General features: G+C 39.8%; 2 protein-coding genes, 1 long non-coding RNA gene and 1 pseudogene across 4 annotated transcripts; all 4 read right to left on the minus strand.

Moving 5' to 3' along the window:
* Window positions 1-7,403: 7,403 nt before the first annotated feature.
* On the minus strand, window positions 7,404-90,083 carry LOC132148736 (C-type mannose receptor 2-like; annotated as a pseudogene).
* On the minus strand, window positions 83,435-86,246 carry LOC132148568 (uncharacterized). The gene is made up of 3 exons (XR_009434936.1): window positions 85,865-86,246; window positions 84,274-84,475; window positions 83,435-84,019 (listed from the first exon to the last, which is right to left on the minus strand). It is a non-coding gene; the product is annotated as an uncharacterized LOC132148568 (long non-coding RNA).
* A 28,537-nt stretch (window positions 90,084-118,620) lies between the features above and the next one.
* LOC132148986 (serine/threonine-protein kinase tousled-like 2) lies at window positions 118,621-133,881 on the minus strand. Its single transcript, XM_059557834.1, has 20 exons — window positions 133,724-133,881; window positions 132,042-132,113; window positions 129,427-129,493; window positions 129,244-129,287; window positions 129,048-129,146; window positions 128,610-128,717; window positions 128,432-128,524; window positions 127,970-128,080; window positions 127,674-127,810; window positions 126,563-126,715; window positions 125,335-125,401; window positions 125,146-125,243; window positions 124,920-125,001; window positions 124,568-124,659; window positions 123,046-123,135; window positions 122,678-122,847; window positions 122,424-122,559; window positions 122,139-122,250; window positions 121,916-122,023; window positions 118,621-120,108 (listed from the first exon to the last, which is right to left on the minus strand). Exons 1-20 carry the CDS (start codon window positions 133,832-133,834, stop codon window positions 119,935-119,937), a joined length of 2,124 nt encoding a protein of 707 aa, XP_059413817.1. The 5' UTR covers window positions 133,835-133,881; the 3' UTR covers window positions 118,621-119,934.
* A 1,986-nt stretch (window positions 133,882-135,867) lies between these two features.
* LOC132148987 (tRNA N(3)-methylcytidine methyltransferase METTL2-like) lies at window positions 135,868-139,744 on the minus strand. 2 transcript variants are annotated; one of them, XM_059557835.1, is made up of 9 exons: window positions 139,488-139,744; window positions 138,796-138,884; window positions 138,188-138,414; window positions 137,827-137,876; window positions 137,670-137,730; window positions 137,425-137,564; window positions 136,834-136,940; window positions 136,455-136,520; window positions 135,868-136,285 (listed from the first exon to the last, which is right to left on the minus strand). In XM_059557835.1, exons 1-9 carry the CDS (start codon window positions 139,709-139,711, stop codon window positions 136,137-136,139), a joined length of 1,113 nt encoding a protein of 370 aa, XP_059413818.1. In that variant the 5' UTR covers window positions 139,712-139,744; the 3' UTR covers window positions 135,868-136,136. The 2 variants fall into 2 exon arrangements, with proteins under 2 accessions (XP_059413818.1, XP_059413819.1); XM_059557836.1 differs by having other exon boundaries at window positions 139,508-139,718.
* Window positions 139,745-144,179: the final 4,435 nt, after the last annotated feature.

Consider the following 144,179-nt stretch of genomic DNA (forward strand, 5'->3'; position numbering starts at 1 on the left):
AACACTTTCTGAATAAAAGTTTTCATTTCGTTAAAAAAATCTTACTGACCACAAACGTTTGACCAAAAGTGTGTATATACATTTCCAACCGTGAATATTTAAAAGCCAATCCTGCCCCCTAGCGACACATACTTTTTAGTGCCATCGCTCAAACAGATTGGGAGCTCCATATTCCACAATGTAAAGTTTCAAAGTATCCTTATATTTTCTGAATCACTTAAAGGCATAACTCTGGATACTGTCAAGAAACATTTTTTTTATAGCAGTCACATAGTAAACATATTCTTTATTTTATTTTTAAAGCAATTTCATAAAACAAAATGTTCAAAACAAACATAAAAATGACATATTTTCATTGTTTTCAGATGGTCTGAAGTTGATTCATTTCTTTCCATAGTTCAGTCCATTGTTCTGTATTTTGTCTAATTCAATCTGAGGCGTTCATACAAAGTCTTTCACAAATTCTAAGAATGATTGTTTCATAATCACATGACCATGTGCAATGCCGTGTCCGATATCACAGCCTATGTATTTGGTGAAGTCACATAATCTAATGCTCTGCATGATCTTTATGGTCATAGTCAAACATGTCATTTCAAAGTTGAGAAACAACTGTTGTTGCACTGCATTTTCAGGCCATATGTTGCATTACTCTTTACTTCTGTTCAAATTAACCGCATGGTCATATAATTTTTTATAATGATATTAAAGGCCATCTCATACAAATCTATTTTCATAGATACTGAAATACTAAGCAAAATGGTGTTTTAACAGTGAGCAAGAGAGTTTAAAGAGAAGAATAGTTTATAAGTGCTGAACTGGTGTCACCTAGTTGTGTAAAAACAATGGCATGTGAGTAAAGTTAGTATGGATATATGGAAGCACTGGTTATGGGTTATTAGTGGTGTTTGCTGAAACAAGAATTGCTATTACTATTCCTCATACTTAGGGATCTAAACCTAAATATTACACTTAAAAACTATTAAGACTATTGAACTTGGAGGTGAGATCTTTTGAGTAAGCAATTGCATAGAAATGCACTAAAAAACACACAGTTACATCCTAGCAACCACCGTCAAACCATCATTGTGATGAGTTTTGCACTGACAAGCACTATTTACTTTCTTACATAATAGTTACATAATAGTTCACCCAAAAATGAAAAATGCTGAAAGTTTACTCATCCGCAAGCCATCCAAGATGACAATGAATTTGTTTCTACATTGAAACAAATTTGGAGAAATTTAGCAGGCCATCACTTGCTCACCAATGGATTCTCTTCAGTGAATCTCCAGTCCATAAAAAGTTAATCTCCTGTGAAGTGAAAATCTGTATGTTTGTAAGAAACAAATTCTCCATTAAAATGCTTTTAATTGATTTAATTGATTTCTTCATGTTGTTCTTCACATGTTGTTAAATGATGGACTGGAGTCGTTACTTGTGGGTTATTGTCATGTTTTTATCAGCTGTTTTGACTCTCATTCTGATGGCACCCATTCACTGCAGAGTAACTATTGGAAATGCGATGTTACATTTCTGTTCCGATGTTCATCTATATCTTGCATGGTCTGAGGATGAGATCCATTTAAACACATTTTCATTGAGTGAAATATTCCCTTAAGGCAATATATAAAATATATACTGTTCCTTAAAACCCTAAGAAATAAATGTGTAAAGAATGTAATGGCAGCAAACTATACAACTAGACCCATTTCTGATAACATTTTGAGTTGAATTATTTGGCCAACCCATCCACAACACTAAGAATAAGCACAGATAAAAGAACCAAGTTTATGTTTCATTCCTTGTACTGTTTGGATTCAGATTTTACATGAGCTCATCATAGCGGCTGAGATCAAGCAAACGGTTACAGTGAGGTCAGACTTCCTGTTGGGCAGCTCTGTGTTCACCATGTGATTAGAGAGAGAGATACTGCGCTGCTCATGACAGGCTCATTCTCATGCACTTTCATCTGTCTATTTCTGTCCGCAGTCTTTTTTTTTGGGTTCTGCATCACTGAACTTCAAACATAGAATCGTTTCATTTGATGTGTAATTATTATGATTATCATTTTCAGATTTATCCATGAGGGACCTGAATTCTGACCCAGAGAACATCAAAAAAAAAAAAAAACAGTCACAGCAAATAACTTCAAAAGTGACAGTCTGAAAAAAATAAATACTGTTTTGTTTGTGTGATTGTGCGTTCTCATAGTCTGGAAGTTTTAAGTCAGTATGATTTTTTGGGGGGACTTTGTTCCCTTTTGGCACTAAAGAATAACTATGACAGAAAGGGCATTAAAAATATGCAAATAAACTGGTTCCCTTTCATAGGTCACTTCGATGCTGCGGTGACGTCACCACGTATGGGAACACCTTCGGTGTGACGAATGTCTGAAGCCCTATACCATCCCGCCAATCTTATTGGCCAAATAGCGCGTGGCACCGCCCAGCATGCGTAAGCATATATATACCTGGTGCCGCGCGCCATTTACCTCAGATTTCATTCCTTCAGTACGAAGCGAATCTTCTGTGCCCTATTATCTCGCGTTCTCAGCGATCATCTACGAGCAGTATACTCCTCTCCGCGGACACGATGAGTCAACGAAAGGTAGGAGCCGTATGATGGGTTATCACGAGGAGGCACTTATGAGAGGTTCGTTGCAGCCTCTCTACAGATTCTCTCCTTGATAGCCTATGGCTACAGTAAAATATGCATACACTTCCCCTGTGCACTAACGCCATTAGGAAGTATCCGCGCTCTGGAGTGTATTTCTTAAGTCGCCTCACGTCTAACCCCCACCGTTTCGCTTCTGCGGTCGCCGAGGCCCCGCACGAGGTGTTGGTTAGGGGCGATATGTGCGGCTTGAATATGAATACAGTGATGCACTGGAGTTCCATGTGCTCGCTCTCCCCCACTCGAGCGCGTTAATTAACAGTTTTGCTCTTCAAATGGTGGATTACGGCTCACACAGCCGCCGCGTTTTCGCTAGCGGCTTGGCCCGATGTTATCTTGTTGGATTGAATCCTGCCGTGGATACGCTTCAGGATTATATACAACGAAACGCAGCGAGTTGACGCACACGCTTTTCTTCATGTTAATATGCCAGGGACTATGCCCTTCACTGAGAGCGCTGTTAGACTGCTAATGCACATCTACCCTCTCACTGCAGTCCCCATACTCTAACTTTGACTGTCTCGCAGCAAGGGCACCTCGAGCGTCATTGAACTGAGCTATCATTCGCGCGCCCCCTCAGACACTCTGCACAATCCAGTCTTCAGAGTTTGAGGGACGGCGCGGAGGCTGGCAAAGATGGCCAGCGTATGACGGTTCACACAGCCGCCGCGTTCTCGCTAGCGCGTGGCCCGATGTTTATCTTGTTGGATTAAATCCTGCCGTGGATACGCTTCAGGATTATACACAACGAAACGCAGCGAATGTGACGCATGCGTTTTTCCTTCATGTTTGCTTAGGACTGTGCCCGCCTCCAGAGAGCGCTGTTGGACTGCTAATGCACATCTAAGCCTCTCACTGCAGTTTCCACACTCTAACATTTGACTGTCTCACAGCAAAGGCTCCTCGAGCGTCATTTAACTGAGCTATCATTCGCGCGCCCCCTCAGACACTCTGCACAATCCAGTCTTCAGAGTTTGAGGGACGGCGCGGAGGCTGGCAAAGATGGCCAGTGTATGACGGTTCACACAGCCGCCGCGTTCTCGCTAGCGGCGTGGCCCGATGTTCATCTTGTTGGATTAAATCCTGCCGTGGATACGCTTCAGGATTATACACAACGAAACGCAGCGAGTTTGATGCATGCGTTTCCTTCATGTTCTCTAACATTGACTGTCTCGCAGCAAAGGCACCTCGAGCGTCATTGAACGGAGCTATCATTCGCGCGCCCCCTCAGACACTCTGCACAATCCAGCCTTCAGAGTTTGAGGGACGGCGCGGAGGCTGGCAAAGATGGCCAGTGTATGACGGCTCGCACAGCTGCCGCGTTCTCGCTAGCAGCGTGGCCCAATGTTTATCTTGTTGGATTAAATCCTGCCGTGGATACGCTTCAGGATTATACACAACGAAACGCAGCGAGTTTGATGCATGCGTTTTCCTTCATGTTCTCTAACATTGACTGTCTCGCAGCAAAGGCACCTCGAGCATCATTGAACTGAGCTCTCATTCGCGCGCCCCCTCAGACACTCTGCACAATCCAGCCTTCAGAGTTTGAGGGACGGCGCGGAGGCTGGCAAAGATGGCCAGTGTATGACGGCTCACACAGCTGCCGCGTTCTCGCTAGCAGCGTGGCCCAATGTTTATCTTGTTGGATTAAATCCTGCCGTGGATACGCTTCAGGATTATACACAACGAAACGCAGCGAGTTTGACGCATGCGTTTTCCTTAATGCTTGCCAGGGACTGTGCCCTCCAACAGAGAGTGCTGTTGGATTGCTATGCACATTTAACCCTCTCACTGCAGTCTCCACATTCTACATTGTTTGCCTCGCAGCAAACGGTGCTTCGAGCAGCATTGGATTGAGCTGTAATGCCAAACGTTCCCTCAGAAACTCTGCGCAATCCAGCTTTCAGAATTCGAGGGCCGATTCAAGGGTCCTGCACAGACGACCCATTTATGACGGCTCGCACAGCCGCCGTTTTTCGCTAGCGGCAAAGCCCGATGTTCAATCTGTTGGCCTAATTCCTGCCGTGGACACGTTTCAGGATTATACACAACGAGACGCAACGGCTCTTATACATACACTTCCCCTGTGCACGAACGCCACGAGCTTTTCGTGCCCGGATATTTTAACATGTATGACAGCGTTGCAGGAAGCGGAAATTTTGAGACCGCTAGTATGGTCTCGGCCGTGTGTGAACGCTTGCCCGACATTTCTCTATGGGTGTTATGCACGATTTGTCATGGATACACCATTCAGTTTCAATAAGGCCCGCCTCCTTTCCGCAGAATTCTTTCCACGGTGGCGAAGCCGATGGAAATAGCGGTGCTGCGACAGGAGATGTCAACTCTGCTGAGCAAAGGGGCTATAGAGGAAGTACACCCCTCTCAGATGGAGGCGGGGTTTTTTTACAGCCGTCATTTTGTGGTAAAAAAATAAAAAAAAACACTGACGGATTACGACCCATTCTGGGTTTACACCATCTGAATCTTGCACTCAGGAAGTTCCTCAGATTCGCTTTAGAGAGCAAAGCGTATTAGTATTTCTCAAAATGCATGGATGGATCTCTGGCCCCGTTGCGGCACCAGGGCGTTCGTGTTTGAACTATTTTAGGCGATTAGCTGGTGTTTAGCGCAATCGCAGACTCAAGCACACTCTCATGGGGATCTTGTGCTGAATCATTTAACAGCCTGGGCTTACGTATGGAATGTTTCACCCCGTTGTCTCCGCATCGGACGATTCCGGTGACACGGCGATGTGTGATGTCGCTTAAAAATATGTATGTCAACCGAATTCTCCTGACTGAATTCTCCTGACCGGAGTCCGGCTGGGGATTTGAGCTTCCCGAGAGACTGTCACGACGGATGCGTCTTTGACCGACTGGGGAGCTGTTTGTCAAGGGAGTTGGCACATAAACAGGTTGAAATTACTGGCTGTTTTTCTGGCTCTCCAGTATTTCTCGAATCTGCTGATCGGCCGTCATGTGCTGCTCAGATCAGACAACACAGCGGTTGTGTCATACCTGAATCATCAGAGAGGATTATTCTCTCGCCCCCTGTGCAGGCTGGCGAAACATGTTCTTTGTTTTCAGAACTAAATTCTATCGATCCGAGCTGTTCATGTCCCCGGACGTTGGACTTTGGAGCGAATTTGCTATCCAGGCAGACTCTGGAGCAAGCGGAGTGGGGATTGCACCCCCAATCGGTGAGTCTCCTATGGCAGATTTTCGGGGAAGCGAAGTGGAATTGTTTGCGTCAAACACGACTGCGCATTACCCGCTTTGGTTCTCCCTATGCCCTCCAGCACCCCTGGGCTTAGATGCATTAGCCCACAACTGGCCCAGGACCAGTTTGTATGCGTTTTCCCCCAATCTGTCTGATTTCGGCGATATTACGCAGAATACGGGTGGACAGGGTGGAACAGCTGCTGCTGGTGGCTCCGCGGTGGCACACACACAGCCGTGGTTTGTGGATCTGATCAATCTGTTAGCGGGCTCTCCATGGGAGATTCCCCTCAGACAGGATTTATTATCACAAGCACAGGGACTGATTTGGCACCCGAGGCCAGATCTATGGAATCTGCGGGCGTGGCCTCTGAGCAGAGTGAGTTCATATGTCCCGGTCTTTCTGCTGAAACTACAGAGACTATACTGAATTCTAGAGCAGCTTCTACGAGACGCTTATATGCTTTCAAGTGGAGACTGTTTACGGCCTGGTGTGAAACTCATAATATGGATCCAGTTTACTGCCCAGTGGCGTCAGTACTGGAGTTCCTTCAGGAACGTTTTTTGGATGGAGTGACACCAGCTACCCTAAGGTTTACGTGGCAGCCATTCAGCTTACCACGAATATATAAATGGTGCCTCAGTGGGCCGTCATCCACTGTTTCTCCTTCATACAGGGTGCGCGACGGCTGAGGCCTTTCCGCCCCGTGCGGGTCCCTTCATGGGTTTTTCCATTGTGTTGCATGGTTTATCAGGGCATCTGTTTGAGCCCTTGGAATTGTTCCGGATAAATCCTGACTTTTACAGCACAGACTCTGTGGAAGTGTTGTTGCGACCAAGGCCTAATTATGTCCCTAGGTCGCATCTATCCCTTTCGCTTTCAGCAGGTGGTCCTGGAGGCTTTTTCTCCTGCTGCGGCGGAGTCTGGGGATCTAAGTCTTTGCCCTGTAGAGCGTTAAAGACTTATGTGGATCGTACTGCCCCATGGCGTGAGTCTGACCAGCTGTTTGTCTGTTTTGGACATAAGAATAAGGCCATGCAGTTACGAAACAGTGCATGTCCCATTGGCTGGTGCAGGCTATTTCCTTGGCCTATGAGGCGCGCGGGCTCGCTTCACCCTTAGGAGTAAAAGGTCATTCCACGAGAGCAGTGGCTTCTTCTCAATGCTGGGCGGTGCCACGCGCTATTTGGCCAATAAGATTGGCGGGATGGTATAGGGCTTCAGACATTCGTCACACCGAAGGTGTTCCCATACGTGGTGACGTCACCGCAGCATCTCGTTCCCTATTCAGGGAACCAAGGTTACATACGTAACCGAGGTGTATTTCCATAATGTTCCACACTAGCCAATCCAAAGAACTCCTCTGAGATGGTGGAATTTGATTGGTTGACAGGCTTTAATGGATGTAAACGAGTTCTGTTGATATTATCTGCTGCACTCTACACAGCTCTCTCAATGTCTCTGGAAAAATAAACACAAAAACAAAACTGCAGATCTTTTGTTTTTCTTTATGCATAAATTCTCTCAGTCAGTTGTTGCCATAGCAGATTTGTTTTCCTAGGTGCTTTGAATCAGTTTGAACATATCCAGCATTATTGGCCCTGTTCGTTTAACTCCAGGTCTGAAACGAGAATGTTTTTTCAGCTTCTTCGGAGGGGGAGGAGTTAGTGCGGCTGTACCGAGCGCTCTCATAGGCGCCCGTGGAGCCGAAGCTCCACCTACGATACAGATAAATCCCTCCCACCACCAGAGCAATCAGAACGAGTGCTGCAACCAGGACCTGAATTAATACATGATGATCGACCGCAGCTGGAAGAAAGAGATAATTATATTCAAACAAAACCTTCAAACCAACTTTTTGTTTTTCATGTTTTTCAACTTTGTCTACATATAAATAAATATGAGGTTAAAAATTATTAGAACTTACACTGAACTTCAGGCTCTGCTGTGATTCCTATTTAAAAAAAAAAAGAGGAAAATATTTGATATTATAATTATATTAGGATTTCATCCTCATCTTTTTGTTCCATGAGGTCAACTTAGACAGGATTTTTTGGACATTTCTCCATGAAATGAACTCATAATTTTACTCATAAGAATTTCTAGGGGTGCCAATAATTGTGGCAAACATGCAATTGAAAAAAATATATATATATATTCCCCCACATTCAATTGTTTTATTTAATTGAAAGGTTTTTGAATGAAAGATTAAAAAGATAAAATATGCAAAATTATTTTCACAGCCACCTTTGCAAATTTTAGTGGAGGGCTCTTCATGTGACTTTCCATACCTCGTGGACGTTTACAGATGACTCCATGTGTGCAGTTTTTGCAGGACCCGGGCCTCCAGAGGCCAGTGTTGCTCTGAACCCAGAAGCAGCTGTTGGTCGACAGCATGCTCAGATTAGCGTCCTGCTGCTCCCAGTTACTGTAGTCCACTACTTGACTGTCTGACCACTCCAGACTGCCTTCTGTGGAATCAAACACATACACACAGGTCTAGATAAAGGAGATCTAAATTGCAGGTCAATAAAGGGAACAAGTGTTATTCATTTAACTTGCCTTTGTAGTTAAAGATCATTCCAAGCCAAGCACCGTGGGTCTGTTGTTGAAAACTTTGCATGTGCTCCCATACAAAACTGTTCTCATTTTCATCTAATATTGACAACAGCTTAGCACCCACTGAGAAAAGAAAAAACAAGATTACTTAAGTATAATGGGTGTAATATGTTCCTCTGCCTGTATGTGGATGTTACCTTTGTTACACATGCGTATGGCCTCGTGTTTAAATTTTAGCTCGTGGAGGATGAACGAGTAGCAGTGATTTCTGAAAGGAACCCAGGACCAATTACCTACAGGCTCTGGGCAAAAACCTGGATACATCCACCTGTGGTCAATCCTTCTCTCTGACACAGGAACAGAACAAGCAAAACATTCTATTAGAACACCCCTGCAAAATATTTTAGCAAAAATAACACCTCAGACACAGGTTACATCTAAAATAGAATACGGAGCATACTGCACTGTATACACCATTGCAGTTATTGTTAACTTTAAAATTAAATTAAAACTTATTTTTTTAAGTAATTTAAGTAAAAATAAAATAAATATGAACATTATATGAAAGACTTGAACTTAAAAAAAAAAAATAGATGTTCTTATAATGTATGAGAATGTTATAATAGTATAAAATAAATCTGGTATACACTGAATATTGCCTGTTATTATTTAAAATGGCATAGAAAACCTGTGTCCAAATTAAATAATGAGTCAACCTTGGATGACTACTGCACATTTCAACCAGTGTTGTAGGCTACTTCGTTTGGAAATTCAATGCAAACACAAAATGTACATACTGCATGCCACACAAACAGAAGCATACTCTAACATTTTCCTACCCGTGTTAATTTCACAGATGGCGTTTAATTTCGTATTACAACCCGAATTCCGGAAAAGTTGGGACGTTTTTTAAATTTTAATAAAATGAAAACTAAAGGAATTTCAAATCACATGAGCCAATATTTTATTCACAATAGAACATAGATAACGTAGCAAATGTTTAAACTGAGAAATTTTACACTTTTATCCACTTAATTAGCTCATTTAAAATGTAATGCCTGCTACAGGTCTCAAAAAAGTTGGCACGGGGGCAACAAATGGCTAAAAAAGCAAGCAGTTTTGAAAAGATTCAGCTGGTAGAACATCTAGTGATTAATTAAGTTAATTGATATCAGGTCTGTAACATGATTAGCTATAAAAGCTTTGTCTTAGAGAAGCAGAGTCTCTCAGAAGTAAAGATGGGCAGAGGCTCTCCAATCTGTGAAAGACTGCGTAAAAAAATTGTGGAAAACTTTAAAAACAATGTTCCTCAACGTCAAATTGCAAAGGCTTTGCAAATCTCATCATCTACAGTGTATAACATCATCAAAAGATTCAGAGAAACTGGAGAAATCTCTGTGCGTAAGGGACAAGGCCGGAGACCTTTATTGGATGCCCGTGGTCTTCGGGCTCTCAGACGACACTGCATCACTCATCAGCATGATTGTGTCAATGACATTACTAAATGGGCCCAGGAATACTTTCAGAAACCACTGTCGGTAAACACAATCCGCCGTGCCATCAGCAGATGCCAACTAAAGCTCTATCATGCAAAAAGGAAGCCATATGTGAACATGGTCCAGAAGCGCCGTCGTGTCCTGTGGGCCAAGGCTCATTTAAAATGGACTATTTCAAAGTGGAATAGTGTTTTATGGTCAGACGAGTCCAAATTTGACATTCTTGTTGGAAATCACGGACGCCGTGTCCTCCGGGCTAAAGAGGAGGGAGACCTTCCAGCATGTTATCAGCATTCAGTTCAAAAGCCAGCATCTCTGATGGTATGGGGGTGCATAAGTGCATACGGTATGGGCAGCTTGCATGTTTTGGAAGGCTCTGTGAATGCTGAAAGGTATATAAAGGTTGTAGAGCAACATATGCTTCCCTCCAAACAACGTCTATTTCAGGGAAGGCCTTGTTTATTTCAGCAGGACAATGCAAAACCACATACTGCAGCTATAACAACAGCATGGCTTCGTCGTAGAAGAGTCCGGGTGCTAACCTGGCCTGCCTGCAGTCCAGATCTTTCACCTATAGAGAACATTTGGCGCATCATTAAACGAAAAATACGTCAAAGACGACCACGAACTCTTCAGCAGCTGGAAATCTATATAAGGGAAGAATGGGACCAAATTCCAACAGCAAAACTCCAGCAACTCATAGCCTCAATACCCAGACGTCTTCAAACTGTTTTGAAAAGAAAAGGAGATGCTACACCATGGTAAACATGCCCCATCCCAACTATTTTGAGACCTGTAGCAGAAATCAAAATTGAAATGAGCTCATTTTGTGCATAAAATTGTAAACTTTCTCAGTTTAAACATTTGCTATGTTATCTATTTTCTATTGTGAATAAAATATTGGCTCATGTGATTTGAAAATCTTTTAGTTTTCATTTTATTAAAATTTAAAAAACGTCCCAACTTTTCCGGAATTCGGGTTGTACAAGCAGCCATGGCCCACTGGCCCTCAACGGTCATGTGACCACATCCATACATTTGATTAGGCTCTCCATCCCGCCAGTCACTGAATGTGAGCTCCTCTTCACCCAGCCATGTGTAGCTCTGAGCCTGGAAATACAAGAAGCTTTTGCTGAAGCTCTGACATGTCAGACGAAGAGACATCCAACACACACACAATGTCTCACCCCGTCGTTGTGTAGTCCGATCCAGGAGGGTTTGCGGAGCGTGCTGAGGAGGAGTGTGAGGTAGGCGTGCTGCCGAGGATCCCGCACCACTGCCAGTGTTCCATTAATGGAGTCACACAAATACAGTGCTCCACGCCAGTCCAGAGGCTTATGCAAAATCCGGTACTGCACGCCATCAAATACTAATGCACCATCTAATGATGGGGTAAGAGGGTCCACACCAGGGGGCAAGGTAGGGTCTGGAAACACATGCACATGGGGTATTTTAGTGGTTCAGGGAATATTATACAATGCATATTTTTGTGAGCCAGTGAATTTGAGATATTCCTGTACCTTTATCTTTCATGCAGATGAAGCCGTGTTTCTCTGCATCACACCTGCAAGACGCCCACATGCCCATCATTTGGGGAGGACTACCATGGAGAAGCACTATGCAGTTACCCTAATGGCACACACACACACACACACACACACACACTCAGACTGACTGATGGATGGCTGGATTTATAAATGATAGATATGTAGACAGACAGATCCAATACCGGGCTTTTCATTTGTCTGTTGTCCACTGGTTCTCCGGGGGCCCAGTTAGTGTAGCTAAGCAAACCAGGTTCAAGCCACATGAACTGAGCCTGTGATCCTGAAGTGAGCCCCACCCACACATGGAAACTGCTGCTGGGCAGCAGAGTCACAAGGAACGCTGAAGAGAGAGAAAGAAATAGATCAAATGCATAGCTTAGTCAGTTTCTATTTACACAAGATAATGCAACACAAAACAAAATGAGGGCAGTAAGTGCCACACACATTGGAGCATGTCAGTCCCAATATTCATGAAAGTTGTCTATGATTCTTATACTTTCACATTTTTGGTTATTTTACCTTTTTGAAGTGTGAACTATCAATTTAATGTAACTTAGCTTCCCTTCTGTGGTGTGTGTGTCATGAGTTTGATTTACCCTGAACTCTGTGGTTTGGCACTGTCACTAGCGTGGCTCTATGTGTCAGGCACGTGTTGGATGCAGATTCCCAAGTGCTACGACTCGACAGCTCCTCTCCAAACACCTTATAACACTGTTAGAACGAGGGAAAAGACAGAATTCAGAGATTACTGACATAAGAAATTGTGCAACATGAACATTTCTGAAAGAAAATCATTTTTAAAATATTTATTTTTTGCTAGAACTGTATTTTCTAACATTTCAAATGAAAAAAAGTAATCAAAATTTAATATATTGCTTCATTACAAAAATAAGTTTCCTTTTAGTCTGCCATTACCAATCAATCAGATTTTTACACTCCCTCCTCTCCAAAAAATCTGTCAGATATAGATAACTTTTCTTGATCTAATCAATTTCTGACAAAATCAAGTCCCGCCTAGCATATTTATCAATGAATATCCCATTTCTCATAGAAATATGTTACATTACAAAAGTAAAATGAAATGTGTGACTTTGAAAGACATATGACTGGAATTAATTTAAGTCAATGTAATCTTAAATGTCTTAAAAATATATATATACAGTTTATAAAGTTTATACACAGTATGCAAAAAACTGATTATCTAAAAAGGTTCAAATTATCAGCAAAACTACATTTTTTGCAAAAAAAAAAAAACAGTGGAAAAGGAAAACTTTGTTCCAGCCTTGCAAGTGTAATAATGTATACAAGTGGATTGCGGTGGGAGTGAATTTTCACCTTTTGTAGAAAAGTACTCCAGCCCTGGGAACAGCCAGCAGGCATGAGAGGAGGAGCAGGTGTGGGAGCGATGGTACACATCACATTCACCCTTTTACACACATATGGCAGATCGATGTGACAGCTCTGGTCTGACCAGTCACCTGAGAGAACATTAAAGTAATTCACTAAACTCACTGCAGTTCAATCACATATCATTCCCCAAAATAACTTCAAAATGCCTGAACATTAAATCTGTGCACTCTCTTTAAGTTTATTTAAAATGTGCAGTCAAAACTGGTGCATGTCAAATTCAAAGTGCAGATGACATATTTTCTGATTCTATATGTGTGTGTAAAAGTAACCAAACCTTTTGAAGCGGAGATTTGGGCACATTTGGGCTCTTTGCTGATTGGTCGAGGCTCTCCTAGTCCCCAGGACACATAATTGAGCACAGAACGATCAGACCATCTTAATCTCCCGTCGTAAACCAATCCACCACAGGTCATTTTCTTTGCTGGACATCTGGACACAGTAAACATGCAATTCTTGGTTAGTATTGCAAATACTTTTCATACAGCATTAAGATTAAGTGCATATAGCCTTAAAGGGGTCATATGATGATGCCAAAAAAAAGGAGTTTCACTTTCACACTGAAACTCAGAGCTTCTCCACGAAATGGTGCCGGCGGCAACAGATAGAATAAAAGGTACTCGTTCATTCTTTGTGTGAATGTGGGCAGCGTTATGCAAATCTTCCCACAGTGATGTAGACATGTGGGGGTGTGTGTTTAACCAAGGTGTTTTAGGGGGGTGTAGACAAGTCTTAACTTTGATAAAGAATATCTCTTTGGATTTGAGACTGTAGTCTTTGCAACTATAAAGATATTCGTTATGCATGTAATGTATGAGCAGTTCATTCATTCATTGGTTCTGAATTAATGAATCATGGCTCGTTGAATCTAAAACAATGCACTTTCCTTGGCTAAAACCCAAAGCTTTTAGCCTGTGAACTCATGCATATAAACCAAACTCTCTACAAGCTAAATGACCGGCCTGGCGCCAGCAGGGCTGGATTTAAATTGTTTATGGCCCCCTTGAGTGTTGACAGACATTCAACAGTCACGTTTGAGGAGCTTTCTGCACCTTTACATACACACACACACAAACAAACGTTTCTTTACACTCATCATGTAAATCATTACTAAGATGTGTTTGATAGGTTTGTGCTTTGCATAACTGGCTACCCCTGTTATGCGATGATTATAATTTTCTGACTTGTAACTTGGAAATGTTTCTCCTAATTAATGTTGTAAAATAGATTTTGTAACACTACCGCTGACCAGGTCATAAAACTTTATGACCCAACTGGGAGAAACAGGAAAGCCCAGCTCGCTGGAATAACTGCTGGATTCTGACAACACCATAATTTACGCGAGTGGGTGTTTCCCCAGAGACAAAGGAACTTTTTCCCGCTTCGGATCGTGGACGTTCATTGGTTGTTCGCGTGAACAGAGGCGTGAACCAGTCGCTCCATAAGAGACTGACCCAGGAAGCTCTCAACGGTTTTTTCGTCTGAGCACTTGGTCCGAGCATTTCATCTGAGAGAACGTCTGTTTCGAGGGTTCCTTAGGAAGCTCTCATCTCCATTTTTCTTTTCTTTCTTTACTAAGTTTATTCGGTAACACTTTAGAATACTGTTTCTTACTTACTACATAACTAATAAGAAATTATTGAAGAACTTACAGGTGATTATTCATTAACACTTAACTCACTACTGTTAACTACTAAGGAAGATGTGTTAACTAATCAGTATGTAATATAATTTTATGATTATGTTAAGTAACAGTTAGCTAATCAGTAACTAATATATTCTGTGATACCTCCTGAAAAACTACTATTAATTATCTACTAGTTAGGGTTCAAGAAAAATAACTAGAAATAACTACTAATGAACAGTTATACGCAAATAATCACTATAATAATCAGGCTGTGGCCCACAAATCAAGTACTTGAGTAAAAGTACAGATACCCCAATAAAATATTACTCCAGTAAAATTATAAGTAGGCTTATTCATTTTCAAAATTACTTGAGTAAAAGGACAAGTACAAAGTACTACTACCGTAGCAACTTTGTTAAAGTCCACTTATTAGCCTATAATGGAAATGAAATATGGATTTTGTTTGCTTCTAAATGTTTAACTTTTGATTATGAAATGTTTGTTTAATTAGTTAAAATGTGGGCAGTATACATGTTCAAATGGAATAAAATATGCTGTATTAAGAAATGTTCTCATCTGAAATAAACATTGTAAACAAGTTGTGTCGTGTATTTTACAAAGTTTATGATTATTTTATAGGGGTTTTTTAGTCAAAATGATGTAGTTTATTATTATTTACTAATAGGTTCACTTTAGAATACTGTTTCAGGTTCTAAGTAATTCCTGCAGAATTATCTGATAATTCTTTATTAATTACTAATGGGTTCTCAACATTTTCACTTTAGAATAGGCCTAATGTTTCAGGTTTGAAATAAGTCCTGCAGAATTATTTGATAATTCTTTATTAATCACTAATTGGTTACCTGTTTTTTCACTTTTCCTCAGGCTTTGCCTTACATACAGAAATTGAATTAATGATAATGTGGTATATGCTGCGGAGGCACACATACAGTTCTATATATAAAATATAAAAACTAAGGTAAGTTATCGCAAGGCACTGGAGTCATAGTGGGGTTCCTATTGGAAATGTATTGCATTTATTAATATTGCATTTTCATACTACTACTACTATTGCTAATAACATTTATATGAAAGGGTCACAATTCAATGAAATTGCGTATAACTGTTCATTAGTAGTTACTTCATAGTCATTTCTCTTGAACCCTAACTAGTAGATAATTAATAGTAGTTCTTCAGGAGGTATGACATAATACATTAGTTACTGATTAGCTAACTGTTACTTAACGTAATCATGAAATTGTATTACATTCCTGGTTCCACGTGGAGCGATGTTTAATCATTTTATACTGGGCGTCCTCAAAATCAACCCATTCTAAACCAGTGTCTACACACACAAATGTACAATAATGTCACATTACTCAGTTTCAAAATAATTTTCAGCTCCAAACTAACTTGTGAAGCTTTTTCTTTTGATAATATTACAGTCTTATATTCTCAAAGGCAAAAAAGAGTGCACTGCCACAGACCTTCATGGCTCTCAGGTTCCTCTTCCACCTTCCCTTTCGGTATTTTGCAGATCCAGTCTAGCTCAGACTCACAGTGTGATACCAGCCAGTTGGTGTCAGCCATGTTAGCTGCTCCACACGCAGCAGACCCATAATTCCCCCTGTCAAAGTTCTGATATGTCACCTGAAAGAAAAAAAAAGGACTTTTAAATGTTAGAATCTCTAACAAAAAGTTGCTATTGTAGGTACAATGCTAAAGAAAGGGAAGCACAAAACAAAACCATGCTACCATGGGCGTAGGTTTGCTTTTGAAAAGCATTTATTTTTTTATATATTTATTTTTAAAGCAAATATATATTTTTTTTATGAACAATTAAGTTTTGGACTCCTGAAATGTAATTATTTTAATTAGAATTATTATATTATATTGCTTTTTAATTTAAATACTGTTACTATAACTATAATAACTGTAGTCGGACTGGCCATTGATTAAAATTTGGGCTTTCAAATATTAATATGGGGGCGTTGGACAACACCTGCTCTATGAATATATAGTACAGTGTTTTCCAACTTATAATCATTTATTTGTTTGTCTTATACATTATATGTCCACAGCCCCATGGATAATGTTCAGAATGTGTTCCTCTTAAAGCTGCAGTCAGTAACTTTGTGTTAAAAATTTACAGAATTTATATAATAAGTGAGTAAAATATAGTCTATTTTCCGAACTGTGTTTTTGCTTGTCCTGAATCAGTATGGTACACCTGTAATAAGTGTTTATATTCAGATTATTTTAGGGTAGGTATCGCTGCGGAGTAGCCCAGTACCTGTGTGATTAACCATAGACATAAAGCTCTTTCACACATACAGACTTTTCCGGAAAATTACCGGTAAATTGCCGTAAAGAGATCATGTGTGAACAGGATCTTTTCAAAAATACCGGTAAATTCGTTCCGGCAATTTACCGGTATGAGAAGTTGTAACATAACCAGTAAATTGCCGGAATTCTGCAGTGTGTGAACGCAGAAGGAAAATTACCGGTATGAGCACGTACGAGTTCAGAACGCGGTGACGTAAGACGTCTACTCCGAGCCAATCATAACAATGTGACGCATTCACGCACTGTTTAAGAAAATAAAATAAATGTCATCCAACTGAAGCGACAGTGAAATTAAAGTGCTCCTCCTTATCCGGGCGGATGAAGAAATATGTCATCATCTGAGAGAAACTGTTAGTGATGCAGTAACGTATGTTAAAATAACTGTTAACTGTCTCCGAGAGCAATGCATTCACAGGACAAAGTCAGGTCATCAATAAACTGAAAAGATTGCATCTTAATATCTAAAAAAATAAATAAAAATAAAACTAAACAACCATCACAAACGAAGTAGTAGTGGAAGTATTTCTTGTTCCTATTATGACTTTTGTCAATCTATTTGGGTGTCCGGCTAATCCTGTAGCACTAGACAAGTGGATCTCAACCCGCGGTATGTCATGAAATCACATGCGGACCACCATGCCGAACACAATAAAAAAATTATAATAATAACTTTAAGTTTTACAACTTATTTTAGTTTTTACATAGGTAAAAACACATATGGTACAAACGAGAAGTCGGAGCAGTGGAGAAGAGAAGAGTGGACATTCGGCATCAACTTTCGGTTTGCCCCGCAACTCACTTGAGGATGTTCAGCCCGTCTTTTTTCCCAATTCTCCAAAAACAGCTTATACTACTGTTTCATCTATTAAAATAGCTCAGTTTTGTATGTTTGGAGCAGTTTTTGATCGTTAAACAGGCCTACAAGTTTTGTTTTTAAAGCGGCCAGCACAGAGAGAGAGTTTACATAGCCTATGTTTAATCAGTTTAGCCTTCTCAAATCATCACGAATTGTCTAAAATAAAATCTAAAGATATAAAACAGTTCAAGCATGTAGTTTTAACATTAAACCCAGATACATGTGCGCTATATCGAATATTTTGTGCGGAGAGTGCAAGATAAAGCACGCTTTTTTGGGACATATAAGTGCCAGGGCGATCATAATATAAAATAAAAAAATATAAAATATAGGCCTATATATAAAATATAGAAAACAAACATGCTTTCTGCTGTCTCGTCTTGAACAGGAGAGCTTACAAAAATAAGCCGAAACTCAGCGAATACCTCACAGACATGATAAATAAATATATAGAAAGCTTTAAATTACTACTTAACGAAATAATAAAAACAAACAAACAAACAAAAATCTCAATACAATTATAATCCGTATAGAAGGCGCGTCTAATGAGGAGATGATGAGTCAGGCAACTTCATCCTTGGCACACAGACTCAGAAAACACTAGTTTATTAGTAAATCATTCAAATATATTTTTACTATTTCCCTCTGTCACATTCATGGTAATTACTTTTTCCGGTGCTTTGCGACATCTTTTGAACTCAATTTGAATGCAGAACTGTTTATCTGCGCTGACGGACTATTTGATATGAATTTGCATCAGCATAGATTTGTGAAGGCACCTTTTCTGCAATGTCGCGCGTCTTACAGACTGCAATTTACAATCGCAACTTCATTGTGCTATTAATCCTTTCAAGCCGATTTTCAATAAATTGGTCAGCTCCCGACAGCATCGGGTGTTTTATTAATGGTGATTATTTAAACCAGTCGTCTATTACGATGTCTCTCCATGACAAAAGCAGTTGCATGAATACTAAAGTTTGAAACAAAAATGAAACCATCAACAGAAATACTGAACACGTATTACCCTCCATGTTTAAAAATACAAGCACAGCTGTTTAGAGGTTAATGACGTCACATAATTTACCGGTATTTTGGAATGGATGTGTGAATGGTGCTTTTCCGGAAAAAAGATGGAATGTTGTTGACTGTGTGAACAGCGCATTTTTGAATTTACCGGTAAAGTCGTTCTGGTAATTTTACGGCAATTTACTGGTATTACTGTGTGAAAGAGCTGATAGACAGAGACAAGTAGCTCTGGCTACAATGTTCTTCCGCAAGATGCACGCAATTCTGTTTTTTAACCGCTAGAGTGCCAAAAGTTACGGACTGCAGCTTTAAATCATACTGAATATCATAAATAATCATGAACTATTATTAAAATAGCCATCAATGTTATCTAAATATTAATTATGTACACATTCACACTGGTGCAGTACAATGAAATACAATAAAAATATTATTTTAAGAAACTCACAGCTGATCCATCACTCCATGTCCAACTGTCACTATTCCTGCGGGAAATTCCAATCCACAGCCAGTGCTGCAAATGATCCTCCGCCCCCCTGCCCACACAGCCAATCAGAAGGCAGAGCTGTTAGACACTGCTATACCTTTAACAGGCCCACAAGAAGCATCCGGTTCAAAGTCATAACTTATCTTAAACATAGCCTCAAAATATTCTGTCTAGGGGAATCTGAGAGTAAAAACTGATGAATAAAGGAAATTGTATTCATTCTCACACAAATCATGCCCTCTTTCATTACAAACACACACACAGTGTTGCTTTAGGGCTGGATTTAAGAAACTTACCCGAAAGCTTCATGGATGATCAGGAAGACATAAGTCTCTTCCTCTGGTGTGCCAAAGCTGGCGAGCTGATCTCCATGTTTCTGGCAGAACCTGTGAGCTTGAATCCAGGTCAATCTCTTCTCCAGCGCACCTGCATGATAGACCTACAAAAGCACAGCGATGAGCTGACCACACACCCCAGTCATTAATGATGACTTATTATTCCCTGATATTTAAAGCCAATTAAAGTAATTTTCTTAACTGTTAAAAAAAAGTAAAATAAAATTCAAGTATTACAGCCATCAAAGAAAAAAGAAAGATTTTTATGCATCATTTTCTTTCTTGAGCATCAGTGAATGTTTGCAGCTTTTGTAATAGTTGTGCATGAGTCCCTCAATTGTCCTCAGTGTGAAAAGATGGATCTCAAAATCATATAGCCACAGCTGGAAAACAAATATGCAGAAGATGCAGGAAAACCAAAGAATGTGCAGGACCAGGAGGATTTTTTTCTGAAGAACAGTTTCTAAAGTGGGAAGTTGAACTGCTCAGGACAAACAAAGGACTCATGAAGAACTATGACAAAACATGAAAACAGTCATGAATCATCCAGGTATCAGCACAACTTTTGAAGGGGGTAATAAAAAAAAAAAAAAAATCATACAAATTATTTTGTTTTGTGGACTATATGTAAACATCTGTTATGTGAAGTAGATTATTCATGACAGTACTAAATACAATAAAAAATGGAATTTTTTTTACCCTTTTTTTAATGATTAACATTTTAATATATTTTTTTTATCTACAAAAGAAATGCAAACTTTTGAGCAGAACTCTATGTTAAAATAGAGCAATCTGGGAACATAAATGTTTTCTTTTACCAGTTTTATAAAATGAATGTTATATTTCCACCATGTGTAATCTTAAATGTTTAAATTGTTGCTATAATATAAAAATACACTTATCAGTAAGTCATGAAGTACATTTTTATAATATCTTAATATCTTCATACTTTATAGTCACATTCAGCAGATTAGAGTGATACTATTGTTTATATTTTGCAACAATACAAGCAATAAAGCACTTTTTTTTGCTTTATAGTTGATTTGCTTTATAGTAAGTACAGTATACTGGGGATAAAGTAGATACAATTGGATATAATATAAATTATATATATATATACACACATTTATTTTGATGAGCTGGGTGTTACTGAATCTCTGCGTATAAATCTGGATATAATATACAGTATATACACATTTATAAAAAGAGCTGGGTAATAATATGATTCATATTTTGGAATGATATATTTTAATTACTGATCTGTAATTTCAATTCAAATTGGAATTTAGAAGTCTTTTCAATTTTGAATGGTGTACAATTCAACTCAACACAAACAGACACACCTTGTAGCAGTAGCGGAACTTATCAGTGCTTTTTCATCCTGATGGGCATGTTCCTGTCGGGGAGGGTGTAGGCTGGGGTACAGGAGGGCTGGGTATGAAAGAGTCCTGATTCTGTTTGCAGATGTATTTGGAGCGGACACTGGCACAGTCCTTCACCTCCCACAGACCCATGGCCTGCCCTGCCACCATCCCCACACAGCCTGCCTTTATCTGTGCTGCAACACCAAAGACAAAAAGCAGGTTCATCTTTAGCATTTTTATGGCTTAGCACCAAATGATAAAGGGAATGATTTATAGACACAAACTATTCAGGAGCACACATGGTCATGTCATACACCCGGCTCATCTCTGTTCCAGTTGCTGTATGTGAGCTCCTCTCCCGTTATCCAGCGGAAAGTGCCGAATTTGTTGTCATTATACAAGCCAAGCCAGAACTGATCGTCAGATCGTCCAAACACCAGGCTGTTAACAAAGGCCTGCTCAAACCTGCAAACAAGCACATATGCTCCTCATAAGTTACATCATAATCCATCAGTTTCGGGGAAAAAATAAATACAAATCCTGTCCATGTTGCAAGGCTTGTGTCTAGTACCTGTTATTAATAATGACGAGTGTAGCATTGTTACTAGTGCACACTCCTTTTGCATCATTAAAGGTTAGAGATTCTTCTCCAACCCTGAAACAGGAAGGACTGTGCCATCTCCAACCCTGAAGAGATTCACCAGAGAGAGAAAGAAAAAAAGAAGTGTTCTATGTTATAATGCATTATATTGTCCTTGCTTGAAAAAAATATTAATTGGTAAATGTTTCATATGTTCATATGTTTCAGTTCAGCATATGTTTAAGTCTAGTTATTTTAGATTAGATTATTGTTAAATTATTATTCTTTATTTTAGTTTAAACTTTCTAATGAAATGCCTGAACGAACACCAATCAAAAAGATTGGTGTTCGTTCACGCATTTCATTAGAAAGTGAGAATGAGGAAAATCACCCTCACAGAAATCATGCTAAATTATGATTTATTGAGCATATACATTTTCGTGCACGTCCGTTCCCTGGGATCGAACCCATGATAGCATGATTACATATCAAGGTATAACGCAATAATCTGCCAACTTAGCTACATGAAACGCAAACCAGAGTGCAAACAAAAGAGTACAAAACATTAATATGAAAACAACCTTTTGCCGATAGGGGCGCAATTGTAGTATACGCTCTGATGGGTCGTATTTCAGGGATTTGGACAAATGACCTATAAGAGCATATTGGTTGGAGGACAGGTTGGGATAAACCAGTCTGGACTAGCAATGAATTCATGCTGGTCTAAAAGCTGGTTCTGTAAGTAGGTGAAATTGACCAATATAAATTAGACCAATGGCAAAACAATAAAATTAATTAAAATAATTATCAAAAAAAGAACAAAACATGCACACACACACACACACACACACACACACACGTTTGTTTTTGTGAAAAAGTGGGGACATCCCATAGGCGTAATGGTTTTTAAACTGTACAAACTGTATATTCTATGGCCCTACACCAACCCTACACCTAACCCTAACAGGAAACTTTGTGCATTTTTACTTTCTCAAAAAAACTGTATGATTTATAAACGTTTTATACAGCAACCACCCAGAACACCCAAGCAACATGCTAAAATATTCAGAATCAAAAATCAGAACACTTTACAACCAAACAGCAAAGCCCTGGAATCCCACAGTACCTAAGTTTCGCATAGGTGAGACCAGTTTTATTCAGGTAAAAAAAGTAACTTAGTCAAACAGATGGTTTCCACAAGCTTTAGGGTATCCACAAAGTGACCTCTGAACTCCAACATAGGTGATGGAATCCAGGGTCACAGCTCTTATTTAACAGATGCCTTTTACCTGGGTCACAGCAAAGTAACAGTAATAACGCACAGCTTATTTAAAACAAAAAGGCTTTCATGTAGATCTGCTGTAGGCCTGGATAAATTGTATGGAGGGACGACATATGTTAGGCAATGAGAATGCCAATTGCTTTATGCAGAGAGAAAGAGAAACACAGAAAGTGTATAGGGGGAGAAATCCAGCTAAACAGAAAACTGCAGAAGCTGCAGAGAACAAAATAAGGAAGGGTAATTAGAGGATTAAAGCTAATGAAAAATGAAGAATGACAAAGAGGAATGAGAAACAAAATGAGAAAGCCAACAGAGTGAAAAGCCAGGGTGATTTACCTGTTTGCAGCCGTGGTCATCTAGATTCTAGATTCATATCAATTAACATCATTCTGACAGTTCTACAGGGATAAGATTTGCTACAAAACACATTCTGCTTTAACTGTACACTTAAACTCACAAACTTCACGCAAACTCTTTTTAAGAACATGTCTTGCTATTTCACCCTAAAATTATACGTTTGCCATGATATAAATTTTTATATACTAAATAATTTTTTATTAGTGCTTTCAATCGATTAAAAAAAACACCTAATTAATCGCAAATTTTCTTCAGAGATTTTACACGATTAATCCCGCCTAACATTAACATTTTTAAACATATTTTTATGTTGCAATAATTTTGCATTCAGTCTTTAAATTATTTTAAACAACATAAAGAGAGTATATATTAAATATTTGTTTAATGGTATCTTTTTTATGACCGAGGGTAAGTGTTAAGTCTAAATTTAAGTGTTACACCAATGATTGGTGATCTGATGGGATTGCAGGAGGAGAGGAAGCCGTGAGGTCTTAAGATGCACCATTGCACAAGCTGTGTGTGTGGAGGCTGCATCATGTGGACTCTGTTCTCAACCCAGAAAACTTTAGTTGGTTTGCTTGAGATTTTGGTTAATTCCTTTACAGTGTTCCTGTGTAACACCCTTGTGATAACTGGAGCCTATGAAAAGGAATCTGGTTTGTTCTGAAAGTTATTATTTGTTTGTCTGTATTTGTTATGGTTTGTTACCTATAAAGCTTGTATTGTTAATTTATTGGGAAAGTTAGTAGAGAGGTAGGTGCCATTTTGTTTATCAGTTAGTTTATTTATTCTTATTGTATTTTTGTGTCTTTTTTTAGTTTGGTTAGTTTCTCTCTAATGGAGGCCCCCGGATGGTGACACAATCCTCTTTAACATTTCGGAAATTGTATGGGATCAAATGGATGCCAGTAAGTGAATATGACTGGAGTGCGATCTGTCCATTCAAAGTTCATCTGCATAGCTGTTTCATGTAGACCAGTCCATAACTCCTCTATATCTAAGACACAGGAAAATAGAGTCTCAAACACCATGAACCTTGTGCCAAATTGTATAAAATATTACGACCTCTTGCCAGAGAATGTATATTGAATTAAGATTACTTTTACCCCTTTGGAAAATTGCTTTTATATTATTATTATTTTATGAATTATTTGAAAATAAATAAATGTAATTGAGGGTTATGCTCGAGAAAGAAAAATACAGTTTCTTTATTTTAATTTTTTTTACTGGAAAGACAAATACTGATAAAGCAAATGTGTTTCTGTATATTTATGAATGGACATTTGCATGTGTATACCTTTTTTCATATACTTAGTGATTAATTCAAGCTCTGGAAGGGTGTGGATGCTGACAAGGTTAGCCTCCATCTTCTGACACATTCTGTGGGCGGAGCTCCAGTCATGGTTGTCTGAGTTCAGCCTATAGCAGCACGCCTGGAAGTTTTGCCAGCCTAAATCACAGTGGTACCGCCCATTATCTGCCCAGGAGTCTGTTTCACACACAGGTGAGATCCTCAAGACCAAGGCAGACTTTGAGGTAGATCAGCTGAATCCAAACTAAAAACTTCAGAAAAAAACTATAGAAAAACATGCAGTTTTGGGGCAAGATTCTCAAATTGCATGGCTGGGCCAGACAAGGTTTACCCCTGAAATAAATCAAGTCGTATTTAATCATTTAAGGTATAAGTGCAAGTAGTAGTAACATTGCTCGGTACATTTATATGTGAACCACAGACCATAAATGCGTATACACACACTAAACACATACCTGTGGTGAAGGGGTCGAGTGTGACTTTAGGTCGTTTCTTGCAAATGTAAGGCAGAGCCACTGAACAGTCCCTGTTGTGCCAGCGACCCTGTGCATTGGTGCTGATCACTCCACAGTTTTCCTCCTCATCATAGCTTGGCATTTCTACAACACACACACATCCATGGGATAAAAATACCTCCTTACTAATCGAAATGCAAATGAGCTGTTCTGTGGCAAATAAAATAAAAACTACTAAGACCAATAAAGACATCAGAACAAAGAAGTAATACTGTTTTAAATGTAAGAAGAAATATATAGTCTGCTGGTCAGTATTGGTTTTTTTTTATTATTGGTTTTCACATAATCCTTCACAAATCACTCTAATATGCTGATTTGATGCTTAAGATTTCTTACTTTCATCAGTGTTGAAAATAGATATTCTGCTTATTATTTTTGTGGAAATTGTGACTTAAGAACATTTATTTGAAATAGAACATTTTTGTAAGATTATAAATGTTCCACGAATGGGATTATTTTTTTATTATTATTATTTAATCAATTTAATTTATGTTTGCTATTAAAAAAAGTAGTAATTTCTTCTAGTTATAAAGATTAAAATTAAACAATCATATCTCATTATAAGAAAATAGTGACTGCAGAATGCTGTAAGTGTAATTGTCCAGAATAAATTGATCACCTTTCAATAGCAGAAGCATAAAGTTAGCTAAAGTTTATAAAATTCGCAGTCTGTGATGATTTTGGTGCAATGTAATTTGCTGGTGTTGGTACATTGTGTTTTTTGTAAACCAAAGTCACTGCACACATTTACCAATACATTTTGGAGCACTTCATGCTTCCTTCTGCTGACCAGCTTTTTGAAAATGCTGATTTCATTTTCCAGCAGGATTTGGCACCCGCCCACACTGCCAAAAGCACCAAAAGTTGGTTAAATGACCATGGTGTTGGTGTGATTGAATGGCCAGCAAACTCACCAGACCTGAACCCCAGAGAGAATATATGGGCTATTGTCAAGAGGAAAATGAGAAACAAGAGACCAAACAATGTGGATGAGCTGAAGACCACTGTCAAAGAAACCTGGGCTTCCAGACCACCTCAGCAGTCACAAACTGATCAGCTCCATGCCACGCTGAACTGAGGCAGTCATTAAAGCAAAATGAGCCCCTAGCAAGTATTGAGTACATGTACAGTAAATTAACATACTTTCCAGAAGGCCAATTCACAAAAAAAATTGTTATTGGTCTCATGGTCTCAAATCATCCCAATTAAGAACCAAAGACTTAAAGAGGTAGTTCACCCAAAGGTCTAAATTATGTCATTAATAACTCACCCTCATGTTGTTCCAAACCAGTAAGACCTCCGTTCATCTTCGGAACACAGTTGAAGATATTTTAGATTTAGTCCGAGAGCTCTCAGTCCCTCCATTGAAGCTGTGTGTACGGTATACTGTCCATGTCCAGAAAGGTAAGTTAAACATCTTCAAAGTAGTCCATGTGACATCAGAGGGTCAGTTAGAATTATTTGAAGCATTAAAAAATACATTTTGGTCTGAAAAACTATGACTTTATTCAGCATTGTCTTCTCTTCCGTGTCTGTTGTGAGACCGTTCACTGCAGTGTATGATATCCGGTTCGCGAACGAATCATTCGATGTAACCGGATCTTCTTGAACCAGTTCACCAAATCGAACTGAATCGTTTTAAATGGTTCGCGTCTCCAATACGCATTAATCCACAAATGACTTAAGCTGTTAACTTTTTTTAATGTGGCTGACACTCCCTCTTGAGTTCAAACAAACCAATATCCCGGAGTAATTCATGTACTCAAACAGTACACTGACTGAACTGCTGTGAAGAGAGAACTGAAGATGAACACCGAGCCGAGCCAGATAATGACTCGTTCTCGAGTCAAGAACCGTTTCTGTCAGACGCGTCCGTTTCAAGAACCGAGGAGCTGATGATACTGCGCATGTGTGATTCAGCGTGAAGCAGACTGACACACAGAGCGCATGAACCGAACTGATTCTTTTGGTGATTGATTCTGAACTGATTCTGTGCTAATGTTATGAGCGCGGGTAAACCGAAGGCTTGAATCAAGGGCAATCATCGCAAATGACGTCATTACGTCGAGCGCAAAAGAACCGGTGAACCGTTTTCTTCAACTGGTTTATTGAATCAAACTGTTCGAAAGAACTACTGGTGATCCGAAAACCGACCCATCAGTTCTTGATTTGAGAACGAGTCAGTCTATTGTTCGTTATCTGGCTCAGTTCGGTGTTCATCTTCAGTTCTCTCTTCACAGCAGTTCAGTCAGTGTACTGTTTGAGTAAATGAATTACTCTGGGATATTGGTTTGTTTGAACTCAGAGGGAGTGTCAGCCACATTAAAAAAGTTAACAGCTTAAGTCATTTGTGGATTAATGCGTATTGGAGACATGAACCGTTTAAAACGATTCAGTTCGATTTGGTAAACTGGTTCAAGAAGACCCGGTTACATCGAATGATTTGTTCACGAACTGGATATCAATACACTGCAACGAACGGCCTCACAACAGACCCGGAAGAGAAGACAATGCTGAATAAAGTCGTAGTTTTGCTATTTTTGGACCAAAATTTATTTCCGATGCTTCAAAATATTCTAACTGATCCCTCTGATGTCACATGGACTACTTTGATGATGTTTTCTTAATTTCTGGACATGGACAGTATACCGTACACACAGCTTCAATGGAGGGACTGAGAGCTCTCGGACTAAATCTAAAATATCTTAAACTGTGTTCCAAAGATGACCGGAGGTCTCACGGGATTGGAACGACATGAGGGTGAGTTATTAATTACATAATTTAGATTTTTGGGTGAACTAACCCTTTAAAGGGTAACTAAACCCCTGGTCAGAGCCTGACTCCACCCACTTGCAATATTAGAAAAATCCTGAAAAGTGGGCAGAGCACAGCGGAGATAGAGGGGATGAACCGAGGGCAGGGCTGAGAACTATGCAGTCCAGCAGTGCTGTTGCAACCAGCAACACTACACATACGTACCATCCTGACCACTGTACTAAATACAGATAAATCTACACCAACTTGAAGCTATCCTAACTGATGCAATACTATGCTACTAACTAACTATGCTTATAACAATACTAACGTTACACTAACAACTATGCTAATTAACTACATAGGCTACACAAAATAATCTAAATAATTATATAATTGCTATGCTAAATAGATGCTATAATAGTCTATCCTGGTCGTTTTCAATACTCGCAAATCTATACAGTGACTTTGACGGAACAAGATGGTTTTATACTGCCAAGGGTGTGGTAGCTCGTGCCAATGGGCGTGGTGAGCTGGAAACTGCTTACGTCACCTGCCACCGCAAACATCCAATAGGAAATATCAACTGCAATAGCCACCATTTAACCTGAAGAGGGCAGCACTCAGACGTTTTTACACCATATATTATAGAATTAAAACACACTTCATACTCAAATGTCAAAAAAGTTACTTGAATCAATGAACAGCACTAATAAAGCCCCATTCTTACAGATCATTAACTAAAAAAAGTTGGTTTAGGGTTTAGTTACTCTTTAAACTACTTCAGTCTGTGTGCATTGAATTTAATTACTACATGAGTTTCACAATTTGAGATGAATTACTGAAATGAATTAACTTTTCCAAGACATTCTAATTTATTGAGATGCACCTGTACTGATTCAATGTCTGAGTGGGTGTGGTTATATGAGGGTGAGGCTGTAAGGGGTGTTGCCTCACCTGCTTCCCAGTTTAGGTAATTGAAAGGGGCGGAGTCAGCACACTGCCAGCCACCATTGAGATCTAAATCATTCAGGCCCATCCACAGGGTGGCGATGTACCCAGTTAGATAACCTGCAGTACACGCATACTTTATAAACACATGCCACTGAGTTTTAAACTAAATAAGAGTAGCAAATTTTGTCTTGTTTGTTCTACATTTAACAGAATCATTTTTTTAATCCCATTGCAAGTCAGATAATTTTCAATATGACGAATGTAAAGATGTTTATATCACTCCGTCTCTCACCGCTGATAAAGAATTGTTCCTCTACTTTAGTGATGCTGAGCAGGTCCGCTCCTTGCTGTTGGCAGCTGGTCCGTGCTTCACTCCAGGACATCCTGGCCTGAAAGTTAAACTGGTAACAGTTATCCATCAAAGTGTTTATGCTCCAAAACATCCCACATCCAGTACCTTTGGAAAGAGAGAGAGATGTATTTTAGTGAGCAGGAATATGTGTACTATTATGTAAAGTAGTCTCACATTCCAGCTTCCAGACTTAAACAGTAAAAGAACGTGAATGACGAGAGCAGGATCAGCTGAATTCACTCACTCTTTACTGGGCAGAAGCCCCAGCGCTGGTCTTTTCTGTAATCATGAGTAGTGGCACACCAGTGAAGGCCATCTGTCCTGCCCTGAGTGGTGCAGTTGTGGAACCACTGGCCATCATAGAGGAAGGGGAAGTTACATGGACTGCCTTGAGAGTTTCCTTGGATGGTGTAGATTTCTATGGAGAAGAAGAGACAGAAAAAGCTAAGCTGCCTAACTTCCAGAAGGAATTCATGATTACCACCAGAGAGGGCAGATAATGATAAATACATACAGTGCCCTCCATAAGTACTATTACAGTAATGACATTTTTTTTTGTCTGATGTGGAGTCAGGACATCTGCAAATATGATAAAAAGATGGATATGAGACAAAACTACAGAATGTCACATTATTATTATAATTAGCCGTTTCGATAGATTAATGTTTTACCAAATAAAAAGGACAGCACTTTTAGAGTTTCATTGCCTAATCTGATGTGAGCATAAATATTGGGACAATTGAACTTAAAGCAACTGTAAAAGTTTAAAAGCTATTATTTAGTCGCAAATCCCTTGCATGCAATCACAGCAGTGAGTCTGCCTCCCACAGACATCACCAGACCATTGTGCCATTTTCTTGAACATTGGTAGCCAAGATGTTTTTGTACACTTCTGCATTCATTCTGCTATCACCATCATTCGTTAAGTCATTAATAAAGTTGTGAGAGGCTGTTCCAGAAGCAGCCATGCATCCATGACTCCACCTCCGCCAAGCTTCACAGATGAGGTTGTATGCTTAGGATCATTTGCAGTTCCCTTTTCTCTGCACGCTTTCGCTTTCCAATCACTTACCAGTGTCCATAATACTGTTCCAAAATTCTACCGGCTCACCATCGTGCTTTTTTTGCAAACTCTAATCTTGCCTTTCTCCTGATCAGAGGTTTGCATCTTGCTGTGTAGCTAATGCTGTGGAAGTCTCCTGCAGACTGTAGATTGTCAGAGCATCACTCCAGCTTTCTGGAGGTTGCTGGTGATTTTACAGACACTTAATTTATGGTTCTTTTTCACAGCTTTTATGATTTGCAAGTTACTCTAATAATGTAATAAAATTAGTGATTACTCCTTTTAAAAGTAATCACGTTACTGTTCTGATTACTTTTAGATAAATTACTAATAGGCCTACGTTACTTTTTTCTCCATGAAATTTATGAAATCCCAGAATACAAGCTCCTGATAAATATTCGCGCTGCACTCTGTCGCATGGAAACTCGCGAGAGCAAGTCCCTAATCCACTGGCACTTGACTCGACTGTGCGTGTAATACATTATTTTAACAATCTCTAGATGATAAAACACTGCATTCTGTCAGCTATGTAACGCGGCAGTAAGTCAACTCAACTCACTTTATTTCTAAAGCACTTTCAAAAACCACAATGGTCACCAAAGTGCTGTACATGAAAGAGAAAAACCAAAACGAATACATACAATCCATATACATACAAATTAGAACACATTATTAAAAGCCATAAAAAAATAAATACGTTTTTAACATCCACTGAAAAGACCCTAGAGTAGGAGATGTTTTTAAGGACAGGGGAAGCTCATTCCATAGGGGTAGCCACGGGCAGCCACAGAAAATCCTCTACATTTCAAGCATGATCGAGGAATCATCAGGCACAGCTGATCAATAGAGCAAAGAGATCTCAAAGGTTGAAAACATATAACAACACTTTATATTTAATTCTGTATCGAATCAATAACAAATGTAGTGAAATTAAAACGGGAGTAATATCGTCTCTCTTTTTGGTACCACTTCAAAGCCTAGCAGCTGAGTTCTGAAGCTGCTATAGAGAGAGAGAAGCCTGACTCACACCCAGATACAAAGCTTTGCAATAATCCAGATGAGAAGACACAAAGGCATGAACAACCTTCTCCAAATCACTGAAAGAGAGGACAGACTTCAACTTGGCTATATATCTAAATAAGATAAGATAATTTTAATAAGATAAAATACACTATTTTTTATAACAGCATTAATTTGGTGATCAAATTTAAGCTCCGAGTCAAAAATAAATCCAAGACTTTTCACAGAGGAACGTTTCTTTCCAAGGGAGCAATAACAGATTGTCATTACAATCCATACCACATCCTTTCTGACCAAAAAAAAAAAAACTCTGATTTGTCCTCATCCAATTGGAGAAAGTTGCTTGCCAACCACCACTTCACATCAGCCATACAGTTATACAAAGACTAGAAGACAAATTATATTGCTCCCCATATTTTAAAGGGAAATAAATCTGAGAATCATCCGCATACAGATGGTAATTCATATCGTGCTTATCAAAAATAAGCAAACAGAAGAAGACTAGTTACCCAAACTGAATGAAATGGTTCTACCCTTAAGATATGATGAACATCTGTAAGGTCCACGCACCCTGTCCAAGGAAGATATCCTGTGCTGGCTGAAGGTTTCCTGCATTTTTGGTCTTTTTAGAGTTATTCAATTTAAATTCAATTCTAATTTGACTCCATTTTACTATTTAATCTGACTCCATTTTAGTATGACCTCAAATTTAGGTTGAAAGGCAAATTTGTTGTTTGCAGGTCTCTAATTATTATTGATATTTTTCTGACATTTGATCATTTTAACTTAACTCTACTTTATTTTTACTCATTCATTAGGAATCTGTAAGTCAGGGTGCCCCATGACGGCCGTTCTACATGTGCCCCACGATCACAAACTCAACACAAACAAACTTGTCTAAACATTAGCCAAAGGTTATGACTAATACTGTTTAATAGGTTGCCCATGATTATCATTCTTTTAAATAGTTTTTCTGTTTAGTCCCCCTCAGTTACCCATGTACAATTTAGTTAAAGCTCAAAACTATAATCAGCGGTTATGCTAGCACTGTCTGTGTAGCCCCGCCGACAAACATATAACTATGTTTAACTTAATTTAAGCTGAGACAATAATCAGCGGTTATGCTAATACTATTTGTCTAGCCCCAACAGTTAAAAATAACTACGTAGAACTTAATTGAAGCTGAGATAATAACCAGCGGTTAAGACCAGTACTACAACTAGCCCCCCCATTGTTAATGCAACTGAATATAACTTAACAAAAGTCAATCTAAAACCTCACCTGATGTGCCCTATGCTTCATCTAGACTGAGTTTTAGTATGCACTTAACCCTGGACACAGATTTGCGGAAACATAGCCTTTACTTAATCTACTTGAAAAAAATATTTCAGAGAAAGTCAGAGTAAATCAAATGTAATAATTTATTATCAGTCAGGTAAGGATTATTCCAATTACATAGCCAATTCATAGATATCAAATCAATACAAGACATCACATTCTCAAAGATGAATCTAAGAGTAAAAGATGCATACCTGACTCTTAGAAAAATACACAGTATGAAGTGTGTGGACACACTTCATGCTATGGCCTCATTCTAGCTACAGAAGGCCCTGATCCTTTTGCTGCAATCCTTTAAATACAAAACCAAGAAAAAAACATCCCCCAAATGGAGGCATGAAAAAACTATTAAAATTTGCATTAACCCAGACTGGGGCAGTTTACACCTCAGAGGGAACAGAAGGTAATTTACATGGAAGACCCTGGAAAAGGGCACTCCCATTACAGTAGGCAAAATACCTCTTAACTCTTAGGAACTGTATTATCTACTTTTGTAAAATTGAGACCATTGTACCAGTTGCACTGAGACATTTCAAGTGATACCAGACATGACTGTTAGTTCCCTTGCATTGACATTTTCATGTAATGAAGTTCATTTTGAGCAGATTGAGTTGAAGGAAGCATGGGTGAAGGGATTTAAAATGGAACAAATGACCAGAAGGGGAGGAGGTCTCCTGCTCCTCCACTCTGTGGGGTGTCTCGAAGATGCCTGTGTATGTTTGTATTGTCTGTTTCTCAGGAGATATAAGTATCTCAGGTTCTTTCATCCTTACAAGTCCAAGGCTATCTTGGATACCCACTTGGTTTTTGAGACGATCAATGAGGATATCATAATCAACTGTGTCGAAGGCTGCACTGAGATCCAACAGTAGAAGAACAAAAGGACTACCTGAATCTACATCTAATAAAATATCATATGAAAAGGTTTTTTTTTTTGTTTTAAGAAATTAATGCTTTTATTCAGAAAGGACTAATTTGAGACAGTAGTGGGGAGTCGTGGCCTAGTGGTTAGAGAGTTTAATCTTAACCCTAAGGAGGTGGTTTCAAGTCTCGAGCCGGCAATACCACGGCTGATGTGCCCTTGAGCAAGGCACCGAACCCCCAACTGCTCCCCGGGCTGCACACTGTTCCGGGTGTGTGTTCATGGTGTCAGTGTGTTCACTGCTGTGTGTGTGCACTTTGGTTAAATGCAGAGTGTCACGTCACTTTGTTGTAAAGATATTTATAATTTTACTAAATATTTATATTTCAAATAAATAGACATCCTATATAATCCCATTATATAATCCTAAAATGAATGCATCATGGTTTCCACAGAAACATTAAACAAGCTAAACGGTTTTCAACATTGATAATAATAAGAAATGTTTCTTGAGCATCAAATCAGCATATTAGAATGATTTTTGAAAGATGTGACACTGGGGGGAAGTCGTGGCCTAATGGTTAGAGAGTCGGACTCCCAATCGAAAGGTTGTGAGTTCGAGTCCCGGGCCGGCAGGAATTGTGGGTGAGGGGAGTGCATGTACAGTTCTCTCTCCACCTTCAATACCACACTTAGGTGCCCTTGAGCAAGGCATCGAACCCCCAACTGCTCCCCGGGCGCCGCAGCATAAATGGCTGCCCACTGCTCCGGGTGTGTGCTCACAGTGTGTGTGTGTGTGTGTTCACTGCTCTGTGTGTGTGCATTTCGGATGGGTTAAATGCAGAGCACAAATTCTGAGTATGGGTCACCATACTTGGCTGAATGTCACTTCACTTTCACTTTCACTGAAGACTGGAGTAATGATGCTGGAAATTTAGCTTTGTCATCACAGAAATAAATTACAATTCAAAATATATTTTAAAGATATTAAAATGAAAAAAAAAACATTTTTAATATTAATGTTTCATGATATTATGTTTTTTGCTATATTTTGATAAAATAAACACAGCTTTGGTGAGCATACAAGACTTACGAGCATACAAGACTTCTTACGACCCCTATATTTTGATTATAATTTTGATATTAAACATCAAATAAACACTGACTGGATGCAATTCCTTTTCGTTGGGACAAGCAAATTACTGGTTAAGATATGAGAAAGAGAGAAAGAAACAACAACATTTCATGTACTAACCTCGGTACAACCTGGCACAAAGGTCTTGATTGTCATCATAGACTCGCCACAGAGACTTCTGGGAGGGGGAACTAGCAGATGGGGAGGCAGTGGCCGAGACATTGCCAGTGTCGAGGAGTAATTTAGGGGAGGGCAAGGACGATTCAAGCATCTCCAAGAACTTGCTGCAGCTCCAGGTCCAGCTCACTGGAGGAGGCTCCTAGTCGCACCGAAACACACCCAGTGGTGACTTGTTGCCAGATGTGTGCACATTGCCTGTGGTGCTGCCCAGGCAGAGGGAGGAGCCTATGTTGAAAAGCCGCCTCCTGGTCACCCATTTCCACAGCTGGGCATCACTCTTGCAGGAAGGAGAGAGGTAGAGCATGTGATCTCGTACGCCCAGGCAGCCCTTCGCTCCCTCATGGAGAAAAGCAAACGTATCCGATTTATCTGTATGTGCTGTTGCTGAAAGATAAATAGAGATAAAGGTTATTAGCCTTTCAGCTGTAAACTTTTTTAACGTGGCTGACACTCCCTCTGAGTCAAAACAAAGTCTTTTTAGGCAAGTCATACCACTCGGCCGCCATCTTGGCAACGCCTTCGGGCAGCTATTTCAGACTAACAAGACCAGGCTCCTATCTAGACCAGGCAGAGAGTCAGAACTGCACTTTCACTGGTCACCGGGACATAAAAACTGCATGTATAGAAACAGCAGAAAAATATGATAAAAATCGCTGAGAAAGTTTGATTACTTTGCCCCAAAATAAGGTTTAAATATACTCGCATGCGCAATGGTTCACGACCCCAACTTTTACTTGTGTCTTTTACTTAGAATGTTAGGTAACATATTTGTGGTCGATATAAAATGCTTTAACTGCCTTCGCGTTGTTATCACCCTCTTCTATGTGGATTCCATCTGATCTTGCACACACCACAACTCGCTGTCGCCAAATCGTCTCCGCTGTCGCAAAACCTCAACTGTGCGTATGCGTCAGTGAAACCAGACGATGGGCTTAAATGTTTCCCGGCTTGACTGTTAAAAGCAGATGATTGGCTTTCCAGCGGGAGGGGCGGGACATGTGCATACAACCGCCATCTTTGCCGTTACGGGTTTTCCTTATATAGTTGTATGGAGGATTGAGGAAGTGGCATGTCTCTTATAAATTGTCTCTGGTCAAAATAAACCAATATCCCGGAATGATTCATTTACTCAAACAGTACACTGACTGAACTGTTCTGAAGAGAGAACTGAAGGTGAACACCGAGCAGAGCCAGATAACGAACGAACACGCCCACTGCTGAAGCGGTTCTCGAGTCAAGAACCGTTTGCATCGGTTTTCGGATCACCAGTACACTGAACCGAGAACCGTTTCTGTCTGACGTGTCCAACTTGAGAACCGATTGATTTTTCAAGTATTTTGTTAAACATCAGAAAGTGTAATAAAATAACTATATATACTAAGTTAACTTCCGGTCTGTGTTGTGTATATCAGTCTGGCTGCAGTGCCTTCTACAAACGCAGTTAAAGTCAAGGTGATGAGTAGACTGAAGTTGGGCTCAGGTGGTTGTGCTGAGGGATGTGTTTCCCATACATTTATTTATTTTTGGAGACTCGCCACAATTTTAAAACTGATCGATTTTCAAAAAGGCTTCGTTGAATAAACATGAGTAACATTACCTACTGCACGTTTAATAATAATAATTCCTTACATTTATATGTTTAAATATCAAAACGAGGCACAGGTGTTTTTATATCGCTGTATTTCTGAAGGAAGACTTGCATGTTATATGCCTGATAAAGCAGCGTGTGAGCAGCTCTGCTTTGTTTACAGCTGTTACTGGGGAAACCTCTATTTCTCGCGCTTTATGTCTATGCTTTAAAACATCTCCTGCTGGCAAAGAATGAATTTGCATTTTCATTAAGTCCGCCTGATCCACGCAGCAAACATATTTTGTTTGTTATCAAAAAATATCTACTCTAGAGGGACTTGGCTGTTGTTATTGATTCTATTTGGAAGTCCACCGGAAGTTAATTTAGGTCCACAAAAGCGCGCATTCCCAGTAACGTTTGTGTATGTTGTTGCTGTTGAAACCGTCTGTATATATATATATATATATATAGTTCCCTGTCAAGGGAACTTCGAACTGCGTCCTCTGAGGGGACACTATGGGGAACACCTCGTCGTGACCCGTGTCTGAAGCATACTTTGAAAAACGCCAACGTGTTGGCCGGCGACAGCCTCTGACGTCACTACCAGCGCGACTATAAATACGCGCTCGTAGGACCCGTCACTTATCTTCTTCGTCTTCATTGAGTGTTTTGTTTGAAGCGTGCATCTGAGAAACGACCAAAACGGTAAGAGCAATCTATTATTGTTGTCATGGCATCCACTAGCAGGCGTTTAAACAGTGTGTGCATCCGTGTCAGTGTTATACGACACACACACTCTTTGCGTCTCTTGTTTGGGCGGAGAGCACACGCGCGATGTCCTCGAGGGGGCAATCTGCGTGCACTGCGAGAGTTTTTCTGTGAAAAAGCTCCTCTCTCGTTTGTCTCTCTTTTCGAGGAAAGAGGGACAGCCATCTGGATCCCGCGGCTCAGGACCCACCGTTGCCGAGGCACGGAGGAGGATGTAGAGAGGAGTGAGTGTAGAGGAGTGTAGAGAGGGACTTTTTTCCTTTCACACTTTCCGGCGGCAAACGAGAGTGAACTTCGGGAGGAAGATGCGTTGTCATTAACCCTTTCTTGCACTGAAGTTAGTGCTCTGCTGGGTTTTACCCAGGAAGAGCAGGAGATGTCTGAGAGTGGCGAAGAAGCTGAGGCTGAGCCTTCTCAATCCTCCTGCCCTGCGTATGGGGAGCTGTTAGCTGCAAAATTAGTTTTGCCATGGAAGCGTGCCAGAAAAGTAACGTCGCGAGGTTATGCTGATATCGAAGGCATGCACAAAAACGGCTATGAGAGGATGCCCCCTGTAGAGAGATGCTGGCTAGCTATCTCTCTGTGGGGGAAACGTCCTCTCTTAAATCTCCCTTTTAAATCTCCCTCTTTGCCATCTAAGCCCCTCCAGGATGCATCCCGCTTAAATGGCAAATCATACGCTGCAGCAGGTCAGGCGGTGGCTTCGCTGCACACGATGGCAGTGCTTCAGGCTTACCAGGCTGGCCTGCTGAAGGACCTGGATACAGGCGAAGGTCCAGGTCCGAGCCCGAACAACAAAGGGGTCCTGGCCCATCTCGATCTGAGGATCGGAGACAGGCGCAGAAGGCTAGTGTCGCGGCTCGCGCTCCTCCCCCGCCTAAGGGCAGGAGCAAGGGGAATCGCGGGTCACGGAGAGGTAAGCAGGGTCTAAAGGATGTGATTCAGACGAGGCAGCGTCCTCGCCCGGATCAGAGCGATACCTAGTAGCTCCGGATGTTTTTAACCTCTGTTTTTCCTCCCCTGCCTAATTCCCCTGTAGCCACCAGCCCTCCACCTGATCGAGGTTAGGTGGAAAGTTTCTCACATAACAGTCTCCTGTCCTGGACCTATGATTCTTTGGTTGGTTCTATGTTCATAGTAACCGCCTTATTGACGGTCAGGACCAGAAGGGGGCGCATCCCTTTAAAGGAATCTTTTGTGATTCCAAGCCTTCAGCTCTACCCCGGGGCCAGGGCCCTACAGGTAAGTTGGGTACGTAGCTTAGGCCTTTGGCTGTAAGGGATAATGTCATAGACAGCCGTCGAACCGTCCCAGGGGCGACTTCCGGTGAAGCGGTAGAGTTGGTACTTAGTGTTTGCCATGATTCTGGTCTGCACTCCCCTCAGCATGGTGGCGTGGGTATACTGTTCCCCATAGTGTCCCCTCAGAGGACGCAGTTCAAAAAAAAAAAAAAACTTCTCAGGTTACAAATGTAACCATGGTTCCCTGAGAGGGAACGAGACACTGCGTCCTCTAGCTCCTGCCATGCTTCGGACGCAAGCTTCACGAAGAAGATAAGTGACGGGTCCTACGGGCGCGTATTTATGGTCTCGCTGGTAGTGACGTCAGAGGCTGTCGCCGGCCAACACGTTGGCATTTTTCAAAGTATGCTTCAGACACGGGTCACGACGAGGTGTTCCCCATAGTGTCCCCTCAGAGGACGCAGTGTCTCGTTCCCTCTCAGGGAACCATGGTTACATTTGTAACCTGAGACGTTTTTTTTTGTTTTTGTTTTTTAAGATGAATGTATCTAATCTGTATATTTTGTTAAATTGTAGATTATGTTAGATTATAGGCCAAATGGGTTTTCAGGGAAGTTGGACAATAATTAAGACTCTAAAGACTCTATGTTTAATAGGAATAAGGGATGATTTATGTAATACCTGTACTGTATTTATAGTTAACGATGACACATTCACAAATTGAGTTTGTAGTAAATAGAACATGAACACGAGTAGAGCAGCTGATGATACTGAACTGCAGCACTTGCCGGTTAGAGCTGTTCTCGTTCTCAAGTCAAGAATCGGTTACATCGGTTTTCGGATCACCAGTACACTGAACCGAGAACCATTTCTGTCGGACGCATCCAATTCAAGAACCGATGAGCTGTTGATACTGCGCATACGTGATTCAGCGTAAAGCCGACTGACTCACAGCGCATCTGAACTGAACTGGTTCTTCTGGTGATTGATTCTGAACTGATTCTGTGCTAATGTTATGAGCGCGGGTAAATCTAGGGCTTAAATGAAGGGCAATCTGGCAAAACATAAGTTTGTTTAATAACAAATACATTGCAATGGATTATGTATAGTAAGTGGATCATGGTTTCTGCGCTGAAGACACCTAATTTATTTACTTTATATCTTCAAGACTTAAATCCTCCTATGCACATTATTGTTACTGTATTTGGGTGCGTTGTTACAAAATTTAATTGTAAACTTTTCATGGTTATGAGATTTTAACTGACTAAAGTTATGATTACTGACTTTATTTGATTGTTTGATAGACTTGATGTCATTATGTCATCAACAATGACGTCATTACGTCGAGCGTAAAAGAACTGGTGAACCGGTCTTTTCAACCGGTTTATTGAATCAAACCGTCCGAAAGAACTGGTTCGTGGAAAAGAACCGAACTTCCCATCACTACTATCCGGACGTCTTGAGCTTTGAGCATCTTACTCTGCGGGTGACCTGCGTGACAACCAGACGTGACGTCAGCGTCTTGAAATTAGCTGTTTTTTAAACATTTAAGTCAAATCAAGTTGCTTTTATTGTCACATCACCACAGCACATATGTGCCTTGGTGAGTGAAATTCTTGGGAGCGTGCTCCAGAATTTGCAGAAACAGTTACGAAATGTACACTATACACTACACTGTACGATGTACTATATGTACTATGCAATGTAAACTACACAAAGAATGTACACGTTCTGCATTCTGTAAACATATACACGCATAAAAACATGCTAAGGTGCAACAGAGTGTACGTGAACTGGATACAGAAATGTCATGGATGTGCATCGGATGGTATCCGGTGGTAACGGGTAGGATATTTTATTAATGCAGTGTGTATGTATAGTCCAGTGTTGAGCTGTAAACGTTAAAGTGCAGTGTGTGGCATACAGTATCATATTGTGGGAGTATGCTGTAGGGGGCTGTTGGGTGTATTAGTTCTGATTTTTCATTAGTCTGATAGCCTGAGGGAAAAAGCTATCCCTCAGTCGGCTAGTGCGGGATCGAATGCTACGGAGATGTCTTCCTGAGGGGCAGCAGAGAGAGCAGTCCGTGAGATGGGTGGCTGGAGTCACTGATGATCCTCCGGGCTTTCCTTATGCACCTCCTGGTGTAGATGTCCTGGAGGGAGAGAAGCTCACCTCCAACAATGTGGCTGGCAGTTCGCTAGACCCTTTTTAGAGCTTTATGGTTGCCAGCGGTGCTGTTTCTGAACCAGGCAGTGATGCAGCCCGTCAGGATGCTCTCTATAGTGCATGTGTAGAGGATGCTGGGCTCATTCCAAACTTCCTCACCCGTCTCAGGAAGAAGAGGCGCTGGTGTGCCTTCTTCAGCACTGCATCAGTGTGTATGGACCAGGTGAGATCCTCACTGATGTTAACGCAAAGGAGCTTGAAGCTGCTTACCCGCTCCACAGGTGTCGTGTCGATGGTGATGGGTGTGTGTTCTCTGCTCTGTATCCTGAAATCCACCACCAGCTCCTTGGTCTTTTCGATGTTGAGATAGAGGTAGTTCTCCTGACACCATTTAGTCAGGGTGCTCACCTCTCTGTAGGCCGTCTCATCGTTGTCGGTGATCAGGCCTATCACCGTTGTGTCATCAGCGAATTTGATGATGACAGTGGAGCTGTCAAGTCAAGTGACCTTTATTTATATAGCGCTTTAAACAAAATACATTGCGTCAAAGCAACTGAACAACATTCATTAGGAAAACGGTGTGTCAATAATGCAAAATGATAGTTAAAGACAGTTCATCATTGAATTCAGTGATGTCATCTCTGTTCAGTTTAAATAGTGTCTGTGCATTTATTTGCAATCAAGTCAACGATATCGCTGTGGATGAAGTGACCCCGACTAAGCAAGCCAGAGGCAACAGCGGCAAGGAACCAAAACTCCATCGGTGACAGAATGGAGAAAAAAACCTTGGGAGAAACCAGGCTCAGTTGGGGGGCCAGTTCTCCTCTGACCAGATGAAACCAGTAGTTCAATTCCAGGCTGCAGCAAAGTCAGATTGTGCAGAAGAATCATCTGTTTCCTGTGGTCTTGTCCTGGTGGTCCTCTGAGACAAGGTCTTTACAGGGGATCTGTATCTGGGGCTCTAGTTGTCCTGGTCTCCGCTGTCTTTCAGGGCTGTAGAGGTCCTTTCTAGGTGCTGATACACCATCTGGTCTGGATACGTACTGGATCCGGGTGACTGCAGTGACCCTCTGATCTGGATACAGACTGGATATGGTGGCTACGATGACCTCGGAATAAGAGAGAAACAGACAAATATTAGCGTAGATGCCATTCTTCTAATGATGTAGCAAGTACATAGGGTGTTATGGGAAGTGTTCCCAGTTCCGGTTTACCTAATTAATGCAGCCTATGTCACGTACGGTGATACAAGAAACAAGGGAGAGATCCAAATGCAGGTACGAGGTTTATTGAAGGGCAAATCCAAAGGGGTAAACAGTCCAGGCAGGGTCAAAACCAGAATATCCAAAACAACAAGAAAACAGAACAGGACACACAGCAAAGGCAAGACTATGGATTGTATCAAACATTAGACATACAACAAGGACTCCGTGACAAGGACTCAGACAGACCAGGTATAAATACACAAAAGGATAATGGGGAAACAGGAGACAGGTGGGGAACAATCAATTAACTAAACAAGGAGGAAGGTGACCAAATAAGGAGACAGGAAGTGATAATATGATAAACACTGTGGGAACTGAGGACACCTAGTGGAAACCCAGGGAACACAACCCAGACACTGTGACAGTACCCCCCCTCAACGGAGCGGCTTCCAGACGCTCCAAGACAGACACAAAACAGAGACCAGGAGGGAGGCGGACAGGTGGAGGCTCAGGGGGAGGGACGGAGGGCCAGAAAAGAAAAACACGGGGGACAGGCACCAGAAAGTAAACACAAAACAGGAAGACCAGGAGGGAGGAGGACCGGAGGAGGTTCAGGGGGAGGGATGGAGGGCCAGACTAACAGAGGGGAACAGGGACAGAAGTGAACACATAAAACAAAAACAACAACATGAAGCCCCCCAGGGCGGAGCGGAAGACCACCACAACCGTGTAATCAAAGCCAGAGTCCTCCAGGGCGGAGCGGAAGACCACCACAACCGTGTAATCAGAGCGAGAGCCCCCCAGGGCGGAGCAGAAGACCACCACGTCCTCGTGGTCGATGCCGGAGTCCCCCAGGGCGGAGCAGATGACCACCCCCCTGTGGTCGATGCCGGAGTCCAACAGGGCCGAGCAGCAGACCACCCAGTGACTTGACTTGACTCTGAAAGTTCAACGGTGACCCGCCTTGTCTCTGGAAGGTCCTCGGTGACTGGCCCTGACTCTGGAGGGTCCACAAACACCTGACTCGACTCTGGACGGTCCACTGGGACCTGACTCGACTCTGGAGGGTCCACTGGGACCTGACTCGACTCTGGAGGGTCCACTGGGACCTGACTCGACTCTGGTGGGTCCACTGGGACCTGACTCGACTCTGGTGGGTCCACTGGGACCTGACTCGACTCTGGTGGGTCCACTGGGACCTGACTCGACTCTGGTGGGTCCACTGGGACCTGACTCGACTCTGGTGGGTCCACTGGGACCTGACTCGACTCTGGAGGGTCCACTGGGACCTGACTTGACTATGGAAGGTCCACAGGAACTAGCCCTGACTCTGGATGGTCGACAGTGACTAACCCTGACCCAGGAGGGTCCATGAACACCTGACTCAACTTTGGACTGCCTGTGGAGATGTGAGACGCCTCGGCTTCGGGCACCGCCTCTGGAACGTCCACCTGGACGGCAGCGGCCCGCTCAGGAACGTCCACCTGGACGGCAGCGGCCCGCTCTGGAACGTCCACCTGGACGGCAGCGGCCCGCTCGGGAACGTCTGCCTGTCTCCTCCTCCTCCGCTCTCTATGATGGCGAGTCGGTGGCACCTTGTCTGGAGACTCAGGCGTTGAGTCGGCCATCTTGTACTGTGGCTCTAAGCTGGCAGCCATCTTGTGCTGTGGCGCTGGGCTGGCAGCCATCTTGTGCTGTGGCGCTGGGCTGGCGGCCATCTTGTGCTGTGGCACTGGGCTGGCGGCCATTTTGTGCTGTGGCTCTAGGCTGGCAGCCATCTTGTGCTGTGGCTCTGGGCTGGCAGCCATCTTGTGCTGTGGCGCTGGGCTTGCGGCCAATTTGTGCTGTGGCTCTAGCTCAGCAGCCATGACGTGAACCGTCTTGGGAACATCTAGGATCCTTGATAGCATCTCGAAGTAATCGAGAAGGGTGTCAGCGGCCATCCTGGGCGTTGGTGCTGAGCTGGCAGCCATCTTGCACTGTGGGGTGAGGCTGGCTTCCATCTTGCCTCGTGGTGCGGGGTTGGTGGTCATGCACCGCAGCGGCGCTGGGTTGGCGGCCATCTTGTGCTGTGGTGCTGGACCTGCGGCCATCATAGGCAGTGTCACTGGCTTCTTTCTTTTGCCCTGGTGAAACGGCGGCTCTGGTCCCTCCCACGTGAGCCCCGAGTCGAAGGGGGGCCATGGTGGAGAGCGATGCTGAGCTTCCTCTCGCCCACCTCCTCCTCGGCGACCTCCCCTGGTCCCGCGAAACACGACCAGGCGGGTTCCCTCAAACCGATTGCTCCTCTCCCGCTTGGTGGCTGGGGAAGAAGCGTTAATTGACATACCGCTGGATCTCAAGGTGACGGAGTCCTTCTGTCACGTACAGTGATACAAGAAACAAGGGAGAGATCCAAATGCAGGTACGAGGTTTATTGAAGGGCAAATCCAAAGGGGTAAACAGTCCAGGCAGGGTCAAAACCAGAATATCCAAAACAACAAGAAAACAGAACAGGACACACAGCAAAGGCAAGACTATGAATTGTATCAAACATTATACATACAACAAGGACTCCGTGACAAGGACTCAGACAGACCAGGTATAAATACACAAAAGGATAATGGGGAAACAGGAGACAGGTGGGGAACAATCAATTAACTAAACAAGGAGGAAGGTGACCAAATAAGGAGACAGGAAGTGATAATATGATAAACACCGTGGAAACTGAGGACACCTAGTGGAAACCCAGGGAACACAACCCAGACACTGTGACAGCCTAACAATCCTTTAACGGATTTGGATATTAAAAGCATATTAGTTTGTTATGTGTAAGCCAGGTTAAAGAGATGGGTCTTTAATCTAGATTTAAACTGCAAGAGTGTGTCTGCTTCCCGAACAATGTTAGGTAGGTTATTCCAGAGTTTAGGCGTCAAATAGGAAAAGGATCTGCCGCCCGCAGTTGATTTTGATATTCTAGGTATTATCAAATTGCCTGAGTTTTGAGAACGTAGCGGATGTAGAGGATTATAATGTAAAAGGAGCTCATTCAAATACTGAGGTGCTAAATCATTCAGGGCTTTATAAGTAGTAAGAATTATTTTAAAATCTATGCGATGTTTGATAGGTAGCCAGTGCCGTGTTGACAGGACCGGGCTAATATGGTCATACTTCCTGGTTCTAGTAAGAACTCTTGCTGCTGCATTTTGGACTAGCTGTAGTTTGTTTACCAAGCGTGCAGAACAACCACCCAATAAAGCATTACAATAATCTAATCTTGAGGTCATAAATGCATGGATTAACACTTCTGCATTTGACATTGAGAGCATAGGCCGTAATTTAGATATATTTTTTAGATGGAAAAATGCAGTTTTACAAATGCTAGAAACGTGGCTTTCTAAGGAAAGATTGCGATCAAATAGCACACAATAGGTTCCTAACTGATGACGAAGAATCGACAGAGCAGCCATCAAGTCTTAGACAGTGTTCTAGGTTATTACATGCAGAGTTTTTAGGTCCTACAATTAACACCTCTGTTTTTTCAGAATTTAGCAGTAAGAAATTACTCGTCATCCAGTTTTTTATATCGACTATGCATTCCATTAGTTTTTCAAATTGTTGTGTTTCACTGGGCCGTGATGAAATATAGAGCTGAGTATCATCAGCATAACAGTGAAAGCTAACACCATGTTTCCTGATGATATCTCCCAAGGGTAACATATAAAGCGTGAAGAGTAGCGGCCCTAGTACTGAGCCTTGAGGTACTCCATACTACATTTGTGATCAATATGATACATCTTCATTCACTGCTACGAACTGATGGCGGTCATATAAGTACGCTTTAAACCATGCTAATGCACTTCCATTAATGCCAACAAAGTGTTCAAGTCTATGCAAAAGAATGTTGTGGTCAATTGTGTCAAACGCAGCACTAAAATCCAATAAAACTAATAGAGAGATACAACCACGATCAGATGATAAGAGCAGGTCATTTGTAACTCTTAGGAGAGCAGTCTCAGTACTATGATACGGTCTAAATCATGACTGGAAATCCTCACATATACAATTTTTCTCTAAGAAGGAATATAATTGTGAGGATACCACCTTTTCTAGTATCTTGGACAGAAAAGGGAGATTCGAGATTGGTTTATAATTAACTAGTTCTTTGGGGTCAAGTTGTGTTTTTTTGATGAGAGGCTTAATAAAAGCCAGTTTGAAGGTTTTGGGGACATATCCTAATGACAATGAGGAATTAATAATAGTCAGAAGATGATCTATGACTTCTGGAAGCACCTCTTTTAGGAGCTTAGATGGTATAGGGTCTAACATACATGTTGTTGGTTTAGATGATTTAACAAGTATACAATTCTTCCTCTCCTATAGTAGAGAATGAGTGGAACTGTTCCTCAGGGGGTCTATAGTGCACTCTCTGATGCGATACTGTAGCTGACGGCTGAATGGTTAAAATTTTATCTCTAATAGTATTGTAGAAGTAAAGTAGTTCATAAAGTCATTACTGCTGTGATGTTGGGAAATGTCAACACTTGTTGAGGCTTTATTCATCGTTAATTTAGCCACTGTATTGAATAAATACCTGGGGTTATGTTTGTTTTCTTCTAAAAGAGAAGAAAAGTAATCAGATCTAGCAGTTTTTAATGCTTTTCTGTAGGATAGGTTACTTTCCCGCCAAGCAATACGAAATACCTCTAGTTTTGTTTTCCTCCAGCTGCCCTCCATTTTTCGGGCTGCTCTCTTTAGGGTGCAAGTATGCTCATTATACCATGGTGTCATACTGGTTTCCTTAACCTTCCTTAAGCGTAAAGGAGCAACTTTATTTAAATGCTAGAAAAGAGAGAGTCCATAGTTTCTGTTACATCATCAAGTTCTGAGGTTTTGGATATGCTAAGGAATTTGGATATGTCAGGAAGATAACTTAAAAAGCAGTCTTTTGTGGTAGAAGTGATGGTTCTTCCATACTTGTAACAAGAAGTAGAATTTACAAAGTTGTCAGGTAAGTTCTGTACAGACAACAACAAGACCAGACAATTGCTCTGAGTGCTCTTTGATTGGTTTTGAAGGGTGACTTTCCGAGTGCAGGCAGGTGCAGTGAATCATAATTCTAGGGATTGTGAACAAGTGGGTGGAGCTGCAGGATCTAGTGTGGCTAGTGACTTCGTGACAGACATGGTTAAGTTATCGGTCATTTTGCCTATTTTACAGACACAAACATTTTTTTTTGATAACACAGTGATTAAAACAAAGTTCCTTTATTTGACATCTATGGTTCCATAAAGAACCTTCAACAGCAGTAGAACCTCTGCATTGCACAAAAGTCTCTTTAGGTGAAAAAAAAAGGTATATAGATTCTTCACACGAAGTACAAAAAAAGCTTCTTCTACGACATGATCAGTGAAAGGATCAAAGGGACCAAAATGGTTCTTCTATGGGATCACTGAAAAAAAAAACACTTGCGGAACTCTTTCTTAAGAGTGTACTTCTGTACGTTTTTCAAATCTTCTATTGCCAACATATTAGAAACTAGTCGATGGCTTTGGAATTTGGGGTGTAAATCCCCATGAAAAATACACCCCCCCCCCCATGGGTTTTTCGGGGGGGGGGGGGGTGGAGTTGCGGGGTTCAACATCTTAAAAGGGTGTGTGAGCTTAGTCATGTTGTGATATGTGGTTTTCCTGAAATCTCATTCTAAGCTACAAAAACCAAACATTTATTATGACAGATATATTTTTGTTTCTCCCTTCCATTTTTTTGGAGGAGGGTAATGAGTAAGGGATATGAGAGAGAGAGAGAGAGAGAGAGAGAGAGAGAGATGGAGTTAGACAGAGGAGGGTAACAAGCCAGCTGGGAGACGGAGGGAAAAAAAGAAGCAATGAGGGATCAAAAGGAAGCCCGTAGAGGGAGGTCAGGGTTTTGTGTATGATCCTTTTATCCGGTGAACACAGAGATTGACCAACACACAGGAAATTCTGGCTGGTATTTGTTTCTGGGCTTAAGTAACAAAGCCCATAACCTAGACAGAGTTGTGACCAGAGAACCAACCCCAGCTGAGATAGAAATGGATCTAATATAAGGGTCTGCTACCAATTCAAACTACCAAAAAATATGTATACTACATAAATAAAAATATATAAGTTACAGCTGCTATCAGAAACTTGCATTATCAGAGGTGCTTGATAGTAATTTTATTTCATTTCTATGTTACCTAAATGTGCATAGCAATTAAAACGTTTTAAATGCCTAAATTTATAGAAAAAAAAATAATTGTAGACTGGGTAACCAGATATCAAATTGAGCATTACTTTAAATATTAGGCTACATAAATATTACATTACACAACTACACTGCTCTGTTCTTCTTCACATTCTTTTAAATAAGGTTGTGACAATCCCTGACACAGAGGTGCAAAAACCTATCCTGTCTCTGCTGGACTGTGAAGTTGAGAGAAGCACTAAAAAATAAGACCACCGAGACGTAGACTGTCCTCAGCTGTGGCTCATTGTTGTGTAACTGGATATTTAGGGTACAATTGCTTACAGGGTGAAAATCAAGCGCTCAAGAACACAGGTTAGCAGAGCAGTTGAGAACATGGTTCTGCAAACAAGCATGCCTGTTGAAAATGTCCCCTCGCCCACTAAAGTTATGCTATAAACAGTGCTTTAAGTGGGCCGGTACGCACCAGTACTCAGTACCGCCACTTCCAAATATAGCTCTTGAGCGTAACGCCACCTCTCCGTGTGCCGAGAACGTGCTTTTTCATTTGGACATCTGTTTTAATAGAGTTTTAGGGGCCGTTCACATATCGCGTCTTTTGCGCGCTCATGTTCGTTATTTCCAGAGCCGTTGAAAAACAGAGTTGCGACACTCCCATAGACTGCCATAGGAACTTTGGAATGTGGAAGTAACGCGTGTCGTGGAGCAGCCAATAGTTCCAAACACTGATAGTTCCAGCGCTGAACTCCACACATATTCAATGTTTCTGAAGTACGCTCGCTGGTAAATTGATGAAATTACTGTAATCAGCCGCATACCCTTTGCCCACCAAAGCCAAAGTTGTTCTTAGTGGCTTTGAGGGCAATGCCGGGGCCTTCAGAGACGATGCCGCGCCAGGGGACAGATAGCTCGCAAGCGTCTGTTCCACCCGGGGCATCGCTCTATAACTGTGCTCTCCCATCCCCACTACATTTCCGTAGTAATCAGACGAGGGGATGTAGAGGCGGGCCGAGAATGGAAGTTTCCACGACCTGGCGATCTCATCATGCAGGTCGGGAAAGAATGGAAGGCCCCGGCTGGGAGGTGGCTGACTCGCGCGCAGGAAGCGTTCATCCAGCTTGCTTCTCTGCGGTTCGGTAGACTTTTCGGCGGGCCAATCGATACTTAATTTGGCCACCGCGCGAGTAACCACCTCCAAGAGCTCCTCATACTGTAGCGAGTGGGGTGGCGAATCCCTATCGAGCGACTCCACATCGACCTCCTCGGAGGAAGAGAGGCGGAGCGTCGATCCCTCACCCTGAGTGGAAGGAACCGCTGTGCGTGCTTCCGACTCTAGGGATTGGGTGCCGGATCTGGCAGAAGTGGAAGGAGATAGGGACTGGCCCGTCTCCATTCCCTCTACCAGATCGACTTGCGAACCCCACGAGTGCAGCCGCCGTTCTGCCTCGGCAGAAGCGGGACCAGGACCGCGGGGAATGCTGGCGAAGGCCCCCTCCTCGAAGAGGGCCCTCCGGGAACGAAGCAGCCGCACCGACATTCGCTCACAGTGCGGGCAGTCGGCCCCCTCGAGAGCCGACTCAGCGTGCTTCGAACCCAGGCAAACCACGCACAGGTTGTGTGTATCCCCACCCGTTATATATCTCGGGCAGGGAGGAACACACAGCCTATAACGCGATTTGGAATCGCCATCTGAGTGCTTTTTGGCATGTCTAGGAGCTCTTTTAACTGGACAGACAACAGTAAATAAGACTCACAAGACGGACAAATGACATTCACACACAGAGCGCTTGCTGAAAGACGCGAAGCTGACGCCAGCTACGTGGCACGTGCTTTTATAGCTTCCTGGTCGCTTACGTCACCACGTCGGTGACGTCACGCCCTTCCATTGGACTGATTACACACGATATTCAGAGTCGCGTACGCTGAACGCGTTCCCCAAAGCGCTTCGACGCAGCTCGAGTTCCTGAAGAGGAACTGATTAATGCCGTGTTTCCGCCACTCCCCAGAAAATAATGCTATTATATCATTATGTCAACGTAATAATCAATGTATATTATGTGTCAATAATTACCGATAATTGCTGCAAATATAGTTGCAGCTGTCTGTCCCGCTTAAAACCATTCAAACTGGTTGACAGCGCGGAGTTGTTTGGAACTAATGAGAGCTACATGAACCATGTGACAGCGTTGCGGCGAGATCAAAGAGTGTCGCAACTCTCATATTTAACGGCTCTGGTTATTTCCAATGTAGGCGCGGTATGCCCACTCATAATGGAAGCGACGCGGTCGAAACGCGCACGCGGTGCGACGCGCTCGTTTTTCCAGGCGCGTCCGCACCGCATTGAGTTAAAACATCTCAACTTTTCAGAGAGCCGTAAGCGCACCACTGGTCATGTGACAAGAACTAACCAATCAGCTTCATCCTTTCCCGTAACAACGTTGAAAGCTCAGGCCAAGAAGAAGGAACAGCTGACCATAGCTATATATGGATTGCCCTTTTGAAATAAATTTAGTAGCAGAGCTACTGCAAGCGATCTTTAGTGCTGCAAATCCATTTATCCTTTGCTAAAATTTCCGGGTCTTCATGGAGAGAGCAGGTCATGGTTGCTTAGCAACAGCAGACGCCTCAGGAGGAGAAGGGTCTGTCTGCAGACTGCAAGACGGGGACGTAACTTGAAGTAGGAGGCATAACTTGAAGTTGTTCAAATCACACAGAACCACACGAGATGTCAAAAACGAGACTTTGTCGGGATGCGTTCAAAACCCTTTAATTAGGCACTTAATTTCAATAAGTACTAACTTAACGAGCGCTAAAAGAGTACATACTCTACAGCCTAAATGCGTATGTATGAAAATTGTATATCATAATCCGCTATGTTGATCATGTGACCTACAAAGTTAAAACAAGCACAAAAACGTAAAAGACATAAGTGACAGGTTTAATTAATGTATTTGTAATTATCTTGATAATGAACATGTTTCAGAAACGGCTGCCTTTTTATTTTGTGTTTGTAGTATAGCCAATACTGCTGATTTTAATTTTTTATATTTTTAACTCCACTAATGTGATCAAATGTTATCCTTAAAGCATTTTTTTTTAATAATTTGAAAACCCAAAATCATTATTTCTTGAATATTTGTTCAATTATTTTACGTGAAAAATGTTTTTCTTGTATAGTATCTCATACTATGATGAAAACATGATTTTTTTTATTTACTGTTTTATGGCATTATGATTGTTTATTGTTAGATACAACCGTCTTACCATGTTCTTTTATGAAATAATTTGGCAATAATAATAAAAAAGTGGGTCAGGTGCACGCACAAACACCTCACAGCGACTCTGTGATATCTGCATAAAGGGTACTTCGTTCAGCTGCTCAAAGATCTCACCTTTGGAGAAGATTGTTGATTTGACACTCTAAAAATGTAAGTATTACTACTCGAAAATTAACATTACCCCATAATGAATTGCATCTTTTGCCCACCCCAACACTTTCCATGCAATAATAACGATAAATGCCAACCAATAATTATATAATTTTTTTTCTTAAAATGACATTTTAGTAAAAGAAGCCAAATGTATTTTCTTTTGTGACACAGCTATACATGAATATATACTAGTTAAATAAATGCAGTCGATGTGAATACATCCATTTTCAGTCAAGCAATTAATACATGAATGGATAAAATATTTATATGTTATTTACTGACAACAAAAAACATGTCTAAATGATTAAAATAATGTATAAAAGTTAGCATCACAATAAATGCATACATGTACAAGTCAACAACACATGATACAAAGCTTCATTCAAACTTATTGTTCTAACAATCATGTATTTACAGATGGTGAACCCCATATCCTCCTGCGATCTGAACACAGCTGATACAGTTCTGCTGCTGCACTTCACAATCTCACTCTTTTCAACGGGGATGTTGTTGAGCAACAGGATGAAGAAGACCTTGATGATGGCTCTCTGATCCACACAACCTTGAAACGAGAGCAGGGGAACACATGCATGACAATCTGACTGCTGTGTCTGCTCCAAACTTTCGTGTGCCTGCACCCCATGAGCACCACTACCTTTAAAACATTTACACAGAATTTACAAGAACATGCATTGATTTATTACTTTTGTAGTGGGCTAAACCACTGAAGTGGTTCAAATTTATAAATGAATTATACATTTATCCAAAGCGACTTACAGTGCATTCAGACTAACAGTTTTTACCTAACATGGGTTCCCTGGTATTCGAACCCACAACCTTGCACTGCTAACGCAATTATCTACCACTTGAGCCACAGGAACACCAGTGTGTCCTTGAGCAAGGCTCTCTTCTCCAGGTTGATCAGGGGATTGTAGGCCCCTGTAATAAGAGCACTGTCAATCACTTCAGATAAAAGCTCCATCACATTTTTTGATGATGCTTTTGAAGCTTCTGAAAGTCAGCCTTCATTGTTTAAACATTAACCGGCTGAACAAACTTTACCAAAATCACATCCTCAGTGTCTTGTGGTCTTTCTCTAGATGCTCTCACTGGCTCTGGGATCACTGAGGATGAAGACACCACAGCAGCATCTGGTCCTGATTAGACAGTAAGAGCTGGAGTGATGGAGCGTCTAATCTGGTCCTGATGAGACAGTAAAGGGCAGGTGGAGTGAGGGAGCGTCTCATCTGTGACTCTCGATCATTTCCAGGATGATGCTGTGGTCTTCTCCATCCTCAGTGCACACACCAGTCTACAGACATTTTCATGCCCTACAAAAATACACATACACAATACAAAAAGTCATTACATTATTCTTTTGTTTCAGGTTTTCCCTCTTTTTCACCTTTCCTTGCAGGTCCTGCTCCAAAAAAAAGATCTGCAGCAAATGCACAGAAATCGAGAATAAGAAAGGAGGTGTAATAGTTGTTTAAAATTACATTAATTAAAATAAAATACAACTTCAGATTTAAAATGTTTCATTTATTTTTGTAGTGTACTTACACAAATCCTTTGATGTTAGCATTCCTTCATCAGTCATAAACATAATCTGTTCCTGTAACATCCAGACAAGTCAGTCTCCTCTGTCATATATCTGTGATATACTGCATTTACATGTTGAGTTAATAACTCACTTTTTATCCAACACAAATGTTCCTTAAATTATCAATATTGCAAATGGAGAAATAAAACAGATAACTTATGTTTAGTTACTTTACATAGATTTGTTTGTTTACATGACTTACACTCATCTATAGCAGTGTTGACAAAAGTGAATTCTACACAATATCACACACACATCACTCAGACACCTGTTTCATGTCTGTTAGATGTGCTCATCTACAATACTTATCAAACATTATCCAGTCAGATGATAAATAGACATTTAGACAATTCTGAGTGGCGCCGATACAGGATGGCTGCCTCCGTGACGTGCTCTGCAGTTGTTTTTGTGTTTTTGTTAGTTTGTCCTGTCTTTAGTTATATTCCTGCAATCAGTTTCACCAGGGACGAATTGCTGGATATTCGGCAACACACATCTCCCTATATTTCACCGGTTTTCGACTATTCTGATGTTTTGCTGGACATTCTTGTCGGCGGAGCGGCTGCCCTGATCACACGCTTCAAGAGGACGCGCAGGCGGGGAAAGCGAGCGGGAGCGCTCGTGAGACTCAGAAAACGCGGATTTCGAACGCCGTTGCCTAGCATCCATCTGCCAAATCTCCGCTCTCTACCCAACAAAACGGACGAACTGCTTCTGCTCTCTCGGACAAATAAAGATTTCTCCCACTCTGCTGCTCTGTGTTTCACGGAAACTTGGCTGAATGACACCATACCGGACAGCGCGCTCCATCTGCCGGACTTTCAGCTGTTTAGAGCGGATCGCGACGCAGAATCAACGGGGAAATCGCGCGGCGGCGGGACATGCTTTTACATCAATGAACGGTGGTGTACAGATGTAACTGTGTTAAAGAAGATGTGCTGCTCAAATCTCGAAACGCTCTTCATTAACTGCAAGCCGTTCTATTCGCCGCGGGAGTTTCATTCGTTCATTCTGGTTAGTGTTTACATCCCTCCTCAAGCGCACGTGAGCTCAGCTTTACAGAAACTCGCTGAGCAGATCACAGAGACAGAACAACAACACCCAGACTCTGTTTTAATCATTCTTGGGGACTTTAATAAAGCCAATCTCTCCCGTGAACTGCCAAAATACAGACAGCATGTTACTTGTCCCACAAGAGACAGTAATATATTGGATCACTGTTACATAACAATAAAGGATGCATTTCACTCTGTTCCACGAGCAGCTTTGGGACATTCTGATCACCTTCTGGTTCATCTTATACCGACCTACAGGCAGAAACTAAAATCAGCTAAACCTGTATTAAGGACTGTAAAAAGATGGACTAATGAAGCAGAGCAGGATTTACAATCTTGTTTTGACCTCACTGATTGGAGTGTTTTTGAAGCTGCTGCCACCGATCTGGATGAACTCACAGAGACCGTAACATCATATATCAGTTTCTGTGAGGATATGTGTATTCCTACCAAGACTCAACTAAATTACAACAATGACAAACCGTGGTTCACTGCAAAACTCAGACAGCTCCGTCAGGCCAAAGAAGATGCTTACGTGAAGGGGGACAATGTCTTGTATAAACAGGCTAAATACACACTGGAAAAGGAGATCAAAGTGGCAAAGAGGAATTATTCTGAAAAGATAAGGACTCAGTTCACTTCGAACGACTCCGCATCAGTGTGGAAAAGCCTAAAGAAGATCACCAATTACAAGACACCACCCCCCAGCACTGTGGAAAATCAACGACTGGCAGACGATCTGAACGAGTTTTACTGCAGGTTTGAAAGAACACCCATCACCTGCCCTGAACACCTCTCCACACAACCGTTCACACCAATAACAACTCCTGCAACCAACCCTGAATGCCTCTCCAAACAAACGTTCACACCATTCACAGCTCCTGCAACCAACCCTGAATGCCTCTCCACACAACCGTTCACACCATTAACAGCTCCTGCAACCCATCCTGATCACCTCTCCAATCAACCACTCTCACCATTCACAACTCCTGCAACCAACCCTGAATGCCTCTCCAAACAACTGTTCACACCACTCACAACTCCTGCAACCCACCCTGAACACCTCTCCAATCAAGCGCTCTCACCATTCACACCTCCTGCATCCCCCCTCTCCCCCACACCTGCAATACAGATCAGCGAGGATGCGGTGCGCCAGGTCTTCAGGAAGCAGAAAAGGAAAAAAGCACCAGGCCCAGATTGTGTTACACCAGCCTGTCTGAAATCCTGTGCTGACCAGCTGGCCCCCATCTTCACAAAGATCTTCAACAGATCGCTGGAGCTGTGCGAAGTCCCTTCATGCTTCAAACGATCCACCATCATCCCCATCCCAAAGAAATCCAAAATTACAGGACTAAATGACTACAGGCCTGTGGCTCTAACGTCTGTAGTCATGAAGTCATTTGAAAAACTGGTGCTGGCCCACCTGAAGGACATCACTGGACCCTTGCTGGATCCTCTTCAGTTTGCCTACAGAGCAAACAGGTCTGTGGACGATGCAGTAAACATCGGACTGCATTATGTTCTGCAACACCTAGACAGACCGGGGACCTATGTGAGGATCCTGTTTGTGGACTTCAGCTCTGCCTTCAACAAGATCATCCCAAACCTCCTCCTGCCCAAACTAACTCAGCTCTCCGTGCCCACCTCCGTCTGTCAGTGGATCAACAGCTTCCTGACAGACAGGCAGCAGCTAGTGAGGCTGGGAAAATACACATCCAGCACCCGTACAATCAGCACCGGAGCTCCCCAGGGCTGTGTTCTCTCCCCACTGCTCTTCTCCCTGTACACTAATGACTGCACATCTAAGGACCCCTCTGTCAAGCTCCTGAAGTTTGCAGATGACACCACACTCATCGGCCTCATTCAGGACGGTGACGAGTCTGCTTACAGACAGGAGGTTAAAGAGCTGGCTGTCTGGTGCAGTCTCAACAACCTGGAGCTTAACACGCTCAAAACAGTGGAGATGATCGTGGACTTCAGGAGAAACCTCCTGCACTCCCCCCACTCACCATCATGAACAGCACTGTGACTGCAGTGGAGTCATTCAGGTTCCTGGGCACCACTATCTCTCAGGACCTGAAGTGGGACATTCACATTGACTCCATTGTGAAAAAGGCCCAGCAGAGGTTGTACTTCCTTCGCCAGCTGAGGAAGTTTAACCTGCCACAGGATCTGCTGAAACAGTTCTACTCCACCATCATCGAATCCATCCTCTGCACTTCAGTAACTGTCTGGTTCAGCTCAGCTTCTAGATATGACCTCGGAAGACTACAGAGGGTAGTCCGGACTGCTGAGCGAATTATCGGTACAACCCTCCCATCTATTCAAGAACTGTACTTATCCAGAGTGAGCAAAAGGGCTGTTAAAATCACTCTGGACCCCTCACATCCAGCACACTCCCTCTTTGAACTGTTGCCATCTGGTCGACGCTACAGAGCACTGAGCACCAGAACGACCAGACACAGGAACAGTTTCTTCCCTCAGGCAATCCATCTTATGAACAGCTGATAATAACTGTGGGACACACTACACTATTTATATTTATATACACTACACTTTTTATCCAACACACATACTTAGCGTACACGTAAATCTTTTGCACATAATATACATGTACATACATGGAACACACTATACTACTTATATTTATATTTATATACACATACACTTATTTATCCAAACACACATACTTAGCGTACAGTTACAATTTTTCCACATAATATACATGTACATACATAAATGCTCTTTTTAATATACCTGCCATACATTGTCAATTTGTATATTGTCAATCCTTACCCACCTATTTGTATTTTTTTGTATTTTTTATTCCTTATTGTGTTTTTTGTTCTGTCGCTGTTATGTTGCACTGCGGAGCTCTGTCACGAAAACAAATTCCTCGTATGTGTGAACATACCTGGCAATAAAGCTCATTCTGATTCTGATTCTGATTTAGTAATAGTCTTCAAGAAGTATATATGGTTTATGTAAATCCACTATTGAGTCGTGTACTTAATGGAGCTCCCCTGTTAGTTATGCATTATAAAACATGTTTACAGCAAAATCACAAATATGCTATATTATGTAGGTCACAGACAGATTGAGCCTGTGATACCTGGGGATAGCGTCTTTAGACCTTTTGCTTATGTTGCTTACTTTACGCCTTAGTTTTAATCAATTATTAACTCCAAAAACAATACCACTGTATGAAAATGACTTATACACTTCAATTTAAATAATTATTTCGGGGAAAAAAAATAAGATTCTCACCGTTTTCTCTCACAGCAAGCTGTCATATTCGTCTTCTTCCCAGTTTAACGGCGGTTGGCATCTATGGAAGGCCATGAGGGTCAAATTCACGTGAATTTTAACGTTAAATACATGTTGTTTACGTGTTAAAAATCAGCGCGTATTTAACGTGTATTTCACGTGTTAAATACACGTTAAATACACGTGAAATACACGTGAAGTACGCGTTAAAAATCAGTTTGAACGGGTCAATGTCATTGGCTGCTGAGGACTTGGGTCAAACCACTTCTGTGAGCTTAGAGGGGTGTACCATTCATAGACAGGCATCCACCATTTAACATGCTATAGATCAACTTATTCAGCCTTATTATTTTGTCTTTTTTGTATAGCCTATAGAAATAATATATTTAAATAGCAGTTTTATGAAATATTTATTTTTGAATAAATATTAATTAAAATTTTGTGGTGATAGTATAAAGTTTATAAAAGTTACAGTATTTTGTAATGAAACAGGACTTTTTGTTTAGCTCTTGACTCGCCGAAGTATACTATTTAAATACTGTTGCTTTCTGAGTGCCACACACAAAAATACCAACTCATAACTCCACGAATATAGCAAGGAGAGTCAAAAGTTATAGTCTGATTCTACTGTGACGATCCAAGGGGCTGTAGTACTTTATTTTGTCCAGCAGGTGTCATGGGGTAACACTTTTTGTGTCTTTAGGTTAAGTGCTGTGATGCAGGTGTGGAAAATTGATTGTGATGCTGCTTATAAGATGCTGGCTTTCTTACACTCGGGAGGGAAGTGATTGGGGCTTGGTCTCTACTGGTCTTGCTGTTTGGTGGTCAGGCGGACTTTCTCACGCTCTCCAGTCCAAGGCTTCATGTTGTGTTTTTGTATCTTTATATTTTTTATGTTTTACCTTAATGTAGTTATGTCTGTTTTCTGAATAAAATACATATTTGTGCAAATTTGATTATGTTGTATGGACTCTCCATTCATGTTGCTCCTCCTTGAGCCAAGGGGTTGTAACACTATGTTCTGTCAAAAGTTTAATAGAGTTTTCCAACTGATCCATGACATACATATGAAAGACCGTAATGGATTGTTTTTATTTTGGACTGGAATCTGCTGTAAATAATGATATGTCATTTTTCACAATCAGAGCATGTTTCATGATCATGAAGTTATAAAGGTAAAACCATGAAAATATTGCAGCATGTGCGCATTTGGAGTTTTTTGTTGTTGTTATAATTCAATGACGAATATCTTCATATCTAAATGACAGATTATTGTATAATTGGGCTCATTTTAATCTAAAGAAATTTACATTTTCCATGAGCTATGCATTTTTCATGAAGTTATGAATGGAAACGTAACCTGTTTTTTTTCTCAATTGAATGGTTTCATGTGTGTGATAATATCGTAAGTAATATATTTAGATCAAGTGAACAAATTACGATGAATTTGAGCTCCTTTTAATCTGGAGAATTTTCTGAAAAAAATGACGTATGATTTTGCATGATATATGAATGTTTCATGAAGTTATTAATAAAAGCACAAATTGAAACTAAAGTTATTTGTTGTGCTGTGCCTGTTGGGTTTTATGTGTTATAGCAATATGAGCTATATATTTGGATCTCATCCATGGATTACAGTATCTCTGGGCTCATTTTAATTGGGATAATTTTCTGAAAATAATTATCTATGCATGATTCTTGAAGCTATGAATGAAAACGAAACATGAAGTATCGAGCTGTTTTTCTTTGCAGCCTCAGTGTGCCAGTCTGCTTTCATGTGTCACAGCTCTATGAACTAAATCTTTCGATCTGATCAAAGGATCTATGCATGTTTGGTGAAGTTAAGAGGTAAAGTAAAATTTATTATTTATTTTTTTTTGCTAAGATACATTACCTATTTTTTTTCTATGTGTTATAGCTTTATGAAACATATATTTAGATCTAAATGATGTTTTATGGTGAGTTTTTAATCTGCAAATAGTGACGTATCTTTTTTATGATATAGCCTATGCTTTTTCGATGAAGTTATGAGTGAAAAGCTTACATGACAGCTACCATAGATGTTTGGTTAAACTACATGCTCTCTGTGCAGTTGTATGTGTGTTATAAATCTTTAGATATAAATGACAGATTTGACAGATAGTTTTGGGCTCTTTTAATCAGGAGAATCTAGGCTACTATAAAATTCTGGTGCATAATTTTACACTGAAATCTTGTTTTATGAAGTTACAAGTAAAACGGTGACATCAATAGGCCTATTATTATTATTATATCGGTCTGGGGTTGACTTCTTGTACAAAACTTGCTCCAGTTTTATTCAAAGCCTCAAAAAATTTCTCAACGGTGCGACTAAAAAAACTCTGAGGTCGCACCGGTGCAACGAGCCATTCAAGGGGAAAAAAAGTATTTGCGACTCTGAAGGTCTCCCTGTGGTTCAACAACAGACAATAGAATCCTGCATTTTAGCCTGAGCCCGACGGGCTTTTTACCCACTCGAGCCGGGCTTCGATTGTTCAGATGTGGGCCGGGCCTCCAGTCTGTTTAGACTTCTTATTACTTTAATATTTTAGACAATCATCAATTAGCGATGAAAAAAAAAACTTGCTGAGCTGGTGGAAACAACAAGAGACCGTGATGCCACGACTGTAAAGAGTGGCTCGACGGTGTTTTATGTCCCGCAGCAGCACAGCTGAACAGTTCTGCGTTCAAATAATAGGCTTAAGAAGAAGATATTTTAATTATTTACTAATAAACTAGTGTTTTCTGAATCTGTGTCACAGGGATGAAGTTGCAATCCCGACTTGTCATCCCCTCATTAGAAGCGATTTAAGATTTAAGTACATATTTATGGGTTATGATTATAATGAAAGAGTTTTTGTTTTTGATTTGTTTTATTTCGTTAAGTAGTTATTTAAAGCTTGTATGTATATATATATATATATATACATATATATATGTTCCACTCATTCTCTACTATAGGCGAGGAAGAATTGTATAAACTTTCCTATAAAACTAAATCATCTAAACCAACAACATGTATGTTAGACCCTATACCATCTAAGCTCCTAAAAGAGGTGCTTCCAGAAGTCATAGATCCTCTTCTGACTATTATTAATTCCTCATTGTCATTAGGATATGTCCCCAAAACCTTCAAACTGGCTGTTATTAAGCCTCTCATCAAAAAACCACAGCTTGACCCCAAAGAACTAGTTAATTATAGACCAATCTCGAATCTCCCTTTTCTGTCCAAGATACTAGAAAAGGTGGTATCCTCACAATTATATTCCTTCTTAGAGAAAAATGGTATATGTGAGGATTTCCAGTCATGATTTAGACCGTATCATAGTTCTGAGACTGCTCTCCCTTAGAGTTACAAATGATCTGCTCTTATCATCTGATCGTGGGTGTATCTCTCTATTAGTTTTATTGGATCTTAGTGCTGCGTTTGACACAATTGACCACAACATTCTTTTGCATAGACTTGAACACTTTGTTGGCATTAATGGAAGTGCATTAGCATGGTTTAAATCGTACTTATATGACCGCCATCAGTTCGTAGCAGTGAATGAAGATGTATCCTATCGATCACAAGTGCAGTATGGAGTACCTCAAGGCTCAGTACTAGGGCCGCTACTCTTCACGCTTTATATGTTACCCTTGGGAGATATCATCAGGAAACATGGTGTTAGCTTTCACTGTTATGCTGATGATACTCAACTCTATATTTCTTCGCAGCCTGGTGAAACACACCAATTTGAAAAACTAATGGATTGCATAGTCGATATAAAAAACTGGATGACGAGTAATTTCTTACTGCTAAATTCTGAAAAAACAGAGGTGTTAATTATAGGACCTAAAAACTCCGCTTGTAATAACCTAGAACACTGTCTAAGACTTGATGGTTGCTCTGTCAATTCTTCATCATCAGTTAGGAACCTAGGTGTGCTATTTGATCGCAATCTTTCCTTAGAAAGCCACGTTTCTAGCATTTGTAAAACTGCATTTTTCCATCTCAAAAATATATCTAAATTACGGTCTATGCTCTCAATGTCAAATGCAGAAATGTTAATCCATGCTTTTATGACCTCAAGGTTAGATTATTGTAATGCTTTATTGGGTGGTTGTTCTGCACGCTTAGTAAACAAACTACAGCTAGTCCAAAATGCAGCAGCAAGAGTTCTTACTAGAACCAGGAAGTATGACCATATTAGCCCGGTCCTGTCAACACTGCACTGGCTCCCTATCAAGCATCGTATAGATTTTAAAATATTGCTTATTACCTATAAAGCCCTGAATGGTTTAGCACCTCAGTATTTGAATGAGCTCCTTTTACATTATAATCCTCTACGTCCGCTACGTTCTCAAAACTCAGGCAATTTGATAATACCTAGAATATCAAAATCAACTGCGGGCGGCAGATCCTTTTCCTATTTGGCGCCTAAACTCTGGAATAACCTACCTAACATTGTTCGGGAGGCAGACACACTCTTGCAGTTTAAATCTAGATTAAAGACCCATCTCTTTAACCTGGCTTACACATAACATACTAATATGCTTTTATTATCCAAATCCGTTAAAGGATTTTTAGGCTGCATTAATTAGGTAAACCGGAACCGGAAACACTTCTCATAACACCCTATGTACTTGCTACATCATTAGAAGAATGGCATCTACGCTAATATTTGTCTGTTTCTCTCTTGTTCCGAGGTCACCGTGGCCACCAGATCCAGTCTGTGTCCAGATCAGAGGGTCACTGCAGTCACCCGGATCCAGTACGTATCCAGACCAGATGCTGGATCAGCACCTAGAAAGGACCTCTACATCCCTGAAAGACAGCGGAGACCAGGACAACTAGAGCCCCAGATACAGATCCCCTGTAAAGACCTTGTCTCAGAGGACCACCAGGACAAGACCACAGGAAACAGATGATTCTTCTGCACAATCTGACTTTGCTGCAGCCTGGAATTGAACTACTGGTTTTGTCTGGTCAGAGGAGAACTGGCCCCCCAACTGAGCCTGGTTTCTCCCAAGGTTTTTTTTCTCCATTCTGTTACCGATGGAGTTTCGGTTCCTTGCCGCTGTCGCCTCTGGCTTGCTTAGTTGGGGACACTTCATCTACAGCGATATCGTTGACTTGATTGCAAATAAATGCACAGACACTATTTAATTGAACAGAGATGACATAACTGAATTCAATGATGAACTGCCTTTAACTATCATTTTTTCATTATTGACACTGTTTTCCTAATGAATGTTGTTCAGTTGCTTTGACGCAATGTATTTTGTTTAAAGCGCTATATAAATAAAGGTGACTTTGACTTTGACTTTGACAACACGGCAGAACGAGCAACTGTTTTGTTGATATTGTGTGTGCAGTTACGAATAATGTATTACTCTTACCTTTATGAGCAAAAATGAGGCATATCCACGGAAAAAAATGCAAGTGATCATGCTGCCGTCTCCCTGTCCTGAAGCATCTCCTCACAAACTATTGGATATAGCTTACCTTTATCTGGGTCTAACGTTTAAACATTGTCATATGCTTCAACTGTTTTATATCTATAGATTTTATTTAAGGTAAGTCGTGATGATTTGAGAATAATAAATTGATCAAACATAGGCTCAATGTCTGCCGCTGGCAGCTTGGTCGTTACTTAAAAAAACCTTAAACTTATATTTAACAAACATAAAATGCTCCAAAGGCTTTTCTAACTTAACTTAATAAAATATATTATATTAACAAAATATAATCACTTTGCTATTACATACAAAACTGAACTATTTTAATAGCTGATCCAATAAGCTGTTCAGGGACTGTTCACCAGTTCAAATCAGACAGGTTTGTCTGATTTGTCCCATTTTTTTCAGACACAGTGAAGATCTGATAAGAATCAGTGTAGAGGGCCAAGTCTGGAAGATTTTGATGCTAGAGAGAGTGTGGCCAGCTGGATAAGCCAAGGCCAAAGATCAAGAAGACCAAACTAAAGGAGTTGGCCATCCGAGGGGCATGTGACTGCAGTGGAGGATAGTCCATAAGACATTGAGCCATGATATGTTCAGTTTGAAGCCCTTAAAACCCTTAATTTAGATGAAGTGTTTCAGTGAAACACTTTAAGCACCAAAACTTTTTCAGTAAGTTACCTTTCTTGTAGAATTATGCTTAAATAAAGAACATTATGTTGACCAAATTGTTAGTTAATCTTTTAGGCTACAAGTCAATATTGTTTATATGGACAGCGATTTAAAAAAAGTGGACTTGTAAGAAAAAAGTTAGGCGCACTAGTGTAACAAGTGCAAAAAATTAGCCAAGAACCCTGTTGTTTTATTCTACTTCATGAGACCTTTCAGATGACATATGACACATGAATATCCGAGTTGTGTGATATTTTTATAAATATTAGAGTGCACGGCAAAATGATTATTATTATTTTTCTCAGCAAATAACTTGGCAATATTTTGGAGTTGATCAACGTGCTATATGGATTGTAATGTTCAGACTCTAAGCTTTCAAATGATATCTATTTTTTCTTGATTTTAATTCAGCAGTTTGAAAAATATGATTAGTAATAATGATGCGATGGGGGGTTGGGGGGGGCTCACGGTGGTATGGTGGTAGCAGTAGGATACTTCTGTTGTCCTGACCCTAGTACAAGCTCTCATTTTAATCCTGAAAGTCTTAAATGCTTATGTCTTATAACATCACCTGTGTACCTAATTACTGATTGTCTGATTAGTGCATAATCACAAAACAAAAAGTGCAGAATTGCTGAACAAAAAGAGGTTTCAATAAGTGCCACCTGCTGGCGATAGCTGTAAATGTAAGCACAATAAAAGCTGTTGATTACTAAGATGATTTTTTTCTAAAGACAGATATTGATTTCAATGGTTTGTATCTTAAACCTGAATTGATTGCTTACCTCCATTGTAACTATTACCCCCACACAAATGTTAATGCTTGATGCTAACTTAAGTCTTATACTATCACCAAAACATTTGAAACGGATACACTTTAACTAACCTTATTTATGTCCTGAGATATTGAATATCAAATAAGACGGATATAAATAATTTCTCTTGAACACTAATTTTTTTTCTTACATTTTTATCAGTTATTTCTCAGAGTTGAGCAGTAAGTAGTTACTAGTAATTTAGTTATTTTAATTATATTACTTTTGCATTAACTAGTAGTGTAACTAATTACTAATTATATTTCAGTAATAATTTTACAGTTACCATCCATAAAACAGATTTGTTGCTTTACTTCTAACCCTTTAAGAGTGACCACTATTAAAGCTAAAATATCCACTAATGTGTTTATTTACAAAAAGGCATGAGTGGTAAAAAATAAATTTTTCATATAACTGAAACTTAAATATATTATTTCTATAGGCTATATAAAAAAAGAAAAGAAAAAAAGACTAAATAATAAGGCTGAATAAGCTGATCTATAGCATGTTAAATGGTGGTTGCCTGTCTATGAATGGTACACCCCTCTAAGCTCACAGAAGTGGTTTGACCCAAGTCCTCAGCAGCCAATGACATTGACCCGTTCAAACTGATTTTTAACGCGTACTTCACGTGTATTTCACGTGTATTTAACGTATATTTAACACGTGAAATACACGTTAAATACGCGCTGATTTTTAACACGTAAACAACACGTATTTAACGCGTTAAATACGTGTTGTTTACGTGTGAAATACACGTATTTAACGTGTTGTTGATGCGTTAAAATTCACGTGAATTTGACCCTCTTGTATGGCAAGCCGTTCAGGAAATAATTCATGTGTATTGTGTGAATATGGATTGGTTTACTGGTTGAATGTATGGTTCAATGACAAACACATTGGTTTATAATACATTGGTATAGCCAGACATATACTGGTTTAGATACATCGGTCTGATCAAGTGTATATGGGTTTGCTCCTTTATACACTGGTTTGTTCGAGTAAACATTGGGCTCCTCAAATATGCATTGGTTTCCCCAACTATATATTGGTTTAGATACATTGGTTTCCTCAACTATATATTGGTTTTCTCAACTATACATTGGTTTCCTCAACTATATATTGGTTTAGATACATTGGTTTCCTCAACTATATATTGGTTTAGATACATCGGTTTCCTCAACTATATATTGGTTTAGATACATTGGTTTCCTCAACTATGTATTGGTTTAGATACATTGGTTTCCTCAACTATATATTGGTTTAGATACATCGGTTTCCTCAACTATATATTGGTTTCCTCAACTATATATTGGTTTAGATACATCGGTTTCCTCAACTATATATTGGTTTCCTCAACTATATATTGGTTTTCTCAACTATATATTGGTTTAGATACATTGGTTTCCTCAACTATATATTGGTTTCCTCAGTTATATATTGGTTTGGATACATTGGTTTCCTCAACTATATATTGGTTTCCTTAACTATATATTGGTTTCCTCAACTATATATTGGTTTCCTCAACTATATATTGGTTTAGATACATTGGTTTCCTCAACTATATATTGGTTTCCTCAACTATATATTGGTTTCCTCAACTATATATTGGTTTAGATACATTGGTTTCCTCAACTATATATTGGTTTCCTCAACTATATATTGGTTTCCTCAACTATATATCGGTTTCCTCAACTATATATCGGTTTCCTCAACTATATATTGGTTTAGATACATTGGTTTTCTCAACTATATATTGGTTTCCTCAGCTATATATTGGCTTCCTCAACTATTGGTTTAGATACATTGGTTGGCTCATACATTGCTTTAGATACATTAAAGTTTGTTAATTTATACAGTCGTTTGTCAAAATACAGGTTGTTGGCTCAAATGTAAATTGGTAAGGACACATTGGTTTGCTGGTGAGTTGATGGGGTTGTCACAACTGTTTTCTATGTCAACATATTATTTTATTACTTTAAACAAGAGGTATAACTAAAAGAGTGTATAGAGTGCAAATAATTTGCTTAAGTATTTTAATTAATATACACTCCTTAACATATTGATTCATCCAAATTGTATTTCCTTGAGTAATTTTTTTGTTACTCAAGTGAAATTGTCGGGCTATTGTCGGGAGTTAGTCCTACACAGTAATAAATTAACAGCACAGACACAAAGAAGAAGTAGGAGTTTAATTAAAAAATTTTTGATCAGGCCTGTGTTACAAATTAGGTTGTGTGCTAAACGAAAGACTAAAGAGCTTGAGGAGGATTGGGATCAAATGAGGAATTTACTAGATAACGAAGGAGATCAACATCACAATATACATACAGCATTAACATAGACAGATACAGCAGTATACATTCAGAAGTGTTAATTCAATCACGGAAGAGGAGGAACTAAACAGACAGGGTATTTAAGCACACAGAAGGTGATGAGGGAACTGGAGACAGGTGGGGAATAATCAATTAACAAACCAAGAAAAGGAAGGTGACCAAATAAGGGAACAGAAAGTTCATAAACGTAACAGTTCGCCCCCTCCCGGAAAGGTGCGTCCTCGCACCGCAAGAGCAATACCAGCGGAGGGAGGGTGGGGGGTCTGGAGGCGGGCGAGGAGCAGGTAAGGAGCAGGTGAAGAGGGAGCATGGAGGTAGGGACCAGGGCGGAGTGGATAGAGGGAGGAGCCAGGGAGGAGCCCGGAGCAGGAGGAGCCAGATGGTCCTCCAGAGACCAGCCAGGACGGAGAACCATGGTGGAGTCGACGGCGGGAGGAGCCATGGTGGAGAATGGGCCGACGACACCAGGGGGCCGACAGGTGGAGACTGCACCGGTGGGTGAGGAGCCCAAGATGGAGCAGCACAGCCGCAGAGCCAGGGTGACGTCGAGGATCCGGAGGGCCTAGGTGGAGCAGAAGGCTCACGCGACCAAGGCGGAGGCGGGGTCCTGGAAGACCGCTGTGGAGCCGGAGTGACTGAGGATGAAGGTGGTGCCAGAGGGAAGGAGGAGCCTGACTGAGCCGGAGGGATGGAGTGACGAGGTGAAATCAGAGGAATGGAGTACCGAGGTGGCGGATGGTCGACGACTGACCAAGGTGGAGCCGGGGGGACGAGGGAGCCTGGTGGAGCAGGTGGGATGCCAGGCCACGGTGGAGACGATGGAGCTAAGAGCCAAGGCGGAGCCGCTGGGTCGAAGGACCGAGGAGGAGTCCAGGGCTCGGAGGCTGGAGGCGGAGACAGGGCCTTAACACGCCAAGGTGGAGCTGGAGACTGGCAGTCCAGCGGCAAACCATCGCGCCCAGATGCCGCGGACTGAGGGTGAGCTGCGGGACTGACTGGCACCAGCAGAGCTGACGTCGAGGAACTGGCTGGTCTAGGAGGAGGAGAGAGAGGAAGGATGGGAGGAAACACAGGAGGATCAGGGCTGGACGGAACCAGCGGAAGTGGAGCAGAGGGACTGGCAGGTCTAGGAGGAGGTGGGAGAGGGAGGCTGGGAGGGAACACAGGAGACACAGGAAATTCAGGGCTGGGCGGAACCAGTGGAGACACAGAAAATTCAGGGCTGGACGGAACCAGCGGAAATGGAGCAGAGGAACTGACTGGAGGAGGTAGGAGTGGGGGACTGAGAGGGTATACAGGGGGATCAGGGCTGGACGGAACCAGTGGAGAAACAGGAAAATTAGGGATTACCTCCATATTAGGGATTACCAGTCCATAAGGTCCATAAATTGCTCCATATTATTTCCCGAGACCGAATACAGCTAATCCTCAGTCGCGGAAGTGTGGGCAGGGCCTTCCTCCACGCCCTTGATCTCCACTAAGTCTCCCACGATGCACGGTGTTGCCAGCTCACACACCTGGTCAGTCGCGCTCTCGAAGTCCTGCACCCTGTAGGTGATTGGCTTGGGCTCTGCGGCTGCGGTGGGCTCTGGCTCCGTGCGGCTTGATGGTGGCTGGCTGGTCTCTGGGTCGGGAGTGGGGCTGGAGATATCCTCTTCGGCGGTGCTGATGGTCCATGAAGATCCATTTTTCTCCAGCAAAGGCGGCGAAATCCTCTCGGGGACCGTTCGCTGGTAGGCGTGCCTTACACCGCTCGCTCAGGCCGGTGTAGTAGAAATTGGAGAGCAAACGGTCGGGGAAGTGGGTAAGGCACGCCAGATCTAGATAGTCCCTGGTATGGTCCTCCAGCGAACGGTCCAGTTGCTCCAGGCACAGGAGACGGACTGCTGGAATGGCCATTCCGGGAGAGGGAAGAAAACAAACCAAAAAGAAAGAAAAATGCCGCTAACTAAACTGTTTAGGTCCGTGATTCTGTTACAAATTAGGTTGTGTGCTAAACGAAAGACTAAAGAGCTTGAGGAGGATCGGGATCAAATGAGGAACTTACTAGATAACGAAGGAGATTAACATCACAATATACATACAGCATTAACATAGACAGATACAGCAGTATACATTCAGAAGTGTTAATACAATCACGGAAGAGGAGGAACTAAACAGACAGGGTATTTAAGCACACAGAAGGTGATGAGGGAACTGGAGACAGGTGGGGAATAATCAATTAACAAAACAAGAAAAGGAAGGTGACCAAATAAGGGAACAGAAATTTCATAAACGTAACAGCCTGTTGATTTTTATTATAATTAAAACATTTGTATCTGACAGTTACTTCAAAGATATGCACATAGTGTGCTGGTTTTATGCATTCATTAGCAAAAAAAAAAAAAGAGAATTTAATTAAATCTGTTAAAAATTTCTTTAGAGGATCTTTTATGAGCATTTGAGATGTTTCTTCCTATGAGAGAAATCAGCATTATGCCAACTGGAAATGTCAAATTGTACGGTACTGTATTTAGATCTCTTGGAAGTATACAGATAAACTCTAGTATGTAGTATGTATGTATGTGTATATATATATATGTATGTAAGTATGTATGTATGTTTGTATATATATATATATATATATATATATATATATATATATATATATATATATATATATATATATATATATATATGTATTTATTTATTTTAAGATATTTGGCTGCTGTTGATTTGTGTGCCAGTGAATTGTCTTTATAAAACTAATATATAATAATAATAATATAATAGTTATGCCAGCTATGGATTATGAGTGTGGTCTGGATCTAAAGTTAAAAAAATTATAGTAGTACAGGCACACTCTTGAATAATATTTTATGCTGTGCTGTTTTTTTTTTTTATAGTATCTTCTTTAATCCCATTACTGCAGGTTGAGATGGATGAAATACTACTAAATGTTTATGAGCTTAACCTGGAAATGGGCTTTTGGATCAACTTAAAAACTTCAACAAGCAAAAGTTGGAGCCAGAAACCCTGTTAGGTCAGAAACCCTGTTTGGACTGCAAAGAGCCTACTCATAATTGGGTATTACAAATATTAAAGTTAGTCCCAGTGTTGATTTACCAAATACCCCATGTACATTTAGTTGATTTTCAGTTGCATGATAAATTTAAGAATAACATAACTGACTTTAAGGGGATGGTTGAGAGGTACTTTTTAACCAAGTATTATACTCAGTACAGTAGGATCCTACCTGTGGTCACAGTGTATATGCAGTGTAAATAACAAAATTCCATTAAAAAGTCATAAGGGATAGTGTAGCTGTGTTTACTTTCCAAAACATTAGCTTTTCAAGATGCACATGGAAATTTGTCTGATCCTTTGTCGATCGTGGGCAGCAGCACAGACTGTTAACTGTGTGCTAATTTGATCTAATATTTGTTTTTATTTTAAATGTTGTAGATTTCAGTAGCAAATGAAAATTGCTAAAATTATTGAATACATTTTGAGACAAAGGATGTTATGGATTGCTATAGCACAATGGTATATGTGCCAGGCAAAGGTTCACTTGCAAACAATCCACAAAAACAGGCAACAAGAGACAAGGGAGAGTGCTCTTCGTAATGATTTTCAGTTTTGTTCAAGTTAATTGAAGCAACAGTTTTTCAACAACGGGAGAATAAGTAAAATTATGGTATTTAGGGTAAAAGAAACCCCTGCTGTCAGGGCTAAAAGCACCATATTTACCATATTAATTAATAGTTGGCTGACTTTTTCATTTTTAGACATTACATGGATAGATTACTGTAATATGGTAGGCTAGGCTAAATATAATTAAGTTGAGTGTCCACCTTAGAGAAAATCACCATATTTATAATGAAACCATCATATTTAAAAATATGATATTAATCATATCATGTAATAAAACATTATTTATTAAGGTAAATCTATATTAAATTATTATGGGATCTCGTTGAATGCTTTCAGAATCTATACTCTTTAAAATAATTATTACACAATTAACTTAGACATTATTAAAGACATATTATTTTTAGCTAAATTATTTGCTAAAATAAAATACGATAAATAAATACGATTTTTAGAGAAAATAAGCCACTTTAATGATTTATTTTCACACACAATGTGTTGCTTCATAAATGTTCAATACAAACATCTATATTTTTTCAGCAAGCATGCACCATGAGAGTAGGTAAAAGCACATTTTTTCCTCAAAGTGTGCCTTTAGCCTCTTGTACCTTGTAACTTATTTTCATGATTGATAGCCTACGCATCTTAGAATCATATTCAAAAAATGTCAAAGTTTTGTAAGTCTGCATAGGCTTAGTTCTTCAAAAGTTGCCAGTCAGCGCCAGACTTTTTAAAAAAAAAATTTAAAATCATTTTCACAACACTCCCAGTCCCCCAAAATATTTTAGAATATGTCAAAATAAAGAAGAGCCTCGAATCGGGAAGCGTGTCAGAATGTCGGAAAATGGTGGGGAAATAATAAAATTATATTATTATAAAACATTATAACAATATTTACACTACAGTCCAGTTGGTGGCGATAATCCACTATAAGCTAATTAGTCAGCCGCCGTCTTTAATCCCCGCGAACGAGGTTCGATCAAAGTCACTCTCATCCTAGAATGGTTGACAGGGCAATATCAATTACAGAGGCTATTCTCTGTAATGAAGACTTAATAAATACACTGGCTAGTGCAATAAACAGACAAAATAATGTCGAAAGAGAGGTTGACTCTCTCTTTAACAGACGTGTTTCTCCAGCAGCGGGGACGTCAAGATCAATCCCCATCAGTGGTCACAGGTACAATTTGCGGCGCCATTTTCATCGCGACAGACCCAGGTACTTCTTCTTCTTACTAAAGAAAGTACATAATTATATTTTTGGACCAGAGAAGCAGCCATATGCCAACACGTGTATGCATAACTGCCAGATAGCTCAGTCAAAAATCATAGACCGTAAAAAAATAATTTAAAAAAACACGGCAATTTATTATATTAATAACATACTCATAACGTCAGTATTGTGTTTGAACTTTGAAATACCACCCTTCTGTGATCTGATACTGCTTCCTATCACAGAATGAGGTAGTAAATTATATTATTATAGCCTATTAACTAAATAATAACTAAATTAATATTGCATTATACATAGTTTATTGTTATAAATTATGAAAGTACCCGAGATGGCTACAAAAGTTTACTTCTTAATTACTTTACTTAATTGTGTTTGCATGTAATGCAGTTTTCACTCAAAGGACTAGAAAATAGATGTAATTTTGTTCTTAAAAATCTGTTCAAATCATGCAAGTGTGTACTGAAAAGATATTGTCCTGGTGATTATCTCTGTAAAGAAAAAAAGAAAAAAAACAATATCTTATTTGGCAAAGGGTGCCTAAACTTTTACATACTAATATATTTGTGTGTTGATATATATTTGTCTCCTTAGGTCTTCAGCATCAGCTGTGAGGAGGCCCACACGAGAAAGTCCCACATTTATGAGGGAGCTTGTCCTCCTCCCTGGTCCCAGATTTGGTTCAGTCCCCAGAAGAGGCACAAAAGCCATTCTGTTCGATGAAGGACATATAATTTCTGCCCTTGAGTTCCACATTTCATGGGATGAGGAACGAGTAGTTGAAGTCATCAAGGACAGTTTTGCACAAAAATTGTGTGGTTCAGGGTATGTATTGCTGATCACAATACACTTATGTGTGTGTGTAGCTGCATTAAACATTAAGATGACATTTCATGTACATTAATTTACAACTAGATAAAAAAGTTTGTAGAGAAACGTTAAGTTGGCATGAAAAGGCCTAGCCCAGGGTTCACCAATCTCGGTCCTGGAGGGCCGCTGTCCTGCAGAGTTTAGCTCCAACCCCAATTAAACACACCTGAAGGTCTCACTAGGCATACTAGAAACTTTCAAACAGGTGTGTTGGAGCTGGTTGGAGCTAAACTCTGCAGGGACAGCGGTCCTCCAGGACCGAGATTCGTGAACCCTGGCCTAGCCAGAAAGTTTGAGGAAGTTTAAAAGCTTGAAGTTTGCAGGTTTTTAGTTTTAATTAGTTTAAGTTTTAGTTTAGTATTTTTAAAAGTTGGAAGTTTGAAGATTTTCTCCCCTCCCCCATCCTTCCATGCTTCCTTCATTTGCACGTACACTAACCCCCCAAACCCCACCAAACCCCAAATCGGTTATTGGAGCAGTTTGTTATGTTTCATGGTACGGGTGAGCCCAGTTTGTTTTTGTTACCGTTTGTGGAGCCTGGGCTGTCTACAGAGACCGCGTTTCTTTACAGTGTGTTCAGGGGACAGGCAGCGAGCGGATAGTGAGGAGTTGTTTGCTGTATGTGACAAAAAATGTTTTGGCCTAAAAAACGCATGACATCGCTTAGAGCACCTTTAATATATTGCAAATTAAATTTGGGAGAACAGACCACAAATGTGCAGTATATGTCCTGTTTCATACTTGTACAGCGGATTGCAAAGGGAAAAAATTAAATAATAATGAGAGAGATTGAAAGATCTTGCCATAGATATTCTTGTTATAATATGTCACGTTAAAATACCAAGTATAACGTTATCCTCATGATGTCTGAAAATAACTAATGAAGGAAAATTGACAGCTCATCCAGTCAAACTGACAGATCAGCTTTATTTGTAAAGCAACCTTATGATTTAAAATGATTAGTTTCAGCCTTTTTTAATTGGAATTTCCCCAAATTCCAAAAGGGATGTTTTTGGACAAAAGTGATGTTTGATCTAACCTTTTGATATAACCCTAACCTTAACCTACAGTATAACTCAAAGCGCAGTAAGATCTTCAGGAATAAGGAAGATGGATAAGTAGATAGATAGACGGATAGATAGATAGAATGGAAGCTTAAATGAGTCTCTATGGGTTAGAAATAGTACATAGAATGGCAGCTAATGGAGTCTAATGATCCTCTCCAACTGTCAACATTTTAATTTGTTGAAGTTTGAATAGTCTTGGCCCATCTGAACATTCCGTCAGTGAAAGTCTATGCGATTTTTCAGAGTTTTGATCAGCATTTTTAGGAAAATTGTAAAGCTGATCAGTCTGAAAAGATATAGCACACTAATTTGGAACAGAATGAAGGTCTAGTCTGAGTTGGGTGGATGTAGCTTGAACAGTTTAGGAGGAGTAGCAATTCGAAATTTTAGTCTCAGAAAGTTAATAATAATACTAATCGTAACTACAATTGCAGTAAGTTGGCTTTTTCAAGACAAATTAATTATAAGAATACTGGTGACATTTCTATCTTTTTTTTTTTTTTTTTACTGCAAATAGCATTGAAATATTGATGGGCTGCCACAATAGACTGGTACAACCAAGACTGGCTTCCAATCAGTCACTAAATGGTCGCATTCTAAAAAGGATCTTCACTCAAAGAACCATTTACATTCGTCCAGAAAGACAACTTCTTGAAATAGACCATACAGTAAGTAATTATTTTAATACAGTAAGTATTATTTTTACATATTCTGAGTGTATTCATGGTGTAAAAAAGGAAGAAATTTTATATCATGCATTCTTGTAATATCAAAAACATTGCTTTTCCTGATACATTTTAGACCGATGTTTCCGAAGAAGAACTAGATAGCCCCGTTGAAGATTCACAGATGTCATCTTCAAGGGTAAATTTTCTAATGTCTTTGATCAGTATTTTTACATTCCTTTTGTCTGCACACAGACAGAAAAGAACTAAATCCAGCATGGGTCTTTTATGCATTGATGTTGGTTGTCTGTTTCATGAATTCTAACATTTTCATACATTTTCAAGGCTTGAAAACAATTCTAAAATGACCTGATATTTACAGGCTCTCCATGACTGTGGGAACCGTGTTATTACACCTGTGTCTTTGAGACACATTATTTATTTAATTTATTAATTATTAACATTATTTATCTCCCCACTCCAACCCAAAATACAGGTGCAAAATGTGGGGTCATGGTGTGCAACAGCAGAGAATCAGCCCGTGTCTTCACAAGCAACACGCACTCGTCCTGTGTCTGATTCAACTACACAGATTCAGCCCGTGTCTTCACAAGCAACACGCACTCGTCCTGTGTATGATTTAACTACAGAGATTCAGCCCGTGTCTTCACAAGCAAGATTTACTGGAGAGTCATCTGTAGCTATGTTGGATACTGTTGTTGAAGCAAGTGACAGTGAATACAGGTGGGTGAAAAACATAAATTCATTCAAATCCTGCTATGATGCTTTTAATCAGGGTGCTCATCAATTCAGAACTCTGGCTTTACCATTGCAACATGTAGTGAGAACATTTTGTTTAATCTCCAATGTTTTTTTCTGTCTGTATCGATATTACTTGGTCTCCTGTGTCATGCTGTTCTGTTTGTTTTGTGTCTTCCTGTTCAGAGCATAGTGTTTTGATTCTGACACTTCTGTTTGATTATCCTGACCCCATGCTCCATCTCATGTGTCTCTGTCAGGAGTGGCTTCCTTGCCATGTGATCCTATGTCTGTTTTGCGTTTTTTTTTCTCTCTGTTGGATGTGCTCATCTGTCTCACAACTTGGTTTTCTTTGTTTTCTATCCTCACCCCCTTGTCCTCTTGTTAATACTTCATTTGCTTCACTTTGTTACCCTGCCCAGTGAGTCTGTGTTCTAGTCAGCCAGGGGTGTGTCCTGTAGAGTTTAGCTCCATCTTGCCTCAACACACCTGCCTTGAAATGTAGTATACCTGGTAATATCTTGATTAGATGCCTAAGGTGTGTTGTAATTGGGGTTGGAGCTGAACTCTACAGGACAGTGACCCTCCAGGAGCAGGATTGGACACCCTTGCACTATGGGTTGATATGTTTATTTTTCAGTTAGTGTGAGTAAAAAAAATAAAGGCCACTTACACTCCCTGTAAGCGTCGCTGCGCTGTCCTACGAATGCCCACGCATCGTATACCTGGGTGCCGCGCGCTATTTCGCTCAGATTTCATTCCTTCAGGGAAGCGAATCATCTGTGCCCTAGAATCATCTCGCGTTCTCAGCGGTTTCTACGAGCAGTGCTAACTCCTCTTCTCGGACGCGATGAATTTCTGAAAATGTAAAGAACCGTGTACCAGGTTCATCACAAAGGGAGACTCACATGAAAGGTGCGTAGTATGTTCAGGCTTACATCACGCACAGGCGGCGCTTAGCGCCCTTTCCTCTTGTCCCCACTGTGATGGCCTGCGGCTCAGAGTACTGCGCTCGAGGGTGGATGTATTTTCTAATGTCACCCCCGTGTCTAACCCCCGTCATGTCACTTCTGCGGCTGCCGAGGCACCGCACGAGGCGATAGCTTGGGGTGACACGTGCGACATGGATTTTGAGGACAGCGCAGCGCTGGAATTTTCTCCACGTCGCTCGCTCTCCCCCTACCCTGGTGCAGGAAAAGAGCTTTATTGAACCGGTCGTTTTCTCTAACGAGGATTTTCATCCCACATCGGAGGCATGCAACGCCATTTCCTTCGGTTGTGGACGTTATGACGACGAAATTTTATCCACCGCGGCCTCGGGGTCTGAGGACTTCGCGGCCGACACTAGCTCTCTCCCTCCTAGTGGACAGGAGAAGCGTGTTTCCCCATCCTACAGCGAGCTGTTGGATGTGGTTTCTTGCGCGGTGGGTAAATTGGGACTGGATTGGGAGGTTGAGAAGGCCGAGGCCCAACCTTCATCTAAGCTGGACGACCGTTTCTTAACAAGTCGTACACCTGTGCAGCCCCGAAGGCCCTTGCCTTTTTTCCCGGACCTCCACCAAGAAGTTTCGAAGTCCTGGAAACAGCCGTATTCGGCGCGTATGATTAACGCTGTGGCTGCGGACCATTTTTGATATGGCGAACCATGGAAATGCAGCGATGCCTCCGGTGGAAGAGACTCTCGCCGAACATCTCGTGCCTAATTCGGCCGCCGCATGGAAGTCTCGCCCCCTTCTTCCCTCTAAGGCATGTCGAGTCACATCCAACCTCGTTGGGAAATCCTACAGGGCCGCTGGCCAGGCGGGTGCTTCGCTCCACTCTATGGCGGTCCTTCAGGCCTACCAAGCGGAGCTCTTAAAGAAACTCGACGAAGGGGAGGGTATCACACCCGAGGCCGTGAAGGAGTTATGACGAGCAACGGATTTGGTGCTACGCGCTACCAAACATACTGCTCAAGCAGTGGGCCGTTCCATGGCTGGTTTGATTACGGTCAAGCGCCACCTCTGGCTTAATCTCACCGATATCAAAGAAAAAGACAAGTCTTTTCTTATGGACGCCCCCGTTTCTAAGGACGGTTTGTTCGGAGAGGCTGTCACTTCGGTGGGGGAAAAATTTAGAGCAGCGAAACAGCAATCAGCCGCTTTCCGCCAGCTGATTCCTTGCAGGCCCAGGGAGGTTGAACGCCAGCAGGTGCCCGCGTGTTCTTGCCCAACCTCCTCTCACCGCCAACGAGTTTCATCTCAGGAAGAGCCTTCACCTATGGCGTCCCCTCGTAAGGATTGGGGTCATAAGGTTTTTCCACCGGCTCACCAGTGACAACGGAAGAGGTTAAACCTGAGCTCGACGGCTAATGCCTCTTGTTCTCGGGCCCCGAATAGCAGCTCCTGATGTTCTCGCTGCTTGCCAGGGACTGTGCCCTCCACTAGAGAGCGCTGTTGGACCGCTTTGGCGCATCCAACCCTCTCACTGCAGTCCCCATACTCAAACACTGACTGTCTCGCCGCAAATAGCGCCTCGAGCAGCATTGGATCGAGTTGTCATGCCAAGCGTTCACTCAGACACTCTGCGCAATTCAGCTTTCAGAATTCGAGGGACGGTTCAAGGGTCTGGCAAAAATGACCCGTTTATGACGGCTCATACAGCTGCCACTTTTTCGCTAGCGGCAGAGCCCGATGTTCATTCTGTTGGATTAATTCCTGCCGTGGACACGTTTCAGGATTATACACAACGAGACGCAACGACTTTTACGCATGCACTTCCCCTGTTCATGAACGCCACATGCTTTTCGTGCCGGACATTTTAACGCGTATGACAGCGTTGCAGGAAGCGGAAATCTTGAGACCGCTTATGTTGTTTCGGGCCGTGTGGGAACGCTTGACCGACATCTCGCAATGGGTGTTACGCACAATTCGTCACGGATACACCATTCAGTTTCGAAAAGGCCCGCCTCCTTTCTGCGGAATTCTTCCCACGGTTGTGAAACCGAAGGAAATAGCAGTGCTGCGACAGGAGATGTCAACTCTGCTGAGCAAAGGGGCTATAGAAGAAGTACACCCCTCTCAGATGGAGTCAGGGTTTTACAGCCGCTATTTTGTGGTACCAAAAAAAAAGACGGCGGGTTGCGACCCATTCTGGATTTACGCCGTTTGAATCACGATCGATCTGAAAGATGCATACTTTCATATTCAGATCATCAAGAGACACAGGAAGTTCCTCAGATTCGCTTTAGAGGGCAAAGCGTATCAGTACCGCGTTCTTCCCTTTGGCTTATCTCTGGCTCCCCGTACTTTTTCAAAATGCATGGACGCAGCTCTGGCCCCGGTTCGGCTCCAAGGCGTTCGCGTTTTGAACTACTTAGACGATTGGCTGGTGATAGCACAATCGCAGACTCAAGCACACTCTCATCGGGATCTTGTGCTGAATCATTTAAACAGCCTGGGCTTACGAACAAATTTCCAGAAAAGTGTTTTAATTCCCTCTCAACGGATAACCTTTCTGGGAATAGACGTGGACTCTCGCGCGATGACAGCAAAGCTATCTCTCCCGCACGCTCAGTCGATCGCGTCAGTGGTACGACCTTGTGAGCAAACAAAATATTCTTGAAAAGCACATAATTGCTTGATTTCATTAGCCTTGATGAAAACATGTTTCTCCTGCAAGTGATGGTTCTGTCTTAACTGAACATTTTTTTTATGTTTTTGCTAGATGCTATGTTGATCTTTTTGATGACACAGATTCGGATGTGGATTTGAATGAGGCAATCGCAAGGTCCCTCCTAGACGTTAATCAGTCACAGCACACAGAGTGAGTAAATGATAATTGTACTGTATATACAAAATAAATTATAAGTTATACACTACACCTGAAAACTGAATTGTGAAAGTAAACAGTTATAAGTTAAAAAAAATTGACTGTCAAATTCAGTTATGTGTGTTCAAGAGTGTTATCTACTATGTAATACAATCTATATACTTACATGGTGCATTCTCATTTTCTTAAGAGATGAAGAACTGACTTTGATGGATATCTTGTTACCAATTGGGAATGCGATTTCAAGTGACTTGATCAGATTTAACATCACAAGGAAGAGTGTGTGGGAAGGAACTGAACGGGCCATGAGACGTCCAAATTTCCTACCTTCAAAGACCGTTGTCATTAAATTTACAGATGATGTTGGCATTCCCGAAGGTGCAATTGACCAAGGGGGTCCAAAAAGAGAATTCTTTAGACTTGTTCTTGAGCACATTTGCAACTACAGCGGAATGTTCGAGGGTGTAAAGGATGAGAAAATGTTATCATGCAACCTGGCTGGTAATGAGATGGAAAATGTCACTGAATTATTTCAGTTAGTAATTGTATTTTTTGCTAATATTTTTTCAAGTATCTCTTTATTTTTTTACAGCTCTTAATAATGGCAGCTATATGAGGGCAGGACAGTTGGCTGCTATGTCAATTGTCCATGAAGGCCCCCCCCCACACTTCATGTCACGACTGTGTGTTGATGCACTGATTCATGGTCCCGAAGCTGTACATGTGTCAGTGAATGATGTTGCAGATGATGAAGTAAGATCGCAGATTACAGAAGTAAGTGCAACCCTACGATTCCAATTGCTTCGTATAATCAATTTACTTTTTTATGTTTTCTAAATTAAAAGGCTTCTTGGGTTTGTTGTGCTAGGCGATCAGGTTCTTCGGATTTAAACTGACATCCAGTATTGTAGACGGAGAATCTTGAGAAAGCAAAACCTTTTGGTTTCTCCATTAGAGATTTGCTGTGCCCTCTCTCTCCATGTTTTTTCTGTGATTTTGTGGTAGTGTCACAGACAAATTTTGAAGCTCTGTATCAAAACTCTTAGATTGCAGTCAAATGATGATTTGATTAATAATTGTCTAACAGTCTTGAGCTGTCACAGATGCTGCAATTTATTTTCAAGCAACATTTGGCATTTTTGCCCATTTGTTGTGATTATGGGCATAATGTTTCTGTCGAAAACAGAAAAAGAAAACAGTGTTCAGCTGGTTACTGAAAAGACTGTTTTAATATATATATATATATATATATATATATATATATATATGTGTGTGTGTGTGTGTGTGTGTGTGTGCTGAGATGCACTGACGGTAGGATTTCTAAATCAAAAGCTCTCATCATCAATGAAACGCATTGTTTTAACCCTTTCCAATAAATATCTGTGAAAGGTAATCTTTAAAATACAGTGTCCTGAAAAAAGGCTGTTTTTTAAATAGTTTATTTGAAAAGATCAATGACAATTTGATTCCTCAAATCATGACCCCGTTACTGTAATATGACGTTTCTTCTAATGCCAATGGGAAAATTACAAATTATAATTTTTTGTGTGTCTAAAATATTTCAATTACCCAAAACTTATTTGGTGCAACTTGTGTTATTTAAAACATAAATCATTTGGAAATATTTATTTATAAAATATCTGTTTTGGAGCTAACAAGCTTTACATAAACCATGTTTGTCCTATATCAGATTATGAATGCTGATTCCGAAGCCCAATTGCAAGACAGTGTGGCTAAGGCCCAAAGTGTAATCTCTATGGCTGGATGCTGCAGGGCTATAAACTTGAGAAATTGCAAGCAGGTAGCAGAGGAGATAGCAAAGTGGTATGTTTTGCAGCGAACTAGGGCAGCTTACGACAGGTAAGAAGTATGATGTTTGAATAACTTTTCCAGGCCAGAACAGTTCACAAGGTGTAGAAATGGAAGAAAATGACAGTGATGGCTTTTTTTTAATTACATGATAGATGTTATGTCTATTGTGTAACACAAGGACGAAATTGTATAAGTAGATTGGATAAGTAGATTGGATAACTTGATTGTATAAGTAGTAATAGTAAGCTTTATTGATCTTATTGTTTATAAGTTCTTATTGTTTTTCTGCCCTAACCATTTTTTTTGTTCAGTTTGGAGTTTGTTGAAGTGTCTATTAGTTATCACAAAGTAACAGAAAATTATCTGTTTAAGAAATTGCCTTGCAGCCTGTGTACTTGATTTGCAGAGACAATATTACACCCATTCGTTATATTATTATTATTATATACTTTTTAAACTTTGTTTAATTTAGCTATTTTTTAGAAAAAAATAATCTAAAAACAAGTGTTTATACTTAGCTTTGCAGAAGGCCTTAAAGCACTTGGAGTGCTAAGTGCACTGAGAGAACATCCCAAACAAATGACAGCACTGTTCATTAAGAAAGACCAACCCCTGACTGCCGAATTTATGGAGGAACTGTTCAAAATTACACTCTCTGAACCAGGCAGCAATCGGTACAATGTGGAATGCAGAACAGTAGGCTACTGGAGAGATTTCTTGCAAGACTGCCAGTGTAAGTATTGTATATATTATATTTAGTTTATTTTCACAGATCTACATTAAACAATGTACCATATATACTATTGCAACATTGTGCATTACCTCAACAGTGTCAATGGCATGCGTGTCACTAGAGGATATTCTAGTGTTCACTACTGGAACAAATTATGTTCCAGCACTTGGATTCAACCCTGAACCATCCATTTACTTCCTTGAGGACAACCAAGATTGTACCCTTCCGCTGGCAAGCACCTGTGAGAATATAATACGGCTCCCTACGTTCCCTAAAACCTACGAGTCATTCTGTGAGAAAATGGGTTTTGGTATCAGGAATTCCCCTGGTTTTGGTTTTGCATGAACCACACATATTCTGTTGTCTTCAAATAGCTGATTTTTGTTATTGTGTTTTACACACATTTTGAGACATATAGGTATTTTTCCCCCTTACTGCATGCTTACAAATAAGCACAATCTCACAGATGTGGTTGGACTTCAATGTCACACTAATTATCAGTTTTTTTTATTTTTTTAAACACGTTGAGCTTGAAGTAAAAGTTTTATTTGTCGCTTACCAACTACAGTCTGTACTACCCATGTTTTCCAGTGTTTTCATTGATCATGTTATTGGTCATGTTAATATCACAGATTTTAAGCTTTGAACAAAATCTGTTGAAAATGTTTGGATTGTCAATAGAAACATTGTTTTTCATTAAAACAAATGTTCAGCAGCATTTGAATCCTGTTGTTTTGGGTACGTTAGCCGATAGACTTTTTTTTAATCGTTACTCATAATTCACAACTGATTACACAGCTGAAAACACCTAATCACTAGACCTGAAGCATCCTCTTTGGTAACATACGTTCAGTTGTAAGTCATTTATAAGTGATTATTAGCTACATAGCTTGGTTGAATTCTAATGTAGAATGCGGTGTGTTATTTCATGATATTCGCTATAACAACCGCTATACATTATCCCTTACTTAGTTAATGATGAACGAATCATTTACAAAACATTCATAAATTATTAACAAGTGATATACTAACATTTTATGTATGTTTTGTAAATTCTGTTACAAGTCATTTACAAGTGAATAGTAAGATTAACAATGTATGAAACATTGACTATGCGTTTATAAATGATTAATAAGTGTTATGTTATTTTTTTGTTTGTAACGTTATGTAGCAATTAGAGGGTGCAGAAAGTGTTATAAATGCCTTGTATACGTACAGATAATTTGTAGCAGGTAAAAAACAGTGTTCAACACAATGATGTGTAAACGCATGAATAAATCATTTACAACACTTTCTGCATCCCCTAATCTAAAGTGTACACTATTCATCACTTGTAAATGTGTTACACATCATTCGTAGATTACCACTTCAAGAATCAATAAGGCATAAGATCAACAAATGATGTGTAACACATTTACAAGTGATGAATAGTTTACACATCATCTACAGGTGTTGAACACTGTTGTGTAGTGTGCACTGCAGTGTAAGAGCTGACTGGTGAGGGTATAGACAGCTGTCTTCTGTAGTGTAGTGTGTAGTGTAGTGTGTAGTGTAGTGTGTAGTGTAGTGTAGTGTGCACTGCAGTGTAAGAGCTGACTGGTGAGGGTATAGACAGCTGTCTTCTGTAGTGTAGTGTGTAGTGTAGGGTGTAGTGTAGTGTGTAGTGTAGTGTAGTGTGCACTGCAGTGTAAGAGCTGACTGGTGAGGGTATAGACAGCTGTCTTCTGTAGTGTAGTGTGAAGTGTAGGGTGTAGTGTAGTGTGTAGTGTAGTGTGCACTGCAGTGTAAGAGCTGACTGGTGAGGGTATAGACAGTTATCGAGTGTAGTGTAGAGTGTAGTGTGTAGTGTAGGCTGTAGTGTAGTGTGTAGTGTAGTGTAGTGTGCATTGCAGTGTAAGAGCTGACTGGTGAGGGTATAGACAGTTATCTCCTGTAGTGTAGAGTGTAGTGTGTAGTGTAGTGTGCACTGCAGTGTAAGAGCTGACTGGTGAGGGTATAGACAGCTGTCTTCTGTAGTGTAGAGTGTAGTGTGTAGTGTAGTGTGCACTGCAGTGTAAGAGCTGACTGGTGAGGGTATAGACAGCTGTCTTCTGTAGTGTAGAGTGTAGTGTGTAGTGTGCACTGCAGTGTAAGAGCTGACTGGTGAGGGTATAGACAGCTGTCTTCTGTAGTGTAGAGTGTAGTGTGTAGTGTGCACTGCAGTGTAAGAGCTGACTGGTGAGGGTATAGACAGCTGTCTTCTGTAGTGTAGAGTGTAGTGTAGAGTGTAGTGCGTAGTGTAGTGTAGGGTGTAGTGTAGTGTGTAGTGTAGTGTAGTCTGCAGTGTAAGAGCTGACTGGTGAGGGTATAGACAGTTATGATGATTAGTTCATCATTAACTAACCATTTATAAATGACTTGCAACTGAACGTTATTATAAAAAGTGTTACCGTTTCGGTACACTCAAATTAACAGCATTTGCAAGTGTGATTTAACCAAGATGTACTGCTCAATACCATAGTTGCCATCATCTTCCATCGGATCAACCCTCTCTCTTAAGAATGCTTCTTGGTCATCTGTCAGTGTTAGTGTACTGTCAGATCTGTGATCAGCTGGACTGGAATTTGAAAAAGTCTCTTCGAAGATGTCCTCGCAGTCATCCAGTGGGTTGTAGCATGAACATCCAGTGTGCTGCAGTACACCAGATGTCCACAGCTGAAGTGGTGTCCAGTTTCGCTCTGTTCTGAGTGCATGGTGATTCCACTGATTGACAAACTCATTCACTGCTCTGTTTATTTTTGGTAGATATACCTAATGCAAAGCATGGATATCTACAGCAGAAGTGGAATCAAGCAGTGAATGTTGCTCCAAAAACTGAAAAAGATCTTTGTAGTGATAAGTCAGAACTCTGTTCAGTTCAGCCCAAAGTCTCTCGATGCGTTGGTTGTGAACGCTCCTACCCACAATAAAACTTCCCCTTCCAGGGCCTCTTTGCTGGATCATGAACCTTGCAACCTGCGAGAAAAATTATTTGACAAAATTTTGTGTGAGAACAACAAATCAATTTACAAAGGTTTTTGTCGATCATTTATCTTTTTCTAACTTTATTTCAGTCTGTCTCTGATCTATCTGTCTGGTCATCTTACTGTGAAATCTGTCTGTCCTTTTAAATGTGTTTTTCCACTTCTTTTTTTTCACCTAAAACATAAACTGGTGACCAGATGTGCTGTTTCCCAGCTAGAGAGAAATAAAGTTAAGCAATAACCAACCTCTGTATTTTCACGTCCAGCATCAGAGCGGACACGACAAGGAAGGCCGAAGTTGTTCACCCCCTCCTGAAACAGTCTGAAGACGGTATCAGCTTTGTTGTTGGTGCAACATTTTAAGTATACAATGCACCGACTGAATCCATCCACACATCCATGGTAATAGAATTTCCAACTGGCCAATTTATGATTACCGTCAATGTGCCTAAGTTAAAAGAGATGGATGTAAGATGGTGGTAAAGTTATTTTAACGTTTGATATTCGTTAGACATTTGGTTTCATGATACTCTGTACATTTCATGTTTGGATCCCAAACCAACTCAGATATATATATATATATCTCAGGACAAATCAATTAAAGGTGCAATGTGTAATAATTCTGAGGATTTATTGACAGAAATGCAATATAAGATCCATAACTATGTTTTCAGTGGAGTATAAAGACCTTACCTAATGATCCGTTATGTTTTTATTACATTAGAAAAAGTTATATCTACATAACCGCGGCCTCTGAAGGTCGACATATCGTGACGTCATGTTTCTACCATAGCCAACTATCCCTTTTATTGCACAAGGCTCTGTTTTTGTCATCAGCAATTCATCTGTTTTGTAATAATTGTGGAACTTTAAATGTATTTATTACATAGCTTGGTTGAATTCTAATGTAGAATGCGGTGTGTTATTTCTTGATATCAGACCGCTGCGAAGTATAACACCCCATTGCCATGAACAACAGAGTGTTACTATGGACGCGGAACGGACTATTTTCTTTAGCGGAAGCAATACAATCGTTTTTAAATCAATAAACTCCTTTTTAACTCAATATTTTGTGTCAAATTATTTATTTATTTTGTAGGTAGCCATGTAATAAGAGAGGGTCCCAATCGACTTCGCGTCGGGTGATCAGCCTGTCAGGGTTGTTATTCGCTATAACAACCGCCTCGCTCTACATTATCCCTTACTTATTTCTGTAAATCCATTAAACTACTATACCGTTTGACCTAAAGATATCAAACCAACAGTAAATTGATCAGAATATTATACCCTATAATGGACAATAATTATTTTTCAGATTAGTAATCTGGTATTTCATATATACAATACTGAACCCATTTAAATCCATTAAACTACAACACCGTTTGACCTAAATGTATCAATTCAATAAATTTGTCATTTACAATTGGTTTAATAACTTTTGGTCAAACTGTGTTATAGTTTAATGGATTTAAATGGGTTAATTGTATTTTTGTTATGTCGGTTGTGAAGCACTTTGGTCAGCATTTGTGTTGTTTTAAGGTGCTATAAATAAACTTGACATTGACCTATATTCCCTATTAAATGGATTTAATTGGGAATCATATTCAGAGTAATTTATGTTCACAAGGTGTTAGTTTAATAGATTTTAATGGGTTCAATACTGTATATAAAAAATACCAGATTAATAATATGACAAAAGAAGCCTTGTGCATTATAGGGAATAATATTATGATTCATTTACAGTTGATTTGATATATTTAGGTCAAATGGTGTAGGTTAATGAACACAAGTGTCAGCTGGTGTACTGAGCAACGCTGCATTTGTGAAGTATACTCACCATAGCTGGTTTGGTGAAGAAATGTTGTAAATCCTCCGACGAATTGTTTGTCTGCGCCTTATTGCTCTTCCAATTGGATCAATAATTCTGAGCCTCTCTCGTATTCTTCTTCTTTGGATTCTTAAACCTCTACTCTGAAGGCTTCCTTGAATGTAAGTCTGTCCTACATTTGGTGTAGAGGACAGCACCTGTAGTATTAGTGAATCTAATTCTTCATTACTTAAACTACTAAATGGATGTCTTGAAAGTAGACCAAATCTTTGTCTGAGATTATAAAGGGTCCGTGTGCTCATTCCAAATAAAGCAGCAATTGATGTCCAGCTGAAACCCAGCTCTTGAAGAGCCACAATCTGACCTTCCCGTATATCATACCTAACAAAAAGAAGAAAAAGTAATCAAAATAGCAACAAAAAAAGAGAGTTACAAAATGTGTGTAGGCAAACTTTTCAACATCAACGTTGTATAGAGTAGACCATACAAAAGTAAGTAGAAAAACTGTGTCTAAACAAATATAAAAGGGTGAGTTATACCTGAATAAGCTTTTAAGTTAAATAATGACTGATTGAAGGGCCATTTTATCCCTCTTCTCACTCTCTCTCTATCTGTGTGTTGTTCTGTCTGTCTGATGTTTTTTACTTTAACAATTCTTTAGCAATGTTACATATGAAACCAATACATGTATATAGGCAGTGCAGTTTCCATGCAATTGTTTCCACAAAATCCTGTGAAACCATGAGCCCCACTTTCTGTTTATTACCTTACATAACATTATCAATATTATTATTATTATTATTATAAACAAATGGACTTTAATTAAATGATAAATCAAATATTTAATGTACAACTATGCATTTTGACAATTTAATTAACTCAATAATGTCAGGATCTCAGCTAAAAATATTTAATTTAAAAGGGAAACATTCAATTCATTATTTAATGAACATATATTTAGATCCCATCTTATACATATTCATGTTCAGATTAAGCTCCTTGCATACTGTTTTTTCGTATCCATCATTCCGTGGCTCTGAATTGTAAAAACACCATTCAAACGGATCCATAAAACGCGGAAAATCTAACCCCATCCTAATTTTATTATTACGGAAGAAAGTTTCGGAGGCAGTGTGTAAGCGTGATTGACATAACGTGAGGTCGTATTTTATTTTAACGAGTGGAAATTTCGGACCTTAAATCTCATTGGAAGAGTGTCACCATTTCCAGAAAGCTATGTGTAGAGATTGGATTTTTTTTTTTGCCAACCATTACCAAGACCAACAAATAAATAAAAAATGTCATTATGTTGACAAGATGCTATTAGAATACAATACATACCTTGGTCTTCCAAGGTCCCCTGTATGGACAACCCTCAAATGAAATGCAGGCCATCTGGAACTCGCTTCTCTGTGGTTTTCAAAAATACTCTGAAGTACGAAATCAATTTCTGCTGAAAGTTGCTCTAACAACAAAGTCAGGTCATCTGCAGTAGAATTATTATAGGCCTGGTTAGAAGATAGACATAAAATAAAAGATGAAATTATGTATTTATAATCCTCAAGACGTCTTGATAAAACTTCTGTTTCTGAAAACTCCAAAGTGGGCAAGATGATACTATAAAGAATTCTTTGCAATCCATCAAAATATGCCCGAACTTCATCTGAACTCATTTTCAACAACCTTTAACCATTTCTGAATAGATGAGGAAGTTAGTTTGATTCTGTGATCATGTGATCTTATCATGTGACCAGAAATTTCACACATCAATTCTGAAAATATCCAAACTTATATAACCAATGTGTGTTTGAACAAACCAATATATAGTTGAGGAAACCAATGTATCTAAACCAATATATAGTTGAGAAAACCAATATATAGTTGAGAAAACCAATGTATCTAAACCAATATATAGTTGAGAAAACCAATATATAGTTGAGGAAACCAATGTATCTAAACCAATATATAGTTGAGGAAACCAATGTATCTAAACCAATATATAGTTGAGGAAACCAATATATAGTTGAGGAAACCAATGTATCTAAACCAATATATAGTTGAGGAAACCAATGTATCTAAACCAATATATAGTTGAGGAAACCAATGTATCTAAACCAATATATAGTTGAGGAAACCAATATATAGTTGAGGAAACCAATGTATCTAATCCAATATATAGTTGAGGAAACCAATATATAGTTGAGAAAACCAATATATAGTTGAGGAAACCGATATATAGTTGAGGAAACCAATATATAGTTGAGGAAACCGATATATAGTTGAGGAAACCAATATATCTAAACCAATATATAGTTGAGGAAACCAATATATAGTTGAGGAAACCAATGTATCTAAACCAATATATAGTTGAGGAAACCAATATATAGTTGAGAAAACCAATATATAGTTGAGGAAACCAATGTATCTAAACCAATATATAGTTGAGGAAACCAATATATAGTTGAGAAAACCAATATATAGTTGAGGAAACCAATGTATCTAAACCAATATATAGTTGAGGAAACCAATATATAGTTGAAGAAACCGATGTATCTAAACCAATACATAGTTGAGGAAACCAATATATAGTTGAGAAAACCGATATATAGTTGAGGAAACCAATGTATCAAAACCAATATATAATTGAGAAAACCAATATATAGTTGAGGAAACCAATGTATCTAAACCAATATATAATTGAGGAAACCAATGTATCTAAACCAGTATATAGTTGAGGAAACCGATGTATCTAAACCAATATATAGTTGGGGAAACCAATGCATATTTGAGGAGCCCAATGTTTACTCGAACAAACCAGTGTATAAAGGAGCAAACCCATATACACTTGATCAGACCGATGTATCTAAACCAGTATATGTCTGGCTATACCAATTTATTATAAACCTATGTGTTTGTCATTGAACCATACATTCAACCAGTAAACCAATCCATATTCACACAATACACATGAATTATTTCCTGAACGGCTTGCCATACCAGCGCTTTGGAGAAGGAGAAAGCGACGCGCCTAGCGTTTTCCACGCGTTTTTAGGCGCGACATGTAAACGGCCCTTAATTCGTCCCACAAACGAATAAAAGGATTTATTATTTTTTATAAGGTCGTCTGTTGACTGCTGTATATAAAACCCCTTCAATATAGGGGATGGAATCATCAAAAAAAAAAATGTATATATATAGGCTATAATAGAGTACCGGCACCTCTTTTGGGCCACTTAAAGCACTGGCTATAAAGCATAAAAGCTGTGCTGATGGTACAGTGTCTTCAGACGAGTTTTCTGAATTAAACTTTTAAGGGAACGAATCAGTCTCCTTTCATACACTGACTAGTTTGCAGATTCTTCCTTCTGAAGCGAGTCCTTTTCTGCCTTCAGAAACTGAACAGAGTTTGAGCAAATATCATTAGACTGTGAACTATAGATAAGCATATTTGTTGGACCGGCTGTAGGCCTCCTCAATGAAGGAGCATTTGGGATAGCAAGACACTTGTGAAGAAAATGAAACAAGTAATTAAGAGTGTACAAGTTTAATATAAAAGAAAGTATGCAGCTGACACTGCTGACAAAATGATGGAAAAAATGTTGTCAATTGTAGGCATATGCTTGTGTTAAAACACTACTTTTATCAAAGTTTCATATTTTATGTAACCACGTATTTTAACAAAGCGTTTATCAGTTATTAACAAAATCCTGCTTATAATGAATTATTCAAGTAACCGATTTAATGACTCATAAGCAGCCACAACAAAAGGACATTCGCATGTCGCCACCTACTGGCGTAACTACATAACCTGCTGAAACTAAAGTGAATTCTCTTTAGTGAATCGATTCAAATGATCAGAGTCACTTGAATGAATCAATAGCCCCACCAGAAGCGCTCGCACTCCCCTCCCTCGGACTCTCTTGCTCTTCTCACATTAGGTTCACATCAGTGCAGCATAACACAACAGAACCCCATATAAAACCAAGCCTCACATTATTAGTAGCCTATTATTATTTTAAATCACACAACACGTCTTTAATCATGACAACAAAGCAGTCAGAAAAGGTATAACGAAAAAAAAGTATTAACGAAGCGCAAATTTCCTACCTGAGTGCACGGTGTTCCGCTCCAGGCTTAATAGTAGAAATACACATAAAGTGCACTTGCAAACATTTATCAAAGCACGACTCCAACAGCCCTCCCGGTGCCCACCGTACTGATGATGCATGTTCGCGGAAAGGTAAAACGCAGAGGAAAACGGATGATTGTACTCTTTCTCGCTGAAAGAAGCAAGAACGGCAAAGAGCAGACATGCGTTGAGAGTGTCAGTGTCACTGTGTGCGTGGACTGTGATGAGTTCAGAGTGAATGAGAGGCAGACCGATCACTTTCACAGCACGCGCCCCAGCAATTTAAAGTACAAGAAGGCGGAGAAATAAGTTTGAATGACTATCCGACACTCGGGATGAGTGTTCAGGACTGAGAGAATTTACCAAAAATTCTCAACATTCTGAGGAAAGAGAATATAACAACATTGTTCAGTCGTTGTGAATATTTGCTCACATTCAGCACTAGTTGCCTAATAAGCTAAAGAAACAACGTAGATCAAGTAAATGTTGCCTATTTTCTGCACATGAAGTTAGACTAATAACACAATGTATTATAGACCAACAGTTTCCATATTCATTCAAATAAAAATGACTACTACACCAATAGGGTACAACCTAAGGCCTGAAAGAAAAATAGTCAACAAATGTTAGTGAAAGGAAGTGCTTAACGTCAGGAGGTCAAACTAAATATATATATACATATATATATACATATATATATATATATAAAGAGGTGTGGTCCTGGTCAAGACAATCTCCTGAACTCCAAACTTAATGTCAGAATGGGAAATCCCTTACGAAAAATAACCATGGTCTTATTATAGTAAAACTGTAGTAACCCGGTCTTAATTAAAAAGGTCTTTGGTGAGCAGGTCCGGTTATGGCCGCCATAGAGTAAGACGCGAGAAGCATCGCTCCCACACAAAATCCTTTTTTATTGCACTATTTTGAGCAAAGCGCGGATTTACTTGTATTTTTCTTTTTCCGAACTGGACTGACATATTTGGGCAACTTTTGAGGATGCCTCCTAAGAAAATATTCGAGAATAAGAAGGAAACAGCTACCTAAGATTCCTCGGCGTTAGCCTTAGGGGCTAGCCCGACATCCCCGCCTCAATGGTTCCAGACAGAACTGGAGAAAGGGCTTGCGAAGCTTCAAGTAATGATCGACGGACGTATGTGTGAAATCCGCGACTCTGTTGACAAAGTACACAGTGACCTTCAGGAAACGAGACTAAAGCTGAGCGAGTTGGAATCGCGTCAAGATGGATTTGAAGAAGCCATTGTTAATGTGCGTGAGGACATTGCTGAGGGTAAAAAGCATGTGGAGTACGAAATACTCACTTTGAAAGATAAGGTCGATGATCTTGAAAATCGCTCCAGACGTAACAATTTGCGCCTTGTTGGCTTTCCTGAAGGAGTTGAGGGGAGAGATGCAGTGTCATTTGTGGAGGAATGGCTCCCTAAAATCATTGGTATGGATCAAGAACGGCCCTTTGAAATTGAACGAGCCCATCGTACCCTTCAGCGCCGGCCGTCGGAACACGAAAGACCGCGAGCCATTGTAATTAGACTCCTTCGTTTTAGAGACACAGTCACGATATTGAATGTTGCACGGGAGAAAAAAGACCTGACATATGGAAACTCAAAAATAATGATCTTCCGAGATATGTCAACAATTCTCTACAAGAAGAAACAGGCGTTTGCTTCTGTTCGAGGGCGGCTCCGGGACCACAACATCTCCTACAGTATGCAGTACCCAGCTACTCTGAGAGTGGTTCTTCCTGAGGGTGCACGATCCTTCGGTTCAAAAGATGCCGCGGAGGCTTACTTAAAAGCCCACCATCCAAAACTTTTGTTGCCAGCAGGTTCGGAGTGAGACTGTAGGTAGGCTACATTATGAATAGTGACTGCATTTACGAAGGACTCTGAGTAGCTACCGAATGGTCGCTACTGAAACCTAATAAATACCAAGTAATGTTAGTCCGAGATTGTTTTGATATTGAGTCACAAGTGCCTTTATGCCTATGGCAACTTTGGTGATTTGTTTGCAAAGTTTTACCTGTAATGTTCGGTAGATGGCGTTATCTGCGCTAATTATTTCCTGGTTAAAGTTGGGATGCCTTAGCTTGAAGTTGTGCACGTTCTGTATGCAACGTTACGCGAATGTGTTGTTTACGGGGAAAGTGTTATGTATGTGGGTGGGTGGGAGGCTGGAAGGGGGGTTTGTGCCACTTTTTTTTTTTTTTTTTTTTTTTTTTTTTTTTCCCTTCCCTTCTTTTTTGTGTGTTTTCTTTTCAATTTGACTGATAACTGATAGAGATAAGTATAAATATCTGTCCTGGAATGTTAATGGGATTAATAATAATTTAAAGAGGAAAAAAATTATGTTGTTCTTAAGAAAAAATAAGATAGACATTGCTCTCCTACAAGAGACGCATTTGACTGAAGAAGATCACTGTAAGTTATTACGTCAGTGGTCTGGACAAATATTTTTTTCATCATATAGCTCTCATTCAAGAGGGGTTGCTATTATGATCAATCGCAGAGTGCCTTTTGTTTTTGAAAGCATGGTTAAAGATAATTATGGAAGATATATTATTCTTAAAGGATATATTGCTTCTGAGAATGTTACAATAGCAAATGTATATGCCCCCAATCAAGATGACCCTCAGTTTTTTCATAATTTTCATTTTAAACTGTTTTTGCCCTGTACAATCATTGGAGGTGATTTTAATTTGGTTTTAGATTCAGCAGACAGATCACCTAACAAAGGTTTTGTCTTAACTCCATCAGCAAGAGTTGTGAAACATATAATGGCTGAACTAGAACTGTTAGATATTTGGAGAGCTTTGCATAATAAGCAAAATGATTTTTCTTTTTATTCTCGACCCCATAAGAGTCTCTCTAGAATTGACCTTTTTCTTTTACATAAAAGACAAGAACACTTAGTTGAATCATGTGAATACCTTCCACGAACTTTGTCTGACCATTCCCCTTTAGTTCTTACAATTTATACCCCTACTACTAAATCACACATTAGAAGATGGCGGTTCAGTAATTATCTCCTTAACGACCTTGATTTTATAGACCTTCTAAATAACAATATAGAAAATTTCTTGAATTTCAATGCTGGTTCTGCCGCTTCAGGTATGATTTGGGAATCACTTAAAGCTTATCTGAGGGGAATAATCATAGCATACTCATCCGGAAAAAAGAAAAAATATCAAAGTCAACTGAATGAACTTTCTAAAGATATTAAAAAGCTGGAACAGGACTATTCTATATGTGGAGATGAAAGTATTCTACATAGACTAAATTCATTGCAGCTTGAGTATGATATGCTGTCCACTAAGGAAGCAGAGTGTATCCTCCTCAGAACCAAACAACGATATTACGAGCATGGGGACAAAATTGGCAGATTATTGGCCTGGCAAATAAGGAAAGACGATGCAGTGAGGTCTATAAATGCAATTCGTCAAGTAGATAACACTATCATCAGAGACCCTAATCTTATTAATCAGGAATTTATGCAGTTTTATAAGCTGTTATATACCTCACAGCATACAGATATGGCGAACATACACTCTTTCCTAGATAGCCTTGATATACCTTCACTTACCGAGGAATGCAGGGACTGTCTGGAGAAGGACATAACGGAAATTGAAATACAAGAAGCGATATCTTGCTTAGCTGTTGGCAAATCACCTGGTATGGATGGTTTCTCCATGGATTTTATTAAGGCTTTTCTACCTAAATTAATCAAACCACTAAATGATATGTATTTGCAGGCTATAGAGACTCAGCGTTTACCTGACACTCTTGAACAGGCTATGATAACTCTTTTACTTAAGCCTGGTAAAGACCCTCGTTTATGTGGCTCCTATAGGCCGATTTCATTACTTAACTCAGACTACAAGATTTTTGCCAAAATTATTGCTTTAAGATTGGAAAAAGTTATCTCACAATTGGTACACATGGATCAAACAGGATTTATTCAAAATCGATGTCTCTTTGACAATGTTCGGAGACTTTTGAATGTAATTTTTTCTGCTTCTCAAGTTGATTCTCCTGTTATTGCTATATCTTTAGATGCCGAAAAGGCCTTTGACCGTGTTGAGTGGCCCTACTTGTTTACAGTCCTTCAAAAGATGAACTTTGGTTCTAAATTTCTTAATATGGTCAAAATGCTTTACAACCATCCAACAGCAGTCATTCAGACCAATAACGAGATCTCGGCACAGTTTTCTTTGGAGCGGGGTACAAGGCAGGGCTGCCCACTATCTCCCCTTTTATTTTCTCTTGCAATAGAGCCTTTAGCTATTGCAATTCGCTCACATGACAATATCAGTGGTTTTACAACCCTTCAATCTAAACATGTAATCTCTTTATATGCGGACGATATTATGTTGTATTTGACAAATGTAGATTCTTCCATACCAGCCTTGTCAACTCTATTACAAGAGTACGGGATTATATCTGGTTATAAAATAAATGTGAATAAAAGTGTCTCTATGCCTCTTAATAGAGCCGCTTCGCAATTGTCCCTTAAAAATTTCCCTTTTGTCTGGAACAGAGATAAATTTCTATATTTGGGAATACAAATACCTAGAGATTTGTCTCAGTTATATAATTTGAACTATGCTCCCCTGCTTAGAAGTGTAGAAAGAGAATTAGATAGATGGAAATCTCTTCCTATTTCATTAATTGGTCGGATAAATTCTATTAAAATGACTGTGTTGCCAAAATTTTTATATTTGTTTCAGGCACTCCCCTCTGTGTTACCAAAGTCTTTTTTTAAGGATCTCCATAGAGGTATTTCTAGGTTCTTATGGAAAGGGAAAGTTCCTCGGGTAAAATTAAATTCACTGTTTATGCCTTTTCAGAATGGTGGACTCAAATTGCCTGACTTTTATTTATATTATTGTGCAGCTCAGCTGCGCATTGTTTGGATCTGGCAAACAAAATGTATTTCCCCTCCTGCTTGGCGACAATTAGAAGAGGCCCAAGTGCAGGGTATAACCCTTGCTGCAATACCTTTTGTCTCTATAAACTATTTGAAGAAATTGACCTCTAACCCACTAATTGTTGGTACTTCTAAAATTGTTGCAGACCTCATGAAAAAGATGAAATGCAAGCAGACTATTTTCAGATCCACTGCTTTTTATTACAATCCCTTTCTACCCCCTGTCCTCAAAGATGGCATAGCCAAACAGTGGTATGATCAAGGCATCCAAACCTTTGACAAATTTTATGAGGAGGATACACTCATGTCGTTTGAGCAATTACAACAGAAATTTACCCTTCCCTCTAAATTTTTCTTTAAATACCTGCAAATTAGACACTACATTCAGACCCAACAAGGTGGTCGTTTATCTAAGCTCCCTCTTTCACCTCTTGAGGCTATCTTGGCTGAGAAAAAAGGTCATAAGGGTCTCATCTCTTTTATCTATGCCAAGTTGTTACAACTGATGGCGGGTAGCATTCGTGACGTAAAATCTAAGTGGGAAAAAGACTTGGAGTGCTCATTCACAGATGACGAATGGAAAGCAATATGTGAGAAAGCTCAGACTTTTTCTATCAATAGTCGTCATAAGCTCATCCAATTTAATGTGATACATAGAGTTTACTATACTCCAGTTAGATTGCACTCTTTTAAAAGCTCCTACTCAGAGATCTGTCCTAGATGTAAAGCAGATAGAGGGACTCTTCTACATATGCTGTGGTCTTGCCCTGACTTGGAAGAATATTGGAAAGGGGTCTTAGAGATTATTGCTATAGTTGTAGGTACTAATGTGCCTAGAGAGCCTAGACTTACCCTCTTAGGGGATACTACACTACTTGATCAACAAAGAATTAATATGAGATTTGTCAGACTAGCTCTACTAGCAGCCATAAAATGTATAACTTTGAGATGGAAGGATTCTAATTCACCTTCTACTTCCATGTGGATTAAAGAAGTGTCATCTTACATGCCTTTGGAAAAAATTGCATTTCGTTTGAAAAAGCGTCAAGATTTGTTTGTCAAATACTGGGGTAGCTTCATTTCTTACTTGGGTTTAACAGGACAGAATGCTTAGAACCTAATTTTTTATACTTTCTTGTTTCATTTTATTCATGGTTTATTTGTGGCACTATGGGTTGAGGTTTGGGGCATGTTTAGGGTAGTATGTGCGGGGTTGAAAGATTTGCTTTGATTATTCTGTACTTTGTTGTACTTTGCGTTTAACTTGTAAAAACCCAATAAACATAATGTTCAAAAAAAAAAAAAAACTGTAGTAACCCATTGTTTTTTGCGGGTTGACTACCATTTGTATAACCACAGATTTACTACAAATACCATGGTTAAACTATGGTTAATTTAGCAAAACCATGGCTAATTTGTGGTTACCATGGATTAACTGGGATTTTCACGCACAACCATTTCTAGGGTTTACAAAGAATGGTGTGAAAAGGGAAAAACATCCAGTATGCAGCAGTCCTGTGGGCGAAAATGCCTTGTTGATGCTAGAGGTCAGAGGAGAATGGGCCGACTGATTCAAGCTGATAGAAGAGCAACTTTGACTGAAATAACCACTCGTTACAACCGAGGTATGCAGCAAAGCATTTGTGAAGCCACAACACGCACAACCTTGAGGCGGATGGGCTACAACAGCAGAAGACCCCACCGAGTACCACTCATCTCCACTACAAATAGGAGAAAGAGGCTACAATTTGCACGAGCTCACCAAAATTGGACAGTTGAAGAATGGAAAAATGTTGCCTGGTCTGATGAGTCTTGATTTCTGTTGAGACATTCAGATGGTAGAGTCAGAATTTGGCGTAAACAGAATGAGAACATGAATCATGAATCCATCATGCCTTCTTACCATTGTGCAGGCTGCTGGTGGTGGTGTAATGGTGTGGAGGATGTTTTCTTGGCACTTTAGGCCCCTTAGTGCCAATTGGGCATCGTTTAAATTCCACGGCCTACCTGAGCATTGTTTTTGACCATGTCCACGGGAACGGGAGCTTGGTGCCCTGGATGTGCATCCCACAAATCTCCATCAACTGCAAGATGCTATCCTATCAATATGGGCCAACTTTTCTAAAGAATGCTTTCAGCACCTTGTCGAATCAATGCCATGTAGAATTAAGGCAGTTATGAAGGCGAAAGGGGATCAAACACAGTATTAGTATGGTGTTCCTAATAATCCTTTAGGTGAGTGTATATATATATATATATATATATATATATATATATATATATATATATATATATAATGATGAACATAACATTTTTGGTCACTAAAACGTATGTTGTTATTTAAGTTAGAAAGCTCAAGGCCTGATGTCTCACTGGTCAAAAATGGTTTTAGGTGAAGTAGATTGCACACAGAACAGCCACAGGCTCTACACCCTCCTCCACTATTTTTACAAGTCTGCATACAGTGTTGCCAACTAATTTTCTGAGAAAGTTGCTAAAGGAAGTTGTGGTCTCATTGCGGCATTACGTAATTGCACGGTGCAAAATTGTGTCAATTACATCAAATCTATAAGCAAAAAAAACAAATTTAATTTAAATTTAAATTTGTTTGTAAAATAATATGCTTAATATAATTAAATATAAATAACTGTATTTTTAAATAGGCTACAGTGAATTACTGAACACACATTTTTGAATGATTAACATTTAAGTGTTTTTAATAGCTAGTAAACCAGTAATACTACACATTCTCAACAATTATGCTTTAAGCAGTGTATTAGTAGTTATTTAGTATGCTACACTCTAAGAAACGTATGTAAAAAAAAATAGGGCATGATCTAGTAGGCTATGTTATCATTTTCCGTATTGGTTTTTTACCTGCATTTTAAATCAGCATTGCGTTTTCGGGTTAGGCTACAATGGATAATGGACAATGTTATTATTATTAGTAGTAGTAGTAGTAGTACTAGTAATAGTAGTATTATTATTATAACTGAAGACTTGCAAATAGCAGCTAACTTAATTCACGTGATGTGTGTACTACTAGGCAGGCCCAGTTTCAGAGCCAAATCACTGAGGGTGCTTCTGAAAATTGGGTGCTCACAAATAATATGAATCCTAATTTTCAACTGTATGAAAATAGTATCACCAAATACGGCTTAATTTCAACTGTCTAACATAAAAGAGTATGTCCATCACTTTGCAAAAAAAAAAAAGCCACACACACTAATAGGACTACTGACTGCACGTTTTGCTGCGTGATAGCAAGATATGGGGGTAAAATTCCCCTGCCCTGTATGATTTTTTCCCCCCTTTTTTTATATATATAGTTTTCATATAGTTGAGCAATATCACACGAAGAGTGCTGGTTTTCGCCCCAGCACTTACATACACAATAGGCTACTGCCTTTTTTGTTCTATTTCGCCAACGAAAACAGTTCCAAACAAACCCACAGCAGAACTGCTTTGCCTTTCTAAGCAAAATTGCCTCTAAATTGGAAAAAAATGCCCCTGCACAAACAAATTCAATCTATTACGCTGGTTGCTAACCTAACAACGTACAAATTAATAGAAAGTGCTCATTTTAGGAGCTTTTACAGTGTTGCGCATTATAACCAATCACACAAGATTCTATTGAGTTTAGGAATGTCACTTTAGAGGCATTCAGATGAGTCTGAAAACTGAAACTCTTCCGCTTTATTGAATACGAGCGTGTTCTCTGAATTCCGCGAATTCTCTCATCATAAACAACAAAGCGCAGATGTACATACAATGTAAGTAAGGGATTCATTTAGCAGTTTAGACAGCTTCAGTGATTATAACGATAGTTTTGTTTTTGAGAGTGCGATAGATCAACGTTAGTGATAATTTTCTGTAGCCCTACATAATTTATTCGCCTTTTGAATAACAGTGGGAAGGATTTGTTCTAATTAAATGGTAATCACATTAAATACACATTCAGTCCCATTAAACATATTTAACATGACACCCATGTCTGGTTCTTGTCTAAAAAGACAGGTTTATGATGTTTGTATTTAATAGATTTGGCTGCTTTTAGCCTATAGTTGGTTCACCCTCTGCCTATGCATGAAAGCATGATGAAAATAATATCATAATTTGAAAGATCGAGTTTAACCATTAATTTAGCAAATTTGTGTATGTGTGTGCAGCTGTCTGTGTGTTTATTGATGATGAAAATTAATAATTTTATCTGAGGGTGCTTTCGCTTTTGTTTGGGGGTGCTTAGCACCCTCAAGGACCCTCGTAGAAACGGGCCTGCTGCTAGGCATTGCGTTGTGTGTGGTCTGTGAAACAGATTAAGAATACAATATCGATACAACATCTATATATATATATATATATGTGTGTGGCAAGAAGTGGTCAGGTAGGGGAGGGGACCCACCAAAAGTGGATATACATCGACTACACCACTCGGAATATACAGCCATAACAGCTCTACGAAAGGGCACACAGGTTCGTGGCCAACAGCATAGCTGCCAACTCTCACGCATTCAGCGTGAGACTCACGCAATTGACCCAATTCTCACGCTTTCACGCCACACCCCCATATTCTCACGCAGACTCGTGCAGCAGTAAGGAAAAAAATTGCGCCGCATGATCTCGCAAAGCAACTCGCAGAGAGACCAGACAGACAGTTTAGTTAGTTTTTTTGTGACAATTGTGAGGGAAATACACAATTTACTCCCATAAACTGTGTAGTCAGCCGTTCTCCCTCCCATCTGAACCGTGTGAATTGTGAACGCTGGCAGGTCAGTGAGTTACAGGGCCCTTTCATGTCTCCGTCCAGTTTAGGCTAGTAACTAATAGGCCTATGCGGTTATATACTGTAGTTTATATAGAATTAAGTTAGCATTAGCAGAGTTGTTTGTTGCAGCAGCAGCACTGAGCAGTTCTATTTTACATAACTTTATGATAAAAAACAGTATCTGGACATGCCTAAAAACGTTAGGGCTGTCAAAAAAAAAAAAAAAGATTTTCGAATATTCGTCAAATTTTAAATAAAAATTTAATTTAATAAAAATTTTTAGGTGTTCGTTAAGGAGGCTGCTTTATGGCCCTGCCCGGGTATACTTCACATTCCAAGCTTTCCAAAGGCGGATGAGCTCGACACGCAGTACCACTTCTGTCTCATCATTCACCTCGTGCATGCACTGTTGTACGTCTCATAAATTGCCTGCACGCGGGCGGGGTGTGCAGCTGTCCGCGAGCCCTCTTGATGATGAAAATGACATATTGCAGCGTGGATGCGGACGGCCCAAGTATATTTTGGCCTTTATCAGTGCAGCTCGAGATGCGATGACAATGTAAGTTTCATTGCATTATAATTTTCTTTTTAGCCTTTCCAGTTAAAGCCACTAGATGCAGTGCTGCAGCGACGTTCTTTCAAAATATTGCGGAAAAAAAGAACAACAATGTGGAGAAGACGTTGTTTACATCAAAACCTAAATCAAGCTGTTCACATAGAACGCATTTCGCACACTCGCGTCTCTCACAAGAGAGCCGGATTTTTAGAAAGCCATGTAAAATTAAAATTAACTTTTTAAAAACTCATCTCGAGAATTTATGGTGGGTTTTTCCCATCCCACTGCATCTCATGTTTTTAAATGTAAAATGGACTCTGTGATTGGCTTTCCGCGCTCTGTATTAAACTATGCAGGTATACATGATGCTGTTTTGATTATAGTTGTTTAAGCAACTTAATTATAATTGGTTTATAAACATTTTTTTTAATATTATTCACTTAATAGTCATGTATTCTAATGCATTTATTAAACGTGCATTAGTAATACTTTGCTCAATGTGCCCTCTTGTGACATCAGGATAGAAGCAAAAAGCATCTCTTCACCCTAACTGAAATTATGCATTTTAAATTCGAATATAATTAGAATTTTGATAATATACAATTAAAAAATTCGAATTTAGTTTTTCAGCCATTTTGACAGCCCTAATGTAGTAAATGTTAATCGTTTTCTAAGAACAGAATGTTAAGTCAACGACATCCCATATTAAAATGATTTTATTTATATCAATCACAACTCATCAATCATGTCCAGATATTTGATAGTGTCAGTATGGATAAATTTGAATTTTATGTTATAGGATGTTATCTAAAGTATCAGGGACAGGCGAGAAAAGAACGCTTGTATCAGCCGTCCACACTTCTACTAATGCAAGGATTTTGTGTTTGTATTTTTTTCCATGCCAAGCCACGCCCCTCCATAAGCCCCTCCCCCATAACAAAGCCATACACCCAGAATCTCACTCTAAGCTGAACTCAAAAGTTGGCAGCCCTGCAACAGCCAGGGTGAGCATGGAGACAGAGATAGTATAAAACATTTGCAATTTATTTATATACACCTTTAATGGTTCAAACATTGGGTTTTTTGGATACAATATAAAACTGACCAGCAGGGGCCTTTTGGATTATCACCTCACACCATACCACAAACCACTCAATTGTGAAAGCAATACAATTGGCCAAACACCACACTACCCCAAGTGGACACACTGAAAGTATAAAACCCCCGCTTTAAAAGTTCCTACTCATAAAATCAGATAATTAACTGGTATAAACGAAGACATTCATATCACAACAGTTTAACTGTTACACAAACACTAAAAACAAAGCAGCAGTGCAGTCATACTGATGTACATTCGTCTTCAACCAAGGTACTGGAAACCCCTGGAGGTGTAGTTACACCTGCTGAACATAACACAAAGATGACCTACATTACACTCAAAACACATGACAACCTCCCATCATACATACCGCGAGAGAATTCCAATGTAGCAAAACGCATGGTTGCTTACCACACAAGACCACGGCTGCCAGCATGCTGATGAACAAGAGACAACAATAAAACCCCTTTATAAAAAGCAAAGCCTTTTCTCAGAATTGGGAAACTAACCTGAAAAAAGCCTACTTGCGACACCAACAGGGAGATGCAACAAACCCTATCCTTTGTCCATGACTTTCCACAATGATCTAGTACCCAGGATGATGCTTCTTGAGTACTTCTTCTTCTTCTTTTGGGTTTAATGGCGGTTGGCAACTAATCTCAAAGGTGCATTACCGCCACCTACTAGACTGGAGTGTGGGTATTAGAATGACATCAAAAAGAGGAGAAGAAAAAATAAATTATTTAAAAAAAAAAAACCTATATATGACCAGGGTTGTGACTTTCTAAATACCCCGCGCTGCTCTGGCCGTGGTGGGGGGTTAGTGACTGTTTTTAAAAACACATTTTCTTGTCAAATTTTATCTGCATCTTCATACGGCAGTTTTGAGGTGCAATTATTCCAAATACTACTAGCAAATCCTGTCACTATTGCATTGTTATATCGTCCTCCCAAATATAACTCAGAATTTATTAATGAATTTGCTGCATTTGTCGGAGACCTTGTCACTGCTTATGATGAAATACTGCTGCTTGGTGATTTTAATATTCATGTTTGCTGTGCATCTATAACCTTGTCCATGGAGTTTTTAAATCTTATTGAATCCTTTGACTTTGTTCAGTGGGTTTCTGGCCCCACGCATCAACAGGGTCATACTTTGGACTTGATTTTAACTCATGTTCTATCTGTCTCCGATATCACAATTAGCAATGCAACCTTCTCTGATCATATGCCTGTAATTTTTAATGTCCCATATTTTGGTCATTCACTAAAAACTCAGTCTATGGGGCGTATGTCTCGTACCCTCAGTGCACATTCCAGTGAGGAGTTCATTGCTGCATTTCATGAGGTGTGGACTTCTTTTAAAACTGAATCTACTCTACATAACCTGGATGCGGATGAACATCTCAGTTATTTTAATTCCACCTGTGCTTCTATTCCGAACAGTATTGCACCTTTAAAGGTTAAATTTCGTAAATCAGTGCCAATTCCATGGTTTAATGACTCAGTGCGCTCTCTTAGGCAGGCTTGCCGGCAAGCCGAGCGCAGATGGAAAAAAAGACAAATTGCATGTTTCATACGAAATTATGCGAAACTCTCTTTCCTCATTTCAGAGGGCAGCTAAAGCTGCTAAGAGTAAATATTTCTCCGATTTAATTATGCTTAATAGAAATAACCCGCGTGTGCTGTTTTCCACTATTGACTCTGTGTTAAATCCACCTGTTAATCTTTTTCCTGAGCCTTCTGTCTCGCTCTGTGAAAGTTTCGCAAACTTTTTCACTAATAAGGTATTGGCTATTAGATCTAAGATGTCTCAGACAGGACATGATTTGCCAGAGATTCCACTATATTCCGTCACATGGTCTGTGTTTGAGCCACTCAGCTTTCAGGCCTGTAAGGAAATTGTGGATCGTCTTAAGCCTACATCATGCCTACATGATATTGTTCCATCACATTTCCTAAAACAAAATGTGGGTGCTATGGGTTCAAGCCTGCTGTCAGTCATTAACAAGTGCTTACATACGGGCACTGTTCCTGTCTGCCTCAAACAGGCTGTGATAACTCCTTATATTAAAAAACCTAATCTAGATCAATCATCTCTCTCCAGTTTTCGACCCATTTCAAATCTCCCTTTTATTTCAAAGATTATGGAGAAAGCAGTTTTGGTACAATTACAAACTTTCCTGTTAAATAATTCAATTAATGAAGTTTTTCAATCTGGTTTTAAAGCTTTACATAGCACTGAGTCTGCTCTTTTAAGAGTTCTTAATGACATATATTTTATCACAGATTCTGGCAAACCATTGGCTCTGATCCTCTTGGACCTAAGTGCCGCTTTTGACTTAGTAGACCACAGCATTCTTCTGTCACGCTTGGAGTCTTGTGTAGGACTTCGGGGTTCTGTCTTACAGTGGTTTCGCTCTTATCTGTCAGATAGATGTTTTACTGTTCAGTTAGGTCAATATTCATCCTCTAATAAACCGCTTAATTGTGGTGTCCCCCAGGGATCAATCCTTGGGCCGGTGTTATTCTCTCTATATTTACTTCCTCTGGCCACTATCTTTAAAAAATATGGTGTCTCCTTTCATTTATATGCTGACGACACCCAACTTTACCTTCCCCTGCAATGCAATAATGATTCTTGTCTTCAGCCACTGTTAGACTGCCTGAATGATCTTAAGGCATGGCTTTCCCTCAATTTTCTTCTTTTAAATGAAAACAAAACTGAGTTTATTCTGTTCGGACCCAAGGAAAACTGCGATTTTGACCTTGACCTCGGCCCTCTCACCCCTTATAACTCAAAGTGTGTTAGGAATTTGGGCTTCTTATTTGATTCAAATTTAAAATTTGATAAACAGATTTCTGCTGTAGTCAAGTCATGTTTTTACCAACTTCGCCTTCTCAGTAAAGTAAAATCCATTCTTTCAAGAAATAACTTAGAAATAGCCATTCATGCCTTCATTACCTGTAGGCTTGATTACTGCAACTCATTGTACTATGGCAGTACTCAGGCATCTATCTCCCGCCTACAGCTAGTTCAGAACGCAGCCGCTAGAGTGCTTGCAGGGAAGCGTAAGTTTGACCATATAACACCTGTTTTAATGTCCCTTCACTGGCTACCAGTCAAGTACAGGATTGAGTTTAAAATTTTATTATTTGTTTACAAAGCTTTGAATAACCTGGCACCGCAATATTTAACTGAACTTTTGGTTCCTTATACACCATCTAGAAACCTGAGATCCAGTGACCATGGCCTCCTAACAGTCCCTAAAGTAAAACTAAAAAAATGTGGCGATCGATCTTTTGCTGCCGCAGGCCCGAATTTATGGAATAGCCTTCCGATGTTTATTAGGCATGCCCCGTCTATCTACATTTTTAAAACTCAGCTAAAGATTCATTTATTCTCCATGGCTTTTAACACTATATAGCTATTTTCAGCTATATTATTACTGCTCGCTTGTTCTTTTTTGTATTATATATGCATGCTGTATCTGTTTTATTTATTCTAGTGTGTTTCTTTGATTGCTTGTGAGGCACTTTGGTCAACCTTGGTTGTGTTTTAAATGTGCTATATAAATTAATGATTGATTGATTGATTGACCTTTACAAGAGAAAATTCCTTCCTATTAAATTCTTTCACTTAACCCAGTGTTTTTCAAAAACAAAATGATTAAATTGTGTATACTCCCAGATGCTTTCCCTAATAAATGCTCAAGTGTCATGCTTTGTTCATCCATCTGTGCCTTTAATTCTGCCCGATCTTCTTCATATTTTTTGCAGTCTAACAGTATATGCTTCACTGTCTCTTGCACATTACACTCAGTGCATAATCCAGTGGGATGTTTTCCTATTCTGTGCAATGTTGTATTTAAACCAGTGTGACCCATTCTAAGACGTGAGACTAACATCTCCTCCCTAGGGCTTCTGCCCTTCCTCATTCTTGTGACTACTTGATTTTGTATGCTGTGTAGATGACGTCCTGTATCCGTTGTGTCCCAATATTCTTGCCATATATTAAGAGAATGTTGCTTTATGATGGTTTTGACCTCTGCTCTGCTTATTGGTACTTGTACATCTACTGTTTCATGCTTTATAGAATTTTTTGCTAGCATATCCACAACTTCATTTCCTTCCACCCCCACATGAGCAGGAACCCACAGGAAGGAGACAACCACTTCCTTATTATGAAGTGTGAGAAGCAAGTGAAGTATTTGATAAATGAGGTCTTGCCTACATGATGCTCTCCCAGATTGAATGCTTAATAATTCTGATAAACTGTCTGAGGCTATAATAACACCTTGACTCTGATGATTTTTTCCACCCACTCTAATGCCAGCAAAATTGCTATCAACTCCACAGTGTAAACTGACAGGTAGTCTGTAGTCCTCTTTTTGACTACTACTTCATACCGAGGAATAAAAAATGCTGCACCAGTACGGCCTGTTTCCGGCTGCTTTGATCCATCCATAAAAATGAATAATTCCTCCTGATACTGCTCTACATAGTTTTGAACTATTATCCACTGTGGCATTATTTTTGAGTTTTCTTTTAGTATTTGTTGTAAGCTTACATTTACAGATGGTTTTATAAATTTCCAGGGTGGTATTGTTGATATTGCCACAGTGGGTCCTATTTGCAACTGATTAAGACCTGCATTTTGAGCCTTAGCATCCCCCACCCATCCGAAACTGTAAAAATTGCTTTTAATATGCTCTGCGCATTCTTTCAAGACAGTTTTTGTGGGTTGCACCATACTATGTCCTTTTAAATTAGTCCAATATGCCAACATGATCTTGACCCTCCTAATACGTAGCGGCATCTGTCCTGCCTCCACCTGTAAAGTGGTTACTGGTGATGTTTTAAATGCCCTAGTACAAATCCGAAGTGCCTGTGCCTGCTTCACATCAAGCTTTTTTACGGTTAGATTCCGATGCCGACATATATGCTAAGGAACCATAGTCAGAGGCAGTTCTCATGAGAGCCTGGTAGATGTTTATTAGAGAAGCTCTACTCGCTCCCCAGTCTCGCCCTGATAGACATCTCAACACGTTATTGATCTTCTTACATTTATTTCTGACCTTATCAATATGCTGACACCAAGTCAACCTCTCATCAAAGAGAACTCCTAGAAACCTCACCACCTTAACCTGTTCCAAATCCTGTCCATACAATTTCAGTGGCACTACTTTGTGGCGCTTAGAGAAGCATATAACTTGAGTTTTTGGAATTGAGAGTTTAAATCCCCATTTAGAAGTCCATTGTTCAACTTTCTCTATTGCATTTTGCATTTTCTTCCTAAGATATTCTACATTTCGACCCCTAACCCAGAGTGCTCCATCGTCTGCATAAAGTGACTTACCTATATTTCCACTAACTTGATCAAAAATGTCATTTATCATAATATTAAACAGTATGGGGCTGCACACACTACCTTGTGGGGTACCATTTTCCACTACTTGAATACTCTGTACCAACCTTAACTTCTATTGTTCTTCTGTCCAGGAAATCTAATACCCAACCAAATAACTTACCTTTTATTCCTAATTTGACAAGTTTTATAAGAAGTCCATCCTTCCACAGCATATCATATGCTTTTTTGACGTCAAAAAACACAGCAATTACACTTTCCTTATTAGTTTGTGCTTTCCTTACTTCTGCTTCTAAGCACAAAACAGAATCCATTGTTCCCCTACCCTTACGAAATCCAGACTGATATGCTGAAACGAGACCCTTACTTTCCATATAGTAACTTAACCTATCTGTTACCATCCTTTCCATGACTTTCCCTAATTGTGATGTTAATGCTATAGGTCTATAACTTGATGGGTCTATAGCTTTCTTACCAGGTTTGAGTATTGGGACTATCACTGCCTGTTTCCATTCAAGTGGTATTCTGCCTTCATTCCATATCATATTGATCAGCCTTAATACTACCTCCAATGATGCATCTCTCATATGCCCTAGCATGCTAAAACATATACCCTCTTTCCCTGGTGTTGTTTGTCGTGCATTTAGGATAGCCCTTTTTAATTCAAACATAGTAAAAGGCAGGTCCATATCTCCTCCTGGTGCAAATCTACTGACTTTCACTCCAGGGTTTTCCAACAATGTTTGATTCCTATACTGGTTATCTATTGCGGACAAATTTCCAGAACTGTGGATTTTCACAAAAGTTTCTACCAAAAGCTCTGCTTTTTCTGCATTACTAACTGCATTCTTATTATTGCTACATAACACTGGCATTTCGACCTTTCTACCTAATCCACTCATTCTTCTGATTGTTCTCCATATGTCTGACAACTGAGTTTCACTTCCAATTTTATTGCAATACTGTCTCCAATACACACGTTTGACTGACTTAATCGTTTTCCTAACTACTGCTTGTGCCTTTTTGTAGTTAATTAAAGTTTCCAGTGTGTGATGAGCTTTATGCTGCCTAAATGCTTTATTTCTTCTTTTAACTGCTATTCTACAGCTCTCATCCCACCACGGCATACTTTTTCCCTGTTTATTTCCTGTACTTTTTGGAATTGTTTCTTCTGCTGTTTGTATAATGGTTGCAACTACTACACTATTCATTTCCTCCACATCTGTTATATCTCTACTCAGTATTTCCACACATTTACTCTCACTAACTTCTTTAAATGTCTGCCAGTCAGCTTTATCCAATTTCCACCTTGGTATTTTCACTTCCTCATCTTGGTGTACCTCTATGCCAATCCTAGTTATTATTGGGTAGTGATCACTACCCACTGTTGACCTACCTTTTACTTCCCATGCACTAATTCCTGCAATTTCAATTGATACTAGTGTTAGATCAATAGCACTTTCTGTATTACTTGCACTATTATACTGTGTGCCCTTTCCATCATTAATACACACCAACTCCTTATCATCTATAAATTTCTCTACTTCTAATCCATTTATATCTGTATTTTTACTTCCCCACAATGTACTGTGTGCATTAAAATCTCCACATACCATTATTTTCCCCTGCATTGATCCACAAACTAATTCCAACATATCAGTACTTAATTTATTGCAAGGATTGTAAAAATTGACTATTTTTATACTGTCTTGCCCTGACCATACTTCAATTACAACAGATTCATGTTCTTTTCCTTTACTAATAATGTCATATCTTACCCCACTTTTAACAAAAGTTGCTACACCTCCACCTTTTCCTGTTTCTCCATCTCCCCTAATTGACGTATATCCATGCAAAAAAAAGTCCAATTGTGGTTTTAACCATGTTTCTTGCACACATATTACATGAGGTCTATCTGCTAAATCTGAGACATAACCCTTGAATTCCTGTCCATTTGCTATAAGGCTTCTGGAGTTCCATTGCAATATAGTTAATATCATAAAGATCCACCAACCCATGTCTGCGAGTTTGTACTTCCTGCCACTATCATTTCTTCCACTACCTCGCAGCTAAGCCCTTTTATTCCTAGATATTTTTCTGCTGACTTAACTATTATTTTGATTTTTTCTGTCTTCCTGTCTGTCTGCGCCGAGCAATTTATCACCTCAACCATAAACAACACAAATTCATTTTTGCCCATAACTAACAAATCCTCCTTTAACTCAATTTTCTCACACTTCCCACAAGACCCACTTTTATTTTCTTTGAGATCTGGTTTATAGGCTTGCTTCTTGAGTAATCAAACCATTCCATTTTTAATAGGATCAATCCCAACACTGATAGGTTCATTGGATTTAAACCATTTTAACCAATGACGAAGGAGTAGGAACACTGATAGGTTCCCAGGCTGGCATGACATCAAACAATCATATCTGGGCTAATACCTTACCCTGCTACATATATATATATATATATATATATATATATATATATATATATATATATATATATAATAAATTACCTCACAAAATATCAATAAGTGATTAAATTAGTCATCACAAATGAATACTCAACAGCCAGATAATATATGAATATTATATAACAAAGTAAACTCCAATACACGGCATAATGCAGCATGTAATACAACAACACGAGTGAGTTAATGGCATTAGCGCCTATCCGCGATCACATGCGATTATCATTAAACATCTCAAAACATTCCACAGATCGCCAGACATTCACAATTATAACTACAAAGTATTAACTAAACAATATTTACATGATTACTCACATTTGTTTGCATGAACGCACAACACTGAACAATAATGGAGAGTGCACGTTTGGAGCTGGCTCTTGCATTAGTCTGCTGGAAGTAGCAACTACAATATCGGTCCGGCACAGATACATTTTGTCCTTGACTTTGACCTTAGCTGTCCTAATCCTCTTGTCTGCTCCAGCATAAGTCTCTGTCACGGTACCAACAGGCCACAGTGTATGTGGGAGTTGATGATCAATTAGGAGCACCACTTGTCCTACTGCCAACCCTTTGCCATCCAATGTCCATTTCTGTCTGCCCTGAAGTTCTGGTAGATAGCCACGGATGAAAGCGGTCCAGAATTGATCAGCCAATACCTGGCTATGTCGCCACCTGCATTTCCCCAGGAGCTCGTTGGAGTCATAAAGGACTTGTGGTAAGGAAGCATCATGGCGCCCCATGAGTAACATGTTCGGAGTCACAGGGTCCAGGTCTGCAATGTCCGATGAAACATAAAAACATAGTGGCTTGGAATTGAGCATGCCCTCTACTTCCACTAGTAATGTTTGCAGCACAGATTCAGGCACGGATTGTTCCCGTAAAATGACTTGCAAAGCAGTCTTAACTGACTTCAACTCTCGCTCCCATGTACCACCAAAGTGAGGGGTGCTCAGTGGGATATAGCGAAACTGGATCTGCTGTTTAACCAGTTCTGTCTGAAGTTCGGGTGTCATTTGACTAAAGGATTCTCTTAACTCATGATCACCTCCAGTGAAGTTGGTGCCGTTGTCACATAATATCTCAAAAGGCTTCCTTCTGCGGGCTATAAAGCATCGTAAAGACAGGAGGAAGTTGTCTGTGTCTAGGTGTTCAAGGAGATCAAGATGTAAACATCTGGTCATCAAGCACTTGTATAAGATCCCCCATCTCTTCTCTTGACATCGACCTATCTTCACATGAAAGGGGCCGAAGCTGTCTACGCCAGTGGAGAAGAATGGTGGCTTGAACAGACATAGCCCGCAGGGTGAAAGATCAGCCATATGTGGCTTGGCATGCCAAAATTGGCAATCCTGACAGAAATGTTGGTGTCCCTGCACATCTTCAAGGCCTCTAAGCACCCAGTATTGACGTTGTAGCTCTGCTAATACTCGTTCTGCACCTGGATGATTGAATTGTTGATCTATGTCTTGGATGAGCAACTTTGTGACCTGATGTTGAGGGTCTAGGACAATAGGGTGAATGACATCAGGAGACGGGTTTCAATACGACTAAGTCGTCATCCAACTCCAATAAGACCAGTATCATCATCATATTCTGTGGCGAGATGCCTCAATCGGCTGTCTGTAGAGATGAGTTGTCCAGCTTTCAAAGCCCGGAATTTTTCTGGAAATGAATCAAGCTGTACCTGTGCTAAGAGGTGCTTCTCTGCCTGTATATACCTTGAGGCTTCAGAAGAGTTGTCAGTGTTGGCCGCTCCATCGCAGGACTCCACAGTTGCTTGAAGTAGCTCCTTCCATGTTCTGAATTGACTGAGATCTAAAGACACTGGCCTGGGAACGACTGTGATTGCTCCAACAAAGGATGCTCTTTTCATCTCGCTCAGGTGGGGTTCTGCACTGGGTAATGCTGGCCACGTATTCTGAGATTCAGTCAGGAAGGAGGGACCGGATCTCCATTGGTGAGGGCCAGCTAGTTCTGCTAAGGTAAGACCCCTGCTGATGTTGTCAGCTGGGTTTTATAGCAGAGTCAAGATACCTCCATCTGGAAACATCTGTCAAAGTCTGGATCTCGGCTACTCTGGACCCCACAAAGACTTTGTATCTGCAAGATTCTGATTTTAACCAATGCAGCACAGTGGTTGAATCAGTCCATACCTTGATGTATGGGAAAGGTAAGTTCAGTCTGTATGACTTTGGCCATCTGAACTCCAGAGAGAGCAGCGCACAACTCTAGGCGGGGCATAGATAGACATTTTCGAGGGGCCACTCTAGATCAAGCTAGGACAAAGGTGACATGGACTTCACTCTCGTCGGTGACCTGAAGGTAGGCGACTGAACCATATACCCTCTCTGAGTTGTTTTGACAGTGGCATCATAATTTTATTATCAATTTTGTTATCAATGCTTGATATGACTCATATCATATGAAGGCTACATTAGCCTAGCTAAAGTGAACAATAATGCTAACTAACATTACCAACCTCCCTGCAAAATTCACCACAACTTTGTAGGTCTTGTCCCTCATGCTGGCCCTTACAAAACCTGCAAGCTGACCCTCGGACATGCTACACTCAACTACATGACCCGATTTGAAGTGGTTTTCACCCCTTTGAACACTTTTGTTTTCCTCCTTGAAAAAAATCCATCATGGCAGCCAAGGAGATCATGATTGCACTGATAAGTCTACCGTGCAAAAACGCAACACAGGTTTTTTTTTAATATATATATTTTTTTTTATTAATGATCTTCAGTCTTCACTGACCTTTGCAGGGTTTAACCATAGACAGTAAAATAAATGGACACCGCAACCCCATTGGATTCAACGGAGACAAGTGAAGTCAAGTAGAAGCACGCACTTCCTGGGGGTCGAGCATACTGCGCAGACTCAAACTGAGCTTGATGACGTAGATGTCACATGAGCAACCTGTCTGACAATTGTATGTCTTCTAATTGCTGTGCCAAGAGAAATCTGAATCACCCACCGAATCTTGCAGACATTGTTGAACAATTTTATCCCGTTGCTTTTATGGACTCTCTATGGGCTTCTCCCTTGACTTTATGCCTCACGTCCCCCCGATTGCTTCATAGACAGTAAAAGATTACCTGCGAGCTTCTCCTCCTGTCCATACGGTAATTTTTCTACTGCGCGACGCTGCGTTTCCACCGCAGGAACTTTTCACAGGAACTAGGGACTTTGACCTGGTACTTGGTGTGTTTCCACCGCAGGAACCAGGAACTAAATAAAGTTCAGGGTAAAAAAATGCCCCTCAGAAAGTCCCTGCTGGCGAGGTGGTACTTTTTCAAAGTTCCGGAACTTTCGGGGGCGGGACTTGGGCGCTAAACATCCTGATTGGTTGAGTTCACGCAGCATTGGTTGAGTTCAATCACCATTTATTCGGATCATTTTCAAAGTATCACTGTTATTGTGTCATGAAATGTAATTTTAAAAGTATTTCAGGCGAGAATGTAGTTGTTTAAAACTCAAATCTGTGGTTTATTTATAAATACAGCACCTATTTAAAAATATGTTTTGCCGATCTCGGAGACGTGCTAATGTATCCACCAAGAGCAGCCTCACCTCGGCTAGACCTTCTGATGTGTGCCGCTGGCTCTGGTGTCTCTTTAGTGGTTAAACAAAATATAATTCGTTTTGGGTAAATATAACAGGTTATCTTTGGTCTGTATTCAATTTATCTATATGTTAAAATGAAAATAAAAGGCAAATTTATATAATATTTTGTTACATTGTAATGGCTGTATATATAGGCTACACATATCCCTGAACTAAGTACACTTCTGCAGCTGTTATTATGTTTAAATGAAAACGAAAGGAGGCAGTGGTATTTGATATCCCATTTCGTTTTATTGTAAATATACAGAGAGGAAAATTGTAGTAGCCATGGTCAGCTGAGTGAAGTTATCAATTACGCTGCTGTTTGCAGATTTACTGGACTTGCGTCGTCGCGGACATCACATTCACGACAAATGCACAAGGTCTGAACTACCGAGGATGCACGCCCAAAATCAGCGTACTATAGTACTGAGAAACACGTGCAGACCTACGTCACCAGTCTATTGGTCTAATCTTCCCGGTACTTTACACCGCGGTGGAAATGCGGAAAGCAACAGGTCTGGGGGGGAGTTCCTGGGGAAAAAAGTTCCTGGTACAAATGTTCCGGGTAATTTCGGTGGAAACGCAGCAAGAGAGTCAGGTTATGATGCAATCGTTAGCCTATTTTTACAAAAACTGCTTCTTCGGGGCCATAACGTAAGATACAAGGTAATGGGGCCTTTTATACATTTTCTTGTTTCTTTAGAAATAATTAATGGACAAATGGGGTCTTTAAATGCCTCAGATGTAAAGTTATTCGCTGACAAAGTGACGCCAAAATGAATGAGAGTCAATGGAATGCTAACAGCAGGTGGGGGTTCGCTAGCCGATGGCGGCGTCCAGGGAAGTCCCCCTGTGTTTAACCAGACAGTTACGCGAGTTTCACCAATCAGATGCTTCGCTGTAGGATTGTTCAGGATTGTGGGCAATGAAGTACTTATCTAAGACATCGCGAATAAAAGGCATTTATATCTCAAAACAAGGTCAGTGCCCCATGAACTTGTGGCGTTACATACAAATACAAAAGCATTTGGCTCAGCTTCAGACTGAATAGGTCAATGATTCATCCAGCACCCATCCAAACTATCTGAATAGAACATTAAAGGGGAGAACATTAAACATTTCAGAGATTTCACAACCCATTCCCAAGTACTGCATACAAAACAAAAACACACTTCAACCATTGAAATCCACAAGCTGTAAGTCTAATGCCTTACCTTTCCAACATTACTTCAGTGACTTTCACGTTTAATTTGACTTCAGTGATGTCCTTCTACAAATGATACGCAGTGGGAGCAGTTGTACATTTTGGTGTACAGCTGATAAATTCAGCAAATCCACTAAATCAAATGCGTATAATCAAACAATCCATTTTGTTTATGTGCAAGTACTGTAATGTGAAAACAATGCAGTTTTGCATTTTTAGCTCTGTGATATAGACCTGATGCAAGTAAACAGAAAGCCGAAAATGCTTTTAGTATGTTTTATAATGGACAACTTAATTTATTTTGGGGACACAACTGTAATGTCTTACATTGATTAAATTATTCTTACTAAAAAACTGCCAAACTACTAAGTAAAACATCCGATCCAGATGATTTAAAAAACATATTAATAGTTTCAATTAACTTTTATTTTAATATTTTTATTTTAAAGTTCAAGATTATGTATTTTTTTATATATTTCTATTTTGCTTTATTTTTATAATTCAGTACAAATGGCTAATTTAAACCTTTTATACAGCATCTGTCAACATCCAGTAATATAGAAGACAAATGGATTAGTTTCCACTGTTATGCTGATGATACTCAGCTATATATCTCAACGAGACCAGATGAAACTCAAGATTCAAGATTTTTATTCGTCACATACACAATTATATATAGCATTTATAACTAGCGGTGAAATGAGGACAGTCCGCTCCATGGACAGTGCAATTATTAAAGAAAACAACACCGATGAAAATATAAATAAATATAGCTATGTAAGAATGAAATAAAAGTTAACAATAAAAATATAAGAATAAAATATAATAAAAAGATGTATATTGTTGAATTAAATATAGAACGCAAAATAATGTGCATGAAAGTAAACTGTAGTCTTAAATATTAAGATACACAGGGATGTACAAGTGCATATGTGCATTATACTGTAGTCTTAAATATTAAGATACACAGGAATGTACAAGAGGCAAATGTGCAAACAGGTTGACACTGTCAGTGTGTCTATGTGAGGTAGTGAATGATTAAGGTCTTACCAAGCGTGCCGCACAAGCCCTGAAAAGTGAAGCCAAAACGTCTCGATCGCCCCCTGGTGAGTGGTCCTAGTATAGGTCATAAACCCCGCCTCCCCGTGTTATTCAATGGGACGCGAGACCAACTAAACAATTAGATTACCCTTCAAATATCTTTTTTCCGAAGCTGTTTTTTGTCATTTACTGTAGTTTGTATCACTCTAATGTAAATTCAAGTGTTCGTTTTTAAAATAAGTTGTTTTTTAGATAGTTATTTAATGCTCTAAAAACGGTGGTGTGACGTCGTGATTGACAGCTGTGATTGACAGCTCTCTGGAGGAGGCACTGAAGCGTCAACAGGCTTTTTTCATGATCTTCGGAGGACTGAGGAGATTGTATTTACCTTATTTTAATGAGATTGGAGTGGAATGGAGCAGACAGAGTTCACAGGAGCAGGACTCCACTTCCAAAACAGTGCAGATTACGGTATGTGCATTCTGCGAGGGAGAGTGAGGGCGGGGCACAGGGGCGGGGCTGTTGATTTCGCGGCTTTAAGGCTTTACTTCCTGCTTGCTACTGCGCATAGCTACTGCGCAGAACTGGTCCCTAGATCGCTATCTGCGCAGGCGCAAGTCCAAGATGTCAGCGCCATATCGGGACACTGGCGGCTTCAGTTTTGACCAATGGAAGAGAGCGAAGGCGAGTCGTCCATCTTTTTTTTACAGTCTATGGGTCTTACTGATAAAGTGAACATTAAGTGGAGACATGAAGATGTTAAGAGGCTGGTTTTGAGTTTAGGAGCCTGATGGCCTGGGGGAAGAAACTCCCCCTGAGTCTCTCTGTTTTTGACATCAGGCTACGGAAGCGCTTACCAGATGGCAGCAAAATGAAAAGATGGTTACTGGGGTGGATAGAGTCCTTGATGATTTTAACAGCTCTGCTTTTGCAGCGTTTTAGGTAGATGTCCTGCAGAGAGGGGAGAGCAGACCATGAGATGTGCTCAGCTAAGCACACAACTCTCTGCAGGGCTTTGCAGTCTTGACTGGAGCTGTTCCCATACCACACTGAGATACACTGAGTCAATGCACTTTCTATAGCACCTGAATAGAAAGTTTTCAGGATTGCTGGTGAGACCCTGAATTTCCTCAGCTATGGCAGATGGTACAGTCGTTGCCTGGCTTTATTAACCTGTGTTTGAATGTGTGTAGTCCAAGTCAGGTCCTCGGAGATGTTTACACCAAGGTACTTGAAGCTGCTCACCCAGCTACGAAATATGTTACCTGTTTCTGATGCAGAAAAGCTAGTTCATGCATGACAGGACTATTGTAATGCACTTCTAGGTGGCTGTCCTGCTACAGGTAGTCCAAAATGCAGCAGCTAGAGTCAGGGCCGTCGCTAGTGGGGTGGTGACGATTATAGGGGCTCATGGCCGGGGGGGGGAGGGCGGGGTCTAAAGACGCTCAGGACAGTTGACAGAACGCTGCTGCGTGTCGTCACGAAAGCGTATCATTTTCACGTGTTATTAAGCCTTGCCACTTGCCAATTTAACCATTCAAAAGACTTCAAACACAAGATGCGGAAAAGAACTGCTGCTGACTGAGTAGCTGGTTACTCGAGCGCTGTGCTCGGTGCGCACGAGAGAGAGAGAGAGCCGCGTCTCACAGACAGCGACACTGAACCGAGCTCTCATTTGTGAAGTTCTCCTTTAAGTTCCTCCTACACCTCAACGAACAAAAACAAATTGCAGTTTAAACAAACAGAAAATGATGTGTAAGAGCCCACTTCAGCACCGTGGTGTTCTGGTGTTCAGGGCTCACGCAGAGAGAGACGTCTCAAAACACTTGAACACCGAATTTGTCTGTTTTTGCTCTTGTACCGACAAATACACAAAAAAATATGTGAAAATACCCGTCATGGATAGTATGTCCGAAAAAACTGTCAGTTATGTCTTAAGTTAAAGTAAACAGTTGAGAAAAAAAATCGCATGTGTATTATATTGGATGCATTCATTGTCTCAAAGTGACCACGCCTAATTTAGCTACTAGCTGCTGTAATGTTATTCCAATGAAAGAAAAATTAAAAAATTAGAATGAAAGAAATATTTTTTTTTTACTAGTACGTGCAGAACACTATTAATTAATGTATGTAAGTGAGTATAGCAAAATAAGAGGGGCAGCTGTGGCCTAATGGTTAGAGATTTGGAGTTGTAACCCAAAGGTTGCAGGTTTGAGTCTCAGTGCTGGCAGGACTTGTAGGTTGGAGGGAGTGAATAAACAGTGCTCTCTTCCACCCTCAATACCCATGGCTGAAGTGCCCTTGAGCAAGGCACTGAACCCCAGTTGCTGGATATATAGCTGCCCACTGCTCCGTGTGTGTGAAACTCTGAGTTCTTGTAATATTTTATTACCATTTTCTAAACTATAGCAATATTGTTATAAATATATAAACTGATGATGTGAGAAATGTTGAAGGTTTCTGAATAAATTTTAGTTTGACTGTATATTTAATTTTTACAGTGCTATTTTACATTTAATTATTCAGTTTCTGTACCTGGACACTTACAAACTTTAAAAAACTTAAACACTGTGTAAATAGCACAAACAAATAAACAGAACGAACATACAAATTAAACACTTTCAGACAGGGCCCACTGGTACAACCTGCACCGGGGCCCCGCAAACCCCTGCTACGGCCCTGGCTAGAGTCCTTACCAGGTTAAGAAAATATAATCATATTACCCCAAATTTACAGTCTCCGCACTGGCTACCTAAGTTCCATTTCAGTTACAAATGATCATTACTTGCCTATAAGGCCCTAAATGGTTTAGCTCCTGGGTACCTAACTAGCCTTATACCACATTTCAACCCATCACGCTCCCTAAAGTCACAAAATGCTGGACTTTTGGTAGTTCCTAGGATAGCAAAGTCCACTAAAGGAGTTAGAGCTTTTTCACATTTGGCTCCCAAACTCTGGAATAGCCTTCCTGATAATGTTCGGGGTTCAGACACTCTCTCTCTGTTTAAATCTAGATTAAAAACGCATCTCTTTCGCCAAGCATTCAAATAATATATGTCTTAAATTGTGAGTATAGTTGTGTCTGATCAAATGCGCATTCTTGTTCTTTAGCTTGGGTTAAACTAATTAATTTTACTTTGTTGGAACAGCAGCTATGCTAATGATGTCTCTGTTTGTTTCTATGATTTACATCCCGTGGTAACTAGGATTTACATAAGCTCCAGTCTGGATCCAGAACACCTGAGAAGAGATGATGCTGACCCCCTCAGAGGACCTCAGATGATGCTGACCCTGAATCAACAAATAGAACTAACAAATATTGCTACAAGTGTGACTGCATCATATAATAATTGCTGTTAATAATGTTAATCGTCTGGCTGACTATGTCTTGTATTAATTTTTCTGAAAAATCCTGTCTTATGCACACAAACTGACAGTAACCACTGATAAGCTACTACTAAATATTGTAGAAGTGTAATTTTCTGTAAAGCTGCTTTGTAATGATTTGTATTGTAAAAAGCGCTATACAAATAAACTTGAATTGAACAAATAAAGCAGACAACACAAAGTATTAATAACCAATAGCATTTAATGATCGCTCTAAGTTCTGCCCTTTACCCCTTGAATGAGCTCCATCCTCTTGAGAGTTCTTTCCCACAAAAAGTTGAACAGGATCAGGCAATTAGCTGTATCACCAGACCTAAACATATACAACTGTGTCATTTTTGAACATATTTATGTCTGTGTGGTTCGATGCGAGGCACAAGACTTTTAGTAAATGAAAAATAAAATCTAAGTTCATCTCCATTTTCAACATTAGATTCTTTCCAAAGACAGGATGTGAAACCAGAACATACTTTGGGGATGGGGGATTTCTCAGTGTCGCCAAAAAAAAAAAATTGTATTCATAACAGCATAAAGCAAAAAAAAAAAAAAAGAAGTAATAAAAAAATAATAGAGAAAAAATGAAATAAAAAAAACTGAAGTCAAACAGCACCACCTACTGGTAGAGCTCAGCTTTGGTCATAGAATGCGGTGAAAGTGAGCAGGACATAAAGACAAACACCTCCAGAAACAAACATCTGGGCTAGACCTGTCCATTACATCTCTCACACAGTACAAACATCTGATTCCCAGCATAGAAGATCAGCTAACCTAGAGGTGCTGATGCTGATTTAGCCTCAGCAATTATGTGATCTGATGGCAGTTCAGAAAGGCATTTTAACTAGTGTTAACTATTGTCGAAATGAACCCACTGACAGTATTGCTTCCAAAAGTTCATAGATCCGTTCCAGATGCAAAAAAAACTAAACAAAAAGGGATAGGAAAAGGAGACCACGAGAAAGGAAGATGGGCCGGGACGAGCTTGGTGTCAGCAGAGAGCATCTCCAGATTCTTTAGGGATATTGTACACTTAAATGCACATTAGTATGAGTGGGCTTGTCCTGTCAACGGTGTTGTCATGTAAGAAAAAAATCACACTGACCTCGTTATAAATGTGTGTTTATGTGTGTATGCATGTATTTGTGTGTTGTGGGGTGCAGGGCATATACCGGTCTCTTTCACCAGGCTGAGCCGTTGCAGTTCGGTCCTTCTCACAGGTTATACTCCCTCTCGCTCTGGAGCACTCACAGGGCGCTTTTTAGTCCTCTCTCATCCAAAAAACACAATAAAATAAAACAACCCTCCAGATGCCTGGGAGAGGAAGAAGGGTGGAAGGGGATGTTTTTTGTCTCCATCCCTCTTACCCTTTTCCTACTGCTCCCTTGCTTGGCAGGTAAGGGGTTTGAGACCCCTTCCAGTGCATTGCAGAGAGGGGCGGGGCAAAATGCAATTGCCCCACACCGCCTGCTCCGGTTGAAACCAGCAAGGATGGATGGGGCTCTCAATTTGAGGCGCTGCTGTTGGAGGAGCTGGAGGTGGAGGCGACAGCCATGCTGGAGTTACCGGTGGCAGCCACTGACTTGCGTATGTGCGGGAGGAGGTAGGGATCACTGGCCAACTGGTGAACATCGATGCGATCCTCCTTACGGTACACCAAACATCTGCGGATGAAGGCCTGAAGTAGACAAGAAATTCATTAGAAAGTGTTCAGTTTATCATAAAATGTTCAAGTAGAAAAGCATCAACACCCATGTGTGGAAGTGGTTTAGCTGAAGGCAGGTTTGTGCAATTAATCTAAAAATCATACAGAATCTACATTTCTAAATAAAAGGAGTCAGATAATAAACATTACTGTTCCAAAGACATGAGCAAATGTTAGCCAATCTGACTTACTAAGCGAATAGTCATTATTATAACAAGTCTCCTAGCAACACAAAACCACATTAATGACAGAATCCCACAACCTTCCTTGTGCCACTGAAGTGACCACAGCATTTGCTGTTGAGCAAGTTGTTAGCTAAAAGGATAACATGGGACAAACAGGGCATCAGAAAGCAAGAGGAAAAACACTGAGCAAGACATGCATTTTTTTTTCAGAAATACATTTACATTTACATAAGTATTATACACACCAAGTCTGCATTTTTTCTGCAAAAGGGAGTCAATCCCATAGACTCCCCATGTTAAAATGCCCAACTTTACAGCAGAAAAAAAAAACATGTTTACAGTCTGGTTCAAAAAATGATTTTGGTATATATAGGTAATTTTGCCCTTCTTGACAACTTTGAGGGGGGTGAATTTTTTTATAACTCATCCGTTTTGATTATATCAACCCTTAAAGTTCTGTATAATTAGGGGCGCAGCAACTTGAGTGACAGGTGGATTGCCACTGCTGTCAAGCTAGGTGGGTGTGGTTTCAGCAACCAGCTCCCGCCTTCTTGCCCATTTTCGATTATCCGGGAGTAACATGCTGCCAAGATGGCGACGGCCGCCTACGCCCACTTTTGGCTTCAAAACATTCTTCAGAAACCTATGGGTGGCGTCACAGACACTACGTCCATTCCTTGTGAAGTTCACTCAAATTCTTGAATCAATTTTGTTTGACAATCCTCCTAAGGCTGTGGTTCTCTCGGTTGGTTGTGCATCTTTTTCTTCCACACAACTCTGTTAACATGCTTGGATACAGCACTCTGTGAACAGCCAGCTTCTTTGGCAATGAATGTTTGTGGCTTACTCTCCTTGTGAAGGGTGTCAATGATTGCCTTCTGGACAACTGTCAGATCAGCAGTCTTCTTCATGATTGTGCAGCCTAGTGAACCAAACTGAGAGACCATTTTGAAGGCTCAGGAAAACTTTGCAGGTGTTTTGAGTTGATCAGCTGATTGGCATGTCACCATATTCTAATTTCCTGGTGGGTTTTTGTTAAATGTGAGCCAAAATCATCACAATTAAAAGAAGCAAAGACTTAAACTACTTCAGTCTGTGTGCATTGAATTTATTTAATACACGAGTTTCACAATTTAAGTTGAATTACTGAAATAAATTAACTTTTCCACAACATAATTTATTGAGATGCACCTGTATATTATATATATATATATATATATATTACTGAGCCCAAACATCTGTATGGTACTATTGTAATTATTAATGCAATGTAGGAACTTTCATTTTCTGTGAAGCTGCTTAGCAACAATAAGTATTGTGCTATAAAAAAGTGCTATACAAATGGATGTGAAATGAATTGAACCATTCCAATAAATATGAATAAATATCATAAATTTAAAGAATTTGGGATTTATAATTTGTCAAATGTGGAAAGTAAAAAAAAAAGGTTCTAAATCTCTAGAGATTTGTTAATGGGGCAATGTAAAAAGGAGTGATGGAACCCCAGTAACCCTTTTTTCATGATACTTCAACAATCCTGAGACTAAACCTCTGCTCTGAGATCACACCATGAAAGAAAGAAAAAAGTGAAGTACCTTAGCCTCAGGTGAGACTCCTGGTTTAGGAGGAAACTGCACCTCTGTGGCTTTAAGAATAGTGTTCTCCTGGAGGATGTCCTGCTGGGATTGATTATGACCGAACGGCTGTGTGGTGAAGAAATTTTTTTTTTAAATGAGGAAAGAAAGGTACTAAAATCTCAGTGGACAGTGACTAAACAGCAAGTGTTTGAAAAAGTATGTGTGTACGTGTCTCTTTTACCTTCTTCCCATAGAGGCACTGGTAAAAGATGACTCCAACAGACCAAACGTCCACTTTGTTGGAGATCTTAGGTGGCTCTTTACCAACCACAAAGCATTCTGGGGGAAGATACCTGGAGCACAATAAGGCGAGAGATTTGCATTTGGGGCTCAGCTGTATATCCAAACATTCAGACCATAAACTATGTAATACTTCCTTAAAACAAGAGTCCGTTTTAAGTGTTTTAAGTGCATTTCAAGATTAATTCAAGTAGCATACAAATCCCAGTAGCAGCAGAGCACTCACCAGTATGTCCCTGCCCCCTGTGATGTCAGCTCCATGCCGTCTACCCCATAGTTGTCGTCGTCCATAATCTTGGATAGCCCGAAGTCTGTGATTTTTATTTCTCCACATGCTGTGCCATTCACCAGCAGGATGTTACCTAGCCAAACAAGGATCAGTGTTCAACGGTATCATCTTGCACCCCTTTTCATTAAAATGGTGCATATTCTCATGCTTGGCCTTGTACAGAAGAGTTGACTGGTCTGTGCATGTCACACCTGGTTTGAGGTCGTAATGGATGATTGGCGGCCGGATCTCATTTAAGTACTTGAGGGCATTGACGACCTGCATTATGATGGATCGGGCCTCTTTCTCTGACATTAGCTTGTGCTGCTTCAGGTAGAAATCTAGATCGTTCCCCTCACAGTACTCCAGAACAGTGCAGAATCTAGAAACAATGCAACAGAAAACAAGGCCTCTTTCATCTCTCCACTTTAAGGAGTGAAATAATGGAAAACCATTGCAAAACTGTCAAATTACCAACAAAATTAGTGAAAGTGACTGAAAGCTTGAAACAGGCTTCAAATCAGAGACATTCATTTGTAAACTTTCCACATTTCAATAGGACAAGAGCAAGTTTACTCACGAGTCGGTGTCCAGGGAGAAGTAGTCATACAGTTTGACTATTCTAGGATGGTCCAACTCCTTATGGATCCTATATTCTCGACAGGCATGCCTAGAAAGCATTTCATGACCATCTTAATCCAACTAGCAGTTAAAAACATGCCCTGAATTATCTTTTCATTGACAGAAGACTTTAAATAGGTTTGAATAAAATAATGGGTCATATGTAAATCTTCAAACATAATAAGAACAAAAAATATAAATATATTAGGTCTGACCAATTTGTCAAATTCCTACATAAAACTCACAAAATTCAATCACAAGAGTTGTTCTTATCAGAGCAAATGAATGTTAATTGTAAAATACAGCAGTCCGGACATTACCATCATTTAACTCTCCACCCAGTCCCTTTCAATCTGTAGTCAAACCCAGATATCAGAGGCCTCGTGTATAAAAAGTGCAGAGCAAATCAGGATTTATGAAGGCAAAAACTGACGGGAAAATATTAGGCGTACACCAAATGAAAAGAATGCGTGCAAACATTTTGCACTCACTTATAACAGAGATTAACCAACATTGTTTATTGAAATTTAAAGGTAAATACAGAGTCCCAGTTTGCATTAATATTTTATTACATGCAAATGTCATTTAGACATTTTACAAACCGTTCACAGAATTTTTTTTGGAAACTAACAAACATTTACAATAAGGATTATTTTAAAGCACATCTTTATGAATGAGGCCCCAGCTTCCCACAGTCTGGCTCAGGAAGAATAGCGCGTTCTGGGAAACCAACCACACTTGGCTCCTAATGCTGAATTAAAATGTGCATCAACTTTTAACTGTTTCCCCACCAGTATTTTTGAAAAAAGTTGCCAGCCACTGCCAGCGATTTTGATGATTTTCACTCAACTTTGATGGCCTCCAGTATATTTTGCTATATGAATATTTGAATATGCAGTACACCAAAATAAAGATCAGAGCCTCTACTTAAAAAAAAAAAAAAAAAAAAAAAAAGTTTTATTTTAGCTTTTTTTTTGTTTGTTTTTTTTTTTTTAATCAACACTTGAATATAGGTAGGCCTCATAAAAATGCAAATCGCATTTTTATCAAAAACTACATCTGGATAATATTCAGCATGATTATCAAAGCATAAATCCAGTAAATTGCTTCCATCAATACTTCTAAAGCTTGCACAGACATACACCACTTCCTGGATCAACCTTTTACCCTGCAACATTATGCAGTTTTCATTTATATGCTGTCTTTTGCTGATGATCGCATTATTTTTCATATCTATTTACATAAGAGATCACTTGTTTCTCTGTCCTGTTCATGTGTGTTTTTGTTCAGGAGGTTTTGTACTCGTTCAGAAGATGTGTAATAGCACACCCACCCCCTCCCCCAACTGTAAACAGTGAAAACACCAAAAGCTGTAAAAACTCATCATTGGCCGGGAAGCGTTGTCTTCTAAATGACGAGATAACTTGTCAATGGCAGGGAAAAAGTTAAGAAGCAAGGCTGGAAAAGATGTTTGTGCTTACTTGTGGTAATTTTCCTTCTTCTCATCTCTCCAGTTCTTATTAAGCTGGTGAATCTTCACAGCCACGTACCTCTGCTCCATCAAATCAAAGGCCTGGAGAAACAGAAAAGAACAGGAAGAAAAGGTCAGACTTGAAACAGCAACAATTAATCTAGCAAACGCCTCAGAATGGTTGATTGTTGATTGTTTTCTTTTTTCATTTTATTAAGCTCCCTCCAGCTGATTTTGACAACAAAAACATCCCATGTGAACGTCCCATGATTTTAAAGGTCTTAAAGTCAACCCACAGACTACTTGATTATAAAAAAATGTAGATTTGTAAATTCAATTGTTTCCAATCACAGATCTGTTACCTTGTAGACCTCACTGAAGCCTCCTCTACCCAGCAGATGCAAGAGCAGGTAACGGTCATTTAGCGTGGGGTGATCTTTAAACCTGACAATCGGAGAGACAATTACACCATCATTTAAATCCACCAGTGTTTAAACTCAGAAAATTCTCAAAAGCGCTCTAAAAAATAAACTCTGCGCTGAAACCAATAATGGCAAAAATGTGGAAATAAACTTTGAAAGTGCATACTGGGAGTTATCTTCATTGTGGATTCTTTTGAGCTCTCGGATGTGAAGATTACGCACACGCTCCAACCGTTCCAGCTCCACTTGAATCTCTGCTTCCTCCTGACACACACACACAACACCAAAACATTAAGGCTTGTCTCCATGACAACACAAAATTAACCGCACCTGTACTATGTGATTATATGAATACCTTCTTCAGGTGTCCGAGTCTCAGTTTAAAAATTTCTTCCTGTTCATGGTATTCTGCTAAAGATAACCTGTGAGGACACAAATTACGACAACATCCAATTAAGCCGAATTCCTTAAACTACTCTAGGGTGGCTTTCACAATGGCAGTTTAGTACGGTTCGCATGAAAAATCGCTTATGTGAACGCTGTCATCGGACCCTGGTGCGCACTGGGGTACCGAACCCGAGACTACCTTGAGAAGGTGGTCTGAGTTCGGTTGCTCCTGAACTGTGGCACGGTTCGCATGAATGTGCAAGCAACATAGACTCGGGTGTGCACTTGTTCAGGAAGTAAAGTATCCCGCGCATGCGTAACACTGTCGATATCATTGTTTCCTCAACACACAAGAGAGCCGAGGTTGATTCCACACACTCCTAAAAGTCAAAATAAATAAATTAAAATTAAATAATTTAAATAATTAAAATTAATTACTATACTGTGCATAATAGCACCAAAATAAAATAGAAAAAAATTACAACTATGCTCAGTCGCGTTGTGTTCTCCATGCCTTTTCCGTGTGCGTTTGCGATGACGTAAGGTGACTGCAAACGCACCTGGGTTCGATACAACTATTGAGAGTGAAAGCAGACCAATGTTGCGTGCGGCGCAGGGAACAATCGCGCTTGAGCTGCAGCAAACGAGCCCAGAGCAAAAGCCTTCTAGGGCTGCATGATTAATCACATGAGATTGTCATGCGTGTCTCGTTAGTAAAGCCGGTTCTGTGATTAGCGGTAAATGTCCATCACCTGCTTTCTAAAGGAGTGGCACTTAATAGACAGAGCCGTAGTTCGCTGACAAGCTACGTAATATCGCGTTCATAATCGCAGATGAATCGCATGCGATTAGGGGAAGTTGTGGCCTAGTGGTTAGAGAGTTTGACTCCCAACCCGAGGGTTGTGGGTTCGAATCTCGGGCCGACAATACCACCACTTAGGTGCCCTTGAGCAAGGCATCAAACCCCCAACTGCTCCCCGGGCAGCGCAGCAGAAATGGCTGCCCACTGCTCCGGGTGTGTGTTCACAGTGTGTGTGTGTGTGTGTGTTCACTGCTCTGTGTGTGTGAACTTTGGATGGGTTAAATGCAGAGCATGAATTCTGAGTATGGGTCACCATACTTGGCTGAATGTCACTTCACTTCATTAATCGTGCAGCCCTAAACTACTCCAAGCCTGACATGCCAGAAAAACATACATCTCGTTCTCTGCGCCATTGCTCTTGCTCTTGCGTTTGTTGGGTTCCAGGTTGGGAAGCGGAGTCTGACTGGCATTGGGTGGTTTTTTCTTCAGCAGCAGTTTCCTCTGTCTTTCTATGTCCTCTCTCTGCCCATTGACTCTCTCCTGTTGTCTACACAAAGACAAAGTCATTTTTATTTTACATAACACGTTTCAAATTTTTCTTTTCATTTAGTTTCAGTTTCATCATTCATAGAGTTCAACACATTCTCCATGCATGTTTGTTTGTTTTTTTTTTAATACTTTAATACTTTCATATACCAATAAAGGCCTGTTAAACATTTCAACTGGAATGAATGGGTGTTAATGTGTCTATTCAGACTGACACAAACATCCGCATGCCGTAAATGCCAGAGATTTTTATTTCTGTAATGGTGAGGTGTTCCAATCTCTTTTCCATCCGACGATCTGAAGATTCATTCTGAGTATTTTGCTAAGCAGAAGAAAAAAAGCAGAGGAAGAATCCGGAACAGCTATCTTGTCTTTGCACTGCTGTTGGTGTTGTTGGATAGACACCACAGATAATACAAAAATCCGAATGACTATTTGAAAACACGAGGTTACTTGATGTTAGGGGCTGGGCGATCTTCCCAAAATATAATCTCTCTTCTGATTCGCGCTCTTCACAATTTTGAGATGTACTATTGAGAATATCCAAGCCTATATGACTTACCTTTTTGAACTATTTAAAACACAGTATAGCATTAAACAACCAAAATGGACTTTAAAGCACGTTTTAACTGTGAAGAACAAGTTAACAAGAAGTTAAAATACAAAAAAGGTACCCATGTACAGTTTGTAAAATCTAATTTTCATTTGAAAAAAATCTTGTTTGTGTATCAAGTCCATGTCACAAGGCTCTGTAGGTCAGAGCACATCCTGAAAGCAGCACATTCATTTATCATCAGACCTGAACAATGTCCTGAATAAGCTTTCAGTGGCGAGCTCTCCACACGCACATGAGTGGAGTGAAACTGACCACATTCTGTCAGCACATGTGAAGTGTGAGTGTATGCAACATCTGACTAGCCTCTGAAGTTTGAGAGTGTGTGCATGTGCAACTCACGTACTTGACTAGATTCTGAAAGGCGTAGCCATCTGTCCACTGCTCGGTAAATGAGGCTCCATGCCGGACGGTGGTGAAATGGCCCAGACGTAGCCGGTCCTGCATGCTCTTTTCTCTGCATGCAATTTTCTCCTGCTTAGACTGAAAACATGCCCACAATTAAGCAATAACAGAGAACACTACCATGGACATGCAATGCACTGTTTAAACTGGATAAAAACTAAATTTCCATCATCATAATAAAAACGTAAAAACATACATACAGAACCCCACCAAACATTAACCATTACATACATTTACCTTTTCAATAAGCAGTTTCTTACTCATGGTAACACATTTATTGAGTCGCTCTTTACATCGTTCCAGCATCTTCTGCTGCTCATCAATCTGTCTGCGCAGGTCACAGTTTACCTGCAGCACATAAAAACCCCAACATAAGCACTGTATTCTCAGCAGTACATCTCATTCATGTAAAACATCTGACTGACTCCAAGTGAAAAGATTCATATTACAATCACAGCTTTGGACATCAAAAGTTAGGGATAGGATTTTTTTATTATTATTATTATTATCATCGTTTATGATCACCAAGTCTGTAGTCTTAGTGTCACATGAGCGTTCAAAAATCATCTGATTTGCCACTCTGCATTTACTTGTGCTTTTGTAAATTGAACAGCACCACTCTTTCCACATGGTACATTCTCAAAAAGGGTTTGCAAAATTTCAAGATTTTAATATCGATGTGTGTGAGCAAAGCCATACCCTAAGCAAGTCGTCAATACGGCCCTCTTTCTTCTCCAGATCCGAGCTCTTACTGCTCTCCAGTGCTGCTAACTTCTCCATTGTCAACTCAGACTGAGAAAGAGCAAATGAAGGAGGATGTCAAAGTGAGGATCTGAAAGTGTCTGTGAAGGTGAGTGTGTTTTTGGTAGCGTGTTACCTGTGTGGCTAGGTGCTGAGTGTGTGTAGGAGCTGGCTTGTGTGAACAGGAGGAGTGGGAGTGGTCTGCATTTACTGAGCCGATTGAGGAGGGGCTTCCTTGCTGCACCTGTCAGTCAAAACCAAAAACCTATTTCCATCAACACAAAATGCAACCAAAAAGGCTCATTGTTAATGAGACCACCACTCTGCACTAACCTATAATCATGATTTTTTAAATATATATAATAATAATTACTGCTACTATGACAGTATATGAACAGAAATGTAATTATAACTTCTGTGATTATAATGCTTGTACTGAACTGCTTCTACACAGCTACAGCAATAAACAGCATGGAAAATGTGTAACGTACACTATATTTATCCCTGACTTCTGTTTCATTTGATTTAAATTATCACAAGAAACAAGAGGTTTGGCAGTAAGAAAGAGACTCACGGGAACAGGAGGGTTTGAAAGAGAGTGCTGTGGAGAGGACCAAGCCACTGGAGGGATGCCACGTGCTGGACTGGTACCAGTACCACTACCCCCTGCAAACTGCACACACAAACAAATATTTTAGACGTTTAAATCAGAGAAAATTAGCATGAAAACAAATTTTTAATATCAGAATAAATTAACTACATGCCCCTACCTCAAAATAATCACTAATTTTGTGTCCTCTCCCTCCTCCTTTCCCTAGAGAAAAAAAGAAAAACAAATCTGAGCCATAGTCATTATAAGAAACAACACTCTAAAAGAAAAAAGGTAACATCCACTTGCTAAGAGAATCAGTGCATTCACCATCCATTACATCAACAGCATTACTCAAACTCACCCTGGTTCTCAAAAGGGTCTCCTTTCCTTTTACGTGTTCTCTGGTCATTAGATTTCTTTTCTGGGGTCTGACAGAGGGAGGGAAAGAAAGAGAAAGCGAGACAGAATTTGTAAGCTGCCAGGCAAATGCAAGAAACCATGACATCATCTCATTCCACAAGCCCATTCATTCCAGAAGTTCCCATTGAAATGTTTGAGTCTACGAGCTCATACAACCTGAAAGACTGGACAACAGCATCCAAATACAGCAGAGACGCAACAATCTCTGCATGTCTACGTGTTTTTAAATTAACTGCATCTGTTTTAGTTTGCGATGTCTAGTAATGCAGTTTTTAAACAACATGGTTTAGTGTTCTTCATATTCTTTTCCATTTCATTAGAATAAATTAAAGACTTTTTGTAATTGCCATTTACACCAATGATGACATCTACACGGTTTTAATGATCTTACTCTAATTGTATGAGAATAGGCGAGTCCACATCACAGCAATAATGATAAAGATGCAGAAAAACAATGATGCTGCATTATTTGAGAAAGTAGTACGTTTGTGAACATTAGTAGCACCTTAAAAGGTTAAAACCATAGATATGTATAGGTAGATGCCTCATTAGACAGCTCCAAGCACATAGACACGTACACCATCTTGCAACGGTCAACTTGATGTCATTGACCATAGTGGTCAATGAATATTCGAAGATGCCACAATCCCGCACAGCCAATTGTTGTAAAAACTACCAGGATCTGAATTCCTGAAGAAATAGGATAACCTTTCAAGGGTGAGAATGAGAGAGGGGCAGAACCATAGATATAAGGATTGTGGCATCTTCAATTATTCATTGATTATTATGGTCAGTGATGTCAAGTGACCCTTCCAATATGGCGGACGGCTTACGTATAATAGCCCATACAAACAGTCGCTAATGAGGCATCTACGTATACACATCTATGGTTAAAACTATGTGACTTGAGAAGGCAAACTGATGTTCATTCAGCTGAAAGAATTCCTGTCACGCCACAGAGCGTGCTTCAGTTTTCCATTAAATTACAGTGTATTTGTCGCAAATCTATGTTAATGTGCATAATGAATTGACCCTGATCTGGAAGATTGTTTATTGTGCATCTAATTAATCTAAGATTGTTTATTGTGCATCTAAAATATTTAGACCGCTCCTTAATGCGTGTGTGATTCCTCATACCTGTGAGTTGCCAGCGTGGTGCTGCACTTTTTACCCGATGTGTGACTGCCATATTTTGTTATTTTGATCAGATAATCATCACGTGTTTTATAGAATAGAAGCAATTAAAATGTGAGAGTATGCATACAATGTCCATTTTATGGTTGGTCGATGTCTGCCAAATTGGCATCAGACGATGTCTACAGTGAAACACTGTGATGGACGATGACATCGGGGGTGGGGTTAGGGGTGTGCCCGAAGCGTGAAACAAATAACGTATTCTATGGAGCCATTAAAAGGTTAGCCACTTGCTAGTGGTAGCCTGTTGAATTAAAGTACATGAAAGTTCACTTAACAATTACACTGAATAAGGAGAAATGTCTGATAGGAATATGATGGTGAATTATCTGCAGATCCTGAGTAACAATGACAAACATCTACTCCTGTAAAATGTTTGGCAAGTACTGGCGCTCCCTATAGAGTCCTTGTGATTGCAAATCTCAAAGTGAAAGTGAAAGTAAAATGAGATCACGCAATTGAAACAGTTTCAATAGTGGCTCCCTGATGCCTGCAATTTATATACAGTCACTTATACTTACCAAACGATATGATTGCGAGAAAAGTTATTGAAATGTTTTTTTGTCCTCCCATCTCGTAGGCTATTTATTCCCTTTAGGGTTTCTGTAGTACACTTAATTTCCTTTCCGAACACGGAACTGGGATGCAGCGGATTGCGGGTGAAGGAGGGGTAGGAATCACGATGTCAGCTTAATATCAAACGGCCCAGCCCTACTCCATATGTATGTAATTTCATTGCTCTGTATGTTCTTTGTCTAGATATTTACAGATGGTTAAAGTGTGTTCATTTCAACATCTACTAATACATTTATTAATTTTGAAGTTGCTTCTGTTAACATTAATAAACCATTAACGAACTTAAATGATCAATATATGATTCATATTTAATAGTAATATTTTTTCTCGTGTAAAAAGTACGGTTCAGTACATTTTTTTTTTTTTTATTAAAGCACTCTTTTAGTTTTCGTTCAGTATTTTAAAAACTATTAGTTGATTTATCTGTATCGGACAGTATGGTCCAACCTAGCTATCAGTAAAATCCACTATCCGCCAACCTCTAATCATGATGTACTAACTGTTTGGCTGACCAATGACAGATGTGCGTTTCACTGATTAACAAAATCCAGATGCTAAATATTAAATAAATGAGCAACTAAATCCAGAAGTCAAAAAAAACATAAGAAACAAAGTATTTTCCAACCAGCTGCCCTGGGTGATATCAATAAGTGAAATAAAACATGGCACCATATACAACATTTGAACACCGAGCTGGACATCAGTTGACAATGGCATCACACACTCCGGACAGAAACAGAGATACTTGTGACTTAACAACTGTTTGAGCTTCAGCTGTGTACTAACCTCCAGCTCTTTGTCACTGAGGGAGCCCACGCTACATAAGCTCTGGTTAGACGACTCGTTTTGTCCAGAACCCTGCAGTGAGGAAGACAACAGATAACAGGATTTGCATTTCCTAAAGGAAAGATCAGTGCTAGGACAAAACAACAGCAAAATGTTCAAGTCTTCAGTTCCTGTGAAAATTAGACTAAAACAAGTCATTTTGATGTTATTACAGTTTTTGGTGATTGTAATAAAAGTATAATAGTAAATAAAGCAATAGATAAGTAATACGCAATAAATAATTGCAGGAGATTGCAGGAAATAAACTTTTTATTATTTCATTTCAGCCATTACGTTTTAGCTAGTGGATTTTCACCTACAATCAGCACAAAAGAAGAGCACAGATTGGGACTTTTCCCTGATCAGTCAGTGCCTTAAACTTGATGTCTGTCTCATTTTCCTATTTCAAACACTAATTCCTTCCCAAATCTGCCTCTAATTCTCTCTCCTCTTCGTACATTGACCTAGAGGTAAATTAATTATCTAAAACTGAAAAGTGTTTCATCATTTGGGTGAAGAAATTAACAAAAAATACCCACTAAAGTAGCTCTTGTTCTGTGAGAAAAGGTTGCATATATGCGCAGAGTGGCTTTTGAATCATTATCTCAGTTTTAAATGATTGTTATTAATGAGCCTTTGGTAATTCAAATACGCTTGTGTAAATAAAGCCTTCCTGCTCTGAAAGTGTGACAGATGCTGGTCATTCTGGTCAGTTCAGGCTAAAATCCTCCACAATCCAATAACAGAGCGATAAACATCCCAGAGCTGCGCACCTACTGATGCTTTTCAATCAGCTCAGTTGTTGAAATTTCTCAGAGCATTTAAATATAGTTTTGTGTTCGCACACAACAGATACACCAAAATATTAATTCATAATTAATAATAAACAAATTATTTTTAGTTTCAGCTAAAGTTATTGAAACAGTATACATGCACCAATTTTTGTGAATGAATCCATTTCAGATTCTGAAAGGTCTGTTTATGTAAACCATGAACTTTGCAATTTTCGAATCGTTTGTTTACATTTTGCATACGTTCAGCCATTGCTATTACGTCTCAAGAGCTACTGAGAGTATAATTATAATTTTTCACCTTGCCTTAAAGGAAAGCTGATAAATGTGTCAGAAAAGTTTTATTTTTTGGCAAATATTCAGTCTCTTCCACGGACCAGTTCATAAGATGCAAATAAATCACATGCATATTTGTTCAGTAAGAAGGTAAAAGAAGTAAGTAAACAAAGATTATTTCAGGTCACATTGATTGAGGTGTTAACATTAAGGCTTTTCAATCTGACTGAGCCATCAATCCCAGTACTAACAAATTGTTTGGGTGCATGGGAATGTAGATAAAGACGTTAATTACCTTTTCTACAATTACGCATTTTGACTGTGTCAGTGTCTGTTTAGTCAGCACAACGTGGATAAGCTACAACAGGTTAACATGTTAGCTGTGTGCAACTTGAACTTAACTTATAACTTAATGCTTGAAGCAGTCCCAGGGCTTAGACAAAGACACAAATGAGTGAAGATGATGTACCGATGGATGCGGTTTACCATGATGGGGAAGGTATGTGCAGGAATGACTAATTATCATAAACAAATAGAAATAGGAGCAGAAAAATATCAGTTTGAGACCATGCAGACCTTGGCAACACCGACTCCTGTGAAACGGGCCTCTAGCAGCTCCTGCCTGCGAGGATCCAAGCTGTGCAATTCCTCCATCATGGCTGTGAGAGAGAGGAAGAGAGTGTGCATGACATTATGTAGCCATAGTGATGCTGACAGATTGATGGGACAGTAATGTGTGTGACATGTTGAGTCACGTGTCCTCAATACATGTTTTCCAGAGCATTCTGAGATTCATGACTCAGCCTCCCTAGCACTATTCCGTCATTAACTCACTTCCACCTAAAGCCATCTCCTATAGATAGCATACGAGGAAAAAAAACCATGATCATGCAAGATCTTCAGATCAATTCATGTCAAACCACATGCAACACGTGGCCTGCGGTGCATTTAAGAAACATTGATTTTTAATCAATCGGACTTGTTTTCGACCAGGAAACAAATGCAATCAGTGCAAAATCATACACTATAAATAACATGATCTGAGAAGGTGGCTGACGAGTACGAAAAAAACAAAACAATTAACGTTACACAATGAACCCTAAACAACTCTATATAACTTACTTTCTAACCAACCAACCAAATTATACAACGTTAGAGCAACCACCGATTTACATTTTAATTCAATCTCACCCGTTGCACGTATAACATGGTTTAAACACCTAATTCTACGGAATTTGTTTCCACTTATTCCAGCATATTGCATATCATTTCAAGAATACATGACGAATTGGCATGGTTAACAAGTAATAATACTGGCTACATGATCATGTGTGCGATTGATGTAAAGAACGGATAACACACAGAAAAACTGAAAAAGGACAAAGAGTTTCGCAAAGGATCAAAACAAAATAAACTGCATCTAAATGCCGTCTCAGTATATCTTTACCCCTGGGTTTTGCTTCTATTGTCTGTTGTTTCTACACTGCCCTGCAAATTCTTCTGCTAATCTACTTAAACCGCCACATTTGCCTTTGTACCTGTTTTATTGGGGTTCTTTTCTCCTTCTTGCCGTTTTATTTGACCTCTTTTCTTCGACCGTTCTCCTCCTCTGGTCTCCCGTCTCGCCCTTCCCGTCTCAGCCCGACATCTTAGCGCTAGGCCTTGGCTGAATCCCCGACGCTCGCCTGCGCTCGGTGCCTGCTGTGTCGCCAGGGGACGCCAGCTCCGCGTCCTACCGTAGTCCGAGGACTGCGAGAGCTCCGAGGCCTTGATCTCTGAACCCGCCTTTCTCCACTGGCCTTCTGTGATATCTATGTTCTACCAGATCTGTGGCATGTGGTACCTCTCTGCAGATCCACACCTAATGATTTCCCATCAAAAACGAGGCGATTCGCTTCGAAGTTAGTTAATCGTTGTCTCGTTTAAGATATTTTGTTTCTCGTTTGTCTTCGCAGCTCTGGGTCAGCACCGAACCGGGATCATGTCTTGGAATGACAAATCGGCTCTTTAAACTCAGTTCCACCCTAACATCTCTTTTTACAATTATTAGTTGATGCAGATGAAATAATCATTTTCTAAATAAGATTATCGAAACCAGAATCGGTTCGGTTCTCATTTTTTGAAATGTAAACAATAATCGGTAAATCTCATATTTTCTCGTGAGATTGTGCAAGACAGTTCTACCTTTCAACCACGCCCATTTACATTAGCAAACACTTAATGAAATAAAAATAAATAAAAGAATTCTGTGCTTTTATTATAGGATTTTAAGCAGTGCACTTGCAGCTTTATATATATATATTAAAATCCATATATAGTTGGCGATATATATATAATATATATATATATATATATATAATTAATTACTATTGGTATCATATCTCAAAGCATGTGCAAAATATGAATAAAAGTTCAATGAGAATTTATTTACTACAATCAAGTGTCAGGAAAATAGTCTGATGAATGAAAAAATTTGGATTTTCACATTCGATTAATTCATTTACATTGATCCAGTTTGCAATTATCCCTGATATTTCTAGCTTTTCCATATACGCGAGAATCCAGTTTCATTTTGTGATCTCAAAACAAACCATAATAATTGAAGAGCCCATGAAATGAAACATTGGAGTTTTGTGGCTTTTAGCCATATATTAGCTATGTAACTGGTAAATGAGAAAATAGAAAAGATCAAAAAAAGAAAAAAAACGAGTAGCTGATAGTCAGAGAGAGACTTTGATTTAATACATCATGTAGTTTATTCATAAGATAAAAAAATTGTCCTTAAAACATGTGATAGACAAAATGTATAGTCCTCAGGTGCAGCCCAAGTAGGCTGCATAAGATTGAGTCTCATACCAGTCAGTGTGCTCAGCATGTTCCATCCTCCATGCTGTTGCAAACTGTCCATCATCTTTAAAACCACAAGATCACAATATTCTCATGGTCCAGCCTGGATGTTCTCGATCTCTCCAAATAAGCAGTCTTGATTCTAAGGGGGCACCAGGACCTTGCGATACTTGCACTGTACCCAGACTCTGTACATTGTCAGCTGTTTTCCTCTGTTCACCTGTAAGCGTCGATCCACTAAGTTCTGCACCTTCTCCAGGCCGGCACTGGAGAACAGATCATGCAGCTCATCTACAGGAAAATTACAGAAGTCAGACAAAAATCCCTGCAAACGTGTGACATCCCATTATTAATGTATCCATATTTCATAATTATTTTTTCACGGCATATTATGAAACCAAAGTGTATTCATCAAACAGAGGTTATCAAGTGTGTAATGCAAGTCTGAACATGCGTTTACCTTGTGTGAAAAAGAAGACACGTGTTCCATCCCCTCTAACGTAGAAATTGTCAGACAAGCACCTCCCTGATAAATAAATGAACAAGCAATTAGGTTTTTGTTGTATTTAAGATTATTGCCATTAAATTTAATAAAAAAAATATATATGACTGAACCAATTTACACATACTTAACTATATTAAACTTGTGATAAAAATTATAAACGTTTCTCTGGGTTCATCTTACAAATTAACTAATTAATTAATTAAAAGAGAATTTTGTCTTATGAGAATAAAAGTGCAATATTGACAATATTTTTGCCTGCAAAATATGTAAACGCAGACATTTTTACTTGGTGCGTTTTCAAGGCATAGACTTTTCATATGGACGTATCATCTACCTTTTTTGAAACGAAGCTGTGCCATGTCATAGCGGCCATAGTCTCTCAATAACAACACTCCTCCAGGTTTCAGCAATCGTACTAATCTATTAATAGAGTTCTGCATCCTGAAAGAGACAGATTAAGAAGTTAATGCATGGTTATGGTTGACATTGCGAGGGAAGACAATAATATGCAAGGGATGATATATGAAATTATTACAGCAGTTTAAGAAAGTCCATTCAAACTAGAAACGATAAATATAACAAAGTTCTGTTCTAATTCTATGATTATAATGAAGTCCCCATCACAACTATAATGATAACAACACAGAAGAACATTATCATTGGAATCACTTTCAGAACGTTTTTCTTTTCTAGCTGATAAACAATCAAAATATTGATAGTCAATCAGAACCCATCTGACTTTAAAGAGCTCAAGCATAATATTGTCACAGTTATTGTTCTTGGTGTGAACGGCCTTAACAGTCACTAAGAAAAAATAAGTTAGCTAGTTGAGGACAACTGCTTTAAAGGTTACATTCTTGATGAAAACAGATAGTGAGAGGCATTGTTCATTTTATTTCTCACTCACGGTGTCATTGACACTCACTTGTGAGGATGCAGGGCAGACAGCACGAATATGAGCACAATGACGTCCAGACTGTGGTCTGGTATTGGATAGTCTGCAGACACATCACTCATATCATGGACGAACGCATGACAGCGCGACGCATCATATTCAGGATTTGACTGCCAAAAAATTAATCAAAACATGCATAAAGATCATATAATAATGCAGAATGCAGATTTCTTAAATAATAATAAAAAAGATGAATAAAGCTTCCTGAAGCTTACTTTGACAAGGTCAACAGCCGTGCTGGAGAAATCACAACAGTAAACAAAGAGTCCTGGATCACTGTAAAGCAAAAATAATTATTTAAGTTATTAAGGTATTTAATCTGTGTAGGTGACAAACACAGGACAGGTTGGGTTGGTCTGTATCTGGACTTACTTGTTAGTTTTTAAGATGGGAAAGACTGTGTTGCCTACTCCACAGCCTACCTAAAGACCCCAAACACACACACACACACACACACACACACAGATGAAAATAAGACTGGGGCTTTCTACTGACAAGGCATTAATTTTCATCACAGAATAGTTGACCCAAAAATTAAAACCATCATCCTTTACGCACTCTGAACGTAATAAGCGCTGCCACTGGTCCACATTCATTTTCATTGTATTAAAAAGAGCTTGGACATTCTCCAAAATATCTCTTTTTGTGGTACATGTCAGAATGAAAATGTGATAGGATTTTGGGGTGAACAAACCCTTTAAATGTATCTACCACGTAAGAAAAATTAAATCACCTCCAGGATGCGATAGGATGCAGAAGCTCCAGGAAATTCGGTGTCATTGTGAGTAGAGGAAACATCTTCACCATTTATCCGATTCTCCTCAGCGTCTTGTGGAGGCTTCTGTTGAGGGGCCAGCTCAGGAAACTCTGTGAACAGCCAGTGGCGATCCTTGAAGAAGCGGTTTTCATGAATGGTGTAGAAATCGTTCCAGTACTCATTGGCCCTGTTGTCAAACTCCTCTGAAGGAGATACAAACAAAGAGCATGTTTAGGAGAGAGGGGGGAAAAAAGATGAAATTAAATAAAAATGGAAATATTACAATTTAATTAAAAATGTTGGCATTGCAAAAAAAAAACTGAAATAAGTTAAACAAAAATAAATTAAAGCTAAACAGAGAACATATCAAAAGCACATAAAATATAAAATTAAAAGTGAAAGTATAAACATAAAAGCTAATTTAATTTATTTATAGTATATTAATAATACTAAAATAACACTGGATAAAGAGTTCCATCATGAACAAATGTCCATTTATAGTTTAATGTACTTGTGTTTAAACAGCTTTATATTTTTAAACACATTTTTATTCTAAAGCTAACATGAGCGGGTGATGGATGAACCTTGTTTTTCTGCTGGGAGAGGTTGACTGTTTTCCTGCACCTTTTTCTGGGCGGCCTGCTCCTGTTCTGCTGACCACTCCACATTGTCCCTACAGGAGGAGAAACACCATTACAGTGAGTGACACAGGTCCATTAGACAGATGCACAAATATAACGGAACACAACTAGAGCAGCACACAGTTCTGTTACAGATCACATACTGAAGTTACAGCTAATAAATGCTATTCTGTAGTCTGTACTCTGATAATGCAAGTACAGTAAATACACAAGTACTTCAGTTAAATCACTCCATAGTACATAATATTAAAAGAAATGTATTCTTTAGTTCTGCTCAATAAAATAACTAATAGGAAATTAGATATTTTATTGAGCAGAACTAAAGAATACATTTCTTTTTCATAAGATTTTCAATTATTAAATTACAATTTAAAAAATAAAAATCTAAATGTTAAGATACCCTGATAGTTTCAGGTTGGTAACGTTTCTGCTACACAAACATGTCCTCCTCTAGTGTTAGGAGAAAGACTTGTCTAAAAATCAAATTCGCACAGTGAATATAGTTTGTAAACACTTTATAAGGTTTAAAATAAAACTGATAATTCTATCGAAATGTCAAGAAAAAATAAATGTGAAACTGAGAGCATGTTCAGACAGTGTGAGTGTGAATGAGCCAGACATCCAGTCTAACACACCAGGCGTTGTGCTGAAACACCTGTCGCGGGTCTGTGAGGAAGCGAGTGCCGAACTGCGGTCGTTTCTGGGCTTCAGCGGTTTTTTCCGTGGGTCCATTAGCAGTTTCTGGCATGTTTTCAGCGGAGAGACGTCCAGCAGCTACAGCAGGAGTCGCCATGTTCATGTGAACCGGACGCACATGATGGTGGTCAGTGTCGCAGTTCAGCAGCTCGCCAGGAAACATCGCCACCTATCGACCATTCTGACCTCATCCACACAGACACTGCATGAGTGTTTTTACATATTTACCTAACCCAACAGTAGCCCCTGGGAGAACCCCCCCCCCCAAACCAAACCAAACCAAACCATATGGCATGAACCATAAACATAAGCATCTTTTTTTAATTTCATTAAAATGTAATATTGTATAACTTATCAAACTCATAAAACTTAAAGGCGCAATATGTAATTTTTCTGCTTTAAAAATAGCAGATATCACTATATCTATGTTATATATATTTTTTTGTTGTGTACTTACATTATCCCGACAGTTTCCACGAACTTTCAAATCCGGAGAAAATGATAGTTTAATTAGAAGACACGGCACGTTTCTTTATTTCCATTTTGTCGCCCGTCTATGGCGTCATATAAACTTTGACCCCTCTAGTTTATCTAACTTCCTGCGGATCCGCCAAATACAAAGGTGAACAGAAGCAAAGACGAGACGAAGAAGAAAAAGTAGTAGCTAGCCTTGATCGAGACTATTATATTTTATATTTATATTCGTATTTATACCTTAATCAATAATTTAGTTATGGATCATGATTATGCTTTGCCTGCACGTTCTGTGAAGCGCAAACGTACGGGTGAAATAAATGACCTGAGAAGGTTTTGGGACGAAGAAGAAACGAGACACGAGTAAATATTGGAGTTGCATTTCCAAGATAGAGAGAGCTTTGTGACAAGCTGAAACTACAGAGAGATGCTTGCATTCTAATAAACATGTATGCATCCATTCAGCTAACTATATCTTTCCGTATATTTTGCAAAAACGATGATGTCTTGTGTAAAACGCAGACGGACTAGCTCTCATATAGAGTATAATGTAAATCTACATGTGTTCTATATCTAGCTGGATAAAGTAGCTTCAAATGCAGTTCACTATCTTGTTCGATATCATAGTATAAACGTAGCCTAATTATAATTATTAACGAAAGGCAACCGTGTTTTTTTTTAACATATATTACTACTAGCTAGATGGAATATTGATTTGATAGGGGTCTGATAATTCATATATCTCTCCGTTCGAAAATACCTGATTGTCAAAATACTAAGGCCGGTGACACACTGGCTGCGTGGCGTCTCTGCTGCGTGCCAGAAGCGTGGCGGCTGCTTCGCGTTTTCTGTGTCTTTAAACACCAGAATCGTGCCTGACGCGGTGCGCTACTGCTGCTGTAGGTGACATATGGCGCTTTTCCACTACACAGTACCAGCTCGCCTCGGCTCGCCTCGACTCGGCTCTGTTTGGTTTTCCACTGTGTAAAAGTGTTTGAAAAGTGTCCAGGTACTTCTTTTTTGTACCACCTCCGGCGAGGTTCCAAGCGAGCTGAGGCGAGCTGAGGCGATACTATAATGTGATGTGAAAACACAGCAGACTGCTGATTGGTCAGAGAGAATCGTCACTATTCACTGCGTCATCATTACACGCGCCAGCAATAGTATCCAGATAGTATCCAGAATAACCCCGCCATTTTTAAAAAATTTGGCCAGAGATTGCGTGATATATCCAATCCATTACATATTAAAAACAACATGCACTCGATTTCCTCCATTGTCCTGTGTGTGTGGGTAGCGGGTGTGTGTCGCGTAAAAGATTACGTCACGGCAGTTTCCTGCAGCGTCGCTATGACAACCAGGTACTATTGTGGAGGTACTATCTGCAATGGAAAACGGAGCGAAAAGCGAGCCGAGGCGAGCCGAGTCGAGTCGAGTCGAGTCGAGTCGAGCTGGTACTGGTAATGGAAAAGCGCCAATAGAGGGAGACCGCCGACAGACCAGGCTCTTGTCTTCATGACAACAATATCTATACTTCATGTTGAACATAAATACTACTGATAAAGGACATCGTCAACAGTATTGACGGCAAAATAGACTATGTTTGACAGGTGCAATATTTGAAAATCGATAATTATTTATTAATTTTTTTAATTACATTTGTATCTGAATTTATGTCAACCTATAGACTTTCAAACATCAAAATGTCATGAATTAATATGTATTTGTGTACAAAATTACATATAAAACATATTTTCCTAATATATTTTGCCTGGAAACGCTTCCAACACGTGTGCGTGTCGCGTGAAAAATAGGCGTCGGTTCTATTTCTAGCATGCACACGTTTTCTGCGCGGCTCGAGCCGGGCCTGAGACACGCGTCTCACGCAGGCAGTCTGCAAGCTCTAACCTATTAACATGGGAGCCGAATTAAAAACTGACACGCCACGCATCTAGTGTGTCGCCGGCCTCAGCTAAAATGAGTGAGGAATGTGGGGAGCGACAGAGCGCGTGTTCCAATGAACAACAACTCCCATGAGCCTACGCTCTTTCCCGACGTCATCAAAGTACGTCTCATGTTATTATTTTGATTGAGTGACCCCTGGTGGCCGAAAATTCCATACTGCACGTTTAAAAAGACAGAATTATATAAGAACTAATTTATAATTTTTCCTTTTTTCACAATACCACTGTTAAGTTAACTTATGGGGTAAACTTATCTTATTATTCTTGCCATTTAGATTTTAGTGGAGCTGTTTGGCAACTGGCTTCTAGGAATTTATCAATATGTTTCTTTTTTTCTTTTTTCTTTTATTGTCTTACTCTAATCAAAAAAAAGTTAAACCAAATTGTAATATCTGGTATTCATTTTATTCCACAGCCTGTTGCAATATCTTCCAGGCATGATCCTCCAGAAACGACTTTTTTTTAAATTGGAAAACAACAGCAGAAACATGATTAGTAATAGAGTTGATTAATTCTGTGAGGTTTATGATTAATTCTGTGAGGTTTACCTTTTAAATATACCTGCTGAGTAGCTATAAGTTTTTCAGTATAATAAAACTATAATTTAGAAAGCTTATAAGTGCCTGAGCTTGACCAGAACATATTTTTGAAAGTTTAGAAGGCCCATACACTTTTAAAGAATATATTTGTTTAAGTAAGTGATAATGTACATCCAGGCAGCACTTGTTTTTTCCACTTCAAGCACTGCTTTAAACCAACCTTTTGACCAACTGAGCATTAATTGCATTCATATTCAGTGTTCCTTAAAATGTTTACAAATACATTAAGGACACACACGCACACACATATTTGCATATGTGGTTTACATGGACTCTCCATATAGGCATAATATGTAATACCTATCACAGAAAACTATGGTTAGTGTAAGGGGATAAAATATACAATTTGTGGAATTTTAAGGAACTAATTTTAATACTAATGCAGTCTAATCTAAAGTGAGAACTATTTATTGTTGTTAACCAAGCATTATCTAACTCTTTACATATGAGCTAATTAAGCCATAATAATTTGTTAATTACAGTGACAATGAATGAAGATCTCAATATTTGTTTAGAGTCTATTAAAGCATTGTACTGTTTAGAAAACTATAACAATGACTAACAGTTTGCAAATGATTTGTAAGTAGTTGTATACTGTGTAAGATATATATATATATGTTATGTAGTTATAATTATTGACAGTTTGGTATATTTATATATTCCAACAGAGCTATTAATACATTTTAATACAGCACCAGAGAACCTCTATACACTATAGTGTAACTGCTGCCATGGAAACAACAGTTCCAGAAGAGTTCAGTGAAACTCCAGAAGCAAGTGCATGTCATGTATCTATGGCAACAAAAGTTTCAGAGGCAGCTGCAGTCTATGCAAGAATGTGTCAAACTAAGCCTGGAAGCGATGTGAAAGCATTTACCTTTTTCTGTCTTGATTTGCACATTGTGCTGACACTTCATGCATTAAGGTGGTCATTCTGCATTTTCATGCATGCTGAATTTCTTTACATATATTTTCTCTGTGGGCTTTGGTATGCATTAATGTGACAGAGACATGGAATGTAGTTGATATGATCATTATCGATGCCTGACTGGAATATGACAGTCCCCACTTCAAAACACTTCAAACTTGGCATATTCACAGCAGTCTTAAACAGTTCCCCGTGAGTGAAAGCAGCCCAAGCAATGGGATAGCACAAGTACTAGAGAGACCACCATGACATCAGGATCATTAGGACAAAAAAATAGACCAGCAATGACAGGTTAGGATGTATATAGCAGTTCATAAGAGGGTCGTAGATGTGTATGAGTGTTCCTGAATAATATCTGACAACTTCATGCAACACGACCTGCATCTCCCTCACTGACTTCCTCCCTTTCGCCTGGTTCTTTTTTTAGTGTAGGGAAAAGATTATCACTAAAATCATTTAGGGCATCTTTATTTCCTCTTTATTATTTAGATAATTTATGAAATAATATGTAGGTGCTTTCACAATAAGCATTCAAACAGTAATCCATACAACTCCAGTCCATCAATGTCTTGTGACGTAGAAAGCTGCATGTTTATAATAAAGACATCCATCATTAAGGAACTTAGTATTAAACCACTGCTTCTGGCCAAAATTCTAGTCCATAAT

This window comes from Carassius carassius, chromosome 9 (genome assembly GCF_963082965.1).
Source record: "Carassius carassius chromosome 9, fCarCar2.1, whole genome shotgun sequence".
In the NCBI taxonomy this organism is placed as follows: Eukaryota; Metazoa; Chordata; class Actinopteri; order Cypriniformes; family Cyprinidae; genus Carassius; species Carassius carassius.

What these genes read in the sequence shown, in the direction of transcription:
- LOC132148986 (XM_059557834.1), bottom strand. Translation starts at nt 133,834, where the DNA reads ATGCACACTCTCTTCCTCTCTCTCACAGCCATGATGGAGGAATTGCAC. An exon ending in CTCAGCACCTAGCCACACAG is followed by an intron (nt 128,525 to 128,609) that starts GTAACACGCTAC and finishes GCTCTTTCTCAG; the next exon opens with TCTGAGTTGACAATGGAGAA. An exon ending in GCCTTTCAGAATCTAGTCAA is followed by an intron (nt 126,716 to 127,673) that starts GTACGTGAGTTG and finishes GTCTTTGTGTAG; the next exon opens with ACAACAGGAGAGAGTCAATG.
- LOC132148987 (XM_059557835.1), bottom strand. Translation starts at nt 139,711, where the DNA reads ATGTTTCCTGGCGAGCTGCTGAACTGCGACACTGACCACCATCATGTG. An exon ending in CATCCTATCGCATCCTGGAG is followed by an intron (nt 137,877 to 138,187) that starts GTGATTTAATTT and finishes TGGGGTCTTTAG; the next exon opens with GTAGGCTGTGGAGTAGGCAA. An exon ending in ACAGCTTCGTTTCAAAAAAG is followed by an intron (nt 136,521 to 136,833) that starts GTAGATGATACG and finishes TTTATTTATCAG; the next exon opens with GGAGGTGCTTGTCTGACAAT.